We start from the raw sequence: 142,202 nt of genomic DNA on the forward strand, positions 1-142,202 counted from the left end.
CATCAGCCAGGGGTGGCTGTCTTCAAAGTCTACGCAATAAATAACCCTTTACAATTTTTTTAATACCCTCCGTGTGTGTGTGTGTGTGTGTGTGTGTGTGTGTGTGTGTGTGTGTGTGTGTGTGCGCGCGCGCATTCAATATGGCGTGCATGGGGAGGCCAGAGGACAACTTGTTGGAGTCCATTCTCGTCTTCCCACCATGCAAGTCCCAGGAATCAGACTCAGGTCATTAGGCTTGGTGGCAAGTGCCTTTACCAGCTGAGCATCTCCTTGGCCATAGAGTGGATAACTTCAAGCCTGAGTTCCTCCCAGTGCAGTGGGGAAGGAGCAAACTCCACCGAGACGCTAATGGAACTCCAGGTCTCTTTTTTCTGAAAAGTGTACTTTAACCCATAGATACGTACAAACTTTGCTACACACAATGGAAGTTCACGGGCTCTAGGAGTCAGTCAACTTCCTTTGAAGACCAGGAGTCTACAGGATGGATGCTTTGGTAGAAAATGAGTGCTGTAGGTAGCATGGGGGTGGGGGCAGTGTTTTGGCAGGGGAGGAGAAGGAGCAGAGGGATGCCACTGGGACCAGAGGAGTCAGCTGTGCAGTGGTTGAGAGCCTAGGCACTTTTCAAGATGAAGCTTGCCGGTGTCCTGATGTTGTGCAGCAGTTTCTTCTAAAATCAAAACCTTCTACTTTGGAGAGAAACTGGTGAAGACACAGGATGCTCACAGGAAGGTGAAATAATAGGGAAGTTCCAATGGGAAGAGAACACTCCATCCTGCAGGGAAGCTCTTTAAGACCCAAAACAAACAAACAAAACAGCTCAGGAAGTCCCTGAAACTGATCAGACTCACTAGGTCCCTCCTTCCCTAAGTATGTATATAAACAGTAAAGACTTCTGAGAGATATTATCAGACCAGCTGAGCAGCCTGTAAGAAGCAGCGCCCAGCCAAGCTGCCTAGAAGCAGAGAGACTAGCTGAACTGCCTAGGAAAGGCTCTGCCCAACTGGTCTACCTGAAAAGGACATTCTAACCTGTTGTGCTGCTGCAAGTTGAGCACTTGCTATGCTTGTGGAGGATCTGGGTTTGATTCCTAGCACCTACGTGGCAGCTTACAGCTGTCTGTAACTCTTGTCTAGGGGATCCAACGCTGTCTTCTGATACCCTCCTCTGGCCTCTGTGGGCACTGGGCATAAACATGGTACACACACACACACACACACACACACACACACACACACACACACACATACACACACACGCAAGCAAAACACTGATACACATAAAACAAAAATACATTTAAAAAAAATCTTTGCAGCCAGCAGCATCCATACATAGAATAAAAACCCAGAATAGTCTTGGTCTCAAAGTAACTTTACACTTGCCAAAGACAGGTGGTGTGAGGCTAACTCACTTCTAGGCCAGCCTGTTAGAAGTAATGATTACATGAGGAAAACATCCCCAGAAAAAGAACCTTAACTACTTCATGCCAGACTGGAATGTGCGTCTCGTGGACTGACCTACCTCTGAGGTGAAATGATCCGCATCTTCCTTGAATTGCTGTGCCTGCTCCACCCATTTGGGCATTTGCTCAGCAGATGAATATGTGGGGTTTGCCCAGTGATTCTATTTCTAGCCCGTTTGGTTCATTTTAGGCTTCATAGCTTTGGCCTTCAATAGTCAGGCCCTTTCTCTCTCTCTCTCTCTCTCTCTCTCTCTCTCTATATATATATATATATATATATATATATATGTGTGTGTGTGTGTGTGTGTGTGTGTGTGTGTGTGTGTTCCTCCTTCCCTCCCTCTTCTCTATCCTCCATTCTCCCATTCCTTTCTTCCCCTCTAGACTCCTGATGTTCTAGTCTGCTTCCTGTGACTGTAACCAATGCCTGAGATAATCAGCTTTGTAGGAGAGACACTTGTCTCACGGTTTCAGAGGCATCAGTCCATGGTCACTCAGCTCTGTTGTTTGGGGCCCAGGGATAAACAGTACATCACGGCAGGAACACACGGCAGAGCCATGCAAGGCAGTGTGAATTGATAGCAGTGGTGCTGAATGAGGGGTTAGGTCTGCTCACTTCATGGAGTCCCAGCAGCAAAAAGAAAGGAAAGGCCTGGAACTCCAATATCCCTCTTAATGCCACTCCCCCAGCAACCTAACTTCTTTCCACTAGGCCTTAGATCCTATAGGTTCTGTTGCCTTGCAATAGCACCTTGAACAGGGGACCAAGTCTTAGGGGATACTGAAGATCCAAACTATAGCATCTGACTCCAATGTGTTCTGTGCTTCCTCCCATACCACTGTCTCCTTGACTCCACTTCCAGTGGCTGTGTGTGTGTGTGTGTGTGTGTGTGTGTGTGTGTGTGTGTGTGTGTGTGTGTGTGTATACAAGTCCCGGGTCTTGGGAGAGAGATAAAGAGCAACTTGTTAAAATAAGAGCTGAGTTACATCATGGGCAGCAAACAAACACATGATGTCCTGCCTCTGGGGCACCGAAAGGGAAATGAAGTACCAGTGAAGAGTCTCATGAGTATTAATGTCCCAGGGCCTGGCCTCAAGCTGGAGACACACCATCCCATCATCCCACAGTGAATGGTCTTATCAAGAAATTTGAGGGATATGAATTCTGTTACTTCCTATGGTGGAAATCAGGCCTGAAACTTTATCCCCTGGCCAGTTTCCCCAAGGACATAAATTGATCACTGTTCAGCTAGCTGGGTCTGTCTGGAGTTTCAGACGTCTGTCTCATCTCTCTACTCCTCTCAATGGAGTCTGAGATGTACGGTTCCCTGGAGAAGAAACCAAGCTCAGAGAGGTTAAGTCATTTACCCAAGGCCATAGAGCTCCCAAGCAGAAAAAACAGTTGCAGCTAGAATTAGCTGAACATAGACAGTGTGAATTGATAGTTGTGGTGGTGTTGACTGAGACCCATGGCTAGGTCTGGTCCTAGTCTCAGTGTGGGGGCGCACAAGACCAGAACCAGCCCGAATGGTTTGTGTCCATGAAATTTACCTGCAGTCTCTGTTGAAACATTGCCTCCGCTCTGCTTTCCTTGTCCGTAATGGGGTTGTTCAGATGAGTGACTGCCCAGAGCATGGAACTAGCTCGCTTTGCCCAGTACCACATCAAAGGGAGATGTGTTCTCTAACTTTCCTGAGTTAACTGCCTTTTCTGCAGAACACCCACATCCCTACAAGGGCAGGGGATTGATAGCCCTTCACCCCAGCTCCTGCTGTACAAGGTCCCAGAGGACCTGTTCAGAGTCTCATTTCCCTCAACACCTTCGGGCGACGTGATGTTTGTGTGGGTTCATCCCCATTTCACAAGTGTGGAGGCTGGAGCTCAGCAGCAGCACGGGCCTGGCTCGGACCCCATGGAGCACTGCTTCCCTCTCCAAGCCTCTCTTTCTGTGGCTCCCTTCTACAGCAGGGATTTTTGTCCAGGAGCACAAACCACATACTGAGTGAGAGCTGGGGAGGGAAAGAACCACAGAGCTCTCTTCATGAAGACTGTGAAGGAAGAAGGCTGAAGGGAAAGGACCCAGTACACAAGCCTGCCTGTCCTGAGTAGAGACTATGTGCAGGTCCACAGCCACTAACTCCAGGAAAAAGCCTTGTTTAGAGCTTGGGAGCTGGAGGGCTGAGGTGGGAGCTGTGGATGGGGGAGGGCATAGAGACTCGGTGGTGGGATTGTAGGGCATAGCATCCCAGGGGATTGTTCCAAACAAATTCTGAAACTCAGATGTAGGCTGGAAAGACAGGAGTCAACAGTGAGTGGCCCACTCCTTCACTATCCGTCTATCCATTCCCCTTGGAGCTCATGAGCACCAAGTAGGGGCTTAGCTGAGTAAACCAGCCAGAAGTCATCACTGTGATAAATATGCGAAGCGCTTATTGCGCACTTTGCATAATGAAGGACAGCAGAGTTCTCCCTGGGAGAGCTCAGGAAAGATTCTCAGAGGTGATACTTGAGTGGGCCTTGAGAGATGTGTACATTTACCAGGAAAAAGACTCCATACTAGGGTGTGGGAGGGGCAAAGCAGAGAAGGATCTCTTAGACTGAGGCAATGCATTTCTGATAGTTTTCTTCAGTGCCGGGGATTGAACTCCAGGCCTTTTAAATGCCGTGAAAGCTCTCTATCACTGAACTACAGCCCAAGCACCTTCATTTGCTTTGTGGTTAATCAGAGCCAGGCGAGAATTCCATGTAGAGCCCTATCACCTAATTTTACCCACACGTGGAAGATCTGCCTTCTTCTCTAGATTTAAAAAAACAAAACAAAACAAGCAAACAAACAAAAACTATCCTGCTTAGGGCTCTTTGGTGCTACAAGTTCCTGTAACAGAGAACAAGGCTTTCGTTCTGAAAAGGTGCGAGGTCTTACAGTTTTATCTCCTGGGAAATAAAACATGCATGGACCCTAATTTACACTGGAATGTGGATGATTAGCATTTTCTTGTTCCTAGACTACATGACGAAGTGTGAGTGAACAGGATGGAAAAGCCCTGAGCAGGGGCCTGGAGAAGGCAGAGGCAAGAGGAGAGTAGTGAGAGTCCCCTGGCTGGGAGGTGGGAAGTGGCTGGGAAGTGGGAAGAAACCAAGAATTCTAGAAACCAACATTTCAGCCCTGTGTAGGGAAATTCAGTTTGTCACAATCCAGAACTAAGGTCCAGAGAGAGAGAATGGTCACCCCGGGGCCTTTGCGCATTCTCCCTCCCCATCCTGCCCAGGTTTCCTGGGAACTGGTTGCTACCTCTAGTGGGATCCTAAGAGAAAATGACATCCCCAGTGAGTTTGCCAGGAGTATAAACAGCGCTGTCCCCTAAGGGGCTGGGAGGGTCTGCTACCACACCAGTGTCACAAGATGTCAGGGGAAGGCTGGCCTAACTTCCGTTCCCCAGACATGGAAGATTACACTGACTAGTCACTGGCTGACTGGCTGATGGCTCAGGAAGGTGCTGCTTCTCCGCAGAGGCAGCCATGATGGTGATGGTGCAATGGTACACTTCAGTTCTCCATGGCAACTCGGGAGCTGCCACCCCAGGGAAGCCACTATGGTAACAGCTATTGCAGAACAGCCAGGAGCCTCTGGGCCTCCAGGCCTTCTGGGCTTGTCCCCTTGGTCTTCCTGAGGGTGGCTGGCTCATCTGGGCCTCCAAGAAGAGGTAGAGGCAGCCACTGCTCTAAGCCTAGCCTCTGGGTCCGAAAGCCTGCAAAGAAGTCTGTTGGTGGTTGGTTTGTTCTGAACATTCACCACTGACCGATAAGGACTTTGGACGTCACTGGGCCAGGGCACCAGATACAAAGGACAGAAAGATGAGATACTAAGAGGGTCATGGAAATCAGGAGTGGAGTTGAGCCTTGGTTAAGGAATCTTGGTCTCTTGTCCCTACAAATGTTTTCCTCGTGGGCAGTCACACCCTGCAACCCCAGTAGGTATGTGATCCACAGCATAGGAAGCCCCTCTTGTGAGTGGACCAAAGAGCCCTATCATCCCACCTGAGGCCTGGGCAGGACCATGAGGCTTGAGGTTCCATGAAGAATAGGAATATTGGGAGTAATGACTGGAGGTGGATGCTGGGCCAGGCGGCTGGGTCCTCCTTCCCACTTCCTAGCCTCATTTCAGCCCCCTCTTTCTCTTCATCAATTCTTCACATCTTTTTCTTCTTTCCGGCTCTAGCTTGTTCTTTTTTTCTGCTTGCTTCTTTCTTTCTTGTTATTTATTCATTCAGTTAAACATTTCACTGAGCATCTACCATGCAGGAGAAGCCAGGAGTCAGCACTTTTGAGAAGCCTGCGGCAGGGTAGGGGTACTCCACCAGTGCCAAGAAAGATCGGGCAGAAAATGGAGAACTCTGAAGAACAGAGAGTTCTCTCTCTCTCTCTCTCTCTCTCTCTCTCTCTCTCTCTCTCTCTCTCTCTCTCTCTCGTTATTCTGACAGCTTCTCAGGCAGGAAATGCATAATGGAAAGAGAAGAGCTTTCACATGTTCCCCAGGGGCTCCCAGGAATGTCCTAGAAGTGAGGCGCACAGGCCAAATGGAGGCAAGGCTGAGCACAGCCGCCGTGAGCCAGGCTGGTCTCCTGCTCATTCATTCATTCATTCATTCATTCATTCATAAAACAGGCCCTGAGCCCCTAGGGTTGTACTAAGGCCCTAGAAATTCGCAGAGGCCCACAAGAGGCAGATATGTAGCACGAAGGAAACAGTTGGCTGTGATAGAAGAGAGCAGGGAACAGGGCCGGGGCTCCACTAGACAGCTGGCTCAGTTGGTAAAGTGTCTGCTGCTGCACAGGTGTGAGGACCCGAGTTCAGTTCCCCAGCACACAGTTAAAGAATCCCAGGTAGGGAGGTATCCACCTTTAACCCTAGCACTGGGGAGAGGGGGACAGCAGAGACAGGTGGGCCCCCTGGAGCTCGTTGGTCAGTCAGTCTAGATGAATGGATGAGACCCAGATTGAGGGTTTCAAAAAGGAGAGGGTCTGGAAGATGGCTTAGCAGCTACCGGTGTTTGCCACACGAGGACAAGGCCAGCGACCTGAGCTTGATCCCCAGGACCCCCACAAAAAGCCTGATGCAATGTAATCCCAGCATTCCTACAAAATGGAAAGGGGAGACAGGGGGATCTGCCAGAGGTTCATGCGTCAACTAGCCTGGAGCATGCCATGCAGGGACAGACACCGGTGGGAGGTGAGACCTGACTTTAGAAAGTTGTTCTCTGACCTCCACAAGCACGGCATGATGTCCGCGTGCAGCAGGAACATCCACATACGCATCGTCACACCAATAAATACAGATAACTGCTAGAGCACCAATGGTCATAGAAAAGGAAACGGCAAAAGTAAAACTATGCAAATACATACGGAAAATAGAGGTGAGGGCTGGGACCAGGTGAGGAGGGCGCACTGCAGTTGAGAGTGTGGGTTATTTTGCCAGATGCAAAGGGTCAGATGGACTCGGCCAAGCGAAGGGAGTGGGGAAGAGAATTGGTCAAGTGAGGGAAACAGCATATGTCAGGACATTTTCAGGAGTCTGGCCTGTGTGTGAGAGAGAGAGAGAGAGAGAGAGAGAGAGAGAGAGAGAGAGAGAGAGAGAGAAGCCAAGCTGGGAGAAGCCAAGCTGGGGGCTCCTAGGAGCCAAATAGAGAGGCGGGATGAGTCTGCAGAGGTGGAGGTGGGCTGGGGTAGGGACAGGAGCTGAGAAACAGCCATGCCACAAGCCCCCTTGAAGACTCTGGATTCTATTTGAAAAGCAGGGAGAATGAAGTCACGGGGGGTTTTAAGGGTAACAGGATCTGGATTCCGTTTTCAACTGTTCTCTGGTTACTGGGTGGAGACCAGTGACGATGATGGAGGAGCGGAGGGGTCCCAAGGAGGCCTGGGAGGTGCCTCCTGCAAAAAGACCAGGCTGGGGACCTCAGACAGAACTGCACCAATCTGGGAAGGGAGCAGGAGGAGAATATTTGATATACATTTCCAAGGCAGAAAAATAGAATGTCTGGCCTGTTTCCCCATTTAGCACACAAGCTCCATGTGGGCAAGGGTCCTGTTTACTACTCTTTCTCCAGGACATAGCACAGGCATTTAACAAATTTGAGTTTGAAAACAGTGAGTGAAGTAATATGTGAGTGAGGTGAGATTGTGGATGCACTCGACCACCGTGTTTCTGGTCAGCTTTAGGGTGTGTGGACAGACAGTAGGAAAGCAGAGGATAAAATCAAAGGCCTGTGGAGCAGCAGGAAAAATGCCATGACAGAGCCAAGCAGGCAGTGTTGAGAGCAGCATGGGAATGAAGGGGTCCACTATGTGCTTGCTGAATGACTGACTGAACGCATGTGAGAGAGAATTTCTGAAATGGGGATCTTACCAGCATCTGTATATGTTTAAAGTATGAGAGTGGGTAAAGTCACCGAGGAGACCATATGGAGGAGAAAGGGCCCCTCCCAAACAACCAGGGATTGTTGTATTAGGCAGCAGGGACCCAAATTCAACCAAAGGCAGGACCCTGCATTTCCAGTAATCTAGTCCCAAATGACTCTCATACGTACTTTAACCATGCCCTTCCCAGGAGTCCCTGGAAAGTCGAGCAGACACCTGGCAGGAGGTACCACTGGGGTACTTAAGGGACAGCCAGGTCTCAAGAGTCCTCGCCAATCCTCTGGAGCAATGCATGTTGTTTGAGCCCGAGTATGGTGACTACAGCCCCCAGGGACAGGGCTAGCTCACATGCCAGCTTGTGTGTGAGTACAGTCATGCACAAAGGTCTTGGAGCTCCAAGTACAAGTGCTCACTATGGCAATGCCACAGGGATCCCTGGCGGTTGATGCTGGGTCACATGGCAACCCAAGCTCATGTCTACTGAGTTGTTGCTATCTCGACGTGTCTCAGATGTTCTTCACCACGGCAGGGAATTTGGAAAAGTCCCATCGGGAAAGGAGCTCCTCTGAATCTTCCGTGAATCTCTAAGTTCTGGACCTGCCCCAGCTGAGTCAGCCTTCCAGGCAGAGGTCTAACCACCTTGCACACCAAGCCGGATTCTTCCCACAATCAGCACTTGGCTACTGGTGTCCCCTCAAACTTCTAGGAATGGCATTCCCCTTCAACCTATGGGGGCGGGTCTGTTCCTAATCTTTGGTCATTTTCTTAGAAAGCTTGATTTTGAAAGGCCTGGAAGACCTTGACCAGCTGTTCACAGTGCCACCTCTTGGGGACAGTGAAATGCAGGGAAGGAGATTCGGCTTCTCTCCTGAGTTGATGTGGGATATTTTCTAACATTTTCCCCACTAAATTTGTGAAGGAAACAAAAATAAGGTGTGTGTGTGTGTGTGTGTGTGTGTGTGTGTGTGTGTGTGTGTGTGTGTGTGTGTAAACTCGGGTGTTGTTCCTTACGTGTCATCCACCTTTGTTTTTTAGACAGGGTCTCTTGCCGGCCTGGGACTTGACAAGTGGACTAGTCCAGCTGGCCAGCGAGCCTCGAGGATCTGTCTGCCTGTCCTGCCTCCCAGTGCTAGAATTACAAACACACACCACCATGTTCAGCTTTTTAAAAACGGACATTCTGGGGATCAAATGCAGGTCCTCATGCTTGAAGGGCAAGGACTTTATTGACTAAGCCAGCTCCCCAGCCCCAGAATAACATTTTTCATTCTTCAGCCCAACTGGCCTCCTTAACATTTCTACCAATAATTGGAACCCACTAAGGCATAGTATTCTTCAAATACCTGACATCAAGAGCTGCTTTTCCACCAGATCTTCTCCAGGACAAGTTGTTCCTCGTGGAACCTGGTTCCCAGGCCAGTCCCATCCAGGCTTCCCTTCTGTGGGTCACTGGCTTTGCACTGGGAAAGGACTTGTCACTCTCTGAGCTAGGTGTTGCCACCTGATCATTAATTAATGAAGCCAAGATGCTCTTTCCCCAGGATGTGTGTGTGTGTGTGTGTGTGTGTGTGTGTGTGTGTGTGTGTGTGTGTGTGTTTACACAGACATGAGAGAGTGAATTAAATTACCCACTTTCCCAAGCCCTGGTTTTCTTATCTTCTAAGAGGGAACCAATACTTTTGCTAAAGGCATCAACTGAGATTAAGGAAATGAAAAACAGAAGTTCCACAGCAGGCGTTTCACCTCCCAAGCCCTATTCGGTTTAGATGCTGTCCAGGCATCGGGACAGTAGAGCCATTCTGTTGGGCCCAAACCTCAGCTTTGCTTCTTACAGGACTGTGACTCTGGAGGAACGACCTTACGTGCTGCGCTGCACTTTCTTCTCTGTAGAGCAAAGGGTCACACCAATTTCAGAATGCATTTCCATGCGCGTTACATGCACGTCTCAGGTGAAACGCATGCGTTCTGTTTAATTAGTCCCCTCTCTCCTATGTCCGAAGGGCCTCGCTGAAATGAGGTTAATTCATAGCACTTCTTTTGAAAAGTGAAGCCATCAAACCAAACTGCTGTTGGTGGTGAAGGTTGCTCCACAGTAACCTCCCATCCATATTTGTTTAAATGCAATGATTTTTAGTAATTTATTTATTGGTGTGCATGTGGAGGTCCGAGGACACTTGCAGGAATCAGCTCTGTCCTTCCACCATGTGAGTCCTGAGGGATCAAACTCAGGTTGCCAGGCCTGGCAACAAGTGTCTTTACCCACTGAGCCATCGTGCCAGCTCAGTTACGCAATGATTATGCCATGCAGAAAGGTTCCTCGGCGCCACCTTGCATCACTCTGCTACAACTCAGTACACCTATTGTTTGTTACTCCAGTTAGGACAGTGAACGGAGATTCGGGCAACCTAAGCAACTCACAACTAGGAAGTTACAGATCTGGGATGAACCTCTGAGTCCCTCTGACTCTAAAGGCCCATCCCAGCACCGTTATTCTATTCCCTAAGGCAGTTCCCAAGTTGGGACTCAATTCTGGCCCCAGGGACAGCAGGAATCTACAGTGTGTCTTCCTTCATGGTGCAGCTTCTGGGACACAAGGGCAACTCTGCATCTGCCCATTCCAGAGTTTTGAAGGTTTCACTGTGTATCCCAGCATAGGTCCCCTTTAGGATGTTCCTGGCATCCAATACTCACAAGCTGTTTGCTAGGGTCTTAGCCCATAAATATGGTTTCATATTTATGTTAAAAACAAAACAAAAAACCCAGCTAAACTAAAAAACAGCCATTCTGGATGTGGGCCCTGATGCGTAATGTCATTAGGGAGCCAGCAGTACATCCCATCCCATTATCGCCTGGCCAAGCTTCTCTGAGCAGCTTGGCTGCAAATGGCTTTCTCTTGGGGGGTAGGGGGGGCACAGCCCTATCTGCCCTCCAGTTGGAGGAGAGATTTTATCTTTAATTGACAACTGGCCGCCTGCCACCGCCCAGCCTCTGCTGCTGGCCCCGGGCTCATGGCTGGTTTTCCATGCCACTTCAGGAATAGGCTTCCCCTTGTTTCTTCCTTCCCTAGGGCCCTGCGGTCCTCACCCTGCCATTCTGCACTGCCCTAGACAGCTCCCAGTGTGCTCTTGTCTTTTCTGAGTGTGTTTGGACATGAAGAAATCTGCAGAAAAAAAGCCTGAGCTGCAGGCAAGGGTGAGGAGGGAGCTAGCATTTATGGGAGATCTCCCGTCTCCTGCATGCTGTGTGCAGACCCCTGACCCTAGGCCAGGCTGTTCTGCTGTCTTTGGAATGGGCACCATTTATTTTACAGGCATGAAAACAGGTTGGAGGAGTTGCCCCCAAGTTACATAGCTAATAAGTGGCAGATCAAGACTAGATGGAGGCTCCTATGGCTCAGTTTGTTTAGACAGTGAGGAGTAAGGAGACGAGAACATGCGCCTGGACCTGCCTATGTGATATGTAGAGCCCAGTGCAAATGAAACCACAGCTCTTGTTGAGGATTGGTAACTCTACTGTGATGACAGTATGGGGCCCCTTCTGGGTGACTGCAGGGCTGCGCATCCATAAAGTCAGCCTTGTGCATGCCCCTCTGTGGGAGTGAAAGGAACAGCGAGGGTCACCAGTGTATGAGAACTTGCCACTTCCCTAGCCCATGTACCCCAAGTAGGTTCCTCCTCCATCCCCAAGAGGCCCTTGGTGGTGTCACCAGTCCAGCGCTGGCTCCGGTCCTTCAGCCATCATGCAGTCCTCGCGACGGCTGGCCTCCCCAGGGCCTTGGCCCACTTAACACTGACGCAGCTGCAGGGAGAGGGAAGTCCCTGTACAAACAAGCAGGCACACAGTGGACCTCCCTAAACAAGGAAGACTTAGTCCATGCTATGGGAGGGGGGCGAGGGGGCCGCGAAGGAGGGTCAGGTAGTAGCAGCGGGTATCAGGACACTGCCCAGGAGTCAGGGGTTCAGGGTTATGTCCTTTGCTGCCCTGAGCAGATCACTTTTGAGTACTTACTGCTAGCTGTAAACTGCCGGAGCTGGGCCACAGGGAGGATCCCTGGTAGGGGCTCAGGTGTGCTTGCATTCCTGAGACACAGACGGTAGGTTGGTTGGAACTCAGGGAGATCCCCCACAGACCCACAGCCAGAAAAGAGAGTCGAGGCAGATGCTCACAGAGGAGCAGCAGGACACTTGGATGTCTTTATTGGTGCTCGAGCACAGCATGACAGTTGAGGGCATGCAGACAGGGCACAGTGGGCCCAGCCTAGGCGTGCCTCAGACACACACAAGGGGACAGCTTTAGAAAAGGACTGACCGATACCAAGGGTGGGCAGGAAGGGCTGAGGGAGGGGCAGAGGCCGAGGCTGAAGGGGTCACCTGGCCTCTGCTATTGCACGCATCCTCTGGCCACTGGCCAGGAAGTACAGTATTGCAACTAGGCTCCTCTCGCCGAAAGTGTCCCCTTCTCAGACCCCTGAGCCAGACGGGCAAACAGATCCCCTTCCACCTGCCCAGCAGCATCTTTGAAAACAAGTGGACAAAGGAGACTCACACAGAAGAAATGAAACTCCCCTCTGTCAAAGGCACAGAAGGGGTGCTTGGAAGGAGTGGCAGGGGGCTGTAGAAGAACCCCTGGAAGTGCCCCCACAAAGCGGGGTGTGGGGTGGGAGGTAGAACCCCAATCTGGGGTGGGGTTGGGCTAGTGAAGCAGTGGCCCTGGAGGGCAACCTTGCCTTAAGAGACTTCCACAGGCCACCTGCTGGCAGGGGAAACACCCCCAAGTGAGAGCAGCCTGGGACCACCCAGCTGGAGGGGCAGGTTCCAGGTGCACTTTTCCTGGGACAATCCATACAACACAGTCAGAAGAAACAATCCATGAAGGAAGAGGAGAGGGGGGGACAGGGTGGGGAGAGGACTTGGGAGACATAGCCTAACAATGAAGACAGACCACCAGTAGCACGTGCACTACACACAAGAGTTATATAGTATGTATGAATATAGATACTATATGTGCATATATGTCTCTTCAATGTACAGTAGAACAGAGTATCAGACCCAGATGGCTCTGGGCCCCGAGAGTCACACGGGAGGTTTTTCCACCAGTCTTGTGCAAACAAGGATATCTGAGTCTTTCCCAGCGAAAGATTCGTGCCTGGGTTCCAGAGTTTCCCTAAGCCTCTGGCTTTCTGTCTGTCTGCCTGTCTTTCTCACGTTGGTGCCGCGTTAAGAGAGGGTGAGGACTTCAGCGTGGGCATAGTTGGACGAGAGGGCGTCTTGGCAGGTCTCTGTGTTTAAAGAGCACAGGTGTGAGACACTGGGACGCACGCTTTCGGTTCAACATTGCCTTCTGGGGGGCGGGGAAAGAGTTCAGCAAAAGAAAGGGAGAGACAAAGAATAAGATGTTAGAAGGAAGCCAGCCAGCTGCTGACCCATAGGCTGTGGGCTAAGGAACAGCCAAGAGCAGAGCTGGAAGGCATAGGGAACCCAGGGCTAAGAGGCAAGGAAGAGCTGGGGTGGTACAGGGAGTGGGGTGAGACCTTCATCTCTCCTCTGCCAACCCACCTCCAGGCCAAGGAGACCCAGGTGACGGTGAAGCTCAGGTAACCATTTCCAAGTACTAGCCTTTCAGGTCTTCAGAGTTCTAATGCAGCAAGGAGAGGAACCATAGCAAACTCCATGTGGTCTAGCAGGGAGGCAGTGGGGAAAATCCCTGATGTGGACGATGGCCCACGGCCCATCACCCAAGCTGCTCTCTACTCTATTTGTGCTCTCCCCAAAGAGCTCCATCTGCCCTCACCACCATGGACAATCTCACTATCCCCAGGAGCCAGTGAAGATGGCTCTAGAGTGTGGAGCCCTGTCACACCCAGCCCCTGACCTCAAAGTGATAGGCAGAGTCCTGGGGCATGGGGTATGGAGGGCACACAGCCTCAGGAGAGCAGGCTGGCCCACAGCATCTTACTAAGAAACCCATGCCCTCAGCTTCAGATATCTGAGGCTTGGGTCTCTTTCCCTATTTCCCAGTGGCAGTACTGGCTAGACAGCCAGGGAAACTGGACTAAGTGTGGTAGAAGTTTCAACCCGCCTCGCCTCCCGGGCTGACTAGTACAGTTATTAGGCTTGCAGTTAAAGGTGGGTATGCTATTTGGCATCCAAGTCTCACAGCTTCTACTCTGGGGTTCCCTGACATGTTCAAAAGCTTTTTTTCTTTGATAAAAAACATGTTCTCATCTCAGCATGACCTGTTACCACCTCCTTAAGACTGTGGCCCCGATCGCCCTCTTAAACACTGTCCCTTGGCCTTTGAGTACTGCCCCTGAGGAAACCATAGGAGTGAGCCCAAGACTCTTTGGCGCTCCATTTCTGAGGACAAGACAGAGCTACCCTTTGCCCTGCATGTCTAACATTGCTCTGTCTGTGCACATTCAGAAGGACCCAGCCATTGGTCCCTCCCTGCTCACCCGGAAAAGAGGAGTGGCTTTGGGCACTCTACAGGCCACCAGATCCTGAGACGCACTGGAGAAAGAATGGCCTCGGGTGGCTTTTGTCAATGGCTTCTACGTTCTCCACCCTTGGGGTCTCGGGAGATCCTTTCTAGGAGTCTTATGCTGGACTCTAACCTCCATGACTCACTAGGATCGAGGCAGGAAATTCAGACCGAGACTGATCAGGGCAGGGGAGGCCTACTCTCTTGATACTTTGTGAAGGACAGTCTTGGCCCATGGGTGCCTCCTGGAGCCTGCCAGTACTCAGCATCCTTTCTAACTCCTTGTTGACCCAGCTGTAGGCTGGACAGGCCCCTTCCTGCTGGTGACGCCTCACAGTGACTTGTCTCAGAAGACTGGGCTGCACAGCTACCTCTAGGGTTCTCAGTAGTCCTGGCACAGTCCGGAAGGTAAGGCTAGCAGTTTGATCCGGGGCTGCCTGCTTGCTCTTTAAGTGGGGGCCCGGTCCCAGGCTACAGGGCCAGGTTTCTAAAAGCCAAAGCAACAGGTCCAATTCCAAGTCCAATCTAAGGAAAGGTTAACTATGCCCTCGGTGGGAGAGACCTTTCTCCTAGCAAAGGACTGAGGCTTGTATATAGACCACTGCCTCTCAGGGAGGCATGGAGACTCTGTAAATGGTGGCTTTATTCTTTCCCAAGCCCCTGGGCAAACACAAAAGTCCTAAGAGGTGGCTGAGGGCAAATAACTCACCTAGTTCTCCCACCGACTGAGCCTGCCTCTTCCCTACGAAGCTAGGAGACTGGGGGTGGATACAGGAGCCCATGCCTCCAACAAAGACTAGGGGCTTCAGCCTGGCAGATGCACTGTGGTGCCCAGGGACATCTGTGCCCCCCACTGGGGTGCTGTGAGCATGCCCATCCCCGTAGGAGGGAAGAGGGGAGGAGGCGGTGGGTGCCGTGGAAACCTGGGCTCCTGACAACTTGAGGGATACCACAGAAATAGCTACCTCAGCTCCCCAAACCAGAACAGCAAGTCAGAGAAAATAACTGTGGTACCCATGCTAAACTGGACACCTGGCTCATCATGAATCTGTCAGACCACAGTCTCCTGGTGCCAGGAGCCCTGCTGGGTGGGGCCGAACCTACCACAAGGAGGCTAGATTCAGACTCAGCATCTTCTCCTGCTTCACAGGCTGTCCTGTATCCCCCCCATCTCATCTCTCAGAAGACACCTCCTTCTGCAAGCAAGTGGCTGCAGGCCCGTAGAGCATGGCTGAACCGGAGTGTCCCAGGGCCTGATCTGACAGAACTTCCAGAAGGTCATCTAGTGTTTGCTCAGTGCTGGCAGAGCTTGTCCCATACTTGGCACTCCAACCCCAGCAATGTATACCTGGGCCACCTTTTGAGTTGAGCCCCTGGTTTCCCAGTTTCCTGCCAGGTCCCTAAAGCGATCTCACCAGGTCCCTTCATTACCCTGTAGGGAGCAAATATGGACCTTCCTTAGTCACTCCCTTTCCAAAGTTGCATAATTCGACTCTAAAATTGCCAGGCACGTGGCTCTGCTGTCAGGTCAATTCCCATCAGGTGAAACAGGGAAGATCTTGGCTGAGACTTTTGTCCTTTAGCCCTGGGCTGAGGGAGGGGCTTACTGGGAGCAGGTGGGGCCAGTGGCAGGTGTGGGTAGGAGAGCTTCTGTCTCCTTACTTCCCCTCAGCTGTCCCTGCGCAAGGTGTACCCCTGCTCACCCAATGACTCACAAACCTGTTGTGCTCCCGGGCTCGTTAGGTAAATGAATACACTTAATTATAGAAATTAGATGAGTCTCCGGTTCTGGCAGGAATACAGAGCAGAGGCTGGGTGGGAGTGGCAGGTGACTCAGAGGCAGGGCTGGGAATCTGAGGGAGCGAGCGGGAGAGGGAGCAAACTGTCGCGGAAGCAGAGGAAGCAGCATGGAGAGAGCTGCTGAGGCGCAGGGCACAGATGGGATGCTGGGTGGGCCTCTGGGTGTCACCCGCTGAATCTGGGCACAGGCTTCAGGGAGGAGGGCCTCCCTGCACTTAGACACGCTGCCCAGGGCTTGCACCAAGCCTGGGGCTTGGATTCTAGGAACTCCCATCTGCGCCCCACGTCCTCGCAGCTGGAAAACACCAGGTCCTGCTCCCAGGGCAGCTCTGACCGCAGATGCTGCTGTTCCAAGGAGTCAAATGTCCTTTACACCAGCAGAGCTGCCCCATGAGACAGCCTTGATACCTGCTGGTCTTGGTGTGGGGTGGAGAGACAGACAGACAGACAAGCTGTTTGGTTGCTGGTTAGAGGCATAAGGAATGCAAATGAAATTTCTGTGATTAAAATACAAATGTAGGTTTGACTTGCAGGCAAGGTTGAGGAAGTTTCAGATACTCCACGTACGTACCACGCACCCCCTGACCTATAGGATCCTGAGCTGGAGGCAAAACCCAGAGACGCAGCTCCTGAGTGTGCCAGCACCTAGTTCTGGGAGAAGCTCTGAGAATATCTCCCTCTTGCACTCAGGTTCCATGGCTGAACATTTGGGGGAGCCAGGTGCTGTGTAGGGCAGGCTCAGGGGTTCGAATTCTCCATCCTGACTGAAGTCCCCTTCTGTTGTTTTCTCAGACCTCAGGAGGGATAAGGGCTGGGATGGCATGTAAACACGCCTGCTTGGCTATACGTCCCAGTGTTAAAGCTGAGGAAGGCTGTAGGTGTAGCTAAGGACCTGAGTGACCAGGTGGGGGGCTGGTGAGAGGGGGGAAGGGGTGCGAGAGCAGGAGCTTTCTCGGAGGATAGGGCGAGCTGTACCGCGATGCCAGTGGAGACAGCCCCAGACTGGTTCCAGCCGCTCCTGCTATGTTGTTTAGACTCCGGGACTTTTCACAGCCTTGGTGAAGAAAAGGCACATGGGTCAAAGGGGAGCATCTCCTCACCAGGGGAGCTCCATGGAGTCCACGCTACGTCAAGAAACTGTAGGGTGGGTGGCCCCAGACTGGGGTGAAGGGATTTCTTCTTGTTGGGAGTGGCTTTGATTCTCCCTGCCCTCAGTCTCCCGGGCTCCTGAGGGCAGAGCATAGGACCTACACCCAGCTGACCTGTGTCCTGTCTTGTCTCAGGTCTATGTTCCCGTCTAGCTCCTTGGTGGTCCAGCTGCACGGAGACTTCATAGCTTCCAGCACCTACCTTCCCTAGTGAGCACCTGCGTCACATACGCTCCTGGCTCGTGGAAAACTACTGGTTAGTGAAGGGGTCAGTTTGATGGCTGGAACAGGCCTGGCTGGACTCAGCCTCTCCTCGTCCTAGGTCTAGATGACTGCGGAGAGGTGTGGTGTGGGGAGAGTTGTTAAGTGCACACTGGGAGTTTGGTGATATTAATTGCCACACTTGCTTAGCAGGGCCTGTTTCCCAGCAACCCACCTGTTCCCTCTCGAAGGTCACTCTAATTGGCTGAGCTACATGCTTGTTGCCAAGAAGCAGTGTGGAGGCATCTTGAAAATAGAGCAGATGGGCCCCAAAGGCACCCCAGGGGGGCAAAGTGGAGGGATGCAGGCTCTTTTGCATGGTGCCTGTAAATGTGAGAGCACCTGCCTTCAGGGCCCTCCTAACTTGCACACTCACGGCCTCTTCCACAACTCTACTTCCACCAAGCACTTCACAGCACCGGAAGGGAAGCCAGGGCGTTCATCCTTCAGCTCTGTGTTCACAAGAGTGAGGGACACACTTTACAACGTTGCTCAGCCGCCTGCAGCCTGAGCAAGGCTCTCTAGGTTATGAAAAACGATGCAGTGGCACTACTGCATTCTTGAGGTGCAGGAGAGAAAGATGTGTCCAGGGTCTGAAGGTTGGAGCACAGGATTCACAGGTGAGGGTGTGTGAGCTCTGAGCATTCTACCTACAACCATCTGGCCGGGGCCTCTGGGCCATATCCTTCCAGGTGCCAGACTGCTGTTCCTGTTGCTATCACCCACTAAGATATGGGCCCAGCAAAGCTGGATGCCCACTTTTCAGAGCTTATTAACCCAGGGTGCCTAGGAATCACATGGGAAGCTGCCCCGGAGACTGCCCGGACCAGGTAGCTAGGGGCCATCTTTAGGGCCCAGAGGCATCTCAGGCTGTTCTGCAGCAACCACTACCCTTGTCTGACTCAAACCAGCCTGAGATTTGGGACCATGGGAAGTTGAGAGTGGGAAACCTTGCTAGTCAAGAAGTGGCCAGAGAGAGAACTTGGGGATGATATTTGTTTAGGGAGAAGCATAGCTTCTCTTGGAAATAGGCAGGATGTTAGCGGAGGTCAGGACAGGACAGACAAGGTAAGTGGGCTCAGGAGACAGGGAGGACCAGGGTCTGGTCTCCAGCCTCCTGGTTCTCAGCCATCACTGACCCTTGCCACCCTAATGGTTTCCGTTTCCCTCTCTCATTTAAGCCTAAGAATCCCTGCTGGCACAGACCAGCTTCAGCTCTGTCCCTGCCGTATGCTAGAAGCCTGGTGAGAGAATTCCAGACTTCCTTGACAGACAGGGAAGGGCCTGCTCCACTAACTTTGAGGATCCTGCAGATGACTCCTCAGAGAGAACCACGCTCCCTGCACACCTCCTCCTAGCCACTCCTGGACCTGTCCCACGACCATCACACCCCGGCAGCCTGTAGACATGGATCAGTCCACCTTGGGATCCAGGCCCCCAGTGAAGAATTGGAGACACAGGGCCTGTGTGGGCTCTCTGAAAACCTAGGACCTGGAATCCCTAAGTCTGTTTCCTTGGAGAAGCTTTGGCAGTGTTTAGGACTAGGGAAATGACCTAGTGGGTATGACCCTGTGGGCTAGGCCTGCAGGACCAGAGCAGGGAGGTAATAGAGTATCCCCTAAAATGTCTAGCACTACCCTTCCTGGTGGGTACCTTTGAGGGAGGGGCTCCATAGACTCATGGAGGATACTAAAGACCTTTCTAATCCAGACACTGGTACTTGTGACATCCATCCTAAAAGCGAGGGCGCACCCAAGGCAGAGGAGATGGTGGCCATGGGCTCAGGGGAGGGGGAGACCTCAAGCTCTGTGGGGAGGGCTGGGGAGACTCAGCTCTGGGGGGACTCCCCATCTGCCCAGCCCAGGGAGCCATACCTTTCCGGACACTGCCGTCAGCACAGGCATAGTCCCCAGCACTGAGCAGGAAGCAAGCGGCTGCCTTCTTGTTTCTGTCCCGTGTACCTGAGCGTCGCAGGGCCCGACGCTCCTCGGGGGTGGGGGCCGAGGCCAGGGGCTGGGTGAGGCCAGCTCCCTCCTCATCAGACAGCACCGCATTAGCATCACCATTCTGCTTAGAGTCTGGAGGGGAGGACAGAGAGAAAGGAAGCTGAGATGGTTACTGGGGCCTTCTTAAGGGGCCTCTCAGATCCCAGGTCCAGGAAGCAAAGGCAAAAATGGCTGTGCTTGGTCTGAAGGCTTTTCTCTCAGCTTTGGCTTAGAGCCTCCCTTGGGGGGCTGGAACGCAGCACAGACATCCTACAACCGCAGTATTTCCCAAATGGGCTTGCGAGGAGGATGTCCCAGGAGATCAACCCCTGCAGGCACAGACTCTTATTTCCCCTCTGGCCTGGCTCAGGTAGGCTTGAGGTGAGTCTGCGTTCCTTAGCGAATAGCTGGCTAGTAGGAATCATGGGTGGTGGCTCGAATACCAGCCCTGCGCGGCAGTGTCTCTGACTTCCTCTTAAGGTAGTTATTCTGTTCCTCGGGCACCCGGGCCAGTGCTGAAGGGCTTGGGCAGAGCTCTCGTATCTGGGAAGGGTTAGGGAAGAGGCTCCAGTTCAGCTCTTCTCTGTGGGAACATCTTGTCTTTGTCAAAGAGGGGCACAGCTACTATGGTCCCTGACTGTATATGGTGGGGCTAACCTGGCCTCAAGACTCTGGCACTGGCCATGCAAGACCTCAGTGTGGCTAGTCAGTCAAACAGGAGAAGGGCCTCAGTTGCTACGCGCATCTAGGAGGCTGCCTAAGGCCCTCTGTATTTGGACACAAGGATTCTCTCTGAGCTCTGACTGTGCCTCAGAGCACATCTTAGATTCCCAACAGAATCAGGGGTACCACTGTGGTAGGGAACAGACGGAAGCTTCTCTATTAAGTTCCTTATCAAGGAAGATCCAGACCCCAGTTAATCCCAGAGAGCAACGAGCCCCAACACGTATGATGGGTACATGCCAAGAGGTCACGAGTAAGTGTCTGAACTCAGGCACCGCTCTGGAGGACTAGTCCCACTTCTCAAGTTTAACCAGGAGCTGCTGCCTCGGTCTCCCAGCCCTACCTAGCCCAGCCTCAGTGGCCTGAGAGTCACCCTCCAGACCTGGGCTTCTACCATTCCTGGGAGCCCCATCCTTTGAATCTGACAGTGCTTTTCCTGTCTTCTGACCTCCTCCCATGTTCTTGGGGACTAAGCTGCTTTTCCTTCTGCTCTCCTGACCCAGAGCAGGTGAGCTTTCTTGAGTGGCCTTTCCATGGAATTTGATGCCCAGTCTTACTCCCCTCAGGGCACAAGCACAGGCTCCTTCCATTTCCCCCCTTTTTCCAAGACCCTGGACTACTTCCTTCTTGGTTCCCTTCTATCCATGTCAAACCCTGAGCCCAGGACTCACTCCAGCTTTAGCTGAACAGAAGGCAGCCTCCCACTGCTGTTACGTTATCACATCTATTAGGCCAAGAGACAGCAGACGTGAATGTTGGTAAAGAAGTGACTCATGTGTTGATGCACCTTGGAGGAACAGCTGCCCTGATCTCTGGCTAATCATATTAGCGCTGGCATTTGCTCGAACTCCTCAAAGCGCAGCACATCCACCCCACCACGCATTTGGGTCTCATCAGAGTCTAGGGGGTAGGATATTGACATGTCATTCCCACTGATCTGCTGTGCCTGGAGGGGAAGGGACTGGCCGCTGGGAACAAAACAAGGAGGCCAAGGAGGGACCAGAAATCAGCCCTTCTAACAAACAGTCCCATGAAGGACCACTCACTCCATAGAACCCTGGTGTTCACCAAGATCATTAAATCACAGGACAAAAAAACTGATCTTAATCCTTGGCCCTCCTAGAGACACACCTTACACACAGCGGAGCTCGCACAATACAGCACAGACCCAAATTTGAAGGGCTAAGGGAACCTCCTTGACTACTTGGGAAAAAGGGGTCCTCTTCCTAAGCCCTACTCACCTGCTCGTTTCCTCTCAACCATACCCTCTTCCCGGGCAGGGGGGCTGGTGTCACTGTAGGTGCTGTCCCGGGGCGAAGTCTCCTCAGACTTGCAGTAAATGGGTGACTCCAGCTGGGCTGGCCGCGGTACGTGCTTCTTTCGCTTCTTGGGCAGCTTCTGCTTGGCCATAGCCAGGGAGTAGTACATACCAAAATTGTTGACGATGACAGGCACGGGCATGGCAATGGTTAGCACACCAGCCAGCGCACACAGTGCCCCAACCAGCATTCCTGACCATGTCTTAGGGTACATGTCCCCATAGCCAAGTGTCGTCATGGTGACCACGGCCCACCAGAAGCCAATGGGGATATTCTTGAAGTCGGTGTGGTCATTGCCCCTTGGGTCAGATGGCCTGGCCCCAATTCGCTCGGCATAATAGATCATGGTGGCAAAGATGAGCACACCCAGGGCCAGAAAGATGATAAGCAACAGGAACTCATTGGTGCTGGCCCGGAGTGTGTGGCCCAGCACACGCAGCCCCACAAAGTGGCGCGTGAGCTTGAAGATCCGCAGGATGCGTACAAAGCGCACCACACGCAGGAAGCCCAGCACATCCCGAGCGGCCTTGGATGACAGGCCACTCAATCCCACCTCCAGATAGAAGGGCAAGATGGCCACAAAGTCGATGATGTTGAGCAGGTTCTTGACAAAGTCCAGTGTGTCTGGGCAGCACACAATGCGAACCAGGAACTCTAGAGTGAACCACATCACGCATACACCCTCGATGTAGGTAAGGATGGGCTCTGTTTCTACCTCCCGCCGGAAGCGCACGCTGGTGATATTCCCTACCCGGTGGATCTCCGTCACATTGCGGTCAATGTTGAAGGCCTCATGGGTCTCCAGGCAGAAGGTGGTGATGGAGACCAGGATGAAGAAGAGAGAGGCAAAGGCTACCACCTGGAGGTTAGGAGAAGAGGGAGCGGCCGTCAAGTCAGAAATAGTTGCCCTCGCTGGAAACAGTGACCTCTGCGCATGGCACATGAGCATAAAGGTTACTAGTCCATTGCTGGTCAAGGGCTGGGCTTAAGGTAGAGATGAGAGGATCTGTATGCACTGGTGCTCTAGAGCAATGCTTCCCCTAATCTTTGCCAGGGTTCTCAGAGGACAGAGGCTGCTTTTGGCTGGAAACCACAAATCAGGGTACCACAGCTGCCTCGTCCTGCCTACAACAGCTCTCTCTGCCCAATCTATGCTTTAAGGATTCTCAAATTGTGGTGTGTGGACAAACCAGTTGAAAAACCTGTTCCAGTGTGGCTAACTCAGGAGGTTTAGGAAGGGTCTATATTCCCACCCTTCCTCACAAGCTCCCAGGTGAAGTGTAGTCCACACACCACACCTGGAATCATCAGGCTCCCAAAGCGGGGGCCTAAGCCAGAAGCATCAAGTATGTGGAAACAGGTTAGAAATGCAATTTTCAGCAGCACAAACCCTACTGAAAGAGAAACTTGAAGGAAACACAGGCCAAGGAGTACGTTCATAAACCATCTAGGTGACTCTGATACACACTCAGGATAAAGGTCCATTGCTTTAAGGGATGTCCAGAGACAAGGGCTGTAAGGAATAACCTCTTTCTACCAACTGACCCCATTAATATGACCTACCTCCATGACCCCACCTACCACCTAGAACCACCTTCGGCCTGAGTTGTAAGCCAGGAAGGAAGACAAACATGGGCTGTGGTGGTTTGAAAGAAAATGGCCCCCAAAGGGAGTGGTACTGTTAGGAGGTGTGGCCTTGTTGGAGGAAGTGTGTCATTTGTGTGGGCAGGCTTTGGGGTCTCATACATGCTCAAGATACCACCCAGTATCCCAGACCACTTCCTGTTGCCTGCAAGTCAAGATGTAGGACACTCAGATACTTCTCCAGCACCATGTCTGCCTGCATGCCACTGTGCCACACTATGATGATCATGGACTAAATGGCTGAAAATGTAAGCAAACCCAGTTAAATGTTTTCCTTTATAAGAGCTGCCATGGCCATGGAGTCTCTTCACAGCAACAGAAACCTTAACTAAGACATGGGCTATGACAGGTGATGGGGAGGGGGGGTTCTCAGAACAACCAATGTCTGTCTCCTTTTCTGCAAACCGATGCTAGCTGGGACACTGAGCTTCAGAGTCAAATGAACTGTACTTATCAGGATCAGAATGGTGGCAGCTGATCTGACAGCCATGGGGATCTCAGACAGAACGATGACAGCAGTATTCGGCAGAGGAATGGCTGGACTAAGTGTCCAGTCATTATGAATGGAGATGAGATTCATGTGTAATAACACCAATTACAGAGCCTTCATCTGTTATTCATGCCATGCCATTCGGCACTGTCAAGATGTTCACTGTCAAGGCCCACTCTTCGGCTACTGGCCCTGCGTGGTGGCTGGGGCTTGGCTTCCCTCCGCCACCTCGGGTGGAGGACCGAACCCACTGAGGGAGGGTGACTGAGGGAGGCCCATGGCCGCACAGTTGACAACCCCATGCCTGCCCTGCTCCAGTTTCTCCCTGGCCTTGTCCCTATTCCTGCGTAGTGAGCACTCAGACCTGCCTGTCAGGAGTTTTCCTCAGTGTACCTACACTGAAAGGAGTAGTCACTGCAAGACAGCAACAGAGAACATGGGAAGCCAGGCAAGAAATCACACCCCCAAGGCCCTCCGGGATAGAAGTAAGTCGAGGAAGGGACTTTGGCCATGATATTCATCATCTATTCTCTCCCTGGGACTATTAGGCACCCTATCTGGGTCTCTGCCTTCAATCTCCTTAGTGACATGCCAGGCAGATTTCATCTTTCCAGTTCACATAGGGAGAACTGAGGATCAGAGAGGTTGCGTGCCTCTTCTGGGGCCACACTGCCCAGAGCAGGGAAGAACCAGGTATGGCCCCCAAATCATGTGGTCTGTACATTCCTTTATACCATACCATCATTACTGTCACCCAAGCAGAGTCGCGTCCCAGGCCCAGGAATTCAGGCCCTGATTACGGAGCCTGCCCCAGTTCCCGGATGCCTGCTACTTCAACATGAGGATGTGTGCCTCCATAGGACAGGTCTCCCATCATACATGACAGTGGTATTTCCCTTACGCCTTAGATGGGTTGATCATAGATGGTAAGGAAAGGAGCAGGTTGGGGAAGAGGGCCTATAGGCTCTCTCCTTACTTTACAGCTCTTCCTGGAGCACCTCCTGCCTACTTCTCCCTGTGAAAGTAAATTTCAAGTGCTTTTGCTGGCCTCACTTTTTCTCCCCTGAGATACGGGCTGCCAAGACAACACAGGCTGCTGCAGGCTCTCCGTGGCCATCAGCTAGGAGCTGGCGACAGTGCCCGCCTGGGGCTGTGGCAATGTTGGGAATCCAGGGTCCTGGCTCCACCCTGTGCTCCAAGAAGCCGAAGGAACCAGGGTGAAGGCTTAGGACAGCACTTCCTAGCTTGGCCAGGAGGCATGGGAGCCCAAGCTTTCTCTCTCTTTCTCTCTCTCTCTCTCTCTCTCTCTCTCTCTCTCTCTCTCTCTCTCTCTCTCTCTCTCTCTCTCTCTCTCTCTCAGGGACCATTAGCCAGCAGAGCTGGCCCACCTGGGAGCCCGAGTGTGAGGTTAATTAGTGATGTGGAAAAACAAGGTCAGGCAGAGCTGCCAAGGGGCTGAGCACAGGGAGCGGAGGCCGGAGGGAGGTGTCCAGCCTTGCCACAGTCTGCATTCCTCAGCTGCCTCTACCACAGGTGTTAGCAGCAGGCCCAGACCACCTTCACGTGGAGCAAAGGCAACCCCAACTCCTGTGGTCTCCTTGGCTTTTTTTTTTTTAAAGCACAGAGAGGTCCCATGATTGCCATAAGGTTGTATAGGTTCTTTAGGACCAATTGTGACCTACAGTATTCCTGTCCTCTACATTACTCTCAGGCAATTGTTTCCTAAGCGGTCGGCTGGTGTAATTAGTGCTTTTTGCCCGGCCTCATCCTTGAGGGAGGGATACTGTTTCATTTCCCACAAGGCCCTTGACTCAGGCTGCCCAGGACAAAAGGGATCCCAAGAGACAGCAGCTCCCAGGGTCACAGACTGTGCTAAAACTTTAGCCCCCCGTGAGCAGTACTGTAGGTCTGTCCACTGCGCCTGCCCCTCCCTCTCATCAGGCCCCGCGCTGCCAGCCTGAGGGCAAGCCGGCAGAGCTAAAGGGCACAGGGCTGGCAGCCTCAGCTGGGAAGTCTGTTGTCTCTTAGGGTCAGTCAGGTAAGCGGTGTGCCCCCCAGGCCATTCTCTCTTTGTGTGCTGGGACAGTACATACAAGTCCTCGCCTCTCACCATCACTGGAGGATGAGTGAGCTTCAACACAGCACGCGCCTAACATCTGCTAAGTGCTCCATGAGATGGTGACCAAGCTGAGGTGGAGGTAGTCTCCGGGGGAACTCCCTCCCACGTCTAAAACTAGCGAGTCACCGAATCCTCAGAAGTTTATACAAGCCAACCCCTTTCTGCTTTGGGAGACAAACCTGAAGACTGGAAGTGATCTGTCCTGGACGCCATGGTGGAAACTGTCTGCTCTCTCCTTGGCAGGAGGACAGAGGCTGTGGAGTCTAATGGAAGTCAAAACTGCCCCAGGCAGAAAACTGTTGGTGTGAACTGGCTTTGCCTGCCAGAGGAGGTAGGTGGGCCTCAGCACCTGGGACAGGTCACCCCCAGCGGTCAGGACAGTACTCTACCAGTTCCCTGTTCTCCTGAGAACCCCCGCCCCAACACACACACACACAACACACACACTGGCCATTATGGCCTTCAAGGGACCTGCCCATCTCTAAAGGCCCAAGTGTTGCAACTATCAGCCCAATCACCAGCTTTTCCTGGTAACTCCACTATCTTTGAACAAATGAAAGGTCACACTTCTGGGTTCAAACTGGGTTCTGTTACCAACTGCCTAGGAGACTTCTGTGAATTTCTTAGCCCCAACGAGCCTTAGAATCTGCATTTATAGAGTGGCAACTTGAACACCTACTATGTGCCACCATGCTGGGAACAGCAGGAAGGAAACACCTAGAGAAACACTCCTGACTTTCGGAGCTTGCATTCTCGTGGAAAGAAACTTCTGTCAAACAGACCATTTACATAGCGTAGCCAATGGTATGAGCGTCGTGGAGAAAACCAGAAACAGGAGGCATCGACGACAGCGGGGCCAGATCACAATGACAAGGTGAAATCTGAATGGAGACCTAAAACAAGGAGTTCCTGAGGCAGCAGGAACGACAGTGTAAAGACCCCAAGTCTTGGAGGGGATGCGAGCAGAATCTACTGAATAGCGCTGTTCTGAGAACTAAAAGAAATGATACCTGTGACACTCAGCACAGAGCCTGGAGTGGCTGGGATCTGGCATAGGCTGGGTGAGTGGAGAGGTGACAGACACTAGTCAATGGGAACTGAATACAATCATTGGGGGCTGGGGAGGGGAGTCCAGGGAAGGAGGGCCAGGGAGACAGATGGACAGATAAACATGAGGAGACTCATGCCCAAAGCCTATATTAAGGAAGACGTGTAGGAGAAGGAAAAATTGAGAACACAGCCAAAGATGCTTGCAGAGAAAGATCTGTGGAGATCGGGTGAGGGGCTGAGCCTCCTGGTGAAGCCAGATCTTAGTACCCAGGCAGTGCTGGATAGGGAGTGGGGTGCCCTGGGGTGAAAAGGAAGGAAGGAACAAGCCACGAAAGACAGCTCCAAGCAGCTCCTGGCTCCCGAGTGAGACATACATGAGGCTCTATCCTAGCTGAGGGCCACCCCTCCTTTCTCTGTCTATCAAACCTGGCTGTGAGTCAGCAACTCCTAGTTCCAGCAACTAGTGTTGACCTTCACCTGTGCTCACCCTTGCTGGATGGGCATCACTGGCCTGCCCAGAAACTGGGAGTCCTCAACCAAACGGGATCTGATCCAGTCCAAGCCACTGTCCAAGAGCCTCTCCTTGGTCAAGTTCCTTCTGCCATGTCCCATACAGACCTCCTGGCCCCAACTCTGCATAGTTGGGCACTATGTGTTTTTAAAGCAATGCCTTCATTTAGACATTATTCAAGGAGATAAGTCATTATCCTACAAGGCCTGTTTAGCTCAACTTTCTAATTCCTCCCAGAAGCCCCCACACCATTTAGAGGTGGGACCTGTCACTCCTCTTTGCCTATTGGACTTTATCTTTCACAGATACCACATCACCCATCACAATACACCTAATATTGCTGCTGCTATTCCTGGTCACTAATGTCTCTATTCTACCTGCCCTAGCTCTCCCCAGACCACTGGGCTCTTCTTTACATTTCTAGAACCCAGCATGAAGCTATTCATGTAGTGCTCAGTAAGTGTCTTCTAGATGGGAAGTGGCTGGAGCCTCTTCTCACAGGACTGGCAAGCTGTCAGGAGAAGGGATCATTAGCTACATGGCCGGGGCTAGAGGTCACAAAGGTATGCCCAGGAGGACCTCCAGATAGCAGGGAGCTTGACAGCTCGCTAGAGTGGGCCAACCCTGCCTCTGACAGGGCTCCTTGCTAAGCACCAGGTGACCACTTCACAACCAGAAGGAAAATCAGCAGGGAGCTGGGCCATCATGGCATGTTGGTACTACCCAGGGTGTTGTGAGTGGCTGGTACTAGGCACTTAGACCAGCAATGTCCGCTGTGGAGGTGAAGGATCAAGGAGCTAGCTCTTCCCAAGGCCCAGCTACCTAACTCTGCTCCTGCCTGCTCTTCCCTTAGATCTCCAAAATAGCCCGTTGAATTTCACTCCCCTCCCCCACTCCACATTCTTACAAAAAATGGTGACAAACAGAAACAACTCATCATCCAGAGACAAGATGCTCTGAGGCAAATGTTGATCTATTCAGAAGGAGAAAGAGAACCAGCTCTAGAGGAACCTGAGAGGCTGCCTGAGGCAGAATCAGCAGGGAATCTGCAGCCTTTGGCTGTCCAGGGTGGGCTGGCACTACCCTCCTGGACTCACATTTCATGTTTGCCCTACACCCTCGCTCAGAGGGCACAGCCTCAGTGAGTGCTGGCCCTCACTCTGAAGCCTGTCGTGACTACTGTGACTACCAACCATGTCAGACCTATAGAGGAACCTAAGTTTTGACCCTCTGCTCCACAACCTAGTGTTTATTTGTAACCAAGTCTGGCCTCTTGGTTCTTCTCAAAGTCACCTGGTGAAAAAGTGAGAGCGAGGGGGTCAGACCCAGGCAATTCTAGAAATGAAAAGAAATAAAGAAAGGGATAGGAATGGAGTGGAGGAAGAGGAGGTTCTCCAGTGAGAGCCACCCCTAAGCCCTCCAGAAGCCAGAGACCCTTTCTGGGCTGGAGCTGCAGAGGCAGGAGGAGCAGCAGATGTGGACTCATGAGCTGAGTTTGGATCCTAGTGAGACTGGCTGTGTTGTCTGGACGGGTGTCACTGCAGCTCCGTGTTCTTATCTGTTCACTGAGGTGAATGATTCCTCCCTCTCCTGACCAGGAGGTAGCAGAAGAAAGCCCAGGTCAAGCTCCTATCACACAGCAGATGCCTGAGAAAGAGGGACATTCATTTCTAGCTGCCCTCCTGAGGCAATGGGAATCCTGTGATTAGCCCCTTCTATTCTGAAGGGAAACATGGTAAGAAAAAAGATCCATCCAAGAACCTTAGCCAAAAGAGAAGGGCCGTGGCCCTATACACAGCTGACAGCTGAATTAAATTCAGCTCAGCTTGGGACCTCTAAAGAACAGAGCAAGGAAGCAAGGTAGCCCAGGGTCCCTTTAGGCCTCTAGTCCACTCTCAGAAGGAACAAGGCAAGATCCTATAGATCTGAGTGCTGCCCAAGTCCATCTTGGCCTCTCCTGGGTTATACAACAATCTAAGGGAGTCTTTGCTCTGCCCCAGGGCAGTGTCCATGAGAGGCTGAGCACAGAACCAGCCTGCCCTCAGCTCAGGCCACAGAAACAGACCTGCAGGAGCGGCCTGACTACAGTGAAGGCAGCAGGGGGGATCATCCTGCCTAGGAGCCTTCCCTGAATGGACCAGCTGATAGCCAGGCCAGTAGCTAGGCAACAGGCTCTCCTAATTAGCTCAGTTCACTTGTGTGTCTGCTTTGCTCCTGTCAAACATACTATCCAAATGACGGGACTGTTGTATGGGAAGAGCTGCCTCAAGGCCGAGAGCACAGCTCCTCTGCCCTCACGTGCCCTCCTAGGTGACATCGTGAGTCTACAAACCCCTCGAGTTGCAAACTCCTTCCAAGGAAACTGCAGCTGACTGGGATGGTATGCACACATATCCAACAGCACAGAGCTCCTGGGGGGACAGTTCTGCCAACTTGGGGGTCAGTGGAGAAAACAAATGCAGCTTCAGAACTCTCCGTGGCATTGGGCCCTCAGGTCTTAAGGAGTCACAGGGTAAGCATCCCTTCTGATGTCCCCTCAGACTTCTGAGTTCCATTGGTTCCTGGGTTTCCTATGTCTATTCACAGACGAGAAGAACCTAAGGACTCCAAGCAGGCTGGAGCGAGGGAACTAGCCACTTCTCCACCCAGCAAACAGCCTCATCCAGTGGGGAAAGCTCGTGGTAGTTACAGAGTGAGGGCTTAGGCATGAAGGAGCCCCAGCTTCGATTCAACACCCTGCCAGAGTGCTGTAATCCCAGGCCTGTAGTTTACTTGCTCCCAGTCTCAATCTGTTAAGTGGGCACTGTTTTAAATTCATTAGGAAGAGGAGAGATTAATGTAATGTCTTCCCAGCAATGTACTGGTACAGGATGCTCAATGAAGAGTCGTTATTAATTTTTTAATAAATTGTGTATTCCCACTTGTGTGAACAGAACAGCTCAGAATTGGTCTCTGCCTGTGTTCCTTAGGTGTGGGCAAGTCTTCTGGCACATGTGCCAGCCAGAGCTCCACATCCTAATGATCTGAAGGTTGGAAATTGACTATGGCTTTGGCAAGACAGTTACTGTGTCTGGATCCCGGTTCCTCCCCTACTTAAATGGGAGAATTAACCCTCTACTTGATGGTAGAGCCTCTCGCAACTCCAGAGGGAAAAAGGAAGCAGGGGCCCCAGAATGCTCAGAAATAGGGCCTAGTTCCCTTAGTCACTTCTTTCCATGAAGGCTTCCCTCCTTTGGCCCCTTTCTGCCTCCTCTCTACCTCACAACTTTGAAAAAGTCTCAATGACTTGTGACTGTCTCTCTTTCCTAGTGAAGACAAGCTAGGGGCCATCAAGGTTAATAAACTCACAGCAGGGGTGCGCTGGCCAGGGGCATTACTGTGTTCCCTACTTCTCAGCTGGTTTTCAGGACCACAAAGCTATAAGCCATAGCAGCTACAATAAACAGGGCCTGGAAACGACTCCAGATTTCCAGTGGCTACTTCAAGTCGCAGCCCTGCGTGGGACCTCTTGCTAAGATCTCCGCCTCCTGTCTCTTCCAGGCAGGAGATGCATTGCCCTGGCTTGGTATTTATACCAGCCTAACCCATCCCTTTAACTGCGTTCTTCAACCGTTCGCTCTCCCCTGGGTAGGAAGTGGAACTTCTTCTCCCGTGACTAGGGTGAGGACCAGCCCATGGGGTGCTGCAGAGAGATGGAGACCAAGGCTCTGAGACTCATTAGCATGACAACTTGGGATGCCAAAGGAACCAATCAGTCTGGCTTCAGCTCACAGAAGCAGACCTCAAACACAGCAAATCACACTGCTTTTCTTTCTTTCTCCTGTCTCCTAGACAGATCTCAACCAGGTTTTAGGCTAAGGCCATGAGAGCAGATACCAGCCTGCAGGCTTTTCTATTTTTAAATTTCTAAAGCCTTCTTCAGGGTTTTAGCTGCCCAAGAACGATGCAGTGAATGAATACCTATCTTTCTAGCACCCCCTCCTACCTTCAGGGTAGGGACTAGGTCTTATCTAAATCAACCTGTTTCTCCTTCTCCCCACATATCCATTTCCAGTATAACCTGAACCAGGGCTTTCCGGGAAGCCACTCTGTGCTAGAGCAGAAAGAAAAGAGCAGGGACAAATCGAGTAGCATCACCAGGAAGCTTGTAGCTGGCCAGTGTCCTGGGACCCCAAGAGCCTAAAACAGGAGGCTTTTCCTGTCTAGTTCTCCACACCATCTCAGAGAGGCCAGGCTATGACAGAGGTAGAGAGAGCTCTGGGGTATGGCCTGCTCCCTGGAAGAAAGATCCCCAGTCAGGAAGGGAGGCTTGGGCTCTGGGGATCTCTGCCTCTTATGAGCTGGGCATTGTGGAAACTATGCCCCTTCTATGAAATGCACAGCTGCCTGTACACAGAGCTGCTGGCAAGATGGAAACAGGTAAGTGTCCATCACAATCCAAGATTTCCTTCTCCTGATCTGGCCTTACCCCTGCAAAAAAAAACAAATTCAAGCTCTCCAGGACTATGGTCCTGTTCAGGGCAAACTGTGCTGACCAAAGAGGAGCGAGCAAAGCCAAGTTGAAGGCATGCCACTCACTGAGGGTTATGTGGAGAGGCAGACAGCTGGGATTAGGTCTAAGTAGAAAGTCAAGTGTGTGCAATCTCCTGATGGAGCATGCAAGCGGGGAGGGAGTGACTTCCAAGGGCCCAGGAGGGATTTGGGAGGCAGGCAGGTATAGCTCGCCAGGTATGTCGGTCTCCTTCTCCACCCCACCCCCACCATCCAACCTACCAACACCAGCATCAAGAACCCCTTGGACACCAAGATGTGGAGACCCTGGCTTCTGACACTCACCCTGGCTGCCCGGGATGAGTAGGGATCCTCGAAGAGCGCCCACATTCGGGGCTGCCAGCCACGGCAGCCTCCAGATCCAGCACCAGGGCCCGCGCCTCCCTCATGGGGGCCCAGTCGCTGCAAGGCCAACTCCCGCTCATCGTCGCCAGCCTCATCGCTGGGCCCTGCGCCACCCCCGCCCCCGTCCGGGCTCTCGAAGATGTCCAGTGCCTCCTCAGCATCACGGTGCTGCCTATAGGTCATCCAGCAGCAGGGTTCCACATCAGTTTCATCGATACCCCAGAAGGTGAGCTCTTCCTCGAAGAGAGGCCCACAGACGTCGGCGGGGCAGTGCAGCTTGCCGGTACGGTAGTAGTTGAGCACATAGGCAAAAACACCCGGGTGTCGATCAAAGAAGAACTCACAGCCCCCGCCGCCGCCGCCGCCGCCGCCGCTGCTGCCGCTACTGCCTGCACCGCCGCCATCCGACTCCGGCCGACCCCCGCCGTCGGGATCCGCCAGCCAGGCAAGACGGGTGCCCGGTAGGGTGCGCAGGGTGCTGCGGTAGGTCTCATGTCGCGTGCCGCCCACGTTGATGATGATCTTCTCCGACGCCTCGCCCTTGGCCATCTCCTCCTTCAGACATGTTTTGGACGGAGGCTTGTTCCCCGACTTGCGCCCGCGGTAGGAGGAGACACACACCGAGCTGATCATAAGAAGCGCTGCGGGGCTCCGGCTTGGGGCGGCCGCTGCCCTCCAAACACCCTTCCCAAGGAGGCAGCGTCAGACCGGGGAGGGGGAGGAGACGAGGAGGAGGTGGAGGAGGAGGAGGAGGAGGAGGTGGAGGAGGAGGAGGCAGGAGGCAGTGGCGGCCCCTTCTGCGGCGTGGCTCTGCCCCTGCCTCCCCCCTCCCCTCCCCCCCAGGGCGCGGAGCAGGAGGAGTTGGGTTTCTCTAGTGTACAGGTGGTTGGGATTGGGGCAAGCAGAGCCTAGGGGAGGCAGGAAGTGGAGACCAGGGTCGAGGACTCAAGCCAGGGGTCCCGGGAGGTAGGGGCAAGCACAAGGATGCTCAGGGCCGGGGACACGCCCCCCAACCCCGGAAAGACAGAGAAGCGCACAGTCCCAGAGCACTGCGAGGGTCCGCGGCGCGCGCGCTCACACTCACGCGGGCCACCCTTTGGCTCCCAGACCGCGCTGAGCCTGAAGGCGGCTGGTTTTCTCCCGGTGGCGGCGGCAGCGGCAGCGGCGTAACAGCAACAAGTCCTCGGAGCAGCTACCGGGGCCAGGCGGATGCTCTTAGGGTAGTCGGAGCTCTGCGGGGCCGGGCAGTGTGCGGTCAACTCGAGGCGGCGGTGGCTGCATGTGGCCTCTTCCCCCCATTCATAAATCCAGCGCGGGGCACCGATGGCGGGCGGGGCTGATCCGAGCGAGAGGGACCAGCGGGCGGGGGCTGTGCAGGACCAGGCGGCAGCAGGAGGAAAACAGGCGCGCCCGCAGCAGAGAGCCCGGGTCCTGCGTCCGCGGCCGGGAGCTGCGCCGGGCTGGGTGCCGCGCTGCGGGGGCAGCGGCGGGACGAGGGGGGGCCTCAGACGGGGCGTCCTGCGCAGCGCAGAGCCTGGAGGGCGGGGCTGCTCTGAAGAGCCAGGCACCCGGCGCTGGCGCAGGAGTATCCCGGGCGGCGGCCGAATGGCCAAGGACACCTGCAGGCATCCGGGGCCGCGCCAAGAGGGAGCCTCAGCGCAGCGCCCCGGCGCCGGGTTCCTGCGATCTGGCGGCGCCGGGAGCCGCGCCATCTACGCGCCTGCCCATCTCCGGGCGGGGCGCCGGCCTTGGCTCGCTGTTAGGGGCGGGCGCGAGGTGGTCTAGGGGAGGGAGAGCCTGGAAGCCAGAGGAAGAGGAATAGGGCTCCGAGGGCTCTGCGTCTCCCTCCCGCGATGGCAGCGGATGCGGCGCTCCAAGTGGCGCCTTTTCCTCGCGGCCCCGCCTGACCCCGGCGCGCCCTCCGCGGGGCGGGGTGGGCGCGGCACGGCGCCTAGCCGATTAGGTGCGTTGCGGAGCTGGGGCGGCGGAGCTCAGCCTTCATCGGCGCATCCCAAACCAGCCGAGGCGCGTAACCCGCTCGCAGCTAGTGCCCAGCGCCGCGCGCCGCCCCTGCGCGCCTCCGCCGCCATCCCCTCTCGGCCCCACTCCCCGCCTCCCCCTAGCCCTCAGCTCCACCCACTGCAGCCCTTGGTGACACCCAAGCGCTCTTGACTCCTGACCTCTAACCTCTCTCTTTCTCTAAGCCTTTTCACATAGAACCTAACCTGTGTCTCCCTTGCAGCTAAGCCGGTCGTATCGTTGCGATTTCAATGCTTCATTGTGACTGAATGGAAACCAAGATGGAATAGAGTGGTATGCCTCATCAAAGAAGAGGCTGTCCTCTCCCCCTCCAGAAACAGTGTTAGGGCCTTCTGACTACCATGGCCCCATATCTTGGGTGCTCTAGACCTTGCTATTCATGGTCTCTGCCATAGTCATCACAGCCTCCACCTTGGAGCCGGAACAGCATGGCCTTGGGCAGAGAAGTGCTTCTGGTCTAGGTGGAGGAAAGCCCTCGACCTGCGGCTCTCGGTGGAGAAATGTGTTGAGTGTGGCCCTGTGACCCAGAAGATCATCAGGTTGAAGGCCTGGCTCTCTGTTGCCATGAAGGGAACATAGGAAGCGTTGCACCCTGCCTTGTGCCATCTTATGGTTCTATTATTGCCCCATTCCTTGCACTTTGCTTTTTCCTGCAGTTCTGTCTTCTCTTCCTGACTCTGGGTTCTTCTAGGCTGCACTGTTTTTTCATCTTGATAACACCCACAGTGCTCGCCTCTGAGGACCCATTTGCTAAGTAATTGAGAAGCTGCCATATCCAAAACATGAAGCACTGGATCTTACTGGCCATGTCCCCAAAGCAATTTCCAGATTCATTAGTTTTTAGCTTTTTTTAAAAAGCCCAGAACCACCTATATCGTTAATATCCTCCCTCTCCAGCTCCTTTGCCTCTCTCTGCTTCAGGCACTCTGGGTGATAGAAAGAGGATTTTTAAACAGAAGCACAAGGTGATTGACACAACATACCTGATACTACTTGTGTATCATCTGATTTCTGAATTAGGCAGCACCTATCCATACTGGGCAAACAAAACAACAAACTATCCACAAGCCTGGGACTTTCCTGTTCTTCAGAGAGAGGTTAAAAGTCCAACATAAATGCAAGGGATTTTTATAAGCAATGGTTTCATCATGAATGAAGTTTAAAAAAAAAAACCCAAATGATAATCTTTGATGGTCTGTACTAACATGCAGGGGAGGACCATACCACCATCTTAACTATAGTTAGAAGCACTCATTTGTGGGCATCCTCTGTGCGCATGCACCCTTTTACACCTTAGACATGCTGTCCGTATTACAGAGTTTAGCTGCGGCAGAAAGAAATACTGCAACATGACTGAGAAGGTCCAGGGCTGGCCAGGGCTGGAGTGAGAAAGGAAGAATTACCAGAAGAACATTAAAGAACTGACTGTCACGATGACTTTAAAGTTCTCTCAGGACCGTGTCCTGGCAAAGCCTTGGAACCTCTCTTCACTTCCCATTCTTCACCCTGAGAAAATGGGCACGTGGATGGGCCTGGTGTGAGGCAGAAAGAAAACACAGCACGGTATCCCAAATTTGATCCATTTATTCATTGAACACACACTACCTTCCAGAGCTATTCCAGACACCGAACATACACCTGTCAATAAAACAGCCTCCGTCTCCATGACCAGTTTGTGCTTTTATTCCACAGTACTGGTGGGGTGGTGATGAGTGTCTGGGGAGAGTGCAGGAGGAATCTGGGCCGGAAGGAAACAAAAGAGGCCACGAAAGAAGGGAGGGAGATGAGAAAGCTGGTCTGGAACTAGGAGGTCCCAAGAAGAGCTCAAGAAAAAAAATTGGTAACGGTATTCTAAGAGGAGGAGGGCCAGCCCCTACTGACAGTTTATTCTAAAGCTCTGAACTAGCCTGCTTCATAGGCCTTGTCTCTGGGAGAGTAAGTATGTTAAGGTTGGCACTGCGAGGTGTATTGCCCTCAGCTCTGTGTGTGAGGTAATGCTATTCTCTTCCCAACCCCACACTTCTGGAAAACGTGAGCCCCCCTGCCCTACTGTGAGTGGGTGGGTGCTGCCCCCTGGTGGTGCTTAACTGGGTTGTCCTCTGCTCCAAGCAGTTAGCTGTGTAGAAAACCAGCTGGCTGCTTGCTATTGGATCCTAACAGCAGCTGGTCCATGGTTTCCTGCTGATTCCAAGACCTCAGGGCTTAGCCCCAACCCAGCATTCCCAGCATACTGCCCACTCTCTCCGTTCTCCATTCCCCAAGATCCTGACCGCTTATAAAAAGCAAGCAAGCCTACCGCCAGCCCCTGCTGCTCCCCCATCTTCGTCTTTTCTCTACTTTTCTCACCCGGGGTTGCCTTTTTTGGGGGGGGGGGGGGGCGGGGCGCTGTAGGTAGGCAAGAGCATCTAGAGTCAGTTCACACTGTGGAATCGGATATCAGACGCAGTAAGTTTCCTAGCTAGAGTTAAGGGGGTAGCCGAAGAAGAAGGTCAGTAGGCAAAGCTGAAATCCCCAGTGGTCCAGGTGCAAGCTCTTGGGATCCTGTCTCCTTTGCGGGCTCTTGAAGAAGCCTCCCCCTCCTCTCCTGAGTCCAAAGGGAAGCTGAGGGGCTAAAATTAAAGCCTCTCCCCATTAAGGACATGTATGTGGTCTCCCTCTTTAAGGTGGCAGGAGCTATCTGATCACGTCTTCTCCACACTCCTTTGGGATCCCCTTTTCTGAGGGGCTCCGGGCCAAGGAGCTGGCCTATGGCTAGCAGGGCAAAGTTATGTCCTTTGGTACCCACATCTCTTTCTTAGCATTCCAGATTCTTCCAGGGACCAACCTCTCCTTCTTCAGATCCAGGCCAAGGAGCCAGCATCCTTTCCCAGCACGCCCTGCTTGCTCCCCCAGCCCAGCAAATTGAATTGCTTTGTCGGACCTCATCACTAGGCACATGTGGTAGCCCTTTTATTCTGTGTAGGATGAGGAGGGTGGGCAAGAGAAGACCGGGACTGTGTTTGCTCAACAGCTCATTTTATTCTTCTACTCTCACCCCTAGACTCTCCGGCTCCAAATCAAATGTGAAAGCTGCCCCAGGAAGGTTCTAGAAAGGATCTACCTAAGACAATGGCCCAGAGCACTCTGGGCAAGGTGGAGGTCAGCTTCGCTGATTCTGACAAGGGCTACAGACAGGGTTGTTCTGCTTTCAAAATCCCAGGGAACTCCAGGTGCCCTTTAATGCCTTTCTATCTCTTAGGAAAGGAGAGGCCAAAAGGTGCAGATCACAAGCTCAGGCCTGGCTCAGAACTCAGGGTTTTGGAAACAGTGGCTTAGAGTCATAGGGCTGGGAGGGACCTGGTGCTACCTCATAGGCATGTTCCTGTTAGGGGATTTCAGGCCTATACAGCAGCAGCAAATCTTGGAGATGAAGCTCCAGCTGGGTTTGGGCCAAGAACAGAGAAAACATGGAGTCTCATGTGGTCTCCATATGTAGGACAGTGTTTAAGAGAATCACAGAGGCAGGGACCCCCTACAGGCATTTTTCCCTCAAGGTTGTTGGGCTCTGGGAGGCAGCTGGGGCTGAGGAGTGTATACACACACACACACACACACACACACACACACACACACACACACACACACACACACAGAGTGCAGGGCCCAGCTGGAATGACTCCTTGGCACTCAACATTTCTCCATCTAGAAAAGTACAGATTCCTCCTACCTGGGCTAAGTTCCAAAAAAACAGATTCATTCCAGTAGAGTAGTTAATTAGTACTGATGGGTCCGATCCCCTCCAGCAGTATCCTGGAGAAAAGGGAGCAGCTGTCTGGAGGGGCAACTCAAACCCAGGCTCTTGTTAGGTAATCATGAAACACAAGGATCGGCTCTTCTTAGATTAGCTCTGGACAAGAGGGAAGGCACATTATCCTGCCAACCAGGGCCCTGGAAGCCCGAGAGTAGACTCCTACCAGGTCCTTCTGCTTTGCAGCTAGCACTCGGTCTACACGGAGTGATCTCACTCATGATGTGTTTTTGGTTGACTAACTCGCCTTCTCCCCATCTTCCAGGTTCCTTCTCACCTAAGTTAGTATGCCTGGCCCCACCGGGAGGTGGGCACACCAATTCTCATTGTGACTGTGTACAAGACAAGGAACCCTGCCTGACCTGAGCCTTTATGTAGATTCTCAGTGTTTGGTAGGATTCTGGGCACTCTGAATACCTGTGTCATGCTCCATGCAAGGAAGTAGTGGGGGAAGGCTAGAAATAGGAGACAGTTGGGGTCCTTCCCATCAGGGCCTTGCAGCATGGTACACAATACACTGATTGGAAGTCAGGAAACCAGGCTTTGGCCACGGTTTCCCCTCTGCTTGGTTGTAGGTATTCTTAGCCCTGGCCTCTGTTTCCTCAGCTGTTACATGAGGTGATTAGGTCAGATCAGCCCTCAGCTCCACTTCCTGGTTATTTTTACCGTGAAATGAATTGACCCTGAAATGTAAGTTTAACCATCATTTCCTTTCATTCATTATTTTATGGGCCAGGAAGTTAGGAAGGGCTCAGTGGAGCAGTACTTGGAACTCAAGCAGTTGCAACCACACGGCCATTGGTACTGCAAATATACGAGGCTCTTGAGCTGAATGTTCCATATGGCACAATCGCATTCTGGTGGTTGACACAGGCTCCCACAGGCTATCGACTGGGAGCTCAGCTGAAGCGTCAACAGAAGGGCAAACACGCAGCTTCCAGTCGCTGTAGTCGCTCGTACCTGGGCTACGTCACAAAGCAGGTGACTCCCCCAGAAACCGTCATCCCTAGAACTCTTCGAGGAAGTAGCACTGCCCATGTTGATGTGGCCTTCCTTCCAAGTCACATAGCATTACTTCCTCCATCTTCTGCTGGTGAGAGGAGGGATTTGCTTGCCCGGGTTCAAGAGGAAAGACAGAGAATCTTCCCGATGGGAGAAGAGTTAAAGAATGGAGGTGCCTTTGAAAATTCACCAACAAACAAACCGCCACATTCTTGGAGTTTATAGAACTCTTTAGCCCGTGCCTGTGGCTAGGGCTAGATGAGGCTCTGTGTCTGGTTGTGTGGCTAAGGAGGAAACAGGACAGTGACTGGATTGGTGAGCACCTGCTTCCCTGGAAAGGGGACCTTCTCTTTCCTCCTTCCTTGGCTTCTTCCAGGGTTAGGCTGAGATTGTCTTTTAACAATACTCCTAGGATGCTGGTCCATCGCATGGGCGAAACTTAATTAGCATATATTAGATTATCTGTTTAATTAGCATATATTAGATCCCCTATGGAAAAACTTCTATGCTAGGCTCCACCTGGTACCTCCGGAGTTCATCTATTCCTTCCAGCATCTCCAGGAAGAGGTTTTATTGTCTATTGTCGTACAGGTCCAGAGGATTAAGTGGCTTCCCCAAAGCTGGTGACAGACCCATGACTGACACCCATGGTGACAACCTCACACTGCCTGCCCCTGGGGTGAGATGAGGCAGACGCTGTCTCTCGTGTCCTTTAGCATGCCCTTACCATCTTCTTGCCTACTTATTGCCTCCATTCAGGCCCCGAATTTAGTCACTCACCTCCTAAGAGATTTAGTGTGTGTCTCAGTTCTGTGCTTCAAAGCCGATAGCCTCCCAGGAGAAGCTCCACAAAATGCCAAAGGTGGATGATGGAGACATCCAATGCCCCAGAATGGGTTTATTCTATGGGCACCCTCCCATCCCCAATCTACAGTAAGGTCTGGGTGCCCTGTGAACAGATGCTATGACCCAGAGACGATGGTGGAGGTGATATATTCCCAAGCCGCAGCATTAAGAAACGGGCAGCTTTCAGCTTAGCTTCCATTTGTCTTCTCTTGAAAGGGTCTCCCTGGGCACTTGGAGTCATCGGACAAGAACTTGGTCAGGGTCCCTAGAAATGGACTGTGTTAGAAAGGTCAGTTACGGACAGTCACTCTGGCCAGCAGGACCAGCTGAACCCCACTCTTACCCATTTTCACCCAAGAATTAGATATTTGAATGAATGTGAGAAAGGCTCCCTTGGGACTTCCACACCAGCTCTTCGACCAACTGAATACCACCTCAGTTTCCACTCATCTGCTGCTCCAATCCATACTGGAATTCCTCACTCACAAAATCATGGTATGATGGCTATTATAACATTTGGACTGACTTGAAACACTGCAAGAAATAATTGGTTCGGGGTGTGTTATCTCCTTCAAACAATTCTCTCCCCCCTTCCTCTCCCCCTCTCCTTCCTCTTCCCTTCTCTTCTCCTTCCCCCCACCTTCCAAATTAGAAAATGTAGGCTCAGAGAGATTGAGTAACCAGCCTAAGGTCTCTCAGGAAAGGCAAGACTCAGCTGGCACTTGAACTTAAACTTGACTTTGAGGAATGCCTGGCTTCAGAGCTCCACTGCCGTAAAGCCCTTACTATATTGTGTCTTAGTGTCTACATACCCCTCCCGGAAAGATGGCTGCCATTTCAGCCAAAATTACCAAAAAACAGAGTAGCTGTATAAGGGATGATTTGTCCAGTATTAGGACATTCCCTTGTTTGAGAGAAGCAGGGGGATTTGATGAGACAAGAGAGGTGCCTCCCTTGGCCAAACTCGGGGCACTGGGTGCTGATTTGCCTGTTTGGGGGGGTGTCTATGGCTAACATGGAGACTGTGCACGGTGTGTTCTTAATGTCGGTTCAGTGAATACCCCACAGAATGACACTTGAAGAGGGAGGGGGTTTCCCAGGCTAAAAGCATGGACAGAAAGGGGCTCCTGCCACCTGGTGGCTGCTCTTGGAACAACAGGTGGCAGGGAAGGAAATGGAAGGTTCTGAATGAGCCTGAGATGGCACAGCGTTGATCCAGACTGGGATGGAGTGAAACAAGAGTGAGGTGCTTCTGAAGACTAGGCTCCTAGTGGAGGCAGGAAGAGGGGCTTTTCTGCCACCAGCTCCTCGCTCTGTTCTTCATGGTCCTGCATTCAGTGAGTGCTTATGCAACAAAACTTGGTGTTATCACGCGTTACACTTCACCTTGAGCTTCCACTGAAGATTCCAAAGGACAACATCTGAAGTGAGGGGTAACTCTCTCAGAACTTAGAACGTGGCTTGCTGTGAATCACCTCACTTCCCTAAGGACCAAGTCAGGCCTCTGCCTTTCTCGTGTTCTCCCATGGACCTCTGGTACCCCATCCTTGCAGAGTGGACATATATAGTATTTTTCCTGAAGCCAGGCAGGATAGGAATGGCCCCTGGAAAGCCCTGGAAGAAGACACCAAACACCATCCTCACGGTAGATGGAACCTCACTTTCCTTACCTCGAAAAACATAGGTTCCAAGCATTCCCCCAGAGAAAAGATCTCAGATGTCCAGAGTTGCTGAGACACAGTAAGGCCAAGCACAGTGCGCACATTGTTAATACCTAGGAAACTGACTGTATATCCATCCCCCAATTTCTCAGGCAGCACCCACAAGAATACTGCCCCAACCCCACCCTAAAACAAGCTTTTGTCCCCAAACCTCCCTCAGCTCCCCTCACTCCTGTAAGTATAAGAAAGGCAAGAGAGGGTGGTAAGAACAGACACTTTATTGTACACCAGGGTAGGGGAGATGGAGGAGGGGCCCTGGGGTGACAAGGACTCATCCCCTCTCCTGGGCTGAGTATCCAGTCTCAGGGCTCTGACCAATCCAGGACACATGGACTTAACTGTTCTGAACCTGTGCCAGAACCTGAAGTGATTGCCTGATAGGTCTGTACAAGGCAGGACTTGTCATGAGAAATGACCCTGGGCCCTCCTCCCCGCTCCCTGCATTTCAGACCTAAGAGGAGGGACCCAGCAGTGCAAGAATCGGGTGTATTGCAATCTTCTCACTCTCCTCTTTTCACAGTGGGGCCTATGCTGGCTGGGGGAGGGGTGTGGGAAGGAAGGGAAGAAGGGCACTCCCTGCCTGTAATACTGCAGGCCTGCATGGGGTCTGGCTCACAGCCTCAGGGCTCACACAGGCTGCCTCTGGAGGGCGTTTCCTGGCACTTAAAAAGCAGCAGCTTTTAAGTGAAGATTTATTGCTTGATGGCAGAAGCCAACCTCACCCGCATTACCTTCTGTGTCTCATGTCTCCCCCACCACCCAAACTGGGCCTCAGGCTTCATGCTATCTCAGTGAGGAGGGCTGAGGGCTCCTTGAGCAGGAGGCTGGTGACTGGGGCTGGGAGACAGACAGAACAAGGAATCCTTAGGTGTACCTCTGTCCTGCCCCAACTCAACTGACTCACAGCCCCTGAAACCCCTGTCTCCTGGTGGGCACTGTATGGGCAGCATCAACTGGTGGCAGTGGGGACGGACCCTTGGCGAAGTCTTGGAGACGACCTGGTCCTCCCCGCCAGTTCCTCCAAAGAAGCGGAGGCTGGGTCTTCGATGGTCTGCCGGCTCTGCCTCAGCTCTCCTGGGGAACCAGCAGAGGTCTAAGAAGCAGCTGCTCTTTCCTGAGCACTCGGGACTGTTTCAAGGACAAATGCAGGACAGAAGGGCCCAGAGCCGCCTCCCTCAGGCAGCCACCCTAAGAAACCCAGCACTGTCTGCCGAAGACCATGTGATGCCAGTGTGGGCAACAGAAGGTTGACTGGAAAATACACGGGGCTTTCTCCCCACCCAAGGCCCTCCTTCCCACCAACAGTGTAGTGACGATGAGTCACCTGCAGGAAACACATGCCTTTCCCCACAGCTAGTCTCTCAGAAGCACCTGTCCTGAGGCCTCCCCCAGAGAGCTGAGAGAAAGACCCGGGTCTTCAGGAGTGGTGAACACTGGGGAGAGGGGGTGTCACAGATCAGCACCTTATGCACTCACACCTACCAATGTAGCGCGCGCGCACACACACACACACACACACATACACACACACACAGAGAGAGCGCGCACACGAGCGCTGGGTCCTATGTCCAACTCACAGGGAAGATGGGGCAGGTTCTGGCCTAGTGCAGGAGACTATAACAAACACTACAGAGCCCACAATGCATAAGCAAACAGCCCTAGCTCAGCTCCCCCTCCCCCCACTCACTGCAAGCTCACAGGCTGGGGCCTGGCCCAGCCACGCTACAAAATTAAAAATATATCAAATATACAATGAAAATAGATCTGTACAGCACTGAGGATGAAAATAGTCCACCAGCCACAGTATAATATGGGGTTTGTCATTTCACAGCGTTTACACCCACATGTACAGATTGAATGTACAATAGAAATAGCATGGAGAGGAGTATAGATCGTGGAGTCTCGGCTGGGGCCTGGTTTTCCCGTTTCCTAATTCTGCTTGGGACTAGGCATGGGGCCAAGTAGGAGGTGTTCTCAGGTGAGGGGGCCGATAATGGGATGCTGTGACCCAAAAGCTCATCTCTTTAGGGAGATACGGACTCCCTCTCACCTTAAAGACTAGGACAGATGAGACCAAGAAGGCCAGAAGGGAGAGAAGGTGTGAGGAACTGAGGGGAAAGAGAGCCGGCAGGCTGGGGGGGTGGACCTCTCAGGCTAGGAAGGGAGGTAACCAGGAGGTATAGGAGCAGAATGTGGGCACATGGTCCTAGTCTGCCCCTCTCCGTACTGAGGGAACTCAGGGCCACAAAAATGACCCAGGAAACTCTGAAAGGTGCCCAGGTCTGTTCCTGCCCACCAGAACTTTCAAAGGTAGAGACATCTATCCACCTGCCCATCCATCCATCCATCCATTGTAGTCTGCCAGCCATATATATTCATACATCATCTCTCTGAGGTTATACTGTGGAGATACTCAGATTCTCAGGTCAGCTTCTGAGTCCTTACAGGCTGCTCTGAAACAGCCCCTCTCCCAGGGGAGCTTTGAAAGGAGGTCAGAGACACAGCCAGAGGCTGCATCTTCCTTCGGGCCTACGACCAGAGGCTCTGCCTTGCCCCCCCCCCCCCCCCCGCACCTTCCTAACACCCCACCCCCACCCCTGTAGCCTCCTGCCCAGAATTACCTGTGCCACTTCTCCGACCAGGCTAGGGGAGTTTGGGAAAGGTTTCCAAGGTGCACGTGATGTGCTCACTAGTGGCTGTGCTTGTGTGACAAGGAGAGTGAGTGGCAGCCCAAAGGGGCAGCAAAATTATCCATCTCTCCCTAGAAACGAGAGTTCCCGGTGACATGGCCCTGAACTCCAGGAACCCCCATTCCAGGGGAGCAGCTGCCACTAAAGAGAAAATCCGAGCTCCAGACGAGAGCGGAAGAGAGTGTTTCACTTGTGTGCTAAACCTAGATTGTGCTGGGAACCTTCAAACTGTGCTCTGGAAACCTCACCGTGCACTGCCCCCTTTTCTCTCCGGGACAGAGGCAAAGACCACTGCCCCTGGCTCCAGGTTGGACAGTGGAGGTTGAAAAATGGCTAAACAGTAGCTGAGGTGACCCCCTTCACCATGCTCCCAGGCAGAATCAGGAACATACCCCATCTGCCCCTGGCAGGGAAAACAGCGACATTTCCAAGATCCCATGAGCTGGCTGCAGAGTCGTTCCTTTCACAATGCCAAGGTTCCTGTTCAAGCCCGAGGGTACCACCTATCTCATAAGACAGAATCGAGGGGCTTCCGTCCACCTCCTGCCAAGTCAAAGCCTGAGTCCTGACACACGTGTCCCTATCCGCCATCTTAGCTCAGGAGCAGCCACGCTGGGTTGGACAGGATGATGCATCCTGTTCTTACAGCAGACTGGGCTAAAGTCTGCCTCCTGCGCCCTCGGCCCCAAAGCCTCTGCCCACTACCACCATGACCAGCAGCACAAAGTGACCCCCCCCCCCCACAAGACCTGAGCACTGCAAGTGGTAGGTTTACAGGGAGAAGGGGGTGGCGACTCCTAAGGTGCCCACTTGAAGGTCCCCCATACTGGGATTGTTGTGGTTACATGGCTGCAACTTGGCAACAGTTCTCAAAAAGTTACATGGGGTGGAGGCCTGGAATAGGGGGTGGAATTGTCCCCAGTCCCCTGCTCATAGGCAGGGAGTCTGCTGGGACTTGGGTGGGGAACAAGGCAGGGCAGATCCTCTCTCCTTGGATTGGCCTGGGTCTGGTGGCTACCAGGGAGGAAGAGGCCAGGCCCAGCCAAGTGGGCAGGTTGGGTATTGAGGGGAGGCAGGCAGGATGGAGCAGTGGTCACAGCTCTGACTCAGGGGTGCTGGCCAGGAGGTAGCCACTTCCATAGCGTCCATTGGGATTGCCGCTGGTCTCCAGGGGTGATGTGCTGCCAGGCCCCAGATAGGAGCGGTGGGTGGGCATGGGGGAGGGTGCCTCACTGGGCACCTTGCTGAGGATGAAGCGGGTCTCATCATTCTCCTCCAGATTGGAGATGTCCTTCATCATCCGGCCCTTCTTGTAGGACACAGAGAGGGTGTTGGAGCCATCAGAGAGCAGGTGGAAGTGCCGCAGGATGAACACCACAGGGATGGGCAGGGTGGCCACAGCAATGAGGGTGATCAGCAGCGCCATGGCCCAGTTGGGGAAGTACAGGTAGCGTTCAGCAGCCTAAGGTTGACAGCAGGAAGGATGCTGCAGGGCACAGGACAGTGCCCCGCCCCCAAGCCTACAGGCTGATCTTTTCCCACCCTTGCCCATGGCCTCCCTTCCTCGCCTCCCTCCACCCTGACCAAGCAGCAGCAGAGATGGTGTCCCCGGGGAGTGCTACTTGAGTTCAGTAAGTCACCTTGGTTAAAGGGGACCTCAGTGTCTACGTCTGTAGGAAGGGCAGGAAATTCCACTCCACAGACATGAAAAGAGACTGCCTTAGAGCACCCAAGAAGTGTGCCGAATGTGCTGGGCTTCGGTTTCCCCAGTTATGCGAGGGGAATAATGACACTTCTTAGGGTTGTCCTAAAGACACAAGGGACTCTGGGGCTTGTGGGGCCACCACTCACCTCCTCTTTAATCCAGGCACTGTAGCCTGGGGGTGACACCCCCAGCTGGATGATGCTGGCTGTGGTGAGAACAGCCATGAACAACGGAGACACAAACTTCCACATGTAGAAATAGAAGCGGTAGGGTCGGAAGCCCAGCATCTCTGTTAGCTCCTGCATGAACCTGCCAGGCACAGCAGAAGACAACCACCTCTGGTACCTTCGCCACTGAGCCTTCCCTTGAGCACAGCCGCCTTCCACCTGCCGTGCTCAAGCCTCCCCCTGCTGGAGGAGAGGCAGTAATGCACCTACCTAGCATGGGAAGGAAGAAGCTTCCAAAACCCCAAGATCTCTAAACCAGACTCAGTGCTAGAATTCCAGGAGGCAGGCAGGCTATGTGTGTGCTATGCAAAACTCCTCTTTACCTCAATTGCACTAACTGAACCCGGACATTCATCTTCTATTATGAGTGCAAGCAACCTCAAGAGTCACAAGTAGATTGAATCAGACGTTTTCTTATCATATGCCAGTTATTGAAGATGTCTAGAAACACTTCTGTCCATCACTGCTTTTAAATTACAGTTATGACTAGACCCACAACTAGATCTCCAGACTTATGGCGGTAAAAATAGAGCACACGTTAAACCACACTAAACAATATTCGGTCAGTTTTCAGGACAACGAGCTTTCTGTAGAATTATGTAGAGATGGTTTATCGTATGCATTTAAAAGTAATACTATGAGAATAGCAGGAGGGCTTCCACAAACTGCACAGGAGCCCACGGCACCCACAGTCAGAGTCCTTCCAGCACAGCCTGCTGGAGCCCTGGCTCGCGGGGTGGATATGGAGTCTTCCTCCCTTCCCTTCTTCCCTTCTCATCCCTCCTTCCCATTTGCTCTTCCTTCCTTCCTTCCTTCCCTTCTGTTGTTGTTTTTTAAACAAGGGCTTACTCTGTATCCCAGGCTGGCCTCGAACTCATGGCAATCCTGCCTCAGTCTCACATGTGATGGAATAATAGGCGTTTGTCATCACACCTTCTTGGGGGCTCCTTTTCTTATGCTTCCCGCCCCTCCTCCTGTGTGTGCTCTCCCAGGAAGCCCATGTCCCCTGTGAGAGATGCTGGATTCCAAACCCATCTGGACAACCAGGAGGGTCAGGCTGAGTGAGTGGTGGAAGGCCTGGGTCCCTCTGAGGACAAGGACAGTGGACACAGTAAACATAAGGAAGTGGAAAGCTGGCAGTGCCGGAAGTCCTTGGGAATGCGGAGCTGACCATAAACAAGAGCTGACAGTAAGTGGAGACCTGCCTCGGGGTCAGGCCTTGAAATCAGATCGGACCTTATTGCTAAATCCCCTTTCCCCATGAGGCCAAAAAGGCATACCTTAAAGTTACAAAGCAGGCTGGCTGCTGAAGTCTACCGACTCTTGAGGGCAGGGACCTGGAATCCCAACCAAGTGCTAGCCAATCTTAGTGGTCATCCAAGGACTGGCTTGGGGAAGTTAGTTGTTCAGGCTGACATCAGGACCTGAACCCAGGATTCCCAAGGTCTCCAGTATTCATGTCTTCTTTATAGGCCTCAGTTTCCCAGTGCCAAGGGGCCCTTTAGCTCTGATAGTCCACAATCTCCTACCCCTTTCACAAGCAGCCATGAGAACACAGGACTCCCCAGAAAGCTCCCCCCGCCCCCCACACACACACCTGTCCCCACCACTCCTCTATGACCTCCTTACTTCTTGGTTCCATAAATCCAGGCCACCGCGATGTTCTCAAGGATGACAATGACGGTGAGTGGCAGGGTGGCCGAGTAGTCATCAAACATGGTGACAAAGTAGTTTCCGGAGCGCTGGACGAACAACAGCCCCACGAAGAATGCAAAGACACAGCAGCCCACTACAGAGAGCCGAGAGGCCGGTGTGGGGGCACAGGTGCAGGGTGGGTGGGGCCTTGGGGACTCTGGGAGACCTAGCCACCTCCCACCACGCTGCTCCCAAGCAGGCCTGCAGCCCGCCTCCTCTAGGATTCACTGACACAGCCCTGCCGGAGAGTGCTGGAGGCTGAGGCTCTGAGCTCCCCCTATCAGGCAGGAGACTCTTAAGGAAGGCCTAAACTCGGCATTCTTCCCCCATGCTCCCCACTCCCCGCACAGCCCCAGGCTCAAGAGAGCTGCTCCACTTCAACACTGAACTGAATTGAGATGATTCAACTGATTGGTCCTGCGATCCTTCCCCGGGAAACCTTAGTTTTCCCATTTGAGAGTGGGAAGATGCTCTGCCAGACTCCTACCCCCCAGGGATGCAGGGAGGAGGTAGACAGGTATCCTGACAGGGTGGGTAGCTGAATGGCACATCCTAGGTCCAACTGTCTACAGTCAAGGGGAAAAGCCTTCTGCAGATGGGGTGCTGAATTGCCCAATCAATTCAGAACCTAATTGTCATGCGCATGCTGGGCTGGTGTCTGGCAGGGCAACAGGGAATTAGTTACCTGTGAAGATCTCCTTGGGCACCTTGAAGGTGTCGATGATAGGTGTGGTGATTCCTGCCATGGTCCCGATCATGCTGCCCAGGCCCAGGTTGATGAGCATCAGGAAGAACATGACAGACCAGAAGGGGGAGGCCGGGAAATGTGTCATGGCCTCAGTGAAGGCGATGAAGGCCAGGCCTGTGCCCTGCACAGACTGAGGGTGGGGCAGAGAGTGGGAGCCACCCTTACTCCAGAAGTCCCCTGCCTCCTTTCCCTCTGGAGGAATGGGAATCACCATTCCCGCTTTCATAGGAATCCCCATTGCCACTTGAACTCTTTCAGCTTGAGAAAATGGATCTCAAACCTTAGTGAGTATCAAAATCTCTGAAGAAAGCTAGCTGTAGTGACTCACACCTGTAAGTCCAGCACTCAGGAGGCTGAACCGTGAGTTCAAGGCCAGTCTGGACTTCACATTGAGTTTCAGGCTAACCTGGACTACAGACTAAGACTGTCTCAAAGCAACCAAACTAAACCAAAATATATTTTTATAAAGTCCCTGAGAGTTTCCCTGGGGGACCTAGAATCTACAGGGTGTTTAAGGACCCCAGTGATCCAGGTGAAGATGCTCCCATCTAGAAATACACACAACGTGAGACTCTGTACGTCTAAGACATCATCTTCATTGATGATGCAAGCACAAAGACCACTCCCAGTTCTGAACTGCTGAACTCCAGACCTTAATGCAATACACTCAGGCTCAGCTGTCCAATGGAAGCAACTGGATTCTTTAAATACTCGTTCCATGTCAGAGTCTCCTGCAGACAATGCTTTCATTGGTCTAGGGTTAAGCCCGAGTGAGGTTTTATACAGCTATCGGGGGGCTCTTGGACAGTCCGAGCAGGGAGCCATTGCTTTAACACAGAGGCCCTTCTCACAGGCACCTGCCCACACACTGCCTGCTCATGTCACTTATAACTGTCCTGTGATATTGAGGAAACACACGGTCCCACCTGAGCTGTCATTTAGATACTCTGAGGTTTCATTGTGTGAAAACCCTGCTATATTCTTAGTTTTTTCAGAGGATCAGATCATGCCCATGAGAATGGAGCAGGGAAGAAGAGGATGCTGTCTGGGAACGGCTAGTTGGGCTCCTTCGTTCTTGACCACAGGAGAGAAGCCAGAGATGGTGGGATGCAGCTCCCATAGACCGGTCTTTATGCTTTACTTCTGTTAATCCTTGTTTTAAAGTGCACAGAATAAAACCCAGGGCCACATGGATGCTAGACCAGCACTCTACCAACAAAACTGCATCTCCAAACAATGGAGCAGCCTTTGATGTGGTGCTCAGAGACCTCTATGGGAAGCTTCTGGTCTCATGAAGAAACACAGGGGCTAATGGGGCTTACTATCTCCAACATGAGCCTTGGCTCTAGCCAGAGTCCCAGGATATGTGGGTTTGTTTCCTGTTACCGCTATAGCTGAAGAGTCATTTTGAAAGTGTCCAGAGGTGCAAATGTAAACAGGAGAATGTTATCCCCACTTCAACCTGAGCATTACTGAGGAGGCAACATCTCTGCTCTAGACCAGGAGCTAAGTGTCGCTGTGGCAGTGGATGTGAAGGCAGTTGGGGGAGGGGCAGAAGTTTCAAGGGATGATGCAGGACAAGGACCCTGGGACAAGAATTCTGGAATTTTTTTTTTTTTTTTTTTGCTTGCTCACTAACTAGCTGTGAGGTGCTGATTGACCTGACTAACCCCCTCCCCCCAACCCACAGGCTGCTTATTGATAAAACTGGGAACGATATTCAGACTCGACTCATAGAGTTGCCTCGGGGTCAAAGGAAATGGGAACTAGAGGGAATTAACATTTACCTGTTTCACAGGTGCTGTTCGAAGTGGATTGTACACACAGGGTCCTGTGTACAGGAAGCCTGCTCAATAAATGCAGAAGCTGACTCAAGCTGACAGGGGCTCCTGTGATCTCAGCGTTTCCTTGGGCCTTCCATCTAATCATAAGCTTCCCTCTGGGCAGCTTTGGCTAACACTGTCAGCCTTTCTCCATCTGTATACACAGTGAGTCTTCGCTTGTTAGTAAAGGAATGACTCTATGGCAGTGGTTCTCAACCTGTGGGTCACAACCCCTTTGGAGGTCAAGCAACCCTTTCACGGGTGTCACATATAAGATATCCTGTGTATCAGATATTTACATTACGATTCACAAATGTAACAAAACTACAGTTACGAAGTAGCAATGAAATAATTTTACGGTTGGGGGTCACCACAACATTAGGAACTGTCTTAAAGGGTCACAGCATGAGGAAGGTTGCGAACCACTGCCTGTTTTCAACCTTTCACAGCCTGTTCCCACGCTCCAGGCACAAAGCCTATCTTCGGGTTCCTGCCTATCCTGGGAAGGGCAGTCTGTTCGGGTACCTTGTCCAGCTCATCCTCCAGAAGGCAGGGGTCCAGGCCCAGGGCTGAGAACTGGTTTTCCTTAACAGTCATGATGACATTGTACATCTCTGAGTAGTCCTTGGTGGTCAGGTGTGAGAAGTTGACATGGGGTGGAATGAGGTCCCGGCTCAAGACGTTGGAGTTGAGGTACCCTAGAATTTTCTCGGCATTCCTGCATTGCAAAGAGGGCAGGACCAGGTAAGAGGGTAGGAGTGGGGACCCGAGAGGCCCCTCCCAGAAACCCAGGCAGGGCACCCATAAGCTACTGACAGAAACATCCAGGAGCCTGTCTTTGTGGGCCAGGGCTGAGGAAAATGATGATCTCATCCCTTATGGGATGGAGAGGACCTCTCATCCTGCCCAGCCCACCTACCACCCCTGTGTGAGGCAGGCAGGGAAAGGAGGAACCGGAGGGGCCATGCCACCTACTCGACCACACATTTCTCATTCATGATGTTGGCTTTGAAGCCCAGCACAGCAAACACCACGAGGGTGGCCAACACCGAGGTGAAGAAGTTGATGAAGGACACCAGGGCAGCATCGAAGTGGCAGTTATTGTCCTGCTTGTTGTAGCTGGAAAAGGCGATGACACCTCCGAAGCCCAGCCCCAAGGCGAAGAAGACCTGTGTGGCTGCCTCCCGCCACACCTGGGGGTCCAGCATCTTGTCCAGCTATGGGGTGGCCATGGGAGCAAAGAAAGAGACAAAGAGATGATGGTTTTACTCATGTGCCCACCATCCCCAATCCTTTCCTCAGCCTCAACAGAGTTGATGCAATATGGCCTGGTACTAAGTATCTGTGACTGTGAGATTCTGGGTAATTCACCTAACTCCTCCAAGCCTCAGCCTCCTCAAGTGCAAAAGATGGATGAGAGTGTCAACTTCAAACTTTTAAAAACGCCGAGTGCTTACACAGGAGGCTGAACTGTAAGAGCATTTGGGTGGCATGGAGCTTTCCAAAGCCTTTTTCAAATCAAATGTTCTTTCACTCTTCATCCTCAAGGCAGGAGCCGAGGAGAACGAAACAGGCAGGGTTCCAGCATCCTTGGGGTTTGTGGTCCAGTTTGAGAGATGGACATTGGTAAACTGATCCCACCAACAGCTGCAAAATTGCAAATATAGCAAGGGCTGGGCAGTCAGGTACTCAGTGCTCAGAACACCTGTGACAGGAAGATCAGGAGGTGAGGGATGCTGCCCAGAGGAGGGAATCCTCAAGCTAGTCATCTGACCGTGACGGCAGAGGTAAGAAGAATATTGGGGAAGAGGAGTCAGTGTGAGCATAGGGTGGCATATAAAGGGATGTGGAAGTGCCTAAGGTGGTTACACAATGAGGGGGTGTGGCTGGACTGATGAAGTGGTATACATGTGTTGGCACAGGTAGGGGTGAAGGTGAGGTGAGCAAGTGGGGTGGTACAGATGGGATGATATATGAAGGAGAGGTGATACAGGTGGATCAGGTGGTTCAGGTGGGATGATGTAGGCAGGAGAGGTGATGCAGGTGGAATGGAGCAGGTGGTTCAGGTGGGATGATGTAGGCAGGAGAGGTGATACAGGTGGAATGGAGCAGGTGGTTCAGGTGGGATGATGTAGGCAGGAGAGGTGATACAGGTGGAATGGAGCAGGTGGTTCAGGTGGGATGATGTAGGCAGGAGAGGTGATGCAGATACAGCGGTACAGGTGAGGCGGTTCTTAGGAGATAGTACAAGTCAGCAGGTGTGTTTGGGACGGGACAGTGAGGCAGCACAGGTGGGATAGTGTGGGTAGGCTAGTACACGTGGTGCTGAGAAAACCCAGAGTCAAAGGCTTATAGAGATCTCTGTATTCATCCTAAGAAACACCTGATCCCGGATACACTAAGGGGCTGAACAAAGAAGGCTGCTGTTAGATGTGCTTCACAAGGAAACCGGTGTATGTAGCCAGGAAGCTACAAGGAAACACCTGCTGGAGGTCCAAGTGGCATGTGATAGTGGCTTTGCCAGATGGTGCTGAGGGAGAGATGAAGACCTTAAAGATGGACTGCGATGGGTATGCTAGACTGGGAGGCCATGTTTGTGGTGTGCCTGGAGACGGGGCTGAGGGAAGAGGAGGTCCGTGGTGCTGGGCAGAACAGGTCTAGACAGCAGGTTTGGAGAGGCTGAGTTTAACGTGCTGGGAGATGTTGAGTAGGGAGCTGGACAGTTTTACCGCAGAGAGCACAGCTGGAGATGGAGGCTGTGACTAGCGTGTGTCCCTGTAGGAAGTAAAACTATAGATAGAGAGTGAGGAGGGGACTGATCCTCAGGCCAACTCCATCTCTAGAGTGCCGGGAAGAGGAAGTCATCTCAAAGGGAGCAGGAGACGCATAAGGGGGAAAACCTGGGGGTGGTACATTGTAGAAGGAAGGGCAGTGTTCCCAGGGACAGATCCCCAGAGAGGAAGTCAGAGGTCAGGAGGTCACAGGTGGGATTAGCTGTTCAGAGATCCAGAGGCCCTGGAGCCAGGTGGAGGGAGGGAGACAAGAAGCATACGGAAAGAACCAGGCATATAAGCTAGTCCTTGGAGAGGCCAGCCTTGGGCAGCTGAAAGGGCATCATTAGGAAAAATCAGTGAAATCAGTGCTGTTTTTCTATATTGTCATTTGTTTGTTTGTTTCAGGCACTAAGGCTTGATGACTAGATACACAAACTAGTTGGGGACAGGGATGCAGGGATAGGGCATGGAGTTGTCTTCCACAAGAGCCCTTTGAACTACTCATTAGAAATGGAGGCGGGTGAAGGACAGGACAGGTGCAAGCTGGTCTGTACATCCAGTTTCTGCCTGTCATGAGGGGCTCTTGACTTGATAGCCCTGCTTTCCCTGAGAAGCAAGAGGGGAGGGTGCTGAAGGGTAGATGCTGCTGTATCAGTGGTCATGGAGGAGCCTGGGAGACAAATGGTCCAGGAAACAGGGAAGGGGTTTCCTGCACTGCTGTGGGCCACCGCATGTGCAGAGGGGAATGTCTGCTTTTCGTTGATGTTTGTCTTTTGAGGAAGTGTCTCACTGTGTACTTCAGACTTGCTGAGGGCTCATGCTTTTCCTGTGTGCGCCATCATGTCCAATGCATTTTCACTGTGTGTGTGTGTGTGTGTGTGTGTGTGTGTGTGTGTGTGTGCATGTGTGTCTGTGTGTGTGTGTGTGTCTGTATGTGTGTGTCTGTGTATGTAAATGCACAGCATGAGGGGTGGAACTCAGGGCCTCCTGCGTGCTAGGATCCTGCTCTACTTCTGAGCTTCATCCCTAACACTGAGGTTTGGCTTTTGCTGGAAGATGAAAGGTTTTAGTTTTTGTTTTGTTTTGTGTTTTGTCCTTACAGAAGTAACCCAGGCCCAGGGCTCCTATGTAAAACCTTGGGGCCAAACTGGTTTGGACTTGAGGCTTTTGCTTCTAATTTTAATTTAAGACAGTAATATGGTGCTATGAGACACAGCCATATTAACATCCCCTAGCAAGGTTCAGGGCAGAACCCTGTAATCAAACACTTCAGGGTTTCAGCAACACAATATGAATCTTCACACCAAGTGAATCAATAAAGACTATAAATAGCCTGGCATCTATGCAGGCCATTTTCCCTCCAAAGAAGTTCTGCAGGAACCAAAGCAAAAAGCAAATCGAAGGGTGTGTTTTTAAGGCATTAAGAAACAGAGGTCAGCCGGGCAGTGGTGGCGCACGCCTTTAATCCCAGCACTCGGGAGGCAGAGCCAGGCGGATCTCTGTGGGTTCGAGGCCAGCCTGGGCTACCAAGTGAGTCCCAGGAAAGGCGCAAAGCTACACAGAGAAACCCTGTCTCGAAAAACAAACAAACAAAAAAAAACCAAAAAAAAAAAGAAACAGAGGTCTGTACTGGGCCTAATAGAAAAGTGGAGATGAGAGAAAAGGAGAAGAAACTAGTCATTCACTTCTGAGAAAGGACACACCCCTCCCCTACCCCCTCGGGTGACAGATTTTCAATGACTCTCCAAAACCCAGAAATGGGTTGAGGGATTACTGTAACATGAATACCTAAATGATCTTAATAAAAATCCCAGAGCCAGATATTGGGGTGAAAGCTGAAAGATCAAAGAAGCAGAGCGGCCACAGCCACCGCCTCTGACCTCACCAGCTCCTCAGCCAGAAAGAGCTCCGGCCGAAAGGGCTCCAGCTGAAAAAGCCTCCAGCTGAAAGGGACGCTTCTGCGGGAAAGCCTTTAGTTCCTGTCTCCTCACGCCTTATATACCTTTCTCTGCCCAGCCATCACTTCCTGGGATTAAAGGTGTGTGCTTCCCAGTGCTGGGATTAAAGGTGTGTGCCACTACTGCCTGACCTCTATGTTTAATCTAGTGACTTGTTCTGTCCACTGATCTTTGGGTAAATTTTATTAGGGTACACAATAATTCACAACTGATTACATATACTTTGAGGTCGTGCTGGCCATCACTGGCGTTTCCTGATGTCCACTGTGATGGTTTCACCTATCTTTGAGACCCAAACATGGGACTTTGTTAGGACTCCCATCATCCCCTAAAGCTAAAGCAAAAATGTGGTTATATGTCAAGCCCCATCACTGTTTAGGGCTAAATTTCTTAAGTAAAAGCAATTATTCCAGGGGAGACAGCCCAGTCCCAAACTGACTAGTAAGTCTGATCTAATAACTTGAGGAACATCTCAAAGAACAGGGCAGAGTTGAGGTGTATGTAACCGTTTTGGTTAGAAACAATTGTTTCTTTTATTAAGATCATAGCTATCATTATTCTTTTTAAATATGGCCCGTATATTATAAAATGAACAAAAATAAAAAAGCGTAGTATAGCAAGCCCCTACTATAGCCATTACCCAGTTTCAGAAACCATCAGCAGGAGACCAATCTCATTCTTCTAAATCCCCACCCCAACCCCCAGCCCTAGATGACTTTGAAGCAGACTGATAGCTACAAATTGAGATTGGAGGCCCCATAAAATCACCTAACAGTAGAGTTTACCCTTGGAGGGGAGATTGCCCTGTGTGGGTGTTCTCCCACACCCTTGCTTCTGGTCTATAGCTTAAATGGGGGACACTTCTGCTGATGGAGATGAACAGAGACCCAAAGCCAATCTGGAGGTGAACTGCATCAGGAGGCTTCAGTACTGAACGCCTGATGCTACTTGATTTTAAAGGAGGCTCTTGTCATTCTTCATGGGATGACAGTATGTGGTTTCAAGATGTGCCAGTGGAGGTCAATCGAGAGGGGATGCCCCATGTCCCTTCCAAATATTGGGATAAGACTACAAGAGGAGAGGTGGGAAGGGATTTTTCTACTCTGCAGAGAAGCCCATTCCTGCCCAGTGTGAAACAGCATTGGCTTCCTGCTGTTTCTTTTGCGTGGTGTCTAAGTCACTTCCTGCCAAGGGAACAAGGTATTTTGCAGCACAGAAGATGCTTTCTGAATGCACAAGCAGCTGCTGAGCACCAGCCTGAGTGACACATTACAGCAGAACCCACGTGAGACAGCAGCACACACCCTTGCTTCTCAGTATTTCTCTAGCACCTGCCACGGCACAGCCAGACTGAGCCACAGACACCAGATGGCACTGGAGTGCCGAGTTCCCACTGCCTAAGAACAGTGTCACCTTCACAAGGGACAGGGACAATAATAGCTTGTGCTTGCCGTGTGTTCCCCACTTGCCAGGAGCAGTTCTGAGCTCCGCTGACAGCTCTGTGCAGGGGTATCACTGTGCACTCTCTCCTGCAGCCGTGGAAGTAGACGCCAGGAGTTAAGGAACCTCCCCAGTGGAAGCTGGGTGATAAGCTGGTCACGGGTCACAAGGCTGGGCACCTTCTTAGAAAGGTCTTTGCTCAAATGGGAGTCAAGAAGTCCCACAACTAGATTGTTTTCTTGGGATCTTGGAACTTTCAAGAACCTCTCTGAGAATATATATATATACTCATGGTCCTTTGGGCTTCTTTTCTTTACCTCTCAACCCCAGAAGTTCAGTTTCTTTTCCCAGAAATAAGTAACTGTGGTTTGGCTTCCTGAATATTCTTCCAGTGAGGTTCAGACAGATACCAGCACATGAGATAGACACCTCATGTTACAACATATATACAGACAAGTGTGTGTATTCCTCCCACACTCCATGGAGCTCTCCCATTCTTGGAGCACACCATCTTGCTCTTGGTCTCCACTTCCTCAATGTGCGGCATCCCAAAGAGTCCCAGAGTGCCTAGCAAGCTGCTCTGCTCTTTCCACTCACAGCCTCACTCCATAGTTAATTCGCTTCCTTTGGAAAACAGTAGTAATAAGAACACTTGCCCTGAGGGGCATTAGAGGGGCAATAGTTGATATACGAGAGGAGTATAACACCTCACTGACCTGGGAAGCAATGTGCTCCCAGAATGTTCATTTGCAAAAAGCTGCATCTCAGATTGCTGAGAGCTAGGGGTGACCCGTGCTACTGAGGTCCCGCCCACTCCAGAGCCCCATCTACCAGATGGCTTTTAGGGCCAAGCCTGTCCACTGTTCCCAAATGGGCAGTGACTTCACACTCACACCTCCTTAGCCCTCAGGGCCCCTCCTTCATTCTTATTCCTAGCTGACCATTTGGTTTCCTACCTCACTGAGAAATGCCACTATCAGAGGAGAACTCCCACCATTAGAACCCCTCCCCACAAGTTCTTCCTATCAGCGCCATGCCGGGGGCTACCCTCTCCCTTGTGGGTGTGTGTGGATCCAGCTAACACCAACTCTTCCCTCAAGGACCCTGGACCTCTCTCTGATGCCATCTGGATCTTTCTAAAGTGTACAGGTCAACAATTTTTAGCACATAAATGTTGGACAATCAGTATCACTATCAATTTAGAGCCTCTTCCTTGCCCTTAAAAGAAGCACGTTTCTATTAACAGTCCCTCAAGCCCTCTCACGTCCAGCCCTAAGTGACTACTAGTGTAATATTTCCATGGATTTGCCTATTCTGGACATTTCATATGCTTGGAATTGCACGCTCTGTGGCCTCTTGTGTCTGGCTTCTTTCGATTTGCTTACTGTTTTCCAGCATGCAGCAATGCTTCCATACACTGTAGCATGTATCAGTACTTTATTCTTGAGTGCTGCATAAATATGTTCATAGGGGGAGGGTGGTCTATGTCTGTGTGTCCACTAGCGGAGGTCAGAGGTTAGCCCTGAGCCTCTTCCTCAGTTGCTCTCCACCATTTATGTATTTATTTTTTGAGACAGGGTATCTCGCTGGATTACTAATTCATTGAACACTGATGGCTAGCATAGAACTTAAATAGAACCTGGTCCCGGGGATCCTGTCCACATCCACAGAGCTAGGTTACAGGGACATGCCGCCATGCCTGTCTCTCTTACATAGGTTTTAGGGATAAAATTCAGGTCCTCGTGCTGGCGTGGCACACACCATGCCGACCGTGCCATTATCACAGCTCTGGTGCATCATGCCTTTCTGTGGCTGGGTACTACTTCATTTGGTGCACCTACCTACCACCTTTTGTTTGTCCATTCCTCAGCTGATTGACGTTTTGCTTGTTTCTACTTCGGGGCTTTTATAAACCATGCTGCTATGAACATTCATGTTCAAACTTTGTGTAAACACACATTCTGAGTGTTCTTGGATACAAGTCTAAGAGTAGAATTGTGCATCATACAGACGCCAGACTTTTTCAAAGCTTTTGCACCATTTTCAATTCTAGCCTGTCAGTGTTTGAATTATTTTCATCATTATATAAATTCTGCAATAATATACTTGACTTAGGGGTCCTCTCCACTTACTATTCCATTTCTCCTTTTTTTTTATTTCCTTTTATAGTGAAACTACTGGATATAAATGCTCCTCCTACTTGTCTCTAATGCATCACCTTGCATTTTCTTCTAGTTCATTACTATTAGCGTTTGTCCTCATATTCTACCAAAACATTCTCTTACGAAGGTCACCAATGACACTTCTGTTGCCAGATGATTGGTCATTGGCCATCTTCATCATCTGCCCATCTCGCCTTTATTCAAACGTTTCCCCCACTCTGCCTGGGGGCACTGGATATGTGTGCCCCTTTCTTCTCCTCTGCCTCCCTTACCCGCTACCATTCCCTCAATCTATATACACTGGGGCTCCGAGCTGAGTCCTCCTTCCTGACAGTGCTCTCCAGGAGTTACAAACCACACCATAGCTTTCAATCCACTACCCAGAACTCCCAAATACGTCCCTTCACCCATTACTTCCTGATTTATAGAAATTGCCACACAGCCTCTCCACCTGCCTATCTGACATTTTAAAACTGCTACTTCCCAAACAATATTCTGGGTGTTCTGTATAAACTCTGGTTCTCCTGCCGGCCTTCCCATCTCCGTAAATGTCATCTTCATCCCTCTGGCTGCTCAGGTAAAAGACCTTGGAGTCGCTCTTGACTGCTCCCACACCTCATAGCCAAACCACAGCAAACCCTCTTGAGTGTCTTTCCTAAGTGTTTCTTCAACTCAACCAACCCTTCTCCCTCCATCACCGCTTGGCTCACAGTGGCCTCTCACCCAGTGACCCGCACAGCAAGTCTCCTTATTCTCCTCTTAGACTCCCTATGGTAGTCTCCGAAGAGGCTGACCATATCATCTTATTCCTCTGTCCATAACCTCCCACTGGCCAGAGTTCACACCCAGGAAATGTTCAAGTGTCTTTATGGCCTCCCAGACCCTCAGAGCCCTAGTCAGACCACAGTCCTGTCTTCCTCCCTTCCTTTCTTTCTAGCACACTTCCTAGAATTTGCAAGCTGCTCCAGCCTCAAGCTCCTTTCACTCCTTGTCTCTATGTCTAGAATGGAAGGTGTGGTCTGCATATACCTGAACCCTCACCTCCTTAGTCGCCACTCAAATGTCCTTCCTCAGTGAGGCATTCCTTGAGCATTCTGCACAAAAATGCAACTCTTCTCCCGAGATACCTCAGTTCTTTGATCTCTGCTTTTTCCTTCCCCTCGGTCACACTGGTCAGTAACAATTCTTCATCTTATCTTACATCGTCCGTTCTGAGGGCTGGGAAATTTGTCTGCTGTATTCATGGGCTGAATCTTGGTCTTAGACCAGTGCTAGGCATCCAGTGAGTCTTTGCTGGATGAATGCAAACATGAATGACAGGCATTTGGGCATTTGGGGCATGCCAGTCTTCTGCTACTAAAACAAATGCTGTAGCAGCCAATACTGAGTACTAACCATTTTGTTTATATATGACTGCATTTGTTGGGAAAATACCCAAAGGGAAATTGCTGGGCCAAAGGACAAGAATGTTCGTAATTCTGACTGCTTGAGAGCTTATACAGCTAAAAAAAAATCCATAATTTACCATTATATGTTGGGCAAATTACTTGAGATTTGCATGGCACCCCATGATGACCTGGCTTTGTAATTGGATAGAAAAAAATGATAAGGAAAAGCTGTCTGGGAATTTCAAGTAGTTCATTAGCCATTAACACCAGTTGCTATCCCATCAGGGGTACTAGTGAGTCATCATAGCATCAGGGTCACACAGCACATCAGATCCATGCTTGCAGACATGGACAGAAAGAACAGTCCTATAGCTTGGTTATTTTCTGATGTTCAAAGAAGTCAGGGAAGAAGGGAGGACCTCTCACATCATCTAGCATAGTCTGAAAAAGAGTCTGAGATGCCCTGGTCAAAATTTCCTTGGATTTCGTTCAGGATGTGGAATGGCATGACCCCTTAGGATATTATTAATATTGTAGCCTGTATGAATGAAACAATGTCCATCCTGGGAAACTCTGGACAGTCACTTGGTACTCTATGATACCAAGAACCTTAAATGTCCCCAGAGACTTCATATCTCCTGGTCCTGAGCTAAAACAGTCACCTCTCTGCAATGGTCCTCAGCCTCCACGGACTATAAGATGGCTGTCGCTGAGAGTGGATTCATTTTTTCTGCCCAGTATCTGGAGGGATCTGTAAATAGAAACCACACTCCAGATGAACAGTGGCACAGACTGCCTGGGTGCCCTTGACGGGGAGTGCTCAAGTCTTCTTAGCCACCACCCCTTGCTCAGTGCAATCCTCCAAAGTCAGGGGCAGGAGCTGTACCATGAAATTGCTCAGTGGACACAATGTCAAGATGGGTCACAAAGGCTTGACCTGGAGACCAGCGAGTCAGATGAGCCATGAGCTGTACCATGCTGGTTCTTGGGTATGTGGCTCCTCTAGGGGCTTCTAGGTTTAATTTTTCAGCTCAGACAATTCTGGCCTCTACAAATGCCGAGGTAGAATCACATGGCTTCTAGAAATAGTTTGAGAAAGGAGGTGCCCCTGCTGTTCATTGAGTACATAAGCTATATGCATCTATTTGATGGGCAAAATTGAAGCCTGTCAAATGCAGATTGATAAGAGTTATATGCCTGGTGTGAGTGTTCACAGATACAACCACTTGGAAAGGATTTTGGCTGAAGATATGCATACCCTTTGAGATAGCAATCTCAATTTTTACTGTATTTACTCTAGAGGAACTTGCACAAAGATTTGTGTAATAATGTTTATTATAGCCTCTGCTAGTTCATTTTTATTGTCAACTTGACACCCCTAGGAAGAGAGAATCTCAATCCCACTCATATCAGATTGGCCTGTGGACTTGCCTGTAAGAGACTGTCTTGATTAATGGTTGATATGGAAGAGCTCAGCCCACTGTGGGCAGCACCATCCCCAGGCAAACAGATCTGAGCTAAATATGAAAGCAGGCTGAGCACAACTCTGAGAGTGAGCCAGTAAGCAGCATTCCTCCACAGCTTCTGCCTGAGTTCCTGCTCTGATTTTCCTCAATGATAGACTGTGACTTGGAAGTATAAGATAAAATCAGCTCTCTCCTCCTTAAATTGTTTTTGGTTATGCTATTTATCCAGCAATAAGAAAACTAACCAGAACATAGCCTTATCAGTAATAGTAAAAACTAGCAACAACTTAAATGTTCACCAAGCAGAGAACATTTTAGTTGAGTCCTGTGAAATATTATACCACACTGAAAACAGATATGCTATAGCCTATATATCAGTATAAGTTAAAAAAAAAAAGAAAGAGAGAAAGAAAAAAGAGTTGTGTCATTAAAAATCAAAAGCAAGTCATAAAAGGATACCTGTGAAGATATACATAAACTTTAAGAAGATGTACAATTGCTATGCACTGTTTGTAGAAATATTTCTATGTTTAACATCTCAAAGAATGCATTAGCAAGATAAATCCCAAATTCAGGATAACAGTTTCTGTAACCCCCAATTTGCATATTGGAAACTAATGTTCAGGAGTGGTTCCCTGGAACTGATTAAACTGTGAGGAATCCACTCTTGTGAATGGGATCAGGGCCTTTACAATAGAGGCTCAAGTTGGTTCCTTTGACCTTTCACAATGGAATCTTCTGGTGCCTTCACCTTGGCCTTCACAGTTCTAGAACTATGAGCAATAAATTTCTTTTGCTTATAAATTATTTAGTCTAAGGTATTTTGTTACAGCAGCAAGAGCAGACTGCCAGTGGCTGCCTTTGAGAAAGGAATGTGACATCAAAGAGCATTACAAAGACACTTGATTGGCATCTGTGATGTTTTACTCTTTAAAATGCCTATTATACTACTAGAGATATAATTATAAGCTTGAGATATTTCAGAATTAAAGAGACATTGTAATGGGTGTCTGAATCCAACGAGGTGAATTGAAGTTCTGGGTGTGCTGGGGCTGGTGGCCAAGTCCAGCAAGTCTCTACCATTAACTTTAGGATCTTCACACCAATGACTCTTAAGTCCATCAGCAGCCTATCTGGAGACACTTGTGAATCTCCATGTTCATGTGCATCGTCAGAGCATATAATATCCTCATATAGCTCAGTGAAGTCTAACTCAAAGACTCAAGTAGACACCTGAGATTGTGTGACTAGGGTGACTGTTGAAGTAGTTTATGGCCTTCTCATGATCACTTACCCCAGAGGAAGCAGACTGGTTCTCTATCAGATATCACATGTTAACAGCCCTATGGTTTGCTTTAGGAGACATACTTCATGCTTTAGAAGGCGAGTCTTTGTGAGCATGTCTGTAGAAATCTTGGTTGTTCAGTCCAAGGATGCCTAAGGCCAGTTTGTGCAGTTATGGGTAGTGTACGTCCTAACCATGGCCATCCTCCACACACCAGGAGCCTACTCACAACAGCAGGGCAGGAGAGTCAGAGACCTGGGGACTTCAAACTCCATGGACTCTGGTGTTGTAGAATATTATTTTAAGGTATGTTACTTTTGTTTATGTTGCATTTGTTTAACTCTGTGAAACTGTGTTACTGTGCCTGTCTAAAACAGCTGATGGTCTAATAAAGAGCTAAATGGCCAATAGTAAGGCAGTAGAGAGACACAGACAGGGCTGGCAGGCAGGGAGTATATATAGAAGGAGAAAACTGGAAGGAGCTAGAGCTAGGAGCCAGAGAAGGAGGAGGACATCAGGGGCCAGCCACCCAGTTACACAGCATGCCCACCATAGAGTAAGAGTAAGATTTACAGAAGTAAGAGAATGGGAAAAGCCCAGATGCAAAAGGTAGACGGGATAATTTAGTTAAGAAAAGCTGGCAAGAAATAAGCCAAGCTAAGGCTGGGCACTTATAAGTAAGAATAAGCCTCTGTGTGTGATTAATTTGGGAGCTGGGTGGTGGGGCCCCCAAAAGAGCAAAAATAAAACAATAATCTGGGGTTTTCTTTATCACCCCATGTGAACTACCTGTGTAAGGGTGTATGTGCATTTGTATGCATATGTATGGTGGCGCTATTGAGCCCTGAGGTGTCAAGCTGGTCTGGCCCAGTCTGACCTGGATCCCATGGGCTAGAGTCTTAGCAGGCTCTTTTTGGCTGCTACTTATCAGGGGAATTTGGAGGTGAAATTCTCAGCCCCACCAGCTGGAGGCGCTGATGTACATTATTTTGGGCAATTTGAAATTATTATTCCCCAGTGGCCTTACTCACATAGCTGTGCCCAGTGGTCTAAATGGTCACGGCCATGAGATGGGGACAGACCACCTTCCCAAAGGCTAGGTGTGCATATTCAGGACACCTGTTTCTCAGCTGCATCCTCTATGAACAAAGACCCCTCACAGTACCTTCACAAGCTAGTCATGGGATTAGGAGAGTGGCTGAGTGGGTTCCTTGTTCTCCTGATTTGGGTACAAACTGAAATTCCTGAGGGGAGTTCATCTTCTTGGCTCCTGTTATCACAGATGCACGGAATGAAGCTCCCTCTCAAAAATGAGCGAGTAAAGCTCCCTCCTCACATTTGAACGGACTATGCCTCTGCCGTTGCTGCAGGCACACCCGGTGCTTTTCCACGTCCTTGCTCACGTGGTTTCCTTTGATAAATAAATCATCCTGGTACTCACCGAAGCCCTTTCTGCTCTGCAAGGCTCATTTCAGATGCCACCTCTTTTCGGAGCCTTTGATTTTGCTCAGATTGAAGCAATGTCCCTCTCCTTGAAACATGAGGGCAGAGCCTCTGCCCCTTCCTTGTGCCTTCCTACAGGGGCTAGCAAAACACCTGACGCACGGTTGGGTTTGGGTGTAAACGCGCATGAAGCTGACCAGGCCCGGTGGATCTGCCAGGGTTCCCCCCATGTGGAAACCACAGACCCTTACCTTAGGGGTGAACATGTGCAGGATGCCATCAACCGCCCCTCGCAGCAGCAGCCCCCGAACCAGGAAGCAGGCCAACACCACGTAGGGGAAGAGGGAGCTGAAATACATTACCTGCAGAGAAGACAGAGGCCCCTGTCAGGCAGAGCCCCTTATAACAGCTGGCACCCCCACCCCTTCCTGGCTCACAGCTGGGGCCCATGATCCTCCTCTGATATCAGGCAGCAGAACTTGGAGCCTGGAGCCCCCAGGCACTGAGCCAAACCCACCATCCATCTGGCCCAGGCAGGAGCAGAACAAGCTGGAGTCAGCATGGCTGTGTCTGGAGCTGGTCTGCCTTTCAAGGGCTGGCGGCTCTGAACTAGCAGTCCACACTTGTAACGGCTGTTATGGGGTGAAAAAACATTATGCTCTTCCTCCTCATCATCCCAGTCTCATGTCCCCGGCAGACCATTCCAGGATCTCCCCTGTCCTTAGAGGTCCTATAGCAGAAGGCATCTAGGAGGTCTTGACACTGTTCCCCAACAGAACCCACCAGAAGAGGACCTAGCCCCTAGGGATCCGGAACCTGAACTACATGCTACTTGCTAGCTGGTATATGTCACGTACCTTTCTACAGCCCCGTATGCCTGGTACAGAGCCATACATAAAGAATTGGATCATGGGGCCTCGGCTGCAGTGAAACAAATCCTGGGGTACGAAGGACAGGGAAGCAAGAAGGCCACGAGGATGCTTCCTGAACTATCTGCATAAGTGCTGACCATATCTGCATAAGGCTACCCACTTAGTATGCGTCCATCTCCCCATCTCTAAAGGGCTGTAATATTCCTAACTTATCATGTTGGTGAGAGCCGGGGATGTGCAAATGTGACAGTTCTGACAAATGCCATGAAGTGTCAGCTGCTATTCTGGCTTCCGGAGAGGGAGGAGGTTGGAGGCTGAGATGATGCCACGGGTGTTTCTACAACTCAGCTTCCTTACTCATCCACCTGACAAAGAACCAGGAGCCTCGGCCAACCAGCCAGGGCTCCAGTCCCAGCCCAGATAGACTAGCCATGTGACATTAGATGAGGCACTTTCCCCTATACAGACCTCAGTTTCCTTGTCTATAAAATGAGTGGGGGCTCTCGGATGTCCGTCATCCTTTCTATCCCTGGTAGTCCATGAATTCTCCTAGGTCATAAATAATAAAGATTGGAGCTGCTGGGAAAGGAGGATAGGGCTCAGCTGTGATGACCTTCATTGACTGGACTGTTTGGGGGCCTCAAAAGTTCTCAGCCGCTCTAACAGCCCTGTATCGGCAGACGGCGTAGGGCAGAGTTTCATCAAAAACTTCTTAGACTACCCGATGCAAGGGCTTTTTCTCGAGAACTTAAGGAGGCACCACCTAGACAGGTGGCACCCCAAGATCAACACCTCCAGCTCCTTAATGTTTGCGGAACAGGCCTGAGCTGGGAGCACCAGGGCACACAGGGGTCCCAGTAAGGACTCTCCAGCAAGCTCATCCCTGAACTGTCTGTGGTGATAATGCCCCTACCCCTTCCAAGAGGCCAATGCTGTCACTTAAGTATTCTTCCTTGGTGGCCTGGGGTCCAAGCTCCTGCTCTCTGGGTCCCTGCTGCCTTCTCCCAGCTCACCTTTCCAGAGGACTGGATGCCCTTGACTACTGCCATGCCCACGATGCTCCAGGCCACAAGGAGGCAGAGCGTCATCTTCCAGTTGAGGCCCCCGCTCTCTGAGATGGAGTTGGAGATGTCCAAGGCCTCTCGGTACCAGAAGTAGGTAGTGGCTGAGCTCTTCTCACATTCAGGCTCCACCACTGAAACCACAGCAAAGGCCACAGGGCCTCAGCTCCCAGCCCTGTGGGCCGTCTCCTGTGTGGGACCCTGCCCAGGCAGCAGTGGGTGGGTGGGTAGCCGAGGGTGAGCTGTGCCATGATCCGGCAGATCCCTGAGGAATCCTGAGTCTCTGATGGGACCTATGAGGCTTTGGGCCACAATCACGTGGCTGAGTTCCCACCTAGACCATCGTCTGCTCACTAATTCACAAAAAGAAAGAAGTGCCAAACTCGTCTAAAGGTTCTTGGGGGGAGGCCCTGAGACAGAGGCTGGAAACTCAGGTGTCAGATCACTGGTTAAACGGACAGTATGAGAATGGGAAAGGGCCTTCAGGATCTGTTGTCCCCATCTGTGGACTGGGACCGTCTGCTGCGCACAAATTAAAATTGTTCTTAGACATATGCTGTTGGAGTAACTCAGTAGTTCATAATAACTAAACAAAATTCAATCCCTGAGACCTGTGTGTGCTAGGCCAGCAGGAGATCAAGTAGGTCATTTCCTTAGGAGAAGAATAAAAAAAAAAAAATAAGGATCAGGATGTAAAGTGACTTCTCCAAAGTGACTCAATGAACTAATGAAACGCCAAATCTTAGCACTAAACAGTTTAGACTCCTTCCTGGGATAGAACTAGCTGGAGACCACAGTTGGGGTTCCTCAGGGGTCCCACACTTGCCTGCTGTAGTCCCATTCCTAATGACAGGACATTCGCTCCAGGGCAGGGGGTACTGGAAAGACTTGAAGAAGTAGAAGACGCTCCACCCAATGATCACATTGTAGTACAGTCCAACGAAGAGGCAGACCTGAGGACAAGGGTCAGGCTAAGATCAGGGAGGCTGAAGGTGAAGCCACCCTCTCCCCCCTGCACTCCATCCAAGGCTCAGCAGCTCAAAACCAACCATGATGGAGGATGTGGGGGTGGGGTAGGGGGGGATGGGATGAGATGGAATGGGGGAGAGGGGTGAGATGGAGTGGGGGCAGGGGTTGATCCCAGTCCTTCTCCATTCATCTGGTACTCAGGCAGTCCACAAAGGAATTCCTGGGATATTAAAATTTTCTCCTTTAAGCAATAAAGTCTTAAAATGTTAATCCTTTCCAGTTTAAAATTCCTGTAAGACATTTGAAGTCCTTCCCCCATCATTTCCTGATGACTCAGGATTCTAATTAGAGATGCCCTCCAGGACCATGGAGACACACCACAGCATTGGTCCTTACAGGCCCAGATGGTGGTGCTCTTTGAGATTGTATGGATCACTGGTTTTCCCACCTCTGCTCTTCTCTCGGGTGCTGCTCTTTCTTTGGAACTGCGAGCAGTCCACCCCTAGAGACACAGCAACTAAGCTTGGCAGTGTTTTATTAAAACAGGAGGGTCTAGCAATGTTTAACAGACAGGGTTCGGCTGCATCTGCCCCTGATGCTCAGAGGTCCCTTCCAGAGGCCTGGTTGTCCCAGACAATTGAGATTGCTCGTTAGTGTGAATGCCGAGGGCCCCTGGTTTCTTCCCTTTCACGTGAGCAACTGTGTGAAGGAGCATGTGTTCACAAACGAGAGAACGAGGGAGGGGTTTGCACTGGAATAAACACACCGAGGAGCATCCACTTCTTTAACTGTGGTGTTTTCTGTCCAAGTAGAGGGCTCGCCTACTCCCCCATGTGCACACACGGCCAGCCTGGCAGTTACACTGCAGCTGACCAGAGTAAGCTGAGCAAAGGTGATGCCTCATTTGACAACAGGATGGAATAGACTTAGGATAATCCTCCTACCATGTTTGATAGAATCCTCAGTCCCTTCCAGAAGTGAATTCCAGTTTTTATCTCAAGTATGAGAGTGGGCACCTGCAGGCTTCACCTTTAAGGGATGCTCAATTTCCTCAGCCATATATATATATATATATATATAGCTCTCAGCAAGATTTCACCTAGAGCCATACAGATGAGCCCAGAAGTCCCCACCCAAGTCCCAGGAAGTCTCCCAAAACCTCATGCCTCCTGGGTTGACCATTAGGCTCCTGTCTGAATATTTCAACTGTTCATTTGCATGGCACTCTAGCAAGGGGTCCTAAGCCACATATATTTGAAACTCACTTCCCAAGGAAAGGGAAAGGAATTCATGAGGAGCTGAAGGCTGGTGAGGAGTGGTGGGGACCTGGGATAGTCCATCTGTCCCCAGCTAATAAGGACTGAGATATCCTTGTGAACATGGTCCGTTTTTTGCATCGTTTACGAATGCCACATATGGTTTCTGGCAGTGTCAACTTTCAGTTTAGGAAATATGGTGACGATGGCCCTGAAACACCAGCTGTAAGTTATTCTGTTGATGTTCCTTCTTGCTCCCCTTGCATTGGCTCAGGACTCTGGCCCGTAAACCTGGTGACCTCCTCCACATGATCCAAAAGTGGCCCTTCTGCCTCCCACACAGTGCCAGCCCCCAGCTCTGAACTCACAATACAGCTGGAAAAGCCGATGCCCCCCAGGCGGGGGCACACGTAGTGCCACACACCAATGCTGCCACGGCGGATCCTCTGGCCCACAGCCAGCTCCAGAAAGAAGAGGGGGATGCCAATAATGATCAGCAGCACCAGGTAGGGCACCAGGTAGGCACCTGCATGGAGCAGAGAAAGGCCATTAGAGAAGGTCTGGATCAGTGTGGCGGTGTGAGGAAAGGGGTGGCAGCCATGCCACACAGTCTCAGCTACAGTGTGTGGGCAGTGGCAACCACGTACGGGAAGGGGTGGCAGCCACGTCCAACAGACTCAGCCACATCTTCGACCATCTGGAGCTTCTCTGCAAATGGTGTGGCTCGTGGCTGTGATCTCTCCAACACTGGCCCGTTCAGACCTCTCCTCTCCTTGATCCTCTGACCCGAGATGTGAAGTGGGGGAGCATATGGATGCCAGTGCCTTCTGCTCTCAAGGCTGGGCTCTGAAGCAGATACCTCCCTGCCTCTCAGGGAGCCACATGTCAAGTCACAGACGCTGGCCTCACATAGTGCCCTGTGGACACCTGTCCACAACCCTCCTAGATGTCCCAGGTCCTGCTCACTCGTTCCCAAGGGCTCACTCCCACCCGCCTCCCCACTCTGTGGTCCAGCCTGCTGGCAGCTGAGACGGATGCTGACACAGCAGGACTCTAGAGGAGCTGAGCTTGGAAACTCTCCAGGGAGAGAGAGGGTCTGATCAGCATCACCGTTAATCTGCAGCTAATTGGGAGGAATGGAAGAGAAATTAGTTGTTCAGGAAAGCGTGATAAGGGAATCATAAAGGATGGAATGATCTTGCTAAAGATTACAGATAACAAATTAATCTTGCTGTCTTAAACCTAGCTGCAGACAGGATCTCCATTCCAAGTGACAGGGCATTTAGCAAGAGAATTAGAGCCACGGCTGGACATGGATGAGTGCACCCCACCAAGAGTTGTGCCAAGAACATAGCCCTGTTAGCAACACTATCGGCCAGGCCCTGCCGGTCAAACTGTCTTGCTGACTCCTGTCTCCTGGGTTACCTAGCACCTTCAGGGAAACCCTCTCAAGAGAGGAATCCCCCGAAGCCTCAGCTACACTGCTCTGTCCCTTGTCACTCACCCTTCTCAGGCACATGCCTAGTCTGCCAATGAACACTGGAGGTCAGGCAACTACTGGACACCAGATCTGTCAGTCAGCAGCAGAAGCTGTGTCCCATGGCTCTCTTCTATGGCAGACTCAGGCTTTGGGGGATGCAGGAGAAACAGAAGGCCCAGATGCCATCCTGGGAGACCTCGTGGGAGGCATGCTCCCTCAGGTTCATTTAGACAATGTCAGCAGGCATGTGTATGCACACATCCTGGATTGGTCACACCACAGGGGGCCACCTGAGCACACATCTGCTGAGAGAACTCACAGGGGAGAGCCTTCCAAAAGAAGCTTCCCACGGAGCCTCACAGAGCAACCGCATCTTAAAACACACACACATAAACACACATGCACATGCATGCACGCATGAACGAGGGCAAGTGCAGGTATCCACTCATTCATCTTGTCCCTCACAAGCAGCCCCATCAAGTGCTCAGAAAAGGGAGAGCCTAAAGAACCATAGGCACGGACCCCCCCCCCCTCCAGTCCGTCTTGGTCTTCTGTGGAGAGAAACAGAAGCAACAGAAACAATCTATTGCAGGAAGACAACAAGGAGGAGCCTCGCTGTTTTGTTTTGTTTTTTTTACCTCAGTGTTCTCGGGAAGGACAAGATGTACAGAGAGATGAGTGTCGGGGTGTCAGAACACATTGGTATCTCCTTTAAATGTTTCTTTCCTCTTCCCCAAACCTGGGAAGATCCTCTAAAAGTGATCTGTGGCCAAAAGACTGTGAATGGGCCTCCCACGGCCCAGGTTCCTTCCTAGTCTTGACTGCAGGTCATGACCACATGAAGTGTAGTCTGGCCAGAGGGCTCAAGGCCAGCACGCTTAGATGAGCTGAATTCATGATTAATCAATGGCACTTTTGTGAGTCAATCATTGAAATCCTGCAGCACCCTCTTCCACCTTGGAAAACACGACTTGGATTTCTTCTGATGCCTCAGTGCCTCTCAGGAGTCTCAGGACTAAACAGCTGGGAACATCACTCAGGGCATCAGGACAGTTAGCAGAATGCAACCACAAGTGAGCAGAGTCTGGCTCTCTGCACTTCCCCAGATCCCTGTCTATACACCATACCTTGCTTTTGGCACGGCCCATTTATTTCTAGGGCTTAAGAGCCCATTTTTGGCCCCATTTAACTGAGATACGGACTGAAAAGGAGCTGAGACCAGACTCATGGGTCAGATCATCAAGACTGGAATCCGGGCTCTGCCACCTACTCTGCACCTTTGGACAAATTTCTTGATCTCTCTTTGCTGTTATTTTGTTGTCTGTGTAGACAGAAAGAAAATATTAGACAAAACCATGTGAAACAGCTGATATGCACCCATTTTTTATTTACCAAAATGTCACTTCATCCTCCTCCACTCTCCAAAGGGTGCTGTGAAAAAGGAATGAGTTACTTTGAACAGGGACACTAAGGAAGAATGCTGCTGCACAGCCTTGAGGAGGTCTGGCTGGCAGAGTGAGTCCCTGGGTGGGCCTTTGAGAGTTACAGCCTATCCCTGATTCTGTATTTCTCTCTGCTTCCTGCTGCTCTGCCTCAGGGTGAGCTCCCCAACGCACTTTCTCTGACTCGAGACACTCATTCACATTGCCACCCGGACAGACTGAGCGGTCCTGAAACCCTGAACCAAACTAAGTCCGTCCTCTCTGAAGTTTCTTCTGTTAGCTATTTTGTTCCAGTAATGAAAAAAGTAACCGATCCAAAGGTGGGGTGTCCCTCTCTGAATGGAGCAGAAATTTTGGGAGAGGCTACAATGTTAGGAATTCCTTGGAGAAGGCAGGAAAGAGCTAAGTCAAAATGCCTGGAAAGCTGTAGCCATCCAACAGGCTGGAGCGGGGTGGTCCCAGAGCAGGGGTTCAGGAGCTATGAAGTTCCATGGTGTACGGATTTCTCAGGAACACAAGTGTGGGCTTGGAAATGCAGCTTCTAGCTTTCCTTGTTAACACTGACTGTCAGCGGGACTGTAGTCATGTGAGAAGGGGAACTTGGTGAAGGGACTGGCCTCTGGGCATGTCTTCTGGGGATTTCCTTGATAAGTAATTGATCTTGGAGAGCCCAGTCCACTATAGGCAGCACCATTCTCTGGGGAAGTGGTCTGGGCTGCATGAGAAAGCTAGCTAAGCAGTATACTGTGAGCAAGCCAGCAAGCAGTGCTTATCCAGGATTTCTTGAGAAGTTCTTGCTTGATTTCCTGCCCTGATTTCCCTCAATGACGGGCTGTGAGCTGGAAGTGTAAGCCAAATAAACCCTTCCCTCACTGAAGTTGCTTTTAGTCAGAGTATTTTATCACCCATAGAAAGGAAACTAAAACGCAAGCGTACCATGGTTTTCTTTATTTTCCCATCATTTCAAGCCAGTCTGCCTCTGGAAAGTTCCTGTAAACTTCCACACTCTGGAGAGACAGTACCTAGGGATATCTACATGCTCTGGGTGCTTCGTCAGCACTGAGGACAATTTTATAGCAGGCCATATGCTCAAGAGGAATTTGCATCCAGGTGCAGCATGAGGATCCACTACAGGCAGCCAGCCCATGTTGTATACAGTGCACAGGCCATGCCCACCAGGTGGAATCCCATCATTAGTATTAAACCTTCATGTCACATGACCACATGACCTGGAAAAATTACCCAACTTATCTGTGCCTCAGTTTTATAGTCTCTAAAGTAAAGACAATGACCTTTTCCTTAAACAAGGTTACTGGGAGGAACCCACCGGTGAAACTGGTGCTTTTGTTATTCCAAGATGCTCAGATGGGAGGAGTTTCAAGCAGTTGAGCCCAACATCCATTTAAGTGCTTAAAACAGTGCTTCGCATCTCCTAAGTGTTTGACGGTCACAGCCAACAGTTGTTCTTTACCAAGGTAGTGTATAAAATTCACTGAATCCTTCCAGCTCTCAAGAGTAGGCAGGAAGTGCTCTTACATTCAATTTGCAGAGTAAGCAGTGACAGGCACACAGGTCCAGCAGCTTGTACTAGGTCCCAGGCCTGACTGGCTATGGCCAGGGTGGGATCTGAACTGTGGCAGCCTGGAGCCAGAAGCCCCACTCCTATCATGACCTCCAGACTTTTTATACCTACAAGCCACTGTGTGACTCTTTTTTTGTTTTTTTTTTTGTTTGTTTGTTTTTTGGGGGTTTTTTTTGTTTTTTTTCGAGACAGGGTTTCTCTGTGTAGTTTTGGTGCCTATCCTGGATCTCTCTCTGTAGCCCAGGCTGGCCTCTAACTCACAGAGATCCGCCTGGCCCTGCCTCCCGAGTCCTGGGATTAAAGGTGTGCGCCACCACCGCCCGGCACCACTGTGTGACTCTATGAGTCTTTTTCTGGAATTCTGCACTCCTATCTCCAAGGATTCCAGTTCTGCCACAGCAAAAGCATGGTCCTTTCTCTCCCAGCCCAACCCATTTTCCATTTTCCAGGTACCCTCGATCAATCATGGTTACCTCTTACCTCCTCCATTTTTCTGGCACAGGTAGGGGAACCTCCAGATGTTGCCCAGGCCCACAGAAAAGCCGATCTGGGCCAGGATGTACTGCAGCTTGCTATTCCAGGCTGGCCGGTCCTCCGCGTCCAGCTCCTCCTCCGCCGCCTTCTGCCTGCCACCTGTCTCGCCGGCCACATTCAGTACACTCTGCTTATAGTCCACAGGCTCCTCGAGGGCCAGCAAATCAGCCACGGACTCGGTGACATGCTCATTGCTGTGTTCACGCTGGGTCACCTTGCTGTTCTTCGGCATGGATGCCACTGGGGCTGTGTAGCCCTGTTCCCCAGCACGCAGAGAAGGTGGGGTTCGGTTTCTGTCAGCTCTCTATCATCCAAAGGCCTGTGAAAGCAGATAAGCAGCAGAGGATTGGCTGGCAATGCCAGAAATAAGGAGCCCTGAGTAGACACACAGAACCAAAATCAAGTCCCCGATACAGAGCTCATATTAGCCCCAGATTCCCAAGTGTTAAGTTCACCTCTCTCCCCACCAGGATGCTCACTGGGGAGCTGAAAGTAAACACACATTGGTTTCCTATAGGTGTTACCTGGGTACCACTAGAAGGTGCTGGGAACCTAATGGGGCAGAACCGGCAAAACCATATGCCAAACACAAACACAGGTCATCTGCCATGACATCCACCTTTTATAACGCATAGCCTAGACCTCTGGGGATACCCATACCCTTCCCCTTCTGAGGTAGCGTGGTTGTGGCTCACACCTACCCCTGTTGTGTTCTACTTAGCCAAAACCATCTGGTGGGACTCTGGGATGGTAGTTAATTTCAACAGTCAACTTGAATTAAGGAACAACTTCATAAAGTACACCCTTGAGTGTTGTAAGAGGGCATTTCCAGAGAGGAGGAAGGGAGGGGGTAATATCTACCCTGAATGTGTGCCTACCATCCCGTGGGCTGAGGTCCCGGATGGAGTGAAAAGGGTAAAAGGGAGAAAATAAGTCAGCATCCCTTCTGGGCTTCCTAGCCTGTGGAGACAGATTTGAGCAAGCAGTCTCATGCTCCTTGTACCAATGCCCCTAGCTGCCTCCACCGCCATGCTTTCCCCACGATGGAAAGCTGTGTTTCCTTTATCTATAAGGCAAAAGAAGACTGTGGTAGTTTGAATATAATTGGCCCCCATAAGATCATAGGGAGGGGCACTATTAGGAGGTGTAGCTTTGTTGGAGTAAGTATGGCCTTGTTGGAGGAAGTGTGTCACGGTAGAGGCAGGCTTTGAGGTCTCATATATGCTCAGGCCACACCCAGTGACTCAGACTCACTTCCTATTGTCTGTGGGTCGAGATGTAGGACTCTCAGCTCCTTCTCCAGCACCATGTCTGCCCGCACACCACCATGTCACGCCATGATGATAATGGACTAAACCTCTGAAACTGTAAGCCACCCCAATTAAATGTTTTTCCTTTTTAAGAGTTGCCATGGTCATGGTGTCTCTTCACAGCAACAGGAACCCTAAGACAAAGTCCTCCTTCTCTCAAGCTGCTTCTTGTCAGGTCTTTGGCTATAGCCATGAGAAAGTAACTAATACACACAGGAAGCCAGCGTCTGACTTCTCCAAATTCTTCCTGTTCAAAACGTAATCCATGGGCCAAAGAGTCACCAGGAGTTCGGCAGAACTGAGAGCCCACCTCTGATTCAGAAAGCTCCCTGGACAGTAGCTACTAAGTCCCTTTCATTTCCCTGGCAGGAAAGCTGCCCGGGCTCAGCTACGGATTCTGGCACCAGAGCCCTAGAAATGCTTGCTTGGTGCCAACAAACCCTGGGTCATTGCTCAGCACTGACATTATCTGAGGGCCACTGCAGCCAAGAGCTGGTTCTCCATCCTTCAGCGACAGCTTTATGGCAGATAATGTCAGCACAACATGGCGGGGGAGGCCAACCCTCCCCTGCTGCTGCCTTCCCTCATTTGTCTTTTACACTTTCCCTGGAAGAAAAAAAAAGCACCAAGAAAAGGAGTGCTTTGAAGAATCCCAGTGTTCTGCTGTATTTCAAGGCACCTCCTCATTAAGGAGAGGCTGGAGGACTTAAAATTAAACACACACTTATCCACACCCCCCAGCTTACCGTTGCCCTGCATCTTTCTAGGGATGTAAATTAGCCAGCTCTGTAATTACTTTATTAAGGGAACAAGCTGTCTCTGAGCTAGGCTTGCTCTTCTTCTCATGTGTCTATGCCCCCTGAAAAGCACAGGCAAGGTCACTGTGTGGCAGAAGGGCACAAGGCATTCTTTCTTCTGGAGTTGGTACAACCCTCCTGGCTAACTCCAGCTAGGACCTGACCGGCTAGCCTGTCCCTGCTACGAATGCGGTAAGGCTGTGAGGCCTATATGATGGGGGCGGGGGACCATCCATGCTAGCCTGTGAGACTGGCTAGCTCTACCCAGGCCAGGCTGTGGGCCACATCAGCAGGTGACACTAACCTGCTCTTTTTGTCCAAGAACAGCAGTGAATCTTTTGCAACTGTCCTCTCCACCCCAGGAACAAGACATCAAGGTCTTGGGCTTTGGAGGAACTAGGGCAGAGTCAGCCTGCCTAAAAGATCTCAGAATTCCCAATAAGACGCTCTGTTGAGACTCCATAGCGGGTTAGCTGAATAGTCCATCGCATCCTGGAGGATGTCCCAAGTTGGCACAGTGGGTTAGTTGAACATCCCGTTGTGTCCTAGAGAGGGTGTCCAAGGTGGCACTTGTGTGTCTGTGGGCTCTTGAGCTCTTAGGGCTCTCTTCCCAGGTGCTGTATAGCCCATGCTACACGGTGAAGGGCATTCTAGGAGTTATGCAATAAGGAGGCGGGTGTCTGGGCCTGGGATGTCAGGGTGAGTCATGGACATACAGAAGGTCCCTGACCCCATGACACTCAAATGGAGGAAGCCTAAGGCATTCACAAGCACTCCTTGTCTGGGAATCTGCTCCCCCCCCCCCCCCCCCACCCCCCCCCCCCACCCCCCCCCCCCCCCCCCCCCCCCCCCCCGCAGCTAACCTTGAAAGCTTTTACTGTAGATCAGAGCCAGGGATACGGTTGGAGGTCTGGAGATTGCAATCACTGGGATGCCTTGGCTTAGACTTTTCTCAAGCTACCTCTCCCACATAGGATTTCACAGAACGTTCCGCAGTGCATTAGGTCTGATCTATTGATCATTAAGCTCAAAGTGGAGAAAGCCAGGGGAGATCCCCACCAGCTGCAGAATCCACCTAGATGCTGAGCAACTAGAGCACATGTTTCCCCATAAACACATGGTGAGTAGCAGCTCTAGTCACTATTGTGAAGGGGGAAAAAAGTACCACCACTTTCAGCTAGGGACACTCAAGGACAAGGGCAGCACATAGTTGGAAAGCCAGAGGACAGCCACAGCTGCGTGCCCAGCAGCCACAGGGCCACACTCAGTGCTGCATGGCCTTCCCTTCCTGGCGTCACTTACTCAGAGTGTCCTCCACTCTAGGGGATAGGGGCCCGGGAACCCCTGAACCACTGGGTCTGCAGGATGCAAGCTTATGATGTGAGCCTGCAAGCTGCAGTGCTGGGCTGAAGCCACAATCAGGAAGTTCTAAATCCAGTGATATTTTCAGGTGATGACAAGAGCATATTCTGAAAAAATTAAATGTCACCCAATATGACATTCGATATATATATACATATATGTGTACGTAAGCATGGGTGCATGCCTGTGTGTGTGTGCATGTGTGCATGCGTGTGTGCGTGTGTGTGTGTGTGTGTGTGTGTGTGTGTGTGTGTGTGTGTGAAAACTAAGGCTCAGAGAGAGGAAATCAATTACCCAGACTACTCAGTCCTCCTGACACCCTAACAGGGTATCCCACTCATCAAGTCAGGATCAACACTGTTGATCTGGGGGGAAGGGGTTGCAGGAAGGAGCCAGGCATACCTAGATCTCTTCTGGGAAAGTGATACTGCAGTCAGCAAAACAGACCCTCTTGTGGAGTTCACATTTCTTTCAGGGGGACAGGTACTAAAGAAATAAATATCAAATGTCATGGCCAGGGGTGAAGCGTGCGGCAAAGAAACGGCATGGGTGGAAAGGAGCCCCCTGCCTTCACGCTGGAGAGGAAGTCAGCAAAGGCATTGAGGTGGCTCTGGAGCAGAGGCTAAATGACAGGAGAGAACACGAGCAGAGATAGGAGTCACACACACACACACATGCACACCCACATGCACACACACATGCACACCCACATACACTTATGAAAGGAAGTAGTGCTAGTAATGTGATCCAAGAACAGCAATGTGGTCCAAATGGTCAGGGCGGGGTGGGAAGAGCAGGAAAAGCATGATGGGGAGCAAGGACGTGGATGGGCATTCTTGATGAGGTGCTGACCACTGGAGGACCTGGCCACATACGAGCTGTGTGCTCCTGGTAAAGACCCATTAGTTACCCAAGGGCTGATCTCCTCATGATAAAAATGGCTGCATTTAATGACAGTCCCCCTCTCCCAGAAAGCTGCTGGGAGATGCAGCCAATGGCTGGAAGGAAGAGCCCAGCACAGAGGAGACACAAAGGAAGGATCCAACTGCCAACAGCTGCAGCCTGAAGGCCTGGCAGTGTTCATCGCTGTACACTAAACTATGTAAGTTCTCATGTATATTCGCTTATGTGATTCCCCTCTTTCTCCTCAGAAAGAACCAGAGTGGCGGGTCCGTGATGGTACATGCCTTTATCCCAGCACTCAAGAGCCAGATTAGATGGATCTCCGTGAGTTTGAGGCCAGCCTGGTCTACAAAGCAAGTTCTAGGATAGCCAGAGCTACACAGAGAAACCAAAAAAAGAAAAAGGAAGGAAGGAAGGAAGGAAGGAAGGAAGGAAGGAAGGAAGGAAGGAAGGAGAGAGAGAAAGGAAAGGAAGGAAGGAAGGAAGGAAGGAAGGAAGGAAGGAAGGAAGGAAGGAAGGAAGCCTGCAAGACAGAGTGAGCAGAGGGTGCAAGTGGAGGCAGGTGGTTGAGAGAAACATTTCGGCCCACCTCAGAAATGCCAACCTTTTTTCTCTTGTGGTGCCAATGATCTAACCCAGGGCCTTGTGAACACAGGCAAGTGCTCTACCACTGAGCCACATCCACAGCCCAGAAATGCTCATTCTTCATGGCAAGAACTAGGCCCTCCTCAGGCTTCTGACCAGCACCACACTCATCACACCCTAGAGCCCGAAAGAGCCAAGTAAACACCATGCAGCTCCAGGTATGGATCCAAAACCCCAGCAACACTATTTATAAAAGTTAAGCACTGTTATTAGCAATAAAACAGCTCATATATAGCATCTGTGGTCATTTAAAGTCATTTTACAACCATTTTTCGCACACCATGCTGGTATAGTATGGGGTATTAATTATGCTGGACTTGGATTCAAATCCCAGCATCACTGTGTATCAACTGCCTGGGCTTCGGTTCCCTCATCTATCACGGGTATATTCTAAAGCGTCCCTCACAACACTGAGAATTGTCATGCAGGACAGGAGCCACAGACTAAGAGGTTCTCACCAATGCTTCTCTCTGTGGGCTCTCATTTGAGCTACACTCCAGCTCAGGGAAGCAGGCAGTAAACTGCATGCACTTCATCTACACACAGGAGCAACCAGAAAAGGGTAGTCCAGAGCAAAGGCCACACCCCACAGGTCTACTCCTCTACCTGTTCATTCTCTGGGCTTTTTTCTTTAATGTTTTAAAATTTTTATTGCATTTATTTATTTGCGTGTGTGTGTGTGTGTGTGTGTGTGTGTGTGTGTGTGTGTGTTCGTGCATGCACGTGCCATAGCACACATGGAGGTCAGAAGACAATTTGTGGGAGTTGATTCTCTCCTTCCACCACGTGGGTGGATTGAACTCAGGTCATCAGGCTTGGTAGCAATTGCCTTTACCTCCTGAACCATTTCAGCAGCCTTGTGCAGCTTCTTTAAAAGGAAGGTGGTACCAGCCCCTTGACATGACCTTTCTTAACCCTAGCCCTCATAACTTGCCCCCAAGTCTGGAGAGCATGCTCTGGCTTGTTGTCTATGGCCAACTGTCAGCTTTCAGACCAGATGGGGAAATCCACAGTTACCTAGCAAATGGCTCTAAAATGGCCTGGGACAGACATCAGGATACTCGACTCCTGAGAGGGCAACATCTCTCCACTCTGCCTTTACATCCCAGCGGACCAGCCATGAGCAAGATATGTGAGCAGCACCCTAACTTTGCAGGACCTCAGTTTCCCTGTGTATAAATGAGGAATCTGTGCAGCCTCCCAGCATATATCCAGAGTGTGTCCCTCCTGCACACCACGTGCATGAACAAAGCATGACCACTCAAGGATTGGGTGTCACAGGCTCTGCAGTCTGTCTGTCCTACCACTCTCCATCAGCTGAGATCCCGCTGGAGTGTAGTGAGGAGGTGTTGACAAGCAGCCTGACTCTACTCTAGTTATCCCCCTGTAGTAGTTGGGGTAGGTTGTGAAGTCTTTCACGAGCAGCACATTAGACGATGAAGTGGCGTGGTACTCTGACAGGAACGCCTCCATTACTTAAAGCACAACACTGAGGGGCTGGAGTGCAGAACAACCTCCATGCCAGCTTGTCACTTAGCAACCCATGTGCGTGGCTCAGAGCTCAGAATAGCTCACGGGAGAAAAGCAGGACTGAGCAGTGAACTGTGAATCTTCTTTAAAGGAGAGAGAAAAAAAATATAGTGAGACTAGGAGGCAGACAGGTAAAAAATACCTTCCGCCAGAGCTCTAATGGCTCCACAACAAATGTTCAGGCACAGCACTTCGGTAATCAGCCATAGGCAGGGCATGGCTGTTCTCACCCTGTGAGCAGGGCCACGCCCAGAGTCCCTTACCCCAAAGCTACTGAATATAGAGGAAAGGCTCTTCCGGAATGATAGACTAGCTCCTCTGGATCTGGAGTATCTCCTGTATCAGATCATTTAAGGCATGAACTCCCCAGAGAAGCTGAGTGAACAAGATGCTATCTTTGGGAAAGCAGGCAGCTAGCCCAACCATTCACACTACAGTGCACACATTTTCCCGTCTGTGGTGTGCCCAATTCTGCTCCCTAAAGTTTATGACCCTAGAAAGCATCCTGTGACCCGGCCATCCTGAAGAAGAGCTGAGGTATACTCTAAGCAGGAATTGAGAGCTCCAGCATCTCGGCCTCAAGGCCAAGGGTCCAGTTCAAGAATATCAGGCGGTGGAGAGAAAATGTGGCTCCATCCCTTTCCCTCGGAGAACGCGTCGTGGCTTCCTGATTTCCACGTGACAAGGGGTTGTGACCCCAGCAGTTTTCCTAATTACCTCAGCACCTCGAGGCTTTCACAAAACATGTTGGACTGCTATCAGAAATGCAAACGGTCCTCCAAATTATTTTTAGTTATTTTCTCCAAATGTCTGACCGTCCCTGAAGGTAAGCTGACATGCCCTGCATGGTTCTGAGGTAGCTTCCCTCGGTCTTCCTCTCCCAGGACGCACCTGCAAGGACCTCAGCTCCATTTTGAATTCCTTCCTCTTTCACTCCACCCAGTGGTCATGACGTCTTGCAGGGGTGTCCATCTCTGTCCTGACCCCACCACCCTGCTCTGCCTCAGGCCCTCTGTTTTCTTAGCAACCTTTGGTAGGCTCCCTATTCACTTATCTTAGCCATCCTACTTACGGCCTTTACATTTTTTGTTTTTATACATATATGTTTGTGTTAGTATGTGTGCATATGTATGTGTGCATGGCTGCATACATGTGCAAGTCTGAGGACAACTTGTGGGAGTTGGTGCTTTCTGTCCACCACGTGGGCCTCCAGGACCAAACTTAGACCACCAGTCTTGGCGGCACACAACTCTGTGAGCCATCTTGTGGGCCCTCACATGTAGCCTTCAGAAGCGACTGCTAGGAACACACAGCGTTCTAAAGAGAACCCATAGCCCTTCTTTCTTTCTTCTTCTTTTTCTTTGTTTTTTGTTGTTTGTTGTTTCTCGAGACAGGGTTCCTCTGTGTAACAACCCTGGCTTTCCTTGAACTCTCTTTGTAGGTCAGGCTGGCCTCAAACTCACAGAGACCCACTTGCCTCTGCCTCCCAAGCGCTGGGATTAGAGGCGTGCGCCACCATGCCCGGCCTTATAGCCCTTCTCAAGGCATTTGATCCCCTCCACGTCCACATAAGTGTTGGCCTTCAATTCCCCCCTCTACAGTAACCCGTGTTTTCAGCCTCTAGAAGTCTTCTATGTCTGCCTCTTCACTCACCTCAGTGACACCTTCTACAATGCTCCATGGAAGCACTAGCGGCCCTTTTCTCTTCCCACCTCTGCATACTCTGTAAGGCTACCTTGGCTCCCAGGATAGTCGGCTGTTCACATGCTCCATTCCTTTTCCAAACAGGACATTCCTCCAAGGCAGGAACCATGGGGAAGCTTTTTGTCCACCTTCGCTGTTCCTTGTGCAGCGCCTGCCTGTTACACACAGGTTACCCTACAAATTTCCGTGGGTGAAACACGGATTTTCTGGAGTCCTTGCTTTCCCACCCTCTGAGAACAACCTCCTTTCCATGTTGAAATTTCAACTGCTGCCTTTAAAACAAAGAGGCAGGGAGAAGAGTGAGCAGAGCTGACCAGGTAAACACCGAGCCCGACCAGAAGCCTGCAGGGCCTGCCAGGGTACTAATCAAATGCAGCTCTCTGAGCATGTGGGGAGGACCCAGCACTCAGAAGCCAGCTTTCTGTTCCTTGTTCATCTGTAAAATAATAGAGAACATCACTTACCTACCAACTGCATCTGGCTACCACATGGCTAGAAGGAAAAAGAGAGCAGGAACTCCTTGAGGAGTCAAATGCAAGGAATGGTGATTTTTCTGATCATTCCATTTCACAGGCTTGTTGGGTTTGTGTTTTGGTCTCCTCCTTGGCAAGACCAAATTCTGATGTTTTTCTATTAATGCATGTTCAATAAATAGGCTTTGAGAAAAAAATTGAACTTGCATTTTGAATGCCCCTTAATTTTTTTCCAGTCCTGCACTTAGTTTCCTAGCTTAAATATTTTTCCATTTTCTGATGCAATATTCTGATGTCATGGCCCAAGGACATCCTCAGGTGGTAGTTTAAAAACCGAGGGGACTGGAGAGATGGCTCAGCAGTTAAGAACACCGACTGCTCTTCCAGAGGTCCTGAGTTCAATTCCCAGCACCCACATGGTGACTCACAACCATCTGTAATGAGATCTGGCACCCTCTTCTGTATACATAATAAATAAATAAATCTTTAAAAAAAAAAAAAAACCGAGGTGCACCAAGAGGCCTGACTATGATCTGTTGGCTTTCTCCTCTTTCAAAGGAACCAGGACTAACACTCCACCTTCACCATCTCACAAATGGGATTCATCCTCATCTCAGAAGTAAGTGTGGATGGGCACCATGTGGCACAGAGTATGCTGGGGGGAGGGGGGGTAAGAGGGGGATGGTCCCCAACAACAAATGAGGCTGAGGAGTCAATGTAACTCCTGCATTGCTTCCCCACCGCCCTCCTGTCATATTTGCCGAATGTGTTCTGTGTGGCCAATATTTTGTTTTCTTATTCAAGACAGAAAAGAAGCAGGAAAAGAGGCAGATGGTCCAGAGGGGGAGGAACTGGCACTGGAGGATGTGGGCGTGGTCAGTGCAAACGAGATCCTTTGGTTCCTTTGTACCATTTCATATGAGGGGGAGATGCGTGCCCCGTAGGTAAGATGGGGGGCGCGGTGCCTCTGCGTGAGTGCACTCTGACAGCATTCGGTGCTGAGTTGTTTTCTGGGGACTTCTGAAGATGGAGCAGGGTGTAGCAGTAACAACAACAGCTGCAGCACACAGGTCACATGGCTTCAGTCCCACCGCTGCCTGCGGAAGCCAGGGTGCTAACACCATTCAGCCATTGTCTCCTCTAATCCCTCCACAGTTACAACAGAAAATACCACTGGTATTCCCACTTTACGAATGAAGAAGTACAGGCTACCAGGAGTTGCCTCTGTTTCACTGAGCTCAAGATCCTTTGATCCTAGGCCAATGGAAGTAGGTCACCCCTGCCACAGATCAGCTGCCATTTTGAAATGGACATTGATTGCACATTTTGGCCTGCTTTTAAGATGTATCAGTGAGCATAAACATGTATTTTGGAACTCATGGAATAAGGCAACTAGTTTATGGTCAAAAGTGGAGGCCACTGGATCTATACTACCATGGTCTGATTCCAGGGCCTGATTCCCAACCTGGCTGCAATCATAGGAAGACATGGGATTAGAGGTAGGTAAACCCGACTATGTATCCTGCTCTGCCATCTATCAGCAGTGAATCTCTGGGAGAATATGTAGCCTCTTATGATTCCCGAATCTGGACCTGAAAAGATGGGGATGAAAACTCCTAATTCATGTGTATAAAAACATAAGGACTGTGATCAATAAAGCACCCCTCCCCCACCCTCCATTATCCAACACCAGCCACCTCCTTTAGTTCAGAAAATACAGGAATTTGGCTCAACCTGCAGGAAAATCCACCTGCATTCCTATGATGCCCTGAATAAATGTGGAACAAGCACACAGGGGCCCACTGACATGGTGAGCTGGGGGAGACAAGCAAGTGCTCATTGCTAAAATGATTTCCCACTGTCCTCTTGGGCTGGAAGAATGGAGCCCAGATTCCTGTAAATTAGAGGCACTACTGAAAATACGTTCTTATTTGTTTTTGTTTCCTTCCTTTCCTTTATTTCTTTCAATAAATATACACTATCCACTATGTGCCAGGACCTGTTCAAAACAGAGGAAATTACGTTCCTGCCCTGTGAGATTTATATTCTCACATTGGGGGCGCAAATTAATACATGATATATAATACGAAGTATGCAGAGGAGGAGATGGAGTTGGGGGCAAGGATGTTATGAGATACAGAGGCGTTAAGACAGCATACTTGGATAAGATAACACAAGAGCCTAAACAGAGAGAGAATGAGCCATTCAGATATCCTGGGAACGCATTCAGGAGAGAGGAACCAGAAAGCACAAAGGCTCTGAGACAGAAGTAGGGTGCTTGGTGACTGTAAGCAACAGGAAGGTTTATGACCAGAGCACCCTCAGTCAGGGAAGTTGAGAGGGGCTGAGGTAGGAAGACGGGGAATGTCCAGAGCAGGCAGGACCCACAGCCATGGGAAACAGTCTGGGTTTTCTTTGAGGCTGGCAGAACGGTCTGGGAGATTTGTGAGCTGAGATAGGATCTGACACAATTGTTTTCAAAAGGATCAATAGTTGCTTGTAATTTAACAACTAGAGAAACTGAAAGGGTAGATGAAAGATGGCAGTGACCTGGACCAGGCTGCCGCAAGAGGTGTAAGCATTGAAGAGAGGGAAACAGGGAGCCGGACTGGTGGAGGACACTCCAGGCCCCAGACAGAAGGTCTGCATGCATATCAATTTTAAAAAAGAAAAAGGTTAAAATTAGACATGAGAACTTAAGTGATTGACTGAAGACCTTACTCTCTTCTTTCCCTACCCATGGGGACTCAGGATGGTGGCAGATGGGTCTCCTAGCATCTGCCCAAATCTTCTGACCTGGATTTCCTTAAACTCATTATTTTCTCTTGTTTCAAAGACACACTGAAGGATCTGAGTGTCCAATTACCTGAGTTAGCCAGCAGAGTTCTGAAGAGCACTTGAAGGAACAGTAATCAGAAACCCTTAATTATGGTCCCCACATGGAGTCTCTTTCCTGGGATCAAGAAGGGTTGGACCTCTTTCCTTACCTGCTCTCTGTGCAGCTTGGTGGACAGCTGGGCAAGAAAGTATTCCTTACTGGGGACAAGTCACAACTAAGACCCACTATGCTCACAATGACTTAAGGAAAGTGCAATCATTGTTTGATAAATGAAGATTCTGAGGAAAAGAAACTCTAACCATCCTGTACAAGGTTACCCAGCCATTAAGGGCAAGAGCTGAGTTTTAAATTGTGATCTACCAAGCTCTGTAGTGAAGACTCTCATGTGCTGGTATTTTCCAACTGTTCACAAATCATGGTACACAGAAAAATTAATGCTGGTCTGGAACATTATGGTAAATGAAGGAGGCTTCACAACCCTGGGCCACCCCCCAAGCTATTCCAAGAGATATGGGGCATTGTGGTTTCTGGATCGCATGCACCCTCTGGCACCGATTGGCAAGATCTGTAGTGTGTCCTGCTGCCTTGCAGAATGGTGTGCCCAAATCCACCTCCACATGCTGAGTAGAACAACTTCATGGACCATGGCCTCTCCCTGAGGTCAAGAGCTTCCTTACTCCCTTGGGTTCTTCTCCAAAACTAATAGCATACCTACTCTTGGGACACTGGTCAAGCAGATCCTTCCTAGCTGTTAAAAGGAAGTCTCAGGTTACCAGCAGGCAGTTGGTGTCCGGGTATGGCAGGACCGTGGACAGCGCCCACCAGCCATTCTGGGAACCAGCCCAGCGCTCAGCAGAAAAACTCTGCTTCTCTTAGATCCCACAAGAAGAGATAATCTCAATCCCCACTGACTTCTCACCTGCTGGGATCACCTACTGGATGATGTTCCCATCTTTTGTGGGCAGTCCTTCTCCTCTGCTTACAGCTCCTGCTAGTATTTTAGTATTTAAATGACGGGAGTCTGGGAGTCTTTTTTTTTTTTTTTTTTTTTTGGTTTTTCGAGACTGGGTTTCTCTGTGTAGCTTTGGAGCCTGTCCTGGAACTCACTCTGTAGCTCAGGCTGGCCTCGAACTCACAGAGATCCGCCTGCCTCTACCTCCCAAGTGCTGGGATTAAAGGCGTGCTCCACCACTGCCCGGCGGTCTGGGAGTCTTATACAGAGAAAAATATCATTGACAGAGTTTTGGGAATGCGGACCAGTGAATTCTATTTGTGAGCAATGGAATAGTTGGCAAATCAGTAGCACATAAGAAATTCTAGTTAAACCAGTAGGTATAAGTGATAGAGTGATATCTTCAGATGAACTGCTGGGTAAGCTCAGTGCCAGGGCTTAGATCAGAGGTTCCTCTGGCCCTTAGTATGCCTCACTCCCATCCCACAAGAACTACAGTAGAAACAGGTCTTCACACCTCAACTCCAAGTTGTATGTAGACAGAGGCAGCCTAAGACTCACTGGACCCAGAACCATTCCCTAACAAAGCATACCTGGTTCTGAGGTAAGAATACTTTAGTGACTTGGTAATATTCATACTGCCTCTGAGCCTATGTTCTCCCATGTGCTTGCTACACATTTATTTCAGGGCATCACCTGTGATATATGATTATGTATTTTTAAATAACTGAATTTACACATCAATGAATGCCTTAATACTAAAAAAAAAAAAATACTCATGGAAAGAGGGATAGAAAGAATGATTATCAGCAGATTGCATCTCCACAAAATGGCTGCCCCTGAAGCAAAGGTTTCTGGGTAGCTTCTGTCTGCTGGGGCAGGGGACCATTAATTCTTATATTTCACTTATCTATCATTACTTACAGGAACTCCCCCCTTCAAGGTCTCTGGTGGTTTGGGGATGGGAGACAGGCAGGGACAATATGGGCCTCTTCCTCTGGGAATGGCAACTTCTCAGAGAGAGAAGAGACAGACAGACAAGAGGAACCAGATGCCAGCTTTCCCAGAACAGCCAAGGACACAAGTGGTAGAAGCCTGGGAAGAGGAGAGTCTCCGTGGGATGTGACCAGGAAACAAGCAGCACCCCCCCTCACCAGCCCCTGCCAGCAGCGACAGTAATAACCTTGCTATGCCAGCAGTTTGGCTCTGGGGTCCAGGCCTCATCAGAGACTGCAAATCCCTGGCACAGACTGTCCAGCAGGGAAACTTGACACACCAGAGCTCCCATCAGCTCCTGGCTGTCCTTGATTCTGCAGATGCAGAGATTCTCAGGGCAGCATCTGACCTGCTCCACCTCATCCCTCCCTTCTCCAGGCACCAGCCTTGAGTGGACAAACTTGAAGGGAGTGAAATCTGGAGCTGCAGAGCCAGGAAGAGAAAGGCAGGAACAGGATATAACGCACCAAGATAGAGTCTAGGGTCTTTTTCTGGATTCTGACTCACCGGGAACCAAATGTCATCTTCCTTAAACCTTGGCAGTACGGATCTGGTCATTTTCTACCGGTTTCCCACTGGTAGAGATCTGATTCTCCCTTTCCCAGGACACTAGTTTGAAGAGCAGAGCCCCCAGATTTTAATAAACCTTCACTTTGATAAATGCCTACACTGTCAGCCACATTCATTAAGAACTTGTTATTGGAAACGCATCACGAAGTGGTTAAGAACATGGAATTTGAAGTCTGACAGAAGCAATTCACTAATCTGAGTGACCTTGAGCAAATTAGTTAACCTCTCTGAACCTCAAAATCCACATCTATAAACTACAGATAGCAATATCTATCTCCTGGGATCACAGGGATGATTGAAGAAGATTGCCTGTAGAGAGAGTACTTAGCAAAGCACAGAGGCCTCAATAAAAAACTGGGTATTATCTATGTGTGCCAGCCACAGTATGAAGTGTGCAGTCCAGAACTGCATTTTCCTCTGCTAAAATCATGTGTGTGCTACTGCACAATTGTAATCCTGGCACTTGGGATGCAGAAGGGTCAGGAGTTCAAGGTCATTCTCAGCCACAAGGTGAGTAAGGAAGCCAGCCTGGGCTACCTGAGACACTATCTGGAGAGAAAAAAGGGTGGGGGAGGGAGGGAGGGAAGGAAGGAGGGGAGGTAGGAGGCATTTCCCTCAGAGCACTGCCTCACTTGTGTCTGGGATAGTGCACCAGCAATCCAGGATTGTGCTTTTGCCTCTACCAGCCTAGGATGCTGCTCAGGGGAGGCTGGCACAGGGTCTGAGATGCAAGGGTTTTGTTTTGTTTCCCACCCTGGTTCTCAGATGTCTGGCTGTCAGGATTTCTTGCAGCATAGCCTGGAAGCCAGTGATAAGTTAGACTTTGCCTGGGAGTCGGGGTTGGGGATCCAATCCACCTTTTTAAAACTCTTCTCTGCTTATCTTAGCGGTTTTAGAGGGATTAATGATGAATCCTCCTACTGCAGCAGAACTGGACAGGAGAGTCTGAGGGGAGGGGGAGCACCTGGCAGGAGGCTCCTGCTCTGGAATCCTCTCATCCCTGTCTTTATTGGTCATGGAATATGTTTCCAAATAAAATAAGGAAGGCATTGACTTCAGAGTGAACATGCAATGTAAACCCCCGCCCCTTTCTCATAATAGCCAACTGGAGTCCACGGGTCAGCTTGGACTTTTTCTGGCTACCTTGGGGGAATCTTATATTCTTGATTCTTGAAGTGAATATACCTTAGATCAGCCCTAGATCTAGACATTTTACAAAGGGTAAGGAAAGGTAGGAGACCCATTCTTCTCTTTCCTCTCTAGAAAAAGCCAACAACAGCTCTACTGAGCATCTCTTTTGAAGCTTCCAACTCCATGACAGATAGGACAGGTGAACAGGGAGATGGCAAGACCCATTCAAAGAGAAAGGACCCCTGAAATCTACTCAGCAGGTATCCCAGCTTGGGGACAGGCCACAGTCATAAGTAATACCAGCGAGTCAAGGTCTCGCTGTTGGAGTCATCCAGGAGCTAGTGTAAGTGGCCATACTACTTACCTGACACTAGCCTGGTTCCTGTTCCAGCTTCCCCACCCAGGGGAAACTTGAAAGTTGGAATTAGGTCCATTTGAAGCTGAATTGTGGGTTCAATCATAGAGAATCTGGCCTCCTCCATATGCCTATGCCTACACACACACACACACACACACACACACACACACACACACACACACACATATCACCATGCTCAGGAGCACAGCATGAGAGGGGGGGGGGAAATCATCTCTGGTTGAGATCCACAACAGAAGAGGTGGGAACCCGATATCTGGCAGCACCTGCTATGTCTAGCACTGGTCACAAAGTAAGACTGTGTAAAATGCCACCAGTGGTGTCCTCCTTAACAACTTTGGAAACAGATGGTCCATGATGCAGTGACTTGCCCAAGATCACTATGCTGGCACATGATGGAGCAGTAGGCCAAACTGTCAAACACAGTGCCCCCTCTGCAGCCTGACCCTGCTGGCCATCCCCATGAGGACAGAGTTCAACAGGCCCTTGTTGACAGCAAGGCAAACTGAAATCTGCTCCAAAGACTCGTGTCCGTGCCTCCCCCCCCCCCCCCCCGGCCCAAGTCACTTAAAGCTCAGGCCTCTCCAGCTCACGAGTCCTGCTAAAGAACTGCACCGAACTCACAAACAGCTGACACACGACTCGGTGTGACTCAGACCGAGCACACTCCAATCAGAGCTGGTGGGCACGATTCATCGCCTGCACTGAGTCACTGTAGGCTAAGCTGCAGAAATCCTCTGTTCAATTCAACCACCTGCTTAGCCACAGCGGCTCCACTAGAGGAAAAGACAACACGGGAGCTACAACCTCTGAGGGCCTCGGCCGTCGCCAAGGGCAATCAGGTGTGACCTGAAAGTCCTCTCCCAGGAGATGGATCTACCTTACTGGACATGATACAATGTGAGAACCGCTGAAGGCACAAGATGCTTACGCTCCACTCAGTCAGAAACCCACCAAAGCTTGAAGATACTATAGAGCCAGTCCAGGATTGTCTCAGTCCCTGGAAGTTCCTGTTAACAAGGGCAACGGCAATCTTTCTTCTTCATGAACCCCATTGCTCCAACCCCAGCCAACTTGCCTCTTGTTCACAGCTAAACTGCCTCCCAAAGTAGCTCTACTTAGAAATGTCCTAAGTCATACGGCCCATTAAACTATTTCTAAAGAAGGGGACAGGAAGGATGGGAGAAAGGGAGAGAGGGAGAGGAGGGAGGAGGAAGGGAGGGAGAGGGAAGGAGGAAGGGTGGGTGGGGAGAGAGGGAGGAAGGGAAATTTTCAAAGAATAAAGTCCACTTGACAGCAACTGGGTCCAAGTAGCCTCAGAACTTCTTAACTTGAACCCCTGACAGAGATGTTTGGGCTTTCAAGAGAACTGAAGCATCGGGCTTCCTTCCAAGGCGGCCGCGCCCCTGGGGGAGCAGCCTTGGCATACTGCGATCATCCCTTCATAGCAGCGTCTGCACAGGTATAAATGTGGCGGAGGCCTCTCTCCAGACAGCGGGCCCCTCTAGGCTGTGGCCCCCAGTGCATGCCTCCTATCTCTATCTTTTGGTCCCCAGATGCGCTTCCCTCGGGGGAGGAAGGGCCTCTTCCACTCTAACTCCAGATTCACTGAGGAGCAGCCCCGGGACTGGGAATTAAATATTTATCTCGGGCGCGAACGTATTGCTTCTCTAGCCAATGTTACCGTCAAGGTCACGGGCCCGAGGCCGAGTGGCTGGGGCTGGGGTCCCAAGCTGCGCCGGAGCCTCCTGATTGAGCTGCGCCCTGGGCGCGCTCCAGGCACAGGGACCCACCGAGCTGGCCTCCCTGGTCCTCCGCTGGTCCTCGCCTCTGCAGCTGTCCTGTTACCTCCGGAGTTCTGGGGCATCCTGAGCTCCAGAAGCTGAAGCCCAAGTCCAACCTGTGCAGGAGCTGCGGAGCACCCTTGACAAGCCAGCTCATCGCCGCCCCTGGGCTCTGTCGCCAGGCAACGGCGGCCGGAGCGCCGGGAGGAGCCCCCGCGCCAGCGCAGGGTCGGGCGGACCGGGAGGAGCGCCGCCACGCACCAGGGGCCTCCGGCCTTCCAGGCTGGGGCGGGGCCGCAGCAGGCAAAGTTGCCGTGGCTGGCCCGGGTACGCCAGACGGGGAGCAGACGGCGACTCACCTGTCCCGCGTGGGCCGTCGCGTGGACTCGGCCCCTGGACTACCGCCGAGTGGCCGTGGTCCCCGACGGATCGTGGGTGCACCGTCCTTCCCGAGGGCAACTGGAGTCAAGCGGCGACGGGCCCGGGCCCGGGCTGGGGGACCCGGAGCTGCGCGCGCCGGCGCACGCGGCTCAGCTGGCTTCTCGTTCCCTCCCTCGCCGTCAGTCCCAACCCTGCTCCCGCCCTTCGCCCTCTCGGGGCTCTAGGGAGTCACCCCGGGGCCCAGGTCCCGCAGCGGAGGGAGCGCGTGGCTGCGAAGGCCCCGGCCGACTGCCGCCCTCCCCGCGCACTGTCCGCACTGGCTCTGCGGAGCGGAACGGAGCTGGGCGGAGCGCGGCGCGCACTGTTCCCTCGCTTTCCGAAAGGCCACCCTGGCGGCGGGGCGCCGTGACGCAGGCTTGACTCACGCGCGGGCCCGCGTCAATGCGAGGCTCCTGGGCTGCGAGCGAGGCTCTGATGGCCGACACAGACAGAGGGGTGGGCAGGGAGCAGAAGAAGGGTTGCCGGGAGCAGCCTCTTGAGACCTGAATGCTCTCTCTCCTTAGGGCATCTGCCCTCGCGAAAATGGACCCTGATGGCCAAAGGCCACCTGAGCCCGGTACCTCACCTGTCTTTACAGACTCACCTCCTTTTGACCCTCTTTCAGGATTCCAATCCTACCCCGTGGTTATTCTCTCCATCCCCATGTGGATGTTGCCTCTCTTCCTACCTTTGGGCTGCCCTTTTCCTCCAACACTCTTCCATCCTACCACCGTACAAGGCCAACCCCTGCACAACTGTTTCCCAGACCCCTGCCAAATGAGTGAAGTGGGGGGGCAGCGAGAGGGAGGGAGAATTGTAACTGGGTACCAAAAAGTTGTTGAAGGATGCTGGCTTTAAATAAGGTATAGACACAAGGAGAAAGGGCAGCCATTGTGGAGGGGACAGCGTGCCCAGGGCAGATACAAGAGTGAAGAATGTGTGCAGACAGGTGGTTGCCTGAGCTGGAGCAGGGCTGGAGGAGGGTGACAAGAGGTGAAGTTAGACATGGTGACGGGACCTGGCTGGCTGGAAGTGCTGTTTGGGGAGTCTGAAATGATTGTCTCTGCTCTAGGGGACCTTGGGTATATCACAGGCAGGTACCTGTTTGGGTGAGATGGAGAAGGTGAGATCATCTTCATTATCGTAGCTAAAGTTGATAAAGACCAGAAGCGAGAACTCGGAAGAGATTGAGACTCTGTACTTACAGTCTAACCAGCTGTCCTGCAACAGTTTTATGGATGTTGACAGAAGACACCAAACTCCAGGGCCAGAGACAATGGACTTGTATTACTCTGGACACAGCGAGTTGTACACGCTTCATATTCAGGTCATTTCTCTTAATCCTCAAGTTTAGGGAAGCCTAATGTTTTATAATGGACTACAAGAAAAACTGCTGTTGATTTGCACCGACAGAATTTTTATCATAAAGGACAGCGAACAAAACTCCCCTCCACTATCTCCGTTTTCTGAGGCAGTTCACTATGCAAAGATCCGCCGAACCAGATTGGAACAAGAAGCCATCAGTGCCTCTGCCTATGAGACATCTGGAAATGCAAGATGTCCATTGAGAATGATCTCTCCCAATAGATGATGCTTTTAGTCAACAAGTATTTAGCAAGCCTACCATCTGCAGGCACTATTACCATCCTGCGGACATAACAGACAAGACCCATCATGATCCCTGCCCTTATGGAACTTACATCCTGGTGTGCTTAACCAGGAAATGAGCAGGATGGAGGTTCGTGGAAGGAAAAAGCAGGTGATATAAGAGCTATGGTGGAGGTGAATAAATACGGTGTGACAGCTGATGTGTTGTAAGGGGTGAGAGGAAGGAAAGTCTCAGTGTAGATGGTTTTGAGGAAATGGGCTTTAGAGTTGGTGTCGTGATGGGAAGAGAACTTTGAGTCTGGTGAACATAAGTTTTTGTCTAGATTGTCATTACTTACATACCTTGAGTAAGATCTATACTCCAATGAGCCCCTGTTTCCACATCTGTAAAAAGGTACACACTTGCAGAAAACACATGTTCTATGCAGTTGTGATGATCACATGAGATGATTGTTTTAAATTATCTGATATCACATACCCTTGATAAATGACTGTTATTAGGTGTTTGTATTATCAGTAAGACAACCTAGAAAGAGGGGATTTGGGAACAAAGGAAAAGCACTCCTGGATTTGAGGCATACTGAAAACAGCATGTCTATCAGGCACGAAGGCCCTTGTATCACATCTACTGGCTGACAGACCTAATCTTGAGTGAACTCAGTACTTGTTTTCTTCATGCAAAATTCTCTGGGGGAAAAGTCCATCTCCTTCTGCCTTCATGGTCACCAGACTTGAATGGGCTTCTCATTGCCTCCATGTGGCTCTAGGATCCATCTATTCCTCTCTCTAGTCAAGGCCACCCCAACTTTCTATTCTCTCAACCACCCTTCTTGCCTACCCATTACCTCCTTGGTCTCTCAGAAACTGCCTCAGTCCTCAGAAGCTCCTTGAATTTCACCCAGAGCTGTTGTTCCAGCCCCACCTACACCTACCTGAGCATCTACACTCTTCCCCCTGCCAGTCCCTGCTGTCAGAATCCAGGCCCTACTTCGCCCTGGTTCCTTGGCCCACACCTTCATGACAGCCTCAGAAAGCATCAACTACCCTAGACTCTGCTGGCTCATCAACCTGTCCCCTGCTACTGGGTCTTTCTCTGCAACTATGAAGCATGTTCAGATATTTCCTTTAAAAGCCACCCCAACTTTATCCTTCCAAATCCTCTGTCTCTGTTTTCTCCTCTCCTCCTCACCCCTTAGTCAACCCTGCTCTCTCATGGTGTCAAGCTGGATCTCAGCAGCGGCCTCTGAGTCACTAAACCTGCAGGACGTTTCTCCAGTCCTCCTGCTATTGACCCTCTATAGTACTTTCTTGGACCTCTTTAAGTGCCCACTCCTGTCTCCCTCTGCCCTCTAGTCATCCCTGTAGTTCTCCTGCTGACCTTTCTATACTGGATTTCCCAGATCCTTGTCTCTCTGTCACTCACGATTGTTCTTCTACACTACCCGCTCTCCGGCTGCTGTCCTCATTCCAGAGTCTCCTGAGCTCTGCACACTCAAATACTTCCTCCACCTGTCCAGAGAGAACCCTCAGAACCACCTCCTTATCCAGAAACCCATCCTGCAAAACAGTCAACAGTTTTCTTTCTGTTCCACATCTAAGTTCCCTCCCAGAAAAGCAATCGTCACTTTGCAACCCGCTCCTTCTTATCCCCTCATGCTACGCATCGTTAAATGCTGGAGGCCTTAGCTCCTAACTGCTGCTAGAGTCTGGCCACTTCTCTGAAATTCTACTGTCCCAATCTTAATACAAACTATAACCATTACTCACCTGGACACTCAAAATCTCCTGACTCACATTCCAGGTTCACCCCTTTTCCCCACAAAAGAGGAATTTTAAAATGGGTTTCCATGACCGTGTTTCTCTGTGTAGCCCTGGCTGTCCTGCAGCTCTCTCTATAGACCAGGCTGGCCTCAGACTCAGAGATCAGCCTGCCTCTGCCTCCCATGTGCTGGGATTAAGGGTGTGCACTAGCCCACTTGGCTACAAGAGAAATTCTTTTAGAAGTGAAAATATAATGGTACCCTTCTCAAGCCCACAGTGCCCTGAGGCCCTTTCCAGTCTCCAGCTTCATCCGCCGCTCCTCCCTCCTGACTTTCCTGCAGCCCACTTGCTCCCTCAGCCTTCTCTCTGCTCTCCCTACTCTTCCCACGCTTTTCTGGATCAAGCCTCGGCCCATCTGCCCCCTCTGCCAGGAATCAGTTAAGGCCCCTCCTCCTCTCCCCTCACTCAAAAGAATCCTCCATACCCTTCTGACTGTGTAGAAGAATAACATCAGCCTTTTAGGTAGATTTCTTCCCCCTTTGTAGCTTTGTCACAGCTGTGGTGAGGTATTTAACAATGTGACTGGCTGCTTGAGGGGGTCCCCTTTGGTCCACAAGGGCAGAGACCATGTCTATCATCAATACATGATGGACTCTCTACAAATATTTACTGAAAGAATAGAAAGGGGTGGTTAGAAATATGAGTGGAAAGGCCAAGAAAGCAGGCTGGAGATGAATTCAGAAGTCCTCACCACAGAAGACGTGGTCGAGACCATCCAGAGGAAAAGTGGAGATGAGCTGGAGAAAGCGTCAGTGGGAGGATTGACTTCTAAGGCAAGAGCAAGGAGGGTCAGAAAAGAAGACAGGGAGGCAAGAGTTGGGGGACAGTGTGTGTCACAGACGTTTCTAGAAGGAAAGCCAATCCATGGTGTCAAAAACTGCAATGTCAGAGATGAAGCCTGAAACACATCACCGGTGGGCGGGCTCATGACATGACAGGAAGCCACAGTGCAGGTGCTGAGGTGGAAATGGGCCGTAGACTTGCGCCATGGAGTCTTCCCAAGCACGTCAGCTTCCAATGGCCATCTCTCCTCTGATCATCCTGAAGAAAGTCTTCCTTTTACATAACATAGCATAGTATTAAAATGGTACTGTGTGGTACTGTGAAGGTGGTATGACTAGTACCTTCCTATTACTGATGGGGAAGCTAAGACAGTGTGGTTAGTCAATCCACCTCACTATACAGAGAGTTCACCCCGTGTTTAAAGCCTTTGCTCATTGTTGATATTTAGGGACTTGTAATGTGTGTCCCCTTTCATGTATATAACTTCTGAGTATGTTGAACACAGAGATACTAAGATAATGACATCTCCTTTGTTCTGAGTGACACAATTATTGCCATTTCCCTTTCTGGAAATGACCATCCCTTCCTCTGGATAGTCTCAGCTACATCTTCTGTGGTGAGGACTTCTGAATTGGTCTCCAGTCTTCTTCCCTGGCCTTTCCACTCATATTTCTAACCCCCCTTTCTATTCCTTCAGCAAATATTTGTGGAGGTTCCATCATGTGTTGACGATAGACATGGCCGCTGCCTTTGTGGAGTTTCCACATTAACCAAGGGGACCCCCCTCAAGCAGCCAGTCACATTTTTAAATACCTCACCACAGCTGTGACAAAGCTACAAAGGGCAAGATAATGCACCCAAGAGGTTGGCATTATTTTTCTCTACAGTCAGAAAGGTATATACAAGTGTTTGGAACTATGGCTCCTGAATCCTTTGATAACACTTTCTTCAAGAGATGATGTCTGTATCTCCTCCCTTTGAATCTGGGCTCCATGACTGCTTAAAGAGAAGTGATATCATGCCTGTTTCTAAATAAAGGCTATAAGCAAGTATTGCCACAATTATCTCTGTCCTGGAATCCTTTTCTAGAACTAACTACCGTCCTGTGAGGAAGCCAAAGCAGCATACAGAGAGGCCTACCCTTGGGGAAGCTGAAGACCCCAGACCCCAGTCCTCACTGGACTCTTGACCTAAAATTACCCACAGCCTACCAGCCAAGTGAGCAGATCACTTAGGAAGCGGATCTTCCAGACTCCAGCCAGATCCTGGTGTCAGTTCCACATAAAGCATATGTAACCCAGAGAAACTATTCCCAGACACCTGGTCCACGGAACTCATGAGACAGAAAAGACGAATGCTTTAAGCCATTGCATTCACTCACTCATTCATTCACTATCTAATTTTATGTGTATGGGTGTTTTGTCTGCATATATGTCTGTACACCACATGAATGCCTGGTGCCCGCAGTGGCTAGTAGAGGGTACAGTATCCCTTGGAACTGGAGTTACAGACAGTTGTGAGCTGCCATATGATGCTGGGACTCCAAACCAGGTCCTCTGGAAGAACGGCCAGTGCTCTTAACCACTGAGGAATCTCTCTAGCGCCTAAGCCATTACTTTTGGGGGAGGTTTCTTATGCAGCAATAAAAAACCAAAAAAGCCATATAATCATGAACACGTGTGGATGAAAGTAGGTAGATGTTCAGTGACCACCTGTCATCTACCTGCTACTCTCACTTTGGGAATTCCTTCATCCCTGACTTAGTGAATTGGGCCTCTTCCAACAGCCGTCGTGGGAACTCATCCCCTCAGATTGTGTTTAGTTGGTAAAGATTAGCAAATCTCGCCGGGTGGTGGTGGCGCACACCTTTAATCCCAGCACTCGGGAGGCAGAGCCAGGTGGATCTCTGTGAGTTCGAGGCCAGCCTGGGCTACCAAGTGAGTCCCAGGAAAGGCGCAAAACTACACAGAGAAACCCTGTCTCGAAAAAAAAAAAAAAAAGATTAGCAAATCTCATGCAGTTAGTGTTTAAGATCTGAAGCATAGCTAATAAGGATGTCTCTCTCCACTACTGTTACTGTGTCATTGAACCTATAAAATAAAATAAATGCTACACTTCTGGGCTGGAAGATGATTATCCTGCTGTGGCTTCAGAAGATATAGCCAGTCTTTGTGGCTATGTGACCTTTCACCTGAAGGAAAAGGCGAATGTCATGCAATTCCCTGGAGCTATAGACACTGAGGCCTGGAACACGAACTCCATGTATCCCTCAGGCTAACTCACGCTTGAGGCACCTTGGCCTCCTTAACTCCCTGTCTTTGCCCATCCTTAGTCACTCTCCTTAATGATCTGCAATAATGCCTAATGACCTTGGATTCACCCTCTCACAGAGGAACCAGCTGGAATCCACAGAAGAGATGAAGCAAGTTTTTCAGCCTGGGAAGGAAAATGAAGAGTCACCAGGTCCCTGTTCTCAGTGTACAGAGGACGGAGGTGTGAAACAGCACACAGTGCATACTGGAAAACTTGGCCCCCTAGCAAGGAACAGTGAGGCAGACCGTAGTCCCAGCAACTCATGAGGCTGAGGCAGGAAGAGTGCTTACGCCCAGAACACTGGGAGAGGCATGGGGAACACAGAAAGAACTTGAGACCCCATTTCAAGAAGACAAACAAAAAACCAACAACTTGGCTCCAGGACTCAGAGGGTTAGTATCCGAGTGTCCTTGCTCATGAAATGGTGATGACACTACTGTCCCATTCATAGCTGGCTGGGGTGCCAATGAAATTTCCCCCAAGCAATGCATTTCTAAAAGCAGTGGGTGGCGTCGTGAGGCTTCCATAGATGTGAGGTGCTGCAGGGGTGGCGATACAGTGAGCACATGGTAGGGTCTAGAAGTGAGGATGCTCTTCATCCTGTGACCCTGTGTACATGGAATGGAACTCTGAGAGGGGAGAGAGCTTGGCCTACACACCAGAGTGTTCCAAAGGTCACCTATCCACAGCTGAAAGGGGAGGGGACTTTATGAACAGAGGCAGTGTAGAGCGGCAGCTACTCCTCCTCACATGGCCACCGGGGACCAACCTTGGGGATGGCAGCTCTTCCTGTGGCTCAACATTTACCTTCTCCTGTCCTCACATAGTACTCTGGGTTTCAAACACAAATAAACTGCATCTGGGAAAAATCTCTGCGCCAGACAATGTGCTCAGTTTCTGGCACATCTCAAGAAATGGCTTATATACCAGCCAGAAACAACTGGGAGGTGGTTGGGTGCTTCCCTCTGTATAGGCCAGGACCTAGTAAATGTCCCAGAGCAGCCTGTGTGGCGGAGAGACAATGCTGAACTTCACCGAGATGCAAGAGAGGCAATGTTTCCAGTTGCAGGAAACAGGGTATTTGTCAGCACGTGGTGGTCGGGGCAGGGGCGTTCCATTCAACCCTTCTTCTGAGTACTGTTTTTTTAGAAGGACATCTAATTGATTTATTTTCAATCCCCTCCCATTGCTATTTCTTGTTTCCATCATTTTTGATGCAAACAAACAAACAAACAAAAAAAAAAAAAACACCGCTAGAGGCCTTTCTTTTTTCTACTCTTCAAGGTGGAACCTAGAAATGAAAATTGAGCTTTCCTCTCAGAAACCGTGGTATTTCCTAGGGGAGCTTGGAGCCACCTCCCAAGCAAAGATGTATAAGTTATTCCCATAGTGTCAACACCGTGCTCTGAAATTTTCAACAGCTCTCCATTATTTCTAAGATAAGAGAAATAGGAACCTAGAATCTTTGGGGATGGGCAAGAAAGGGTGTATTCATTCCCACCGCCCATATCATGTTTTTAGTAATTATTTGGGAATTTCATACAATGCACCCTGAGCACCCTTGCTTTCCATTCCTCCCAGGTCCACCCTCCCATCCTTGCACCCCACCCCACTCCCACCCCCCAAAAAAGAAAAACCAAGGCCAATTTGTGTTGCCCATATACTCACTGGAGCATGGTCAAACTCCCAATGGCCACCCCCTTAAAGAGAACTGAATCCTTCCCTACCCCACCCCTGACCCCCACCAGAAGCCATCAACTGTGAAGAGCTACACTTCTGCATATTTATCGCAGTTTTTAAGGACTCTCTTCAATAGCTTCATATGTGGACTGTTTTCTTTTGGGGGGCAGGGGAGGTTGGCACAGAAGCCTTCAGTGTCTCTCATTCTCAGTTATAAGTCTGCAGTCATCTCGATACCACTGCCGAAGATGCCTCCCTGCCCATAGCAGCTGGCAGCAGCATGGATCATGAAAATAAACATGGAAACCTAGAGTCTTCACTTATATCGAGATAAAAGCTAAGATAACGGTGTGAGCTGTGGAGCCTGCACGGGACCGGATTAGACCTTCTGCATACAGAGACAGTTGTGTAGCTGGGTCTGTTTGAGGGGCCCCTGGCAGTGTGATCAGGATCTATCCCTGGTACATGAGCTGACTTTCCGGATCCCATTACCTGTGGTGGGACACCTTGCTCACCCTTGATTCAGGCAGGGAGGGGCTTGGTCCTGCCTCAGCTGAATGTACCAGGCTTTGCTGTCCTGCCATGGGAGGCCTTACCCTTTTGGAGGAGGGGATGGAGAGGTGAGGGAGGGATGAGAGGGAATCTGTGATTGTGAATGTAAAACGAATTAAAAATTTTTTAATTAAAAGAAGATAATGGTGTGAAATGTCTGATAAAACAGTGTCAAGCCATCTGACTGCTAGCATAACAAATATATGAGATAATCAATTTGTAAAGACAAAAACCTCTATTTTGGCTCATTTGTAGAGGTTCTAGCCCATGGTCCATTGGCCTCATCGCTTTGTGCCTGTGGTATGGCATCTAGGCAGGAAACTGTGGCAGAGTAAAACTGGCTAGGTAGGGTCCCATAGATCCCTCAAAGGGCACACCCAAATGACCTGTAATTCTTCACTTAGACCCCATCTCATAATTTCTATCACTTCCCAGTAATGATCAACTGGGACCAGGCCTTTAACTCTTGGGCTATGGGGTGGAGGGATATTCCAAATGCAAACCACAGCACATAACTATTTAAGACTGACCCTCATTAGCATAATTATGGTTTTCAGGTGAAGGCAGAGGTAGAACAAATCCTCCTGTGTGTCTCTCTCTGGGAGTAAGCACAAATAAGTGCAATAAGGAACTTACTTTGTGTAGGTGGACTTTTCTTTCCTGCCTACCAGTTCCCAAATAATTGACATGGAAACTTGATATTAATTATGAATGCTTGGCCAATAGCTCAGGCTTGTTACTAGCTAACTCTTACATTTTAAATTAACCCATATTTCTTATCTAAGTTATACCACATGGTTCATGCCTTGTTACCTCATTTTCTACATATCCTGCTTCCTCTGCATCTGCTGACATCTCCTCTGACTCCCAGCATCCTTAGTTTGGTTGTCCCACCTATACTTCCTGCCTGGCTACTGGCCAGTCAGCTTTTTATTAAACCAATTCAAGTAACAAATGTTTACAGTATACAAAATGATTATTCCACAGCAACTTTGTCCTTGAACTCACAGGCAGGTCTGGGTCCAATGGGGACATTTACATTCCTGGGCTTAAGGAACAAGCAGACGATAAAGCTGGAAGATGAAGTCAGTTTTCTAATACAGAAATGTGATGTCAGGCCTAGAAGCTTCTACTTGGGGGATAGGGAGATAGCTCACTGGGTAGGAGATCTTGCTACACAAGCATGAGTTCCCTAGTTCAAATCCCTAGCACCCACTGAAAAATCATATATGACTGTAAGTCCAGAGCTGTAGGCATGGGGGCCAGAAGATTGCTGCTGGAACATGTTGGCCCTTAGCCTAGCTCCAGGTTCAGTCAGATGCCCTATCTCAAAAAAATATAAGAGACTGATACAACAGTACATTCAACATTTTCCTCTGACTCTGTATGAGCATACTAGCACTTACATGTGTGTATATACCACATACACATACACCATCCACATGTTGATTCACACACACAAAGAGAATGTCTTAGGATGTCTATTGCTGTGAAGAGACACCATGACCACAGCAACTCTTATAAAGTAAAACATTTAATTGAGGTAGCTGTTCACAGTTCAAAAGTTCAGTCCATTATCATGGTGGTATGCAGGCAGATATGGTGCTGGCTACATCTTGATCAGAAGGCAACAGGAAGTAGACTGAGGTACTAGGCATGGCTTGAGTATATATGAGACCTCAAATCCCACCCCCACAGTGACACAATTCCTCCAACAAGGCCATACCTACTCCAACAGAGCTACACCTCCTAATAGTACCACTCCTATGAGCTTATAGGGGTCATTTGCATTCAAACTACCACAGGGTATATTTTTGATATAGTATCAAAATATAATAGTGAGCTATTAAAAGTTTTAGAGCATGTAAAAGGCATCATGGCAGTGACTTATCTAGGCTTAGAGGTGGTGACCCCAGAGGCCTTCAGAAATATCCTGCTTTTTTAGAAGAGATATCAATTTCTAGTCCTATAGTCCACTTGAAGTAGCTTCTAGGAAGTTCTTCATTGTTGGCTTCATATGTTTCATGACAGCCTCACTTTGGGGCCTGAGTAAGATTCCTAAAACCAATGGACTCCAGTGGCAAACAAGTGTGGAGCAAATGGCAGAGAAATGGGAGGGAGTTGAGAACAGAGAAAGACAGCAGAGGATGACACACATAGAGAACTAATGGAGGCCTCTATTTCCTGCCTGCCTCTTCATATCCCTCCACCCATGACTCAGAGGAGCCTCTGAATGGCTTTGTTCCTTGTCTCCCATGGCAACACAAGGCCACTATGCTGGTGACGGAGACTATGAATGCACAGCCCTTCACAGGAGCAAGATGTACCACGCAGGCTGTGTGACCTGGCTCCTTTGTGTCTTGGAACTCAATGGCAGAAGACATGGCTCCCAGAGAACCTGATTCCAGAGAGTTCCTTCTAGGCAGGGTGGGCATCCCAACTCAACAAGCCACTGTCAAGGTCGGGAACCAAACCCAGAGCAGACCTTTGGAAACGAACATTCTAGGGCAGGGTTCTAGGCAAACATTTCACTGCAGGAAAGGACCTGCTCCGCTCTCCCTTCCCCCAGGTTGCAATGAAGAGCTAGGTAAAATGAGGTTCTGATGCTTGCACCACCTGAACACTGCCTGGACCATCTCTGACAGATCGTTCAATGTCTATGACCTTCAGACTCTTTATCTGAAAAATGGAAATGGCATGGGGAGACAGCTCAGTGGCTAAGAGCACATGCTGTGAAAGCATGAAGGCTTGAGTTCCGGGGTGCCCACATAAAACCTAGACATGTGTATACCAGTAACCAGTGCCAGGGCTTAGAGGAACAGAAGACTGGGGGATGACTGGCCAGCAAGTTCTCAAGGGAATTGAGGTGGAGAGTGACAGGACAGGGACACCCAATGCTCTGCTCTGTCCCCTGCACACACACAGGAGCACTCGGCACTTGTGCATGCATGTGCGCGCACGCGCACACACACACACACACACACACACACACACACACACACACACACACACACACACACACATTCATGGGCATGAGCACACACAAAAATGAGGAAGAAATGGAAATAGTGATCTCTTCTCTGAGTTCACCTGGATGCTGTAAGGATTAGGGAATATAGAAGTGCAGTGCGTGAACTCAAGGCAGTTTGCCACAGCTGCTGTTAGTAGGAGCCTGTAAGATGCATTCAGCACTGCTGTGGGCAACTTAACACTTAATGGTAGCGACTCATTAAATCATTAAGTAGCCATTTGCTCTGGGAGTTTTAAAATATACAGCGCATGCTCCCCTTGAAGGCTAAAAGCTTCATTTGAAGAGTAACCTAACTAAGAAACCTAACAGAAACAATTCAGTAACATTTGGTTATGAAAATTAGCAAACTGCAAAGAAAGTGTGTAACCTTCAGATACACAGCCACCAGGCAGAGAGTTAAAAAAAAAAAATGATTCTGTTACCATGGCAACAACAATTAAAAAGAAACACAGGAATATAAATTAAAAGATACATAGAAAATCATTGTGAAGAAAGAGTCCACATACAACTGAGAGGCTCAAAAGGTGGTTTGGCTGTAAGGGAGGAAATGACTGGATGGTTGAGTGGTCCATATCCGTGATCTCAGCACCGAGGGAGCTAGAGCCACACAGCTGAAGGCAGGAGGCCAGCCTCGGCTACATATTGACAATGTCTCAAAAACATAAACAACAACAAAAGACTGTGGTCTTTGAAAGAAATGTTTCTGGAAGACAACACGTAGCAAGCATCTTTATTCTCTCTAAAGTAATTGATTTAAAAACAACCACAATACAAAAAAACGATGTTTTTTTCTTGACAAGCTGATTCTGAGGTTCAGAGAGAAAAAGGAAGAAACAAAATTAGCCAGGTAAATTATGGAAATGGAAATTTCTGAAGAATTAGCCCGCAAGCAAGAGTATATTCTAAAACTACTGAAACGAATGTCGTCCTAATCAGGAGAAATGCATGAGGCAGAGATAAAGCTCAGAAAACCTCAGGTAAAAAGTTTTAGGCTATAGTAAAGATTGTATTTAAAATAGATAGAAATAGACTTTAATAAATTATATTGGTTGGCCATCTGAAGCAAAAATAAATCTGAATCCTTACCTTGCTCCCTATATCAACATAAATAATAGATGGATCAATATTGATGATTGTAAAAACTTAAGCCACAGGAGCACATCATGAGCAGGACCTAGAGGGATATTATAGCCTCAAATAGATCTATTAGTAAAGAAGAAAGGCTGGAAATCAATGAAGCGAGCAACCACTTCAAACCCAAGGAAAAGAACTACAAAGCAGACCCAAACAGACAGAAGGAAGGAGACACTGGAGACAGCAGAGAAGGGGAAGATGTGGACAAGCAATGGTACAGCAGAGATCCTTGCCAGATGACATCCCACACCCATGAACTCAGCACTCAGGGGGTGGAGGCCGGATTCTGAGTTCCACATCACTGAGAGAATGAGAGCAAGAAAGTGAGTGAGACAGAGACAGACAAACAGACAGAGAGCCAGAGAGATGGGTTGAGAGATTGATCGATTGACCGATTGGCTGATTTACTACATGGTCTCTAAATATCAGCAGGAAAAATATTAAATGTATGGTTATATAGAGAAGGATGTGATTGGGGGAATCCTAAAAATCTTACACTTTTTACAAATGTAAACAGATGTTCCATGTGTAATAGGAGAAATGCAATCTGAAAACAACAGGATGCCACTTTCCCTATTAAGATGGCAAATAATTGAACATGGGGAAGGGAGTTGAGAACACTCATGTTGCTAGCAGAAGAGTTAAATGGTACAGTCTCAGTGGAAGAGAATTAGGCTATAGTTATTAAAATTCCAATGCCACATAGCCCTTGTCTATAAAAATTAGGAAGACATACACTTATTTGTGAGGTATTTGGTTAAAGGCACTCAATTGAAGATACTCCAATCGAGCAGTGTCTGTTATAGAAAAAAAGGAAAACAAAAATCTTGATATCTACCAGCAAGGGGCTGTTTAAATCATTTACAGCATCTCCATACAGTGACAGTCTTAGTAGCCATTCAAACGATCAGGGCTGCTCTTTATGTTTTGACCTAGAAACGTCTCCAAGATGGGTTGTTAAATGCAGAAAAGATAAAGAGGGCATGGCTGTGTATGCCTGTAGAGCCAGAGATATCTCTGGATCAATACATGACAGACTGATCATCCCGCCTCCTCTGTGCCAAGGCACTGTGTGAACGGGGGCAGGTGTGGGATAAAGATTAGCCTCTTACTGTTGTGTTCTCCATGTCTCTGCCACCACATGCCACAGATCACTGTGGGCTTCTGTATGCATGGCAGAGCTGAAGGAAGTAACCCCCTAATCCAACTAATGTCCCTCCGGGTCCTACTCATTGGTTGGGCAGAGTCGGAAGAGCATGGGCGTGGGACAGACCAGCTGGGTTCTGATTCTGAGCATCCCATCTTTGTCTGCACAGTGGGGCTGACAGAGAGGCCACAGGAGCTGGTGAGGAGTAAATAAGAACATGCACACAACTCTCACTCAGTACACAACGATTACTGCTTACAGCCTTTCTGGAAACAGTTACAGTGCCAGGAAGGACAGAAGGGATTGAGCTTTGCACTCACGTGTGCACACTCCCTCCCTAGGCTCAGAAAGAGAAACAGCAAGCAACATTTTCTAATAGCAGCAAGGGCATTGCTCCTCTCTGGACCTGAGGAGGAGAAAAAGGCATTCCAACTGCCTTGATTTCAGTCTGGTGGTTGCATTGTCATTCAATGTAAATAATGCTCAGTGGGACCAGAGCGGCAGCCAGGAGGGGGCTGGGAAGATGTGCCAGGTCATTCTTGGAATGGGAGGGCGATGTCTGTCCCACCAGGCACCAGGAGAACTGAAGGCACAAAACCCGCCTCCCTTCAGCTCAGGAAAGGCATGGAGGTTTCAGGCCCAGCTTCAAATATAGACCTGTTTCCATAAAAGCATCAGCAGCTGTTTCTATAAATACCTCAGCCAGTTTTCCGGGGTTCTCATGTGACTTTGATGGCAACCTCAGCTGCGGGGATCCGTCACCATGGTGACTGGCCCCGTGACCAGCCAGTCTTCATTCATAGCAGGTTGCTGCGTCCTGGATTGAGGGTGGAGTGATTAAGGGAGGCAGAAGGAGGACCAAGGAGAAAGGAAAGGAACAGGGATGCACAATGAGTAAGGAAGAAGTTTCCAGTCCTGGGGGAGACTGCCGTGCTCCAGTCTGACTGCGAGGATGCTCTGACAGAATTATTGATCTCTCCAGGCTGCTGTCACAGGAGGAACATTTTTATTCAGGTCGAAGTAAATATCTTTGCCTTTGAATCAGAGAATCAAAGGTTCAGAGCTGGAAACAATCCTCCATTACTGTTGTTGGTACAGATGAAGAACAAGGCCCAGAAAGGTGAGGCAATTTCTACAAGGTCACACAGCAAGTCTTTTGCAGAACTGGGACAACGATCACCAAGCTGCATGTCATTCCTGATTCCTCTCCACCTAAGTAGGGCTCCCCTCTGGATAAGGTGTGCTGTGGCCCGTAGAAATCTAAGTATGACCTCTGATGATCGGACACGAGGTTCCTTTGCTCCTGTGTTAGTGAACCTGAATGGAACCATGAGTGAGCACAGAATTCATTTAGTCTGTACCAGGTCAGCCCTGACCCTGACTGATAAATGTGGGGGTGTGGGGGGGATGATTAACATAAACCACGAAAAGTCCCACCGCAATTAGCAAAGCCAAGCCAGGCTTGGTCAGCTATGGAGATCTCTGATCAAAATGTCTCAGAACTGCCAGGGGACTCTCAAATACCACCCTGCTCCATACCTGCCCATGCTTCATTCTGGGGGGAAATGAAGAGACATGGAATGAACATTTTCCACACACAGAGCGCACAGTCACTTTGCTTAGGTGTTAGGGGTAAGCAAATCAAAGAGACTTTCTTTTTTGAGCCAGGATCTCACTATATAGTCCAGGTTGTCTTCAAATTCTTTTTTTTTCCTGCTCCAGTCAATGGAAGGGAACTTTATTTGGTCCCAGGGTCATGGGCAAGGTATGGCCCCCAACTTTATTTGACCTTCTTCTTGGGGTACAAGTTGTTGGTGTGGCTACACTTCTCGCACAGAGGTGCACACGTGTGTAGCACTTGTGGCAGATCATCTTGTCAGAGTTGTACTTCTGGGCAAGCTGATGAAGGGACGGCTCAATGATGCCATCCCATTCAGGCAAGGCACCAGATGCAAGATGGACTCTTTCTGGATGTTGTAGTCCAACAGAGTGCCGCCATCCTCCAGCTGCTTGCCAGCAAATATCAGCCTCTGCTGGTCAGGTAGGATGCCTTCCTTGTCTTGGATCTTGGCGTTGACATTCTCAATGGTGTCACTGGGCTCGACCTCAAGAGTGATGGTCTTGCCCCTCAGGGTCTTCACGAAGATCTGTGTGTTGGCGTTGGCTCGGCCACCTCGCTGAAGGAAAGAGAGGCCTCTTGATTCTTGATCAAATTCTTGATCTTCCTGTCTTAGCCTCCCAAATTCAGGGATTACAGGTATGTACCACCATACCCAGTTTGAAGAGACTCTTGCTAATTCACAAGCTATGCTCCAGGGGTTTCTCAGATCTGGAAGTGGAGTGAACCACAAAAGTTAAAGTGGGCTTCTAGGAAGTGAGGAAGAGAATACAGCCTGAAACATGGGTTGAAAGGAACAAGAGGAAATGTTCTAGGGCAGAGGCTGGGTGGTTAAGGCAGAGGAGAGAGTGTGACCATGGTGACCAAGGTCCAGAAAAGGAATTAGCTGCCGGCCACGTGCTAATTCACATGGTTCCCTCACACAGGCTTCAGGAGCACCATTGAGGGTCTGGGAGGCGATGAATCCAGATAAAACAAAGAAACATTGTGTTAAAATTTTCCTGAAAGGGACTGAGAACAAATGAAGACATCATCATGGGACTGAAGAGCAGCAGCAGCAATTACAGGCCCTGTCGTCACCTGGTCTTGGGACAGATGCTCAGCAGGCTCTGCAGAGGTTCACACACACACACACACACACACACACACACACACACACACACACACAACCACGTGTGTGCTACAGCCTAGCAGCTTCCAGAGAAACCCAGGCAGAAGCTCAGAGGCTCTGCCTCTCTTTATTCCTGTCATGTTCCTATAGCTCAGGACAGGAATCAGAGAGTAGCATGTCCCTCCTGTCCCCACCCACCTCCGTTACCCAGCCAATGGAGGGACTCCAACCGCTAGCTTCCCCACCTGGAGGGGACAGAGCATCCATTTCCTCCGAGAAAGGCGGAGCTTCATCTGTGCTGCTCACGGCCACTTGTGTTTACTCAACCAGGACAGCAGCTCCTGGACTCTGGAGACTGCTGCACCTGTGTCTAAAACGCTCCTCTGGCTGACAACAGGGGGCATCCACGCAGGAAGGCCTGGGATGCGTTGATGTTTTGCTCAGCCTTGGAGGCAGGCCTGAATCTGAGTCCCGGCTGGGTCCCTTACTCAAGTGGCCTTCAGAGCTTATGTAGTCTTTGAGCCTCAGTTGCCTCCCTTGTAAAAAAGGATGTGTCACCTACCCCGAAGAGAACCTGTGGTGAAATATGGTGGTCACAGTGGCACAGGAGAGAGAACTGACAAGGCAAGAGCTTCTTTTCTACCACAGGACACGGACAAAGGAAGACTGTGTATCCACACACTTGTAAACACACACACACACACACACACACACACACACACACACACACACACACACAGGTATACTCACAACATACACCCATATCCCCTGTGGTGGTTTGAAAGAAAAACAGCACTACCTAAGGGCCAAAGTCCAAAGCCCTGAGTCTTGTGGAGGACATTTCCCAAGGAGCTGACCGATTCCCACAGCTTGCTGCACACTGTCCCTCACTGCTGCCTCATGGGCATGACCAAAAAACTCATAGACCTTGGAGTTAGCTAGAAATGGGTATAAAACTTACCTCTACCTCAAACGGGTTGACCCTGTTTGGTCCTTACCTCTCCATATCTCGCTTTCCTCATTTAGAGTTGTCGGGGTTTTAAAAGATAAGATATTGCAGCTCATGCCTGCAATCTCACCACCCAGGAGACGAAAGCAGGAGGATTGCTATGAGTTCAAGGTTCAGCATGGGTTGAACAGTGAGTTGCAGACCAGTCCAAGCTACCAAGTAAGACCTTAAATGATGCTTGTTTTAGTTACTTTTGTAGTTACTGCGATAAAATAGCCTATCAAAGCAACTTAAGGGAGAAAGGCTCACAGCTTGTGGATATGGTCCATCATGGCAGGACGCCCTGGCGGTGGGATCTTAAGGCAACTGGTCACATTGTACCATCAGTCAGGAGGCAGACTTGTGCCCAGCTGGATTTCTCCTTTTCATGAAATCTAGGATCCAAGCCCAGGGAATGGTACCATATACTTTTAGCATGGGTCTTCCCACCTCAATCAGCCTACTCAAAACAATCCCTCAGAGTCATAGCCAGAGGCTAACACAGTCTAGACACTCTCTCACAGGCATGGGACTTGTTTTCTAGGTAATTCTACACAGGGTCCGTTTGAGGTCAATATTAACCATCACGATGCTGGTGATATGGTTTAACTGGTACAATGCTTGCCTGAAATGCCTGGGTGCCCCCCCCCCCCCCGTCTCAATCCCCAGCTCTGCAAAAACTCATCCTGATTGATGGCATGTACTTGTAATCCCAGCATTCTGGAGGTAGAGGCAGAGGCAGAATTCTTCAGGTCATCCTCCGCTACACAGCAAATTCAAGACCAACCTGGGATGTATGAAACACTGTCTCTAAGCAAACAAACAAGCAGTGATATGCCGCTGTGGTGGGCCTGTCTTATAGTAAGCATTACCCATCTATCCTTGCTGTTCCTATGCAGCTGTGTGTAATGAGAACTGCAGGTCAGAGGGGGGCGCTCTCCAGTGACATCCTCAAGGCTCCCATGTACCCTTCCTGTTGTCTCTTACAACTTTCAAGAAGTCCATACTGTTGGCATCTCCTCTACAAAGGCAAAGTTCAAGGAGATTGGGAAACTTGCGTTAACCAAATACAAATAAGAAACAGGCCTTGCATTTGGCCCCAGATCTATCTGATCACAAAGCTCAGCTTCTAAACCACGATTCCTGGGACTTGTGGTCTGAGGCTTACAGGTGACTCCTCATGCACTTCTTCTTCGAGGAAGTTCAAGCAGGATCCCAGATTCTATCTCATGAAAAAAGCCAGGGAGTCTGATCGTTAGCTTTCGGTATCTATAACAACATACTGTGTTAACCACCATATAGAAAGAAAAGGATTTTGTTGGTTTACGGTTTTGGAGCCTCCAGGCCCTGATTAGTGAACCCTATGCTCACATGAACTTTTTTTTTTGATAGTTCAATTTTTTTTAACTTTTTATTGATTCTTTGTGGTTTTTACAGCATGCATCCCAATCCCACTCATCTCCCCATCCTCTCACCGCTGCCCTCTGCTCTTATGACCCCCCCACCCCAAAATAAAACAAAATTTTAAAGTATAACCTAAAAACAAAAAAAAAAAGAAAGAGAAAATCTCAGTGTGGAAGTTGTGGTGTGCCCCAGTGAGTCACACAATGTACCCCGTGGTCCATACATCCTTACTTGTAAGTGTTCTTCGCAATGGACCGTTAGCCTGGCTCAGGGCCTCCAGCTTCTGCTACTCTATTGACACTGGGCCCTGACTGAGACTCCTCCTGGTATCCTGTTGTTGTCCTGTGTCATGGGGATCCTGTAGCTTTGTATCTGCAGGTCCAGCGCCTTCACACACTCCAGCAGTTCATAGACGAAGTGGATGTTGGGGTGGTTCTGGGCCTGGTTCTGGGTCTGGATGGCAGCTGAATTGGTTAGCCGCCAGCTTTCCCTCATCATCACCACCAGGGTGAGCTCTCCGGCACTGCCCCAGCTAGCTCACCCAATGCAGCAGGCAGCAAGGAGCAGGGATAGTTCTTCTGCTCCCACTCCCCCGGGTCTGGCTCTCCTACACTCACGCCACCAGGGCCAGCTCTACTGTTTTGTCCAGCTCAGAGAGGGGCTGGAAAGATGGCTCAGAAGGTAAAGGCACTGACCAGCAAGTCTGACAGCCTGACTGGATCTCTGGAACCCACATGATAAGAGAGAACCAACTCCCACAAGTTGACCTCCATATGTACACCAAGGTGTACACACACACACACACACACACACACACACACACACACACACACACACACACAGAGGAATAAATAAATAAATAAATGTAATACAAAACTATTTTAAAAACCAAGAGTGAGAAAGGGAAAACCTAGGGCCCCATAATTCCCCACTAGGGCATGCCCCCAACGACCTGAAGGCTTCCCACTAAAACCACTTTTTAGAGGTTCCACTACTCCCAACAGTGCCTAACTGGAGGCCAGACTTTACCAACTATGCCACTGGGGAGACATTTGTGGTCCAGCCTCTAACATAGGATTTCAAGAGACTTGCCCAAGGCACAGGCCATTTGGTAGCCATCAGTCCTACAGCTCAGGGCTCCTGAATCCAGAGATTCAATTTCTCCCTTGCTCCCTGCTGCCTATGGCTGAGATCCTTGGGATAGAGATGCTAGGACTATGGGATCTTGGCCAGAAAGCCTCCAACCATGGAGGAATTTGCTTTGAAGACAAAGGATGAGTCCTGGCAAGGACAGTCATTCCTATTTCTGCTACAGACAAATGGGCGGTTGCCACGGATTCCATGATAAATCTTTCTGCTAAAGATGATGCATCACTTGGGGCTGGTTACAGGCACAGAATCTTTGGACATTATACAAGTCAATTACCGAGACCAAGGCTTCAGCACTGAGCAAAGATATTTTCATCGAGTGTGGCTGTACAGAGCCAGACAGTCCCTGGGATTCAGCTAGGAAACTGTGTCTGCTTTGTGCTTGATGCTCTGGGTGATGAGGAAAGGTGAGACTTGCCTCCACTCCCATCATGATGGCCTCTACTCTGTGTTTTCCTCTGAGGTCACCGGAAAGCACTGAATCAATCAGGAATATTTAGCACATTCTAGAATCTCCGATCTAGGATGAGAAGATGGCTCAGCAGGTAAAGACACTTGCCGCCAAGTCTGCCGACCTGAGTTCCATTTCCAGTACCCGCGCGTTGGAAGGAGAGAAATGACTCTCACAACTTTTTCTCTGAACGGCACACATGCATGCAACACCTCCACCACCCCCACACACAACAAATGAAGTAAAAATATCTTTTTTGTAACCCCCAGCTTAATATATCCTTGCTCTCAGCTACCTAGAATTAAGAAAACAAGTTTTCACTCCCAACTCACCCTAAGTACAATCTGAAAACATGGCCTTGCTCCTTCAGCCCCAGGAAAGGCATTTCTGCTGTGCTCTAGCTGTACCTGAGCCCCCAAACCTCCCAGGTTATCATCTCTCCTGCCCTTCCAAAGCCTCCACGACACTGTAATCTTCCAAATGATGCCATTCCCCAGAAATGGCTCTCAGCCAGTCAACTGGCTCCAACCCTTAACTGAAAAGCACCTGGCCGGGCCTTCTGGGGCCGTGGGTTTTGACCCTACATGTTTTCTGTACTTCTGGCCCAAGCATGGGTTTCTTATTTCAAAATCAAAACTTGCCACCTTAGCTGATCCCCAAAGGTTTCTCCTACTTGTTGTGGTTTGGGACAGATCCTCAATACCTCTGTACCCCCAAATTTCTCATCTGAAATTGCAGCAATGTTCTACCTGGCCCCCAAATGCTAAGAGATTCGCCCTCTGGGGTTCCAAAGGGACAGTTAGAGATGGCCAGAGCATAAGATGAGGGGGCTGGAGCTGGTCAGAAATGGGGTGGTGAAAGATTAAACCTCGAGGGCAATAGCTTGAATCACTGAGATCTTGAATGTTTTATTTTAAAGGTGGTGAAGGAGGCAGGGTGGTAGAAGTGCCGGATTTAGCAAGGAGAATGCCAGACGTCCAGTTAAATTAGAACTGGAGTTGCACATCCTGTGTTTCGTGTGGCAAGCCTGTATGGAAGTGGCAGAGAAAGTCCTCTGGATTCTAAGGAGAGGATATGTCGCAGGTGACAGAATGGGGAGCAAGGAGACTACATAAGGGGTTGTTATTGTATACCAGTGAGTTATTAAAACTAGTATTTGCTGAACACTCCACTGCCAAGCACCATTTCTTAGAACCTTACATGTAGGATTCATTTAATTTCATAACAAGCCAACGAAACATGTGCCTGATATCATCTCTGCTTTACAGGTGAGGAGGCTGAGCACTGAGAGGCTGAGTAACTTACCCCAGGCTGCACAGCTAGAGAGTGACGAGCAGAGATTGCGGGCAAAACCCCACGTGGTTAGCCCTGCATTGTCGTGCAAACCTAAGCCACATGGTGAAAACCTAATGACAGGAACTACGTTAAAGCTCTCACCCACTGGAAGGTGTGAGAAAGGGACTCAGGAAACCCACTCTGTGGCCGGATGTTCACATATCACGTCATTTGATGTGCTACAAAGGAGGAGAGTGGAACCAGAACCAGAAAAAGAACCAGCTCCTCTTCAGAACCAACCAACCAACAAGGCTTTACATCTGGTCCACTCCATCCCGCCACCGCTGCCCTTTATAGGTAACTGGGAGACTTTAAGCCAGAGAATAAACTGTAGGGGTGAAGGGCATCCAGACAGAGGCCAAGAAGGTACCTACAGCCCTGACCAAGGGACACACAGGAGGGCAGTGGTCCCCTAAGGTTTAGGAAGTAGCATCAGCAGCAATGGTGGTTGACTGGGCTAAGTTCTGGAATAAGCGCTGAAAGACCACATTAACCAGACAGGAATGATGACCAGAAGGGACCTGGGCCCCTCAGAGGAAAGCCATATTTAGCTTGGCAAGCACTAAATTAATGGGACCAGAACAATAAATCAGTTGAAGCCCAGAGAAACTAATGATGATCTTGGAGTCACAGGGAAAGTAGGTCAAGGCAGAAATGGGGGCTGGGGTCTTCTGACTGTATCTGCAGAGTCTGGCACTAATGGAATCCTGGTCTAGACTCCAAGAGAGGATGAAAGCAAGGCATGATGGTACATGCCTGTAAACCTAGTTCTCAGGAGGCTAAGGCAGGAGGATCACAAGTTTGAGGCCAGTCTGGACTACATAGGCAATACAAGGCCAGCCTGGATTGCATAGTGAGACCCTATCTCAAAAAGGACCAAGTGGAGGGGAATGAGGACGGAGGTGCTTCCAAGTGCAGGCCATGGTCAGTGTTTGGGGTCCCTGCTTTATTTAGGCACTCAGATTTTGGCCCTTCAAGTGTGAAACAGAAGCTGAGGCAGAGATGAGCTGAGACTAAGACATTGAGATCCAAGAGACATCATCTCTCTCTCTCTCTCTCTCTCTCTCTCTCTCTCTCTCTCTCTCTCTCTCTCTCTCTCTCTCTCTCTCCCTCCCTCCCTCCCTCCCTCCCTCCCCCCTCCTCTCTCTTTTGCTTTGAAAAACCACAGTAGCCGGCTTAAGGAACCGGAAGCTGCCCCATGGATCCACCCCGTTATTCCTTCCTTTGTCTCTGCCACTACCTGCTGGCCTTCACGCGCCATTCTGTTTCCCTTCTCTCTACTAGCAATGCTACCTTCCTTCTAAGACCTTGAGACAGAGCCCATTCCCAGCAACATCTGCGGAGAATCAGGCGGGAGACAAACTTGCCACCTCACATCGCAGCCAGCCTGGCTGGCTGCCTGCTGCCTGCCTCTTGCCTTCCACCCCCTCTATGCAGCCCGCATTACCCCCTCCCAACTGTCTGGTTCACAAAATATCCCTGCTCATCGGGACTTCTCTCCTCCGGCCCACCACCCAGGGAGCTGGCGAGCTAGCAGTGAGGACCGCATGAAAGGCTCGAGGGGATAGGAGGAGGCTCCAGCCCTGCCAGCCTGGAAATGTACAAAGCCCATCCCTCGGGATCAAGCCCGAACCTGACGTCAAGCCGAGGCTGAAAATACAGTCTGGCAAGTCACGAGGTGCCCATGAAAAACGAGCTGCCCTCCCCAGACAGAGACGTGGGAGCGCGGAAGGGACGTAAATCCCAGCTTTTTAGAGTCTCCAGAGAGCAGGAAGAGCCTCGGAGCCTCTAGAATTTTGCCGAGAAATTCCCAGTGTCCTAGTCCTACTTCAGGGACTGCCCTGGACAGGCCACCTGCAGCCCCTCCCTCCTCGACTCCTCAACGCTCACACACTCCTCATAGCAACCTGTGCCTGACCCTGAAAGGCAGTGGGTGAATGGGGGAGGGGAGTAACAGCGGGTCCAGCGCCCCCTGGGGCCTATCTAGAACTTCTCTGGCTAAGCCGTAGTGTGGTGAGGACTCGATTTCCCAAACCTTACTCAGAAGTCCCAGAGAACCCAGATGTGAGGCCCAGATGTGAGGGTGAAGGTCCCTGTCCATACCAAGCCCTGACATCCATTGCTATTCAGGGAACCTCCTTTCCAACCTCATTTTCTCCACCTGCTTACTTTTGCAAGCTCTCCTTAGTCATTCCTTTATCCCAGGAAACACAAAGGCCCGAGGTCTCTGAATGGCCTAGTACACACTCCCCTCCCCCCACTACATCTGTACGAATGTGCACACATATGTGTAGAGCACACATATGCACACATATACGCTTACTCCCTCCTCCCTGAGTTATCGTAACTAATGCCTATGTATTTTGTTTGCTTCTCTCCTCATTAGAATGTAAGCTCAATAAAGTTGGGAAATTTATGCTCGATATTCATTCTTCTAATTGAATCACGCTCTTCCTCCTTAAAATCCTGTAACTTAGCTTCTGAAATACACTCAGCCTTAATGGGGCATTGTGCTGGATAGTTTTATGTCAACTTGACACAAGCTAGAGTTATCTGAGAGGAGGGAACCTCAATTGAGAAAATGCCTGCATAAGATCCGGCTATAAAGCATTTTCTTAATTAGCGATTGATGGGGAGAGCCCAGTCCATTGTGGTGGTGTCATCCCTGGGCTGGTGGTCCTGGATTTCATAAGAAAGCAGGCTGAGCAAGCCAGGGGAAGCAAGCCAATGAGCAGCACCCCTCCATGGCCTCTGCATCAGTTCCTGTCTCCAGGTTCCTGCCCTGTTTGAGGTCCTGTCCTGACTTCCTTTAGTGACGACTCTATCTGGAAGTGTAAACTGAAGTTAACCCTTTCCTCCCCAAGTTGTTTTTGGTCATGCTGTTTCATTGCAGCAATAGAAAACCTAAGGCAGGTATCTTATATTAGATGAAGAGAGAACGAGAGACAGAAGGATTTAAAAAGAGTTGATTGGTGGAAATTATAAACATACACAGTGTTTCTACAACTGACCAGGTAGCCATAGTGGGTGTTTTAACCACCTTCTTCCAAGACAGGTATGTGTTCCTGTTGCCCTCAACAAAATACTCAGCTGGTTCTGAGGATCTTGCCTAAGGTGGAGTCAAGTGCAGGACATATGGTGGCACCTTAAGCAATTTAATTGAACTAGTGTGGAAGAAGCTGGTTTGTGCATAGCCTAGGATGTAGGGAGGGGACAGAAACTGGTCTGGTTTGTATAAACGGCCAGAAGAAGTTGACCTCTTAAAAGTTTTACACCCAAATATCTTTAAGTTACCAGCTTGGCTGTAGGATGTGGTTTTGACAGTTTTTTTTTTTTTTATTTCCCAGGGTCTGTGGCATACAGAGAGCCGTCACTGTGGCTGACATGGAGCACCCACCTGCCTTCATCCCTCCACATCTGTGGACGGCTCACCCAGGGCTGAATGAAGCATGAGAGGCTCGGTCTCGGTGGTAGCGTACAGGTGGAAGGTGCTCCCCTAGGCCTGAAAACCTCCTCCCTTTCTGCCTCCCTCTGGAGAGCACTTGCTAGTGCTGACACCTGTGCCTCTAACAAGGCCCTGGAGACCCTGGGGGGACCAACACCAGGGCCCGACTGGTGCTCTGAGAGGTCCCGCTCTTCCTGCAGAAGGGAGCACCTTCCTCCGTAGAGGTTTCCCCTCAAGGCTGCGAGCCTGTGCGATGCCCAGGGCAACCAGACTCCCTTGGGAACACTGTGTGCAAACCGCAGCTCACCTGTAACTCAGCATCAGCTCTGCCCCAGCCTCATGGCCCCCAAGAGACTTTCCCGAGGAGATGTTGCAGAAGGGCAGGAAGGAATCTGTTGGCCTCTACTTGATTCCTAGCCCCGATTCAGGGACAGGTCCAAGAGAGACCCTTGACCTACAGATTCTGAACCAACACAAACACAACTGACAGGATAGAAAAGGCAGCTGGGGGCTGTGAGGGCCCCTGGGGTCAGTGGATCTCAGTTCTACCACCTATCACCTCATTATCTGAGAGATCCCGGGCTAGTGTCTGGGCTTACCAAGTCCCAGTTCTTCATCTGAAAAGTAGGGTTCACCATAAATCCCACCCACTCATTAAAATGACCCTGTGTTTACAACGTAAGCCAGCAGATAGAGAAAGCTGTACAAATGCCACTTGTGTGCAGACAGAGGTAGGATGCACTGTGTCCCTGAAGGAGATATGGGGTTCATCCACCAAACACAGCTGATTGCATGGCATCAGTATCCCCAGCACTGTATCCAGGAGAAGCAGCACCTGCAGAGGTCCATGGAGTTAGACCTAGCAATGAGCAGAGTGGGACCTGGCTATGCAGCAGTCAAGGCGGGAAAGTCATGAACTGAAACCTTGCAGGTACCTGTTCCTCTCGAGGGAGGCTGAAGTCTTCTTGTTGTGGCATAATCTTTTTGTACACTGTGAAGATGTGTTGCTCTCATTGGTTTAATAAAGAGCTAAATGGCCAATAGCTAGGTAAGAAGAGGTTAGGGGGGACTTTCACACAGGGAGAGAGTGCTGGGATGAAGTCAGATGCAGAGGAAGCAGGATGCATACAAGATGAGGTAATAAGCCATGAGCTGTGTGGCAGCAAGAAAATTAATAGAAATGGGTTGATTTAAGTTTTAAGAGCTAGTTAGAAACAAACCTAAGCTATTGGCCAAGCATTTATAATTAATAATAAGTCTCTGTGTGGTTATTTGGGAGCTGGCTGGTGGGACAGAAAATTACACCTACACCTTCTCTTAAAGAACTTCAAATGATTGGGTCAAGCCCACTCAAGATAATTTCCCTAATTTAAAATCAACCAACCCACGATGTTCTAAGGTGATCTAAGTCAATCCAGAGAAACAAATATTGTGTGTTTTCTCTCATCTGTGGTTCCTATATTTTGCACATATACACAAAAACATGTATGTATGTAACATAAAAATAGAAATAAAAGTGTCAGGGGGCCACAGAGAACTAACTGGGGAGGGGAGAGGTATAAAAAGGAGGGTAGGAAAGTTGGATAGAGAATACACTCAATATAAACTATACATGCAAAAAACCCTTACAAAACAAACTGTGTGTGTATATGTGTATGTGTGCATGTATGTGTGTGTGTGTATGTGTGTGTGACAAATGAATCAGCTGCTGTGTCCCCCAAGTCCCATGAGAGTCTATCACGCCTTGCCCACTATCTGTGAAACCACATGGGAAAGGGAATTCTGGGGAGTGTGGTTTTGCCTAACATCAGTGAAGTCATCACATGCCCACTTCATAAAGACACCTGTAGTCACACAGAGTGCTGAGTCACAGTCTGTAAGATCAGCTGAATGCCACCATTTCACACAAACATCATAGCAGCTTATTTGTAGGGAATTTAGTTAATTCACTCAAAAATGTAATATTTAAGACTTACCACCCCTCTTTGTTTCCCTGTCTCTCTCTGTCTCTGTCTCCCTGTCTCTCTCTGTATCTCTGTCTCTGTTTCTGTCTATCTCTGTCTGTCTGTCTTTCTGTGTGTGTGTGTGTGTGTGTGTGTGTGTGTGTGTACATGTACCATGTGTGAGGGGGAGTCTAAGGTCAGAAGAGGGTGTTGAAGCTACTGGAAGTAGAGTTACAAGTAGTTGTGAGTTGCCTGACTATAGGTGCTAGGACCTGAACTAGAGTCCTCTGGAAGAGCAGCAAACACTCCTAACCTCCGACACACCTATCTAGCCCTTCCATTTATTTATCTATTTTTATTTTATTATATTTATTTATTTATTTATTTGGTGACTTACTCAAGCTCATAAGCAGCTGAGACTTGACTTGGTATTTACCTGACTCCTTCATATCTTCACACGGAGCAGAGTTCGCTAAGAGGAAGAAGGACAGGAGACCTTTTACCTCTTGCTGAACATCAGAAAAGGCCAGAGGAAGAAACCTGGGTTTCTGAGGCCATGTTAGCCTAACAAGTCCCATTGCACAAATAAGATCACATTTCTTTTTTCAGTGTTGGGGATTAAACCAGGGCCTTGCACATGCTAGGTGAGTTCTCACTGCTAAGCTGAATCCTCGGTCCTTTTTTGTAACTTTAAGATAGTATCTCATTAAGACACTCAGGCTAGCTTTGAACCTGCAATCCTCCTGTCTCAGCTTGATGAGTAGTTGTGCAAGCAGCCCCAGCTGTTAACATTTTTTTTTCCAAATGAAATGTAGCCCATGCCAAGCCTCCATCCTACCAGCCCAGAGGGAATTTAACGTTGGTGTGGAGCTTCCTTGCCCACCCAACCAAGGAGAGCAAAGAGTCTGGGGTCTCCCACACCACTGAACACTCAGAAAGCGTATGCTGGTCCCTGAAACAGAGAAACTTTTTGAAGAGAATGGGGAAGGAGAGAGATGGGGGGGTGTTAAAGAGACTAGAAAGCAAGCTGGGCATGGTGGTGCATGCCTTTAATCCCAGCACTCAAGAGGCAGAGGCAGGAAGATCACTGATTTTAAGACCAGTCTTGTGACAGAACTATTCCAGTACAGCCAGGGCTATACAGAAAAAGTGTCCAGAAGAAAAAAGAGGGGAGGGAAGGGAAGGGGAGGGGAAGGGAGGGGAGGGGAGGGGAGGGGAGGGGAGGGGAGGGGAGGGGAGGGGAGGGGAGGGGAGGGGAGGGGAGGGGAGGGGAGAGGAGAGGAGAGGAGAGGAGAGGAGAGGAGAGGAGAGGAGAGGAGAGGAGAGGAGAGGAGAGGAGAGACTAGGAAGCACAGGAGACTGTTTTACAGCTAGGATCCACATGTGACCCAGCTTCACAAGGAAGATCTTACATGACCCTTAGAGACAGGCTGAGGGGATGAGTTTCCTGGGCCAGCTATGGAGGTTTTTAGTGTCCCCAGAGTATGGGCAGCAGGGTAATGGCTTTCCCAGATCCCTGTGGTGGGATTTCTCTAGGGTATTTGTCTCCAAACCATGCATCTCCTGGCACTTCAGAAAGTTCTAGAAACAACGTAACATCCTCTAATAAATTCCCGTCTGTGTACATTAGCCAGAATGGCATCTGTCACCCCCAACTTAGAAGAGTAATTCAGATCAGAAGAGATTCCAAGCGAGAAGCCCCCAAGGAAATGAGGGTCTGGAACTCATTCTCAGTGTTTTGAGGTGACAGTGAAATGGCCAGCAACAGAGGAGGTGGGCGGCTCATCTTGACGAGTGTTCCTGCGGCACCTGAGGCCACCGTATAATTGTCACTGGAGGAAGGTGCTTGCACACTGAGAGCAGCTGCTGAAGTCAACCCTTTTTTTTTTTTTTTAGGAAATTATAATGAAGTATTTCAAACAAACACAAAATTGAGTAGCGAGCACCCCCCAGGCCCCCGTTTCCAGTAATGGCATCACCATCCAGCATGGCCTGTAGCCAGCCCATCCTCTTCCCACTTCACTGGGCTATTCCAAAGGAAATGGAATGCATCACTTCATCCCATGCATCACCACCTCACCATGCATTGCTAAAGGATGGCTTTTTATGTGAGTTTGTGGGGGTGGTGTGTGTGTGTGTGTGTGTGTGTGTGTGTGTGTGTGTGTGTGTGTGTATACATGTGGAGGCCAGAGATTGATAGATGTGTTCCTCTCCACACCAAAAAAAATGCCACACCAAAAAAAAAAAGAAATGTCATGCGTGTGTGCACGCATGCGTGCGTGCGTGCGTACGTGCGTGCATGCATGTCTATCTGTCTGTGTATGTGCCATAGCATATGTGTGGAGGTCAAGGGATAACTGAGAATCTGTTCTCTCCTTCAACCATTCGGGTCCTGGAAACCAAACTCAAGTCATGAGATTTGACAACAAGCACCTTTACCAGCTAGGCCATCTTGCTAGCCCTCCCCCATATTATTTGAGACCAGCTGGACATGGAGATAACCATTTGTCTAGATTGGTTAGCCAGTGAGACTTTGGAATCCTCCTGTCTCTGTCTTCCAGAGCAGGAATTATAGGCACATGATGTCATGGCTGGTTGGAGCCCATTTAGGCTTTACCCAGCAGGCCTGCATAAAGAGGATGTTTGGACCACGGGCCTGAGTGCAGCCATCTGAGATGGTCTGCACTTGGCTGTGCTGCGGGGAGGTCTTTTGCTCCACCCCTTGGCTTTCCTTTAAATACCCCGGGGCAGAGATAGTCGGGACCGATGGATTAGGATCCAGGCCCTCTGGAGGCTATCCTGTATTTTCTATCTTTTTCTCTCTCCTCTAGCCTTCTAACTATTTCCTGCTGCTTCTACTCAAGAGCACTCTGGGGAAATGTGGGGGTGAGGGATGGCCCCCCACAATGGCTGGCTCTTTACATGGGTCCTGGGGCTCTGAACTCAGGTCCTCACGCTTGTATAGCAGGCACTTTACCCACTGAACCACCTCTCACCCCAAAGATGACTTTTTAAAGCATAACCACAACAGTATCATCTCATGGTTTAAAGATCAACATTGATTTTTCTGATACCATCAAATATTCAGTCACTGTTTAAATTGACCCAATCAGCTAAGATTTTACTACAAACTGGCATCTTCAAAGCAAACACACTCACATGACTTATAGGTTGAAATTATGACAGATGTCCCTACAGAGTAATGTTAGGCACTTCGGGGTTCCTGAGTAATGGAAGTCTAGGGGACTGAAGGGGCCATGCAGCAAGCAGGGTGGCAGTGATATGTCTCAGTATTTCTCTTAGCCACAGTGATCCAGGTAAGTGTTCAAGCCTAGATCCTTGACTCCATCACAGACCCTATAACCCACCACTTTCTGCAATAGATTCTTTTGTGCTTGGACAGGGTGGATTCTACTAAGTGCAATAGAGACTCACAGGGGGGTAGGAGGATGTGAACAAGAACTCTGAATTCTGCTTATACTTTAGAATTTACAAAATGTTGACACATCATCTTGATGGGCTCCATTTACTACCCCACAGGAGTAGTGTTGTCTTTATCAAAAAGATGAGTCCATGTGAGCAGGGGACCAAAGTCTCACCAACAGGAAGCATCTTAAGACAGAATCATAAGCCTTCAGGTCCTGGATTCCAGGTGAACTCTAGAGACTAGACTTGTTCTCTGACCCCACTGGCCTTGCTTGCCTCATGGGCTTCCATCTCATGCATAAAGAGAAGGCATGGACCAAGATAGCTCCAGGAACTCAAGCAATACAGAGAGCTGAGTCTGGAGAGATTCCCCCCACAAACTCAGCATAAGATGAGCATAACACCTTCCTCCATGAGTTCAGCCACAGACCTGCTGAGACCAAGTCCTTGGGCCTGATGAGCCAGACTACAGCTGCCCCAGCTAGAGCCCTGGCCCCACAACCCCACCCCCAAAGCTCCACAGAGTCCCTGTTCTTGTATGCATGTGTGGAGGTGGATGCACCTAGAGTTGGTAAAAGAAGTAAAGTGGAAGGGACTCAGAGGACCCAGGAGGACTGAGACTTTTCCCAGTGTATTGCCGCTCAGTTTTAAGCAGCACTGGTGGCCTGAGGTGGTCTGGATGAGAGGAAAGGCCCATAGGGGAGCTTCAAGGGCCAGTGCCCTGACCTCTTGGAGGGGCGGGAGCTTTGATCCCAGGGTTTGAGACTCCCATAAATAATACTCCAGGTCCAGGTACCCGGGGGACCCATCCAAAGACTGCTGGCTGAGAAGGTAGACCTGCCTAGTCCCACGGCAGACACGCCTCTGCTGCAGTGGGCTGTGACAGGTTTATAGCCAGACGGCCTACAGTAGTTACCTCAGATTTATCACCCTTCTTCAAGGGCAGTGGGAGCCGCCAAAGGCAGCTTGGGAGCCCTTAAATCACCCTGATGGGAAATGCTGTCAGAGGGAATGGAGGGGCAGGTAGGAGCCATTCAGGGACTGGGGCGTCCTGCTGACTCCTCAGGTTACAGACTTTTCTAGACTGGGATTTACGACCCTGAAGCCTATTGGAGCCAAGCAGCCCTGTAGGAAGGATCCAGGAATTGAGTCAAGAAAATGAGAGTATCCAAGGCCAGCAGAGCAGAGCGGGGAGAGAATAAGAACCCGGATTAAAACCGCTGGCTGCTGTGCTGGAGAGCGGCTTGTCCTGGCTCCCTCCATGCAGGTGCACTGACTAATACTGCCTGGGACTCTCACCTCGCTGCCTGCTTGCTCATCTTGACACAAGGCTGTTTGTGAAGACCTTGTATATGCAGATGTCTGTACCCTTGTGTGTGTGTGTGTGTGTGTGTGTGTGTGTGTGTGTGTGTGTGTGTGTGTGTGTGTGATGTCTGGAGACCAGGATGTATTAGCAAGCATAAGTATGTATGAAAAGAAACCATTTCTCACTGCACCCTGGTAGGTACCAAGCTGGGTCTATATGCCTATAAATTAGAATTGCAGATGGATGGAAGTAGAGGGTCAGGGACAAAGGTGATACGTTCCAGATCCCTGGCCTTGCCAGCCCTAAAAATGTCTAGGACAATTAATTGCTGGGCAGTGGTGGCGCACGCCTTTAATCCCAGCACTTGGGAGGCAGAGGTCGGTAGATCTCTGTGAGTTTGAGACCAGCCTGGTCTGCAGAGTGAGTTCCAGGACAACCAAGTTCTCAAAACCACCAAAAAATAAATAGGTAAATAAGTAAATAAAGTCTAGGGCAATAAACAAGAGATCACGTAGAGAGAGCTGCTACTGGCAGTATCTCCATTTGTTTTATTTTGTGTTTTGTTGTTGATATTGTTTTGAGACAAGGTCTTGTCAGAAGCCATGACTGGCCTAGTACTTGCTGTGTAGCTCAATCTAGTCTCGCACTTTCAGCAATCCTCCTGTCTCAACCTCCCGAGCACTGGGATTACAGGCATGCACTGCTATGCCTGGCTGCCAATATTTAACAGAAAGGTAACTACATGGATTCAAATGGATGGGAAGCAAGAGAAGGTAAGCAGGGGTGAGTGGAAAGGGATGCAAGAAACAGAAAGAGCTGGAGGAAGCACCCAGATGTCCCTAGAGTGAAGTCGAATTGGCCCCACATGGGGTCAAAGGGAACAGCAGGATGTGCACAGGGTAGAGAAGAGGTCCAAGAAGGAAAGCGGAAAGGACAGGAGAAGGGAAGGTGACCCAAGAAAGGAAGGGAGCCAGAGTGGGAGGTGACCAGCAGGGAGGACCATCTGCTCCAGAGGGCACCAGGACCTGGGTTTGGCAACAGTTTCCACCTTAACCACCTCAGTGAGTGACAGCTGGCTTGGCAGCAGGATCCAAGGCAGGCTGCCCTCTGGCCACTCCCCTGCCACAGATTGGCAGCCACCCAACCCCAGCCCAGAGCACAAGACTAATGAGCCAAGCCAGGCCAGGCATCCAGAAGCAAACTTGTCACCTCTGAGAGCGCGTGTGCACAGAGCAGGGGCTCCGTGTGCAGACATGTGTGAGCTGATGTATGTGAATAGGCACCTGGCAAAGTCCAGCTGGGACCACGGTAGAAGTGTGACACCCTTCACATGCGTGAGGCTCCACAGGACATTTCTGTCTTGACTGTACCCTGTACCGCTGTTGAGAGAGAAACTATTCTAGCTATTTCTTTCTACAGCCCTAGCAGTTCCTTCACTTGGCTCTGCAAAGTCTTCCCTTGGTGTCCTTGACTGTGTAGCATAGGAACTTTTGACAGGACTGGCTGGGTTGGGCTGGACTGGGTCAACTCAATTCCAGCGGCCTGAACCAGAAAGGCCAGATCTGGCCCTGACAATGAAAGTGGACTTCAGTTCACTTCTTCAAACCAGACTACACTGTCAACCCCACTCTATGGTTTGAGGTGCTGTACCAGACAGGGGAATCTATGTTTGTAAGTGTGCATGCTGGATGTGTCTGTGTCTCTAAGTGTCATGGAGGTCATGAAGCATCCAGAAAGGTCAGATGTGGGGATTGCTCAGCCAAGGGTCATGTGGACCCCAGGTGTCAGGAAGAGCCCCCCTGTGACTATAATCCTACAATTCCCATACTTTACTAGCTCAAATGTATCCTCCTCCATGAAGCTTCCTTAAGACATAGCTAGAAATGAGCACTCTTCCTCCGTGCTCTGCTAGGATGAACAGAATACTGCAATTGGTTTATTGTCGGTGATTTGTATGCATCCAGACATGCAAAGTGACATAATAACACCTTGTGCAGGGAGGTGTAGGGGTCCCTGTGATCTTCACCTCCTGTTGTTCATGACTTTGTATAATGGCCCCCATCTTTGAATGTAGGCAATGCCTCTGATTTGCTTCTGATAGAATCCGGAAAAGGGAATAAGATGCCTCATGACATCAGGTTGGGTAGAGCTTGATCTATTTCCCTCTAGAAATTCTCCTTGTGGGCCTGAAAAGGGAAGCAGCCATCTTGGAAAATCTGTGTGATGAAGACAGAAGGCAGTTTTGAGTAGCTGTGGATGGCCTCCACCAACACCCTATTAAACCAAAGCCCCTGGGCTCTATGACAGCAAGAATTCTGCCTATAATCTATGTAAGTTTGGAAGTGGGTGCTTCCCCCATCAAGCTCCCAGATGGGAACACAGCCCAGTGAATGTCTTCAGATAGCCTTTGAGACCCTAAGTAGCATGTAAGTCATGCCACTAAACAATGAGATTACATATAATACCCATATACCCACTACTTGATATAAGTAGCTTTACATTTTTATTATGTGTGTGTATGCACATGTGTGTACCATGGTGCATGTGTGGAGGTCAGAGGACAATGTGTGGGAGTTGGTACTATCTTTCTACTATGAGGATCCTGGGAATTAAGCTGGGGTTGTCAAGCTTGATCACCAAACCATCACTTTATGAGAAGTGAAACCCCTCCAAACCATTCCTTGGCTGAATTTCCCCTCTTACCATAATGTCCTCCTTGGCATATGTCCCTAAACATGTTTTATGTGATTTTTAAGTGCCACTTCTTTTTTTTAATGTGTTTATAATTTCCATGCTACCTGGTAGCAATCTATCCTGAGCATCCCTGACCTCAGTGCCTCATAGTAATCCACACAAGCATCAGCTCCCAGCAGGCCAGGGAATCGGCAACTCATGTCTGTGACTTCATGTCAACATAGGACTTGGCCTAAGAAGGCACCTTGGAGTTCAAACCCAGCCCCTTCTCCTTCTATCAAACTCACTTTGTGAGTGAAGGGATTTCTGGTTCAGAAACATGAAGTGACTTGCCCAAAGCTCAAGGCAAACAGCAAAGCAGGCATGGGCCCACCCAGGGCTTCTTGTATCAGCTGGTGGTTCTCAGGTTGTACCTATCTGGGGGTTGGTCTGAACACTGTGTGTCCACACTGCGATTTAGTTAATTGGGAGCAAGTTACATTTCAAGGGAAAGGGGTTACACAAAGGGTAGATACCAGTAGACAGAGATTATGGGTGCCTCCACACAGCCTCTCCACTGTAGTAAGGGCTGAGTAACTTCAACAGTTTTAGAACTACATCCTGACAGGCTTACATTTATTATGGCCTTTCCCACAATGATAGTTTTCATTTAGCAAAAGCAAACTTGTGTTCAAGCTAAGTCCCAGATGTGGAAATAGTGGTCTTCCACTCCTAGCCTCACCCCCTAATGGAACCTCTCCCAGCACAGATGGCAGATGCCCCCGGCCCGCCCATCCCATCTGGTGCACATCTCAATGCAGAGTTGCCATGCCTTCCCTCAGGCGTCTCAACTGGATTGGGGTGCTTTTCTGGGGAAGCTCGCCCGTGCCCTCCACTTCCTCCATCCATGTCCCTCTTCCCCAGTTTAAAACAGCTGGAAGCTTTAAACAGCTGAAGTCTCACTTAATCCTGAGCAAATAGGCTGGGGGTGGGGGATGGGGTGCAAATGAGGGGTGGAAGCTGAAAGCCCTGGCTGGGGCTTACTTCCAAAATCAGGTATCAGGCATCTTTGGGGCTCTGGAACAGTGTAAGCGTCTTCCACATCTGCAAGACTTCTCACCCTAACAGACCGTTGTCTGCCCGGCCAACTTGAACTAGGGAGAAATTTCCAGGCCTAATCATAGGCCCATAGTCTCAGTGTTCAGGAGGCTGAGGCAGGAAGATTGAGAGTGCAAGGAGTCTGGTATAAATGGTGAGATCCCGTCTCAAAACAAACAAAATAGAACTAGGAGAAAAGCAATGTGTCTTACCTGCCGCATCTCAATCATAGGTCAAAGCAGGATATCGGGGACTTCTCCTAAGCCAGCAGTTCTCAACCTGTGGGTCACAGCCCCTTTGGGGGTTGAACCACCCTTTCACAGGGGTTGTATATCAGAGATCTACATTATGATTCATAACTAACAAAAGTCCAACTACAAAGTAACAACGAAATAAGTTTATGGTTGGGGGTCATCATGCCATGAAGGACTGTATTAAAGGGTCACAGCATTAGGAGGGTTGAGAACCGCTTAAGCCCTCTGCTCATCCTGCAGCAAGAGACAGCAGGGGGCACCCTACTCTTGTCCAGGAGCCAGGACCCCTCTACTGCCAGCTCAAGCTGCCAGCACAAAGCTTGAGAGGAGGCTGATAGGGAGTGGATAACTTCCTCTTCGATGCAATAGTATTAAGAGGTGGGCCTTTTAGCAGGTGACTGAATCATGAGGGCTCTTGCCCTTGTGATTGGAATTTGTTCTTATGTAAGAGATGGGAGGAGCACTGGGGAGATAGTCCAGTCAGTAAAGCGTTTGTCACACACACAAGCATGAGGACCTGAATTTGATCCCCAGCGCCTACTTAAGCTGTGTATGGTAGCATCCTCTTGTCATCCTAAGCATTAGGGAGATTGACAGGTAGATCCAGCCTACTTGGCTTTTATTCAGGCCAGTGACAAACTGCCCCAGAAAACAAACCTCTGACCTTAACATTCTTGCACACACATATGCATACATTCCTTCACACATATGTACACACACACATACACACACTTGCATATGCTCCTGCACACATACAGGCTCATACACTCATGTGTATGCACATGTAAAGACCTAGGAGGCAGCATATTTGCCCTTAGCCTGTGTGAGGATATTTTAGAAGGTACCACCAGTGAGGAGCACCTCCTCCTCGGCAGACAGTGACTTGGTACCTTGACCTCAAACTTCCAGTGTTCCCAAACTGTGGGCAACACTTTTCTGTGGTCCATTACATTTTTCATTGTGGTGACAGCGTACCTGAGAAACACCATGTAAGAAGGAAGATACAGTCCAGGTAAATGAACCACAGTGGTAAGAACATGAGACAGATCATCATCACACTAGGCAGGAAGTAGGACCAGACTATAAAAACTGAAGGGCTGCCTTCAATGACCTACTTCATCCAGTAAGGCTCTACTTCCTTTGTGTGTGTGTGTGTGTGTGTGTGTGTGTGTGTGTGTGTGTGTGTGTGTGTGTGTGTGTGTGTATTTTGGTTTTTTTTTTTTTTTTTTTTTTTTTTGAGACAGGGTTTCTCTGTGTAGCTTTGGAGCCTGTCCTGGAGATAACTCTGTAGCCCAGGCTGGCCTTGAACTCACAGAGATCAGCCTGCCTCTGCCTCCCGAGTGCTGGGATTAAAGGCATGTGCCACCATTGCCCAGCTAAGGCTCTACTTTCTAAAGGTCCCACAACCTTCCAAAGTAGCATCACCAACTGAGGACCCAGTGTTCAAACACATGAGCCTATGGGAGGCATTTAATATTCAAAAGATGATGGCCTAAGCCTAAGGTATCTTAACATAGCTGATACAAGACTGTGACAGGGGCCCAAAAATGTTTGGGGATGAAATAAATGGATGGTGCAATAATCACACATGGGCCAAGACGCCATTCTTATTTCAATCAGAAATAGTTTTGCCAGGAACCAGAGGGGTTTGGGACTGAAGGTAAGTGATCCAGGAGGGAGCTACGATGGGGAGTCCAATTTCTCTGTGGACAGGAACACAAAGCTGGCACAAGATACACCTACTTGAGTCATGCTGTTACCTCCACGGTGGAGGAGAGAGAGCTAACGTGAGAAGTTAAAGAACTATCTGCACAAAGCTGAAGTTCAGAAACAGCTTGTTCCCTGTTCCTATCATCCCTGTCCCCCAAGTGGTGACGCAGAGCAGGGAACAGAAAGTCTTTCCACTGGTCGCTAGTAGAGTGGAGCACCCTTGTGGCAGGTGACCCAAGAGCTGGGGTTATCCACATACAGCAGGAGTCACATGGAAGATTCAGAGTCTGCTGAGGACCTGGTCCACATTAATGATGTGTCTTCAATATATCTGCACCTGCTTTTCCTTGGTGACTCTAAATTTTATCCCCTCTCAGGGAACAAAGCCCACAACTATACAACAAGGGACACTGCATTGAGTGACACCATCCCCGGGGAAGTTAACACATTAAGTGTTTGCCAAGCTTCACATGTTGGCACATGTTCTCTGGTGCTCAGTTTTTGAGGGGGGTGGAGCAGGAGGGTCCTTGGGAAGGACAGAATCAGTAGTAGGAGACACACAGTGCAGATAAAGAATGATCCAACTTTTGTTCTTCCCAGTTTGGGACTGGACACATCCTCCTTGCCTTAGAAGCAGGAGACTGCCTGACTGCCTTACCTTGCTCTCTGCCACGAACACTAGCCAGAGAAAGCAAAGGCTTTGCCTGTCCTTCATGCCAGCTTCTCTCAGCAAAGAGAATAAAACGGCCCACTTACTTTTATCGCTCAAAGGGTTTCCTGGGAAATGGACTATTAGTTCCCCTAATGTAAAGATAATAGGCTTGTCCCCTTTGGCAAATGGCACAGGCCCAGCACAAATGAATTCACAGAACCATCATGAGACCTCCCAGCAGACGGCAAATGGAGCAGGAATGAGTGGGACCAGGATAGGAACTTTGGAGCAGCCTGGACCCCACCCCACCCCCACCTGTGGGCAGTGAGTCTGAGAAGAGCCCATTCAGACTCTTGTAGTCCTGACTTTCTTCTCGCCTTATCGGACAGGCTAGAGCTGGATACCATCAGCAAAATGAAGTTGTTTCTAGCCAAGAAACGTCAAAACAATGCTACCAACCAAGCTTTCCCAGTAGAGGATTCCCAGGCCCTTCCACTCATCACTGTGGAGCTCCCTGCTGGAAAACACCGCTCCCAACTATACCTACCAGCTTTGCCTCTTGCCTGAGTTCATGTCTTTGAGGTGAGTGGATGCTATGATACAGGGAGAGAGCCTCAGCATCCTACAGGGAAAGGATGCCAGTCAACATGTTGGTTGGACTAGGCTGAAAGTCAAGGGCCCTATAGACCAAGGGCAGAGTGCTTCCCAGAGAAACAGGACTTCTGCTTGTTCCTTTCCAAGCATCTATCTCCCTGCTCTCTCCACAGTCTCATCTCCAGCCCCCAGGACTGAAACTTCTGCAGGAACAGTACTTTGGGGGACTTTAGCAGCAAATGGGGGACCATGGTTCTCAATGAGCAACCCTGAATTTGTCCCGACACACACAGTCCTGGGCTCCTCAGCTCTGGTCTAGAGTTGCGCTCTTAACCCCAGGTAGACAAAAGACCTGCTCTGGCACATTCTGCAAGGCAGAAGCAGCAGGGCATGGAGTCTGTGTAGGCTGTGCTATATTCTTATAACACCTCTTTGCTTTTCCTGGGTACATCTCTCATTTAGGCTATATGCCCCATGAAGGCACAGGGCCTGGTTGGTACCGTTTTGTTTTGTTTTGTTTTGTTTTGTTTTCTCCAAAGGAGTACTGGGCAATGCCAGCCAGGTATCAGGTGTTCAGTGCTACCTTGATTAGTCAGAATGTGGCAATGGGCATAGCTCTACTCAGGCTGGCCCCATGAGTGTGCCATGAGTGTGTCATGAGTGTGTCACTTGCAGACCATTTTTCCTACCTAAGGCTCTGCTTCTTTCCTGCCATTCTGGGACTTCATCTGAATTTTGGTGAGCCCCAGGACTGGCCCATGCAATCACTTTCCCTGACTTCTGTCTCTCTTGTCCCATCTCTGAAGCCATGGAAGGACAAACAGGACAGCAGGGACAGCCTCATCAAGAGTTCAAGGGCAGCTGTCAAGCCCTTCCTCTTCCCTATACTGTTGGGGGGTCTGGATGCTATGAGAAGGGACAACAGACTCAACTGTCTTTCTGTTCTGAAGGAGGAGAGGCTCTGTCTAGAGTCATGGAGACTTTCTCTGAGCCATGCTTGGGCAAAACTTCTCCACCCAGAGCTGCGGTGAACTTTGACAGTCTCTATAGGGAACCTTGGCCCATCCAGAACTCCTGTAGCAGAGAATGATGGTGCTAGAATCATTCTGCGCTTCAGACGGGGACCTACAGGCTAGAGGGCATAGAAGGATCCAGATACCTTCCAACTATATAGAGGTTCAACAAGAGGGATGAATGCATCTCCATCAGGAGAAAGTAATGAGAAAAATTGCCTGAGAACATGGAAGGTTCAGTCCAGGGGAAGTTTAGTGAGCAAAAGAGTGGGATGGGCCAGTTTGCTGATCAGCCTCCTCCTCCTCCTCTTCTTCTTCCTTCTCCTCTTTTCCTCCTCCTCCTTCATCATTTTGTCGGAGCTCTGAGGCAACAGCCCAGTCCTCCTTTTCCTCTGCCAGCTCTTCGAGCTGCTGCTGTGCCAGGAGTTGGCCCACCAACTGCTCCAGGGCCTCCAAGCTCATCCTCTGCAGGCGCTCCTCGTGCTCTTGCCTCAACAGCCCCAGCACGGCCTTGGCATCCTTGGGCCCAAAATGTTTGCCTAGGACCTGGCCCAGCTGGAGCCACAGGGGCTGGGTTTGGTGGGTCTGGTCCAGGGCTGCCTCCTCTGGAGGCAGCATGATAACATTGATGGAGGCATTGGGCCCAATGCTGTAATCTGAGAGGTGTTTGTCATCAGCCAGGAGCTGGCCACGGAACAGCAGGTGCTGCTGCTTCTCTGGCACCTGCAGGTGTTGGGAAACCAGCTTCTTCAGTGTGGCCACACTTTCTTTTCCAGATACCTTCAGGCTGCATCTTCGGCCCAAGAGCAGCTTGACCGTGAGGAACATTGGGCCAGAGAGAAATCAGGAGGGATCCATGCTCTGAGAGTTGCCCTGAAGGTAAAGGGCCCTATAGGTGACCCTGTCACGAAAGGGCCACTGCTCCCAGCAGGGCAAGGGCCCAGCCCACACGGGCAGCCTCTAGCTAATGCACAGTGATGTCACAATGCTGTGGGAGGGCTCATTTCCATAGTAGAACTTTAGGGACAGCAGAGGGACATTGTAGTCATAAAGCATCTTTCCTTCGTGAGGACAAAGGGGAGAAGAGGTGGTGGTGGGGGGGAGGTGACCAGGAAAGAAAATGTAGAGAGAGCTGAAACAGAGAAAGAGGACTGGAAAGACACCGTGTCAACAGCATGTCTGCCGATTTTCTCAGCACATGACTTGGGTACTTTCTGGGTGTTAGCAGGAGAGACCACAGAGCCCCAGGAATTCTAGCACTGAAAGACAGGGCAGGACCGCTAATGGTGTCTGTCTTATATCCACAGCCTCAACTTAATCCGAGTGACCTACAGGTGCTTTGATAATTCCTACCTGTGGGAGAGGAATTGCAGGCTCATTTAACCCCACAGCAAGAGGCATATAGCCGTGTCTTCATGGTGGCCTGGCCTTTCCTCCTAAAACAACATCTTCTCAGTATCTTCCATGTGCCAGTCACTGAGCAGACTCTGGGCTTCAGAGGCACATGAGGAGCAGGATGCTTGCTGGGCATTTGAGTGTTGCATTCGGCAAGTTTCATTGCAACACATTGCTTTTCTTACACCACACCCTTTGCAGGGGTTGTCACGTGTTAGCCTGCAAGGATGGCACTGTCTTGGCTGAGAAGTGAGTGAGCTTAGAGGAGAGCTGATGTCCCTAATGGGTGTGCTGACTGCATCAGGGGCTTTCTTGGCTCTCCTCAGCACCCAAGTCCTCCCTTTCCCCCACCTTCCCCCTCCTCCCTCCGTGCCTTACTCCTTTTCCTTTCCCACCACCCGGACTCTACAGAGGATGATAATGTTGACAACCACCGCAGCCTTCCTGAGTCTGCCCTTCCACAGTTCCCGACCCGACCCCCTGTGCCAAGGTTGCTCAACCTTCACCCCTGTCTTCTGACCTTGTCATCTAACAGCAGCTGAAAGAAATACCCCTAAGTACCAGGACTGTCACCTCCGCTCATTCTTCTCCCGCTCCTGTATTCTCGATCTTGGCAGATGACCCAGATTCTGGTCCTGGATGGCCCAGCACTTCCAAGTAGGGAATCCTAGCCAATGAAACTCCTGTTGTTCCTCCTCTTCCTGAAGATTCCTCCAAAGTTCACCTCCCCTCTGGCTCCCACTGTGCCCAGTGACTGAGGCTCTTGCCTCCCTACAGCCGCCGCTCCGACTCATTGTCATCCCAATCCAGCTACCACCTTAGACCCACTCAGTACACAGCCAAAAGGATGATCCTAAAATTACTGTGAGTCCTCTAAGTTTAATTCTTTTGCTTTTGGAATAAAAACAAGTTTTCCTAGATGTAGCCAGAAGTTTTCCTGTGTCCCACCTGGTCCTGTAGCCGTTCTGTCCCAAATAAACACACAGAGGCTTATATTAATTGCAAACTGTTTAGCCTATGGCTCAGGCTTATCCTTAACTAGCTCTTACAACTTAATTCAACCTATTTCTATTCATCTATGTTTTGCCTGTGTTCCATTGCATCTTGCTCCCTCCTCCCCAACTCCCTGGCAGTGCTCAGCTTCTCCTCTGACTTTGCCTTTCTTCTCTTTGTCTCTCTGCTTGAATTCCCCGCCTGGCTCAATTCTGCCTTGCCATAGGCCACAGCAGCTTCTTTATTAACCAATGGTAGCAGCACATATTCACAGCGTACAGAAAGACCATCCCACAGCACCTGGCGTGGTACCTGAGGTCTTCATGGCCTGGCCTCGAGCTTAGCACTCCAGCCTCTCCACTTTTCATCCTTCACCCCAGCCACATTAGCCTGCCTTCGTCTCTGCTTGCTTTCCCTATTTGAACTCTACCAACTCATCCTGCAAACTCTGTGTGCCTTAAAATCACCTCCTCTATGAAGCTTTCTCTGCTTTCCCCAGCCTTGGGCAAAGGGAATCCTACATCCATCCCTCTGTGCAGTCATTACTCCACTGGTTAGTATACCCAGCATAGACATTCCCATCTCTCCCTCTGACTTTCAGTAGCAGGGTCTGAGTCTCTCCCATCATGATGCCTCCTGTACACCAAGTTTTATATACAGATGGCCTTGTGCACATATTTATTGGTAGAAGAGATTTAACTTAGACATGCTGAGCCATGCAGAGTCATACAGGACCCAAGTACATACATAGGCTGTGAAAAGACATAAACTTACCTGTAGCCTCTCCTTCACCCTGCCTCTTCCCCTAGAAAGAGGAAAATCAAAATTATATAGAAAATAAAACAGAAAGTGATATCAGGCTTTACCAGAGGCTCTTCTATAATACTTATGTAAATAGCCAGTTCCCCAGGAGAGTGTGAAGGAAGTCTGAATTTGCAAGTGTGCACACAGTGTGGGAGGGGCCGCGGGCTCTACGGTGGAGATGCGGGCATCCATGCAGAAGAAAGGAGGGATGAGTACGGTTTCCGAAGGGCCGTTTAAGAATCCTCAGTCCCTTGAGAGGAGGACCCCCTGGTGGACAAACCATTGGATAGACAGGATTGGAGCATCCTATGGGTGATGCCCAAGCAGTACTAACTAACCCACAAAGGCTTCCTGGAGGGTGAGGTCTAAGTGGTCTTTACAGGGCACAGAGGAAGGGAAGGCAGGGAAGGGACTAGCTTGTAGTCTGCCCTAACTACGGGGCTTCTGGAGGGAGTGGGGAGCGTCCAGGAGAAAGATGATATCAGCCGTCTGCCCCCAGCCTCTCCTTGAAAACCATTTATCCAGACTTGAGCTGCCCCAGTCATGAGGCATCTCTAGAGATGGCCTCTGGAGTTGGGCTCCCCAAAACGAAGTACATGAAAGTCCTAACACAATTCTCCAAAGCTAGTGACTATGTACAGGTAGGTACACCTATGACAGAGGCTGCGGGGGCCACGAGGACAGTAACAAATTGAATTAGTGATGTCCATAAATGCTAAGAGAAATGGTCACTCTCCCCTGGAGTCTCTACTGTCTCCCCAAAAAGGACAGAAGAAGCACCTGTCTGGACACTGGACTTCTATTTGGAGTCAGGAAATATTCCAAGCACCCCACCACCATGGAATTGCTTGTCTTAATTATGCAGTTAACGTGAGCAAATAAAACTGTGTAGTCAAAGCATGCAATCAGACAATGATTGTTATAATTAGAAGGGATGATCTTCTGGAATGAGTGGGTCTGTGACTTGGGAAAGGAATCAGTGTGTGCAGAGAATGTTCAGATTTCTCTTAAAAATACTGCAAAAGGCTTTAGCATCATTGGGAACCAGAGTAATGTCTGAGGAGGAGATGGGCAGGGTGGGAGAATACTCCTGGAGAGGTCTGAGCATTCAGGTTTCTGGGATCTTCCAGTGCTTCTGGGTGGGCTAACTGAACCTTGGTGCCAAGAGATCACAAAATGGGATCTGTTGTCCACCAGCTGCCCTGGGGCCTGCCTTTAGCTGGGTTAATCCTCAGGTCTCACCTCTAGACAACAGGAGGATGATCAATTCCCAGCATCCTTCTGAAGTTGCTATGTGAACCCACAGCATCTGACCCACAGAGATAGTAAACACAGAATTCAATTTACAGATGGAAATGGGAGTTCCTATTGTTCTGTGACAGTGAGGAAAGAGCCCACTACACCTGGAAATCTGCTCACAGTGACTCCCCACATAGTCCTCTCTGTACAGGTGGGTGGGCAGGGCGGTCTTCTGCAGACTAGCCTAGCTCCGAGGGAAAGATGAGGTGAGTTCATTGGCAGCTGAGGGGGCTGCAGTGTTGTGGAGTATTACTTTAAGTAGGCAAAGATGTGTTACATTTGTTTATGCTGCATGTCTTTAACTATGTAAAATTGTGTTGCTTGTCTGACTAAGGCACCTGATTGGTCTAATAAAAAGCTGGACAGCCAATAGCTAGGGAGTAGAGGAATAGGCAGGGCTGGTGGGCAGAGAGAATAAATAGGAGGAGGGAGAATGAGAGCACAAGAGAAAGAAGAGAAAAGAAAAAGGGAGAAAGAGAGGAAGGTGCCTGGGCCAGCCAGCTGGGCAGACACCCACCAGCCAGCCAGACACGGAGTAGAACATACAGAATGAAAGAAAGGTAAAAAGCTCTGAGACAAAATGTAGACGAAGAGAAACAAGTTAATTTAAGTTTTAAGAGCTAGCAGGGCAAGTCTAAGATAAGGTTGAGCACTCATAACCAATGTTAAGTCTCCTTGTCTTTATTTGAGAGCTGTTTGGTGCTCCAACAGAAGGCCCGCTGCGCTGCAGAGTGCGGAGAACTCTCTGCTGCCTCCTCTCTGATGCTGTAAGAAGGCTTATCAGGGAGGGTGAGTTATGACCTCCATCCACCCGACCCCCAACAGAGTGTTGTTATCGGACTGGAATGATGTCAGCCTGACTTTGTAGGGAGTGCCAGGGATGAGGCAGCAACCGGACTCAAAGCAAGAAGACCTAGAAACAGCCCGAAGTAGGAAGGAAGAAGGCAGGCATAAAGAAGTCAGAAGGGGAAATACTCAGCAAGGGGAGACCCACAGAGTGGGCCAGGGAGCACCACCAGGGAGGGGGATAAAGAGAGAAAAGAAGGGGAGCTGCAGGGGCCGGAAGAAGTTCCTGTGAAGTTCATGGCAGGCTGCTCCTCTGAGAACTCCATCCTCTTCCCCTCTCCTTAAGAGTGGAAAGAGTTCATGGGAAAGGTTGCCAGGGAAAGTGGGATCCATCCGGAAAACTGTTTATCCCAGGGGGGCTTAGAGCCTACAGTCTTTGGTTCCAGGCACTCCCTGCCGCCTCCACCTCAGGGAGCCTTACCACTCAGAAGCATGTCTCAAGCACCATGGTGTGGTCATCCCCCATAAGGCCCAGGAGAGCCCCATGCTACTAACAGCAAGTCCTCAACCCTATGACAATGTCCACTCTCAGGCCTACCCTGTGCTGCTGTCTTTTGGGGGGGGGGGTGTTGGTTTTTTGAGACAGGGTTTCTCTGTGTAGCTTTGGAGCCTGTCCTGGAACTCACTTTGTAGACCAGGCTGGCCTCAAACTCACAGAGATCCACCTGCCTCTGCCTCCCAAGTGCTGGGATTAGAGGCAGGTGCCACCACAGCCCGGCCCCTGTGCTGTCTTCTGTAGGAGAGGTCTCTTGAGGCTGCTCCACACTCTGCAAGCCTAACTCTGTATAAGACAGGCAGCTCTTTAGGGGACTCTGAGCAAGCAGACATGGCAGAACTTATGAGACTCCAAGAGCCCAGAGGAGCCCAGGTGGAAGAGGATAGGGGTAAGACAAGCTCTTGTTAGCAATCAGCAGTCCTGGTGTCTGTCCAGACCTCTATTCCCATAGCTAACAACCCGAGTCCTGTCCCAAGCTGCCATCCCAGAGCCCTGGAGAAGTTCGAAGCCTGTCTGCAGTCAGCTGGAGAAACCTGATGGCCTAGTCTCTAAGCCACACAACTCCCACCTTGTGACAGCTAGCTGTGGCCACTAGATGTCACTGGTGACCTCCCTGGCCAGCTCCTTGGCCAGCGTGGCCAAGCTGTTGTGAAACCTGGCATACAGGACTGAATCTCGGGTGCAGAGCCTTATCCTGACATGAGCTCCCACCTCTCACAGACTGCTAGTTATTCCTCTGTCCAGCCCTTGTCAGTCATGCTTGTGATATAGACATAAGGTCCCACACTGAACAGGATTCTGGACCAGGAAGAGGTCAGTCAGGTACATCCTTTTGGGGGACATATAAGCCTGCCACTTCTGAGGCTAAACTCCTTCTAGGGAGAGGAAGGAACTACTGACACCAAAGGGTATGTAGGGTGGGCATATCAGAGGTCTTTGTTTGGGAGGGCCTTGGGACGCATTGAAGGAGTCATAGAAGGCAACAAGAGCATCCTGGCTAAGCGTCCAATCAGCACAAGGCTACATGGAAGAGTGTGGGAATCTGAAAGGGTTGGACAAATGCTTCCCTATCTCCAAGGTGACTGTTCCTTTGAAAACTGTGTCATCAGCCTGAGTGGCAGGAATTCTCTATCCTGCAGCTTTGATATAATGTGATATAGTAGAATCAAGGAAAAAGAAGATGTCCACAGAACTAGAGTGGTGTCTTCCCACCTTCCCTTCCCTTCCAGAATCGAAGATGCAGCAGCTGAGGGCTTGAGTTCATCTCCAGAATTTGCAGTCGGTCTAGATACAAGCTGCTGGAAAGAGGCTGGCGGTAGGTAGGTGGCCAGGGAATGGGAGGGCCTGGCTAAACTGAGGCTGAGGACTCGAGTTCCTTGGTTACCTGGTAGGATGGCAGCTGGCTATCAGATGTCAGGCTCAGTTGAGAAGGGAGCATCTGCAACAATGACCCTGGGGTTAGCAAGCTGAGTGGGAGAGTCGAGGCAGCCTTGAGTTCCTTTCCTGCCAGTCTGTGCCCAGTGAGAAAGCGGGGTGTCTCTCCAGACTGGATGTCTATGGGGAAATAGAAATGAGCCCCTGGCCTCTGGGTCTTGACTGAGCTTGGATGCTGAACATGGTGTTTCCAGCCCTGAGACTCTCCTGCTCCTTGCTGGGTCAAGATCAAAGTCATAACAAGGCTAGGTTCTTGGCCTGACAGGAGCCAGTGGCCCATGAATGGTAGAAATCCCAGGGATTGGCTATACCAGGTCACAATATCCTGAGCTGTCCCAAACTACAATGTATGCTTTCCACTTGGCCCCCTCTCCCCATCCCCCTGCAAGAACATGTGGAGTGAGTACAGGATTCCGGGCTCTATCTGTGGAGACATTTCTGATAGGGGGCTACGAATGATGAGCGCTGCCAACTATCAACAAAGAGAGAACCAGCTTTGGTTAGCCCATGCAGATGCTGAATTAGCGAGGAGCGGGGAGGTAGACAAGATGACCCAACAGCATATAACCTTGAGAAGCAGATGACTTTGAGGAGACTTTGTAGTGAATATAGGCAGAGATGCCCCCAATAAAGAGGCCCTGTCCTTTTGTACAGAAGGACTCACTTACACAATAGGTAAAGGGTGTCTAATATGTGTTCACCATATGTTCTGATTATATGAAGAAGTGATGGGGTGGTCCCACTGTAGCAGAGACTGAGACCCTGCGTTATAGTGTCACATGTTGTTAGAAGAAAGGGGAAGCTGAAAGAGCAAGAGACTGGGGGCCCAGGAAGGTGTCTTGCTAATTGCCAGCCTATTGGGGAGGGGTTTCCATAACTGGGGACTCTGGAGAGAATGCCATCAAGAGAGCTGGCCCTAAGCCCAAAAAAGTGAGGCAGGAGGGCCATAGGGAGCCACTTGGGGAGAGTGGTCCCTAAGACCCTAGCCAAGTTTCTGGGCCCCAGATGAAAAGTGAATCACTGGTTCCCCCTGGAGGGGAGTAGTCAGTCACCCTGTAAAAGTTTATTTTTATACATGTCTGATCTATTTCACATCCGCTCAGATATTTTGACACATATACAGGAAATGTAACTCTCCCCCATATGGCAGTGTTTGGTTGGCCAGACCTGAGGAAACTCAATAGGGTCACAGAGGAGCAGAGGGAGAACAGCAGCATCAGGGAAGAATGCCAGAGGCCTGAGGCCTCATGACCAGGTTTTACTGGGGACAGGGATCACAGTGAGGTCAATATAGAAATCCTTCTGCCTGAGTACAGAGCCGAGGACCCCAGGTCCTGAGTGTGGCTATGGTTGCTGCTTCCCTGGAAGGATGGACAGAGGAAGAAGTGAGTCCGGAAGCAGACAGAGCAAGCAGAGGGATGAGGAGTATGATAGACCAGCCAGACCTCAGGGACAAAGGCACAGTGTGATGCTGCTGCCACCTGCTAAGTGAGGTGAAGAGTGTCTCACACTTAAGGAGGCAAGAAGGTGGAAGTGAACAGATCGGGAAATCACCAGCTTGAAGCTGAACTCCAGAGCACCAACAAATGGCAACTTCTTCCTTCAGTCCTATACACAGGCACCTAGGGTCTGGGTTATGAACTGATGCTTCAGTGGGTCCTTAAGGGTGTGAGCGAAGAGCTGTGGAGAGCAAGGACCAGTATCTTTCTCCTTCCACATAAGTCAGGGAGGGACTCTTTTCCCAGTTCCCGAATGCTGAGCCCACCTAAACCAGAGAGAAAAAGAGATCAGATTATGTGCCTCACTGTTCCAAGAGGGAGTAGTTTGTTGATTGTGTGAGGCTTTTGTTTTAGGTTTAAATTCACAAATATCACATTCCTATCAGATGTTATAGGAAGGCAAGCTGACAGTCTCCTACTCATGAATGGTGATGGAGCAGATGCTCCCAGGAATGCCTTGATGCTGGCATTCGACGCCAAGCGTGGGCAAAGGCCTTGGATCAGTCTCCTGTGAAGCATTGTCTTAGTTCTGCGCAGGTCTGAGCACCTCTGACTCTACCCTGTAAGCTCTGCCAAGTGTCCTGGGCCTCCTTCCCCTTGACTGTGGATGTCCCTGACCTGGATTCATCCTGTTTCCTTGGTCAGCATCACTGCCTCTACGGGGGCCGGGGGGGGGGGGGGGAGTTACAGGCTAGTTCAGGATCTCAAGGCATCCAGTCCCTGCTTGAAGTGGAGGGTGACGGCCAAGAAGTTCCTAGGCCCTCCCTTCCTCCCCTCTCTTCTGGAAGTCAGTGTGTCAGTGGATGAAGGCTGCACTTGGCCTCACCGCCCCCTACCTCCCCACCCACCTCCCGTAAATCCTGGCGACACAACAGGAAGACCCTTTAACTAGCACATAAAAGTGCTTTGGGCTTTCAAAGGCCCCTGCTCTGTGTTTACAGGGGGCCCAAGCTTTTTACGGGCCATTTCCAGGCCTCCTTCCCCTGACCTACTGATGCATCTCGGAGGACTAGTCCGAGCCACGTGACCATGGGGCACAGAAGGAGGAAGAGCCCTCTCCAGCCTGGGAGGTAATGACGACCAAAGGCAAACAGACGGAGCACCCACCCATCCTATAGCCCAGGCAGTCTGCTAGGGTCACACTACCCACCACCCTTCAGGTAGGAGCACAGCAGGACTCACCAAACACTTGTTTGGCCACTGAGTCATCTCCTGTCACAGAAGCTGAAGATGGGTCTTGGAATGGTCCCAGAAAACATCTCTGTAGGGGTAGCAAGTCCTGAGCTGGGAAGAACTTCAGGCCATGTCACAGGTGGCCAGGCAGTCAAGCTGTCACTACTGGGACTTAAATAATGGATCCTGGGCATCATTTTAGCCCTCAAAAACTATAAGCCTACAGCTCCACTGAACCCAGCTAGTCCAGAGATCGCTTGAAGGACCTCGACACTAAGTGCCAAGGGCTGAGAGTCTCTGTTCCTGGGGACAGGGAAAGAGGGAGCAGTAAGGAGCTAGGGAGGAGGCCTCACCAAAGCAGACAGCAGTGAAACCCCCACCAGCTGTGCTCTCCCGCCATCTTGACTGCCTAGCTCTTTCCCTGCCTGCCCCCCATCTAGCAAGCCTGGCTCTACCTCTCCCCATCCTATGTTGTAGATCAAATCCAGGGCCTCACATGTGCTAAGCAAGCTATATCCCAGCCACCGGCTTCTTG

The 142,202-nt window shown here is 50.1% G+C and overlaps 3 protein-coding genes and 1 pseudogene across 7 annotated transcripts; all 4 read right to left on the reverse strand.

Moving 5' to 3' along the window:
* Positions 1–12,054: 12,054 nt before the first annotated feature.
* Positions 12,055–32,938, reverse strand: Kcnc4 (potassium voltage-gated channel subfamily C member 4). Of its 3 annotated transcripts, none has more exons than XM_052730702.1 (4): positions 32,242–32,938; positions 21,514–22,450; positions 19,439–19,642; positions 12,055–13,153 (listed from the first exon to the last, which is right to left on the reverse strand). In XM_052730702.1, exons 1-4 carry the CDS (start codon positions 32,932–32,934, stop codon positions 13,092–13,094), a joined length of 1,896 nt encoding a protein of 631 aa, XP_052586662.1. In that variant the 5' UTR covers positions 32,935–32,938; the 3' UTR covers positions 12,055–13,091. The 3 variants fall into 3 exon arrangements, with proteins under 3 accessions (XP_052586662.1, XP_052586663.1, XP_052586661.1); XM_052730703.1 differs by having other exon boundaries at positions 12,055–13,215; XM_052730701.1 differs by lacking the exon at positions 12,055–13,153 and adding an exon at positions 13,222–17,209.
* Positions 32,939–44,807: 11,869 nt separating this feature from the next.
* On the reverse strand, positions 44,808–91,822 carry Slc6a17 (solute carrier family 6 member 17). Of its 3 annotated transcripts, none has more exons than XM_052732105.1 (12): positions 91,429–91,822; positions 73,644–74,016; positions 69,028–69,185; positions 67,261–67,387; positions 66,387–66,568; positions 64,753–64,863; positions 51,561–51,802; positions 51,111–51,303; positions 48,700–48,892; positions 47,949–48,108; positions 46,239–46,401; positions 44,808–45,849 (listed from the first exon to the last, which is right to left on the reverse strand). In XM_052732105.1, the coding sequence occupies exons 2-12, from the start codon at positions 73,927–73,929 to the stop codon at positions 45,481–45,483; spliced, it is 2,184 nt and encodes a 727-aa protein (XP_052588065.1). In that variant the 5' UTR covers positions 73,930–74,016; positions 91,429–91,822; the 3' UTR covers positions 44,808–45,480. The 3 variants fall into 3 exon arrangements, with proteins under 3 accessions (XP_052588065.1, XP_052588067.1, XP_052588066.1); XM_052732107.1 differs by lacking the exon at positions 91,429–91,822 and adding an exon at positions 91,079–91,212; XM_052732106.1 differs by lacking the exon at positions 91,429–91,822 and adding an exon at positions 90,970–91,065.
* A 15,425-nt stretch (positions 91,823–107,247) lies between these two features.
* Positions 107,248–109,352, reverse strand: LOC128106669 (ubiquitin-60S ribosomal protein L40-like; annotated as a pseudogene).
* A 22,628-nt stretch (positions 109,353–131,980) lies between these two features.
* Ubl4b (ubiquitin like 4B) lies at positions 131,981–132,556 on the reverse strand. The gene has a single exon (XM_052732222.1). It carries the CDS (start codon positions 132,554–132,556, stop codon positions 131,981–131,983), a length of 576 nt encoding a protein of 191 aa, XP_052588182.1.
* Positions 132,557–142,202: the final 9,646 nt, after the last annotated feature.

The sequence above is a fragment of the Peromyscus californicus genome, unplaced genomic scaffold (assembly GCF_007827085.1).
Source record: "Peromyscus californicus insignis strain IS unplaced genomic scaffold, ASM782708v3 Scaffold_9__1_contigs__length_137607984, whole genome shotgun sequence".
In the NCBI taxonomy this organism is placed as follows: domain Eukaryota; kingdom Metazoa; phylum Chordata; class Mammalia; order Rodentia; family Cricetidae; genus Peromyscus; species Peromyscus californicus.

Excerpts from the sequence above, each read along its gene's own strand:
- Slc6a17 (XM_052732105.1), bottom strand. The coding sequence starts at position 73,929 with ATGCCGAAGAACAGCAAGGTGACCCAGCGTGAACACAGCAATGAGCAT. Across the intron at positions 69,186-73,643 it reads GTGCCAGAAAAATGGAGGAG|GTGCCTACCTGGTGCCCTAC; the intron begins GTAAGAGGTAAC and ends TGCTCCATGCAG. Across the intron at positions 48,109-48,699 it reads GCCCAAGGAGATCTTCACAG|TGGGCTGCTGTGTCTTTGCA; the intron begins GTAACTAATTCC and ends GGCTCTCTGTAG.
- Ubl4b (XM_052732222.1), bottom strand. The coding sequence starts at position 132,556 with ATGTTCCTCACGGTCAAGCTGCTCTTGGGCCGAAGATGCAGCCTGAAG.
- Kcnc4 (XM_052730701.1), bottom strand. The coding sequence starts at position 32,934 with ATGATCAGCTCGGTGTGTGTCTCCTCCTACCGCGGGCGCAAGTCGGGG. Across the intron at positions 19,643-21,513 it reads GGTTGAGAGGAAACGAGCAG|ACTCTAAGCAGAATGGTGAT; the intron begins GTGAGTAGGGCT and ends CCTCCCCTCCAG. Across the intron at positions 17,210-19,438 it reads TGACGGCAGTGTCCGGAAAG|GCTGTGAAAAGTCCCGGAGT; the intron begins GTATGGCTCCCT and ends TTCTTCACCAAG.